At 38.9% G+C, this 144,179-nt stretch overlaps 4 protein-coding genes across 7 annotated transcripts; 1 reads left to right on the top strand and 3 right to left on the bottom strand.

The window, feature by feature from the left end:
• Positions 1-69,050: 69,050 nt before the first annotated feature.
• Positions 69,051-71,557, bottom strand: LOC138893851 (uncharacterized). Its single transcript, XM_070178516.1, has 4 exons — positions 71,084-71,557; positions 70,031-70,308; positions 69,503-69,553; positions 69,051-69,150 (listed from the first exon to the last, which is right to left on the bottom strand). Exons 1-4 carry the CDS (start codon positions 71,555-71,557, stop codon positions 69,051-69,053), a joined length of 903 nt encoding a protein of 300 aa, XP_070034617.1.
• A 10,216-nt stretch (positions 71,558-81,773) lies between these two features.
• Positions 81,774-82,572, top strand: LOC138893850 (uncharacterized). Its single transcript, XM_070178515.1, has 2 exons — positions 81,774-81,837; positions 82,208-82,572. The coding sequence occupies exons 1-2, from the start codon at positions 81,774-81,776 to the stop codon at positions 82,570-82,572; spliced, it is 429 nt and encodes a 142-aa protein (XP_070034616.1).
• A 10,884-nt stretch (positions 82,573-93,456) lies between these two features.
• On the bottom strand, positions 93,457-94,038 carry LOC138893849 (uncharacterized). Its single transcript, XM_070178514.1, has 2 exons — positions 93,877-94,038; positions 93,457-93,795 (listed from the first exon to the last, which is right to left on the bottom strand). Exons 1-2 carry the CDS (start codon positions 94,036-94,038, stop codon positions 93,457-93,459), a joined length of 501 nt encoding a protein of 166 aa, XP_070034615.1.
• Positions 94,039-113,309: 19,271 nt separating this feature from the next.
• LOC104091798 (uncharacterized membrane protein At1g16860-like) lies at positions 113,310-118,396 on the bottom strand. 4 transcript variants are annotated; one of them, XM_009597220.4, is made up of 5 exons: positions 118,214-118,396; positions 116,498-117,509; positions 115,513-115,668; positions 114,073-114,284; positions 113,310-113,879 (listed from the first exon to the last, which is right to left on the bottom strand). In XM_009597220.4, exons 2-5 carry the CDS (start codon positions 117,368-117,370, stop codon positions 113,687-113,689), a joined length of 1,434 nt encoding a protein of 477 aa, XP_009595515.1. In that variant the 5' UTR covers positions 117,371-117,509; positions 118,214-118,396; the 3' UTR covers positions 113,310-113,686. The 4 variants fall into 4 exon arrangements, with proteins under 4 accessions (XP_009595515.1, XP_009595514.1, XP_009595517.1 ...); XM_009597219.4 differs by having other exon boundaries at positions 116,498-117,492; positions 118,214-118,392; XM_009597222.4 differs by having other exon boundaries at positions 116,498-117,492; positions 118,167-118,261.
• Between the last annotated feature and the right edge of the window lie 25,783 nt (positions 118,397-144,179).

Below are 144,179 nucleotides of genomic sequence, written 5' to 3'. Positions count from 1 at the left end.
CGATCATTGTCTCGAGGTATTGTCCAGACTAAGGACACAAACGTGTTGGTAGATTTTCAGTTGTTTAAGTGTGGGATGCAACTAGTTCGTGTATCTGATTGGTGCTGTATGAGCTTATGAATGTTGGTAATGTGGATCATCGGATGTTGTGCCCTATGACTCTGTGCCAAGTGGGGGAGTCTACTATTGACGATCAGATTGAATGGGCAAGTGCTATATCAGTCTTGGGTATATGGTATAAATGCAGTGTTGAGGGGTTCTCGGGAATTGTACATGACTAAGATCTGAGATTTTCATGGGATGGTGTTGGAACTTGCGGTATATTTATATCATTATTAAATCTAGATTCCAATATCAGAGAGGTTAGAGAAACATATTCAGATTCATAGAAAGTCTCTTCAGAGTGGGTATCCCAGTTGTTGCATTGTTGGGGTGCTCTAGAGGAAATACATCGGTTTATGGGTTTTCAGACGACGTGGTTTGTGCTAGGGTCTTCCGCAGCGAGATTTGACTTAGGATCATCATGTACCAATAAGGGAAAATGTTGACCTGAAGGCAAGTCGAGGAGGATTAGAAGAAATGGGTCAGCTCGGTGGTTTTGGGTCAGCATATCAACAAAGGTAACTGGTCTTTTGGTGTTGTACTGTTTCACCAGCGTTATATGGCAATGCTCTTAGGTTTGACGGCTTGTGTGATTTGGTTGAGTTGGGGAAGTTCAGTTCTGATGGCTTAGTGATGTGCGGACTGGCCTCGAAGAGTTCTTGATAGTGGAGACCACAACTTGAGCTAGATGTCTGCTACCGGTATAAGGAACATGTTGCGTGTTATGATTTTTGCCTGGATGGGGTCGCGAGTTCTAGACAACATGGACAATTTCAAATGTTTAGAAGAATGCTAGCATTATTTGATACCACCTAAGAAGGGTTTGCACTCCAGAAGGCACATTTTGTTCCGACTTGCAGATGCATGACTGGTATTACGGTAATCGCCTGGTTGATCGACTGCTAATGTCCAGATTTTGCTTTGTGGCATGAAAGAATTATAGAAGTAATTCTCGTGGGTTGACCATATGTAAGAAATGTGTCAGTTATTTGAGTATTATAGTTGTGATTAGATATGGAGATTATAGTATTCTAGGGATTTGAAGACTAAGAGGGTTCTCGAGGCAGATTGTTCTATGGTTGTGAACGGTGAGGGTATGTTAAGAGTTGGCAACTAATGGTATGTACTACAGATATGTTATTGTGGGATTTTCGGAGTATATCTACCTACTTTGGAAGGATCTAAATTGATTTGAAGGCTACTAGTAGGTCTAATAAGGATGTGTGTTCTAAATCAGGTAAGATTTATCTACTCAGCATAGTTATTGTGGAGGGGTATGTTATCGGTTAGGGTGGATCATATTCGTGTTCTGATATGTCTCATGTGTTACTCTCCTATGCTGCGATGAGTTGTGATCTATTGGTTATCTATACAGCAATGCGGTTATGATTGGGCCTTGTAGCAAAATTTGAGCGAGATTACTCTTGGGATGTTGAATGATTGATTATGCCTTGGTTATGGTCTTCCTGTGTTCTGTTATATAGTGATATCGATATCTCCATAGTTATGGTCACGTGCTTCGTGTGTTTGATGTTGATATGCTTATGGTTGTTGATTGTGAGTATCATGGATTGACGTATTCTAGGTGGACCGGTGTCGGATTGGGTCATGCATCGCAGTGACGTTATGCTAGGATATGATCCTTTTTGCTTATGTCATATGTTATATTTCCCTTTGTGTGGTGGATTGATAGCATTACGCTTCGAGGTGGTATCTATTGAGCTGGCGGGATGGTTTCTTCATTTCCATTCTCTTTCCATCTTGGGCATATTTGAGTTATTGATCGTTAGGGCATGGATTGCATGGTATGTGGCTCTAAGTTGGATTTGTGTGACAGGCCGATCGAGTAGCTTGTACTGGATGAGGTGAGGTTATTGGGCTTGAAATGAGTGCCATTGGATTTGATTAAGGTATGTTTGCAAGAATTGTGTCACTAGTCGGCTTAGATTTTGGCTATGGTTCTTATCGGGAAAGAGAGCTCCACGACTTGTTAATCTGATGGGTGGTTATGAGTTTCTGTATGTTTCTTTCATCATTGGCCGTATACGAAGGTTCAGAACAAGGTTTTAGTTGATATGAGGTTTGTTACCGGTGTCGGGTTGGTTATCGAGCAGTTATTGCGGTCGCAAGTTATTACTATGAGTATTTGAGTTATGTGGTATATCATGTGATTTTATCATGAGATATGGTTATGGATTGATACAGCTTGTTCAGAGTTATATGGTGTATAGATGCAAGAATCGGGTCATATAATGAGTTCTGAATGTTAGGGATTTGGGTTTAAAGGTTTATGGACTAAGGTTGAAGTAATGATCCTCTGTTAGGTGGTGTTGCCAGGCTTATATGGATTGGGTTGACGTGGGATCATCCATGGTTATGTGTATGGTGAAGTTATATGGCGATTTGATGGCTTTGGAATGAATCTTGGCACATTCGAGGACGCACGTATGTTTAAGTGAGGGAGAATGTAACGACCCGACCGATCGTTTTGAGCTTTAGCATTTAATTTGGTGGTTTGAGACTTTGAGTAGCTTCATATGATGTATTATGACTTGCGTGTATGGTTGGTTTTGGTTTTCGAGCAGTTCGGGATTGATTTGGAAGAATGATTCTCGTTTTAGAAACTTTAAGTTGGAAGAGTTGACCAAGGTTTGACTTTTGGATAAACGGACTCGGAATCGGGTTATAATTATTCCAATAAATTTGTATGATGAGTTTGGACATGTCCACAAAGTTTGGTTAAATTCCGATGAGTTTTGGATAAGTTTGGGTTGTATGGTGATTGTTTTCGGTTCGACATCGATTTGAGGATAAATGTTACCATATTGAGCAAACGACCTTTGATTCGTGTTTCGACTAAACCATTATATTTTTATCGTAATTTTGAAACCATAGCAACTGAAATCATAAAGTTTCGACATCATATGAGGAATATATGGTCATTTTACTATGAATTGGGTTGCTAGATTTTTCATATTAATTACGAAATGGCCACTGCATTAGTATTTAAAAATCTCCCTTATTTCCAAATATTGAAACCAATATATCTCCTTCACTATAATGTCAAATTGAGTGATTCAAAAGCCTAACTTGACTGAAATTTTACGAGAAATCCATTGGAGGTATCAAAAGCAAGTTTTGAGATTGTTTGCCACAAGAAACAAGGCAGAATAGCTAGGCATTTTGGCTATTATTGTTGTTGGAGATTTTCTCATCTTAAAAGTTTGGGATTGGGAGAACTCAAGAATGTTCTTCAAGTTTCTTCCATGGGTTAAGTGTTTTCTAGTTGGTGTTTATTATATTCCATGATTCCATCTTCGTTTTTAGCATTTCGTTGATGATTTCAAAAGAGAAATTGGGGGGTTTTGTCTAAACTTTTCAAAAGTGAATTTTTGAGTTTTGAACACCGATCCGGAGTTGGAATTGAGTGAAATTAGTATAGTTGGACTCGTAATTGAATGTGTTGTCGGATTTTGTGAGTTTTGTCGAGTTCTGAGGTACGGGCCCGGGTTTGACATTTTGGTTGACTTTGGGTAAATGTGTAAAGATTCGACCTTTATCGATTAGGTTTGCTTCCTATGGCATTATTTGATGATTTGAGTTGGTTTTGGCTAGCCGTTCAGATGATGATTTGAGCGGGATGGCGCTTCTAGTGTATCGATTGGGCTTGTTTGAGGTAAGTATCTTGCCTAACTTTGTGGGGAGGGGGGAACTACCCCTTAAGATTTGGATTGATTGTGCTATTTGTGTTATGTGAAGGCCGTGTACGCGAGCTAACGAGTAGGTACACATGCTATATGCGGTATTTGACCGGTTTAGATTATCTAGACTCTTTCCATGCCTTTAATTGATTTATATCTCTCATTGTTAATCTACTTTTACATGCTCTATTTGATTTTGTTAGCACTTGTTCTACCTATTACTTGTTATTTTGCTCTTATATGCTTTAGTTGAAGTTATTGCCTTCCTTATTGTCTTGTTAGCTCTTAAATGTTAAATAACTTATAATTGAAGTTGTTATTTCGTGGAATATCATCTTGTTGAGTTATTGGTGTTGAAGTTGTAATAGCCATTATCACATTGAAGCGAAGTTGTTAATTGTTGTCACGACCCAAAATCCAACTAGTGTGATGGCACCTAACCCAACCCGCTAGGTAAGCCAATTAACAACTATCCAGTTTAATGATATTTTTAAGAAAAAGAACTGATAATACAACTGCTTTTATACAAGAATTTTCCAAGGATTGGTGGTACAAATCATGAGCTTCTAAGATTTAGATTTTTTCAAGAACTGAATTAAAATAAGTACATCATCTGTTTGAAATATAAATGAACAGAATTTGAATCTAAAGCTACCAAGGACAAGAGTTAGCCAAAACAGGAATGCATGTACATCTTCAGATCTAGCTCCCGGCATACGCAACAACATAAGCATCCAACATCTGCACGCAAGGTGCAGAAGTGTAGTATGAGTATAACCGACTCCATGTACTCAATAAGTAACAAATCTAACCTTAGGATGAAAGTAGTGACGAGCTGGGACAACTGTCAGAGTCCAACTCTAATAACCAGCAACATTTCATAACAAAATAATAAAGATGGTACAAGAAATAACTCATCTCGTTCATAGTTACGAAAAATAGGCATGCTTTTCAAGTATAACAGTAAATCTCAAAATTTTCACCGAAAACACCCAAAATATGAGGAAGTTTGAAAACTGTGATTATAGCAAAAAACTTTCAACAATAGTTAAGACGTCTTATTATCAGATGGCATGAGGAAAGCACGTCTTTATGCGTACATGTCAATGTGCATGTGAGTGTCATAAATGTCACAAAACTGTGTAACATGAAGGAATGCATCTCTATGCACGTGTGTCAAGTATACATGTTAATGCAATGCACCACAGTGATGAACTCATGTACCCACACTCTCAGAGTACTCAATCTCATTATCTCACACTCCCACTCATCATGCTCAATCACTCAACACACTAGGTCACTCAACACTGTATGGTACCTATTGCGGCGCGCAGCCCGATCCCATCATGAATCGATAGAACCTGCGCTCACTGTGGGTGTGCAGACTCCGAAGGGGCGGATCCTGCCCAAGCACTAATATAACCTATTGCGACGTGCAACCCGATCCACATATATATAGCCATAAGGCTTGTTTCGACGTGCAACTCGATCCACATATATATAGTCATAAGGCTTGTTGTGGCGTGCAACCCGATCCACATATCTATAGCCATAAGGCTTGTTGCGGCGTGTAACCCGATCCACATATATCAATAATACCTACTGCGGTGTGTAGCCTGATTCCATCCATATCACTCATAATCTGGCCCTCAGGCCTCAACTCAGTCATCAGTCTCTCCAATCTCTCGGGTTCACAAATTTCATGCCAATTAGCTCAAACAATGATAACATGTTGTGACAACAAATGACAACAGAGACTGAGATATGATATGAAAATGAATGAATATGACTGAGTATGTAACTGCAATTTAAGCAAATTTCTCAACAACAGAAATGACCTCAGTGGGCCCGCAACCAAATAAGAATATAGCCTAAACATGGTTTCTAACAAGGATCACAACTCAATTACTCTATCATGTATAAATTTCATGGATAAAGACAAGATTAAGTAACTACATAGTACCACAGAATTAACCGAGCCATAATTCACACGATGCACGCCCATACGCCCGTCACCTAGCATGTGCGTCACCTCACACCAAACACATAACACATATATTCACGGATTCATACCCTCAGCACCAAGTTTAGAAGTGTTAGTTATCTCGAACAAGCCAAATCCAATATCGAGCAAGCCAAACGATGCTCCAAAATTTCCATCTCGCGCGTACCGACCTCTGAACAACTTGAAACTAGCCAAAAGCAACTCCAATGAAGTCCAAGGAAACAATTCCAAATGATAAAGGTCGAATCTTTAATCAAAAGCCCAAAGTCAACTAAAATGTAAACCCGGGCCTACACCTCGGAACCCGACAAAACTCACAAAATCCGACAACCCATTCAATTACGAGTCCAACCATATTAGTTTCACTCAAATCCGACTCCGATACAATGTTCAAAACTCGAAAATTCACTCTATGAAACTTTAGGCAAACCCCCCATAATTTCTCTTTTGAAATCATCAAGCAACTGCCAAAACCGAAGATAGATTCATGAAATAAAATCAAAACCGAGTAGAGGACACTTACCCCAGTCCATATGGTGAAAATCTCTTCAAAATTGCTTCAATCCGGGCTCCATAGCTCCAAATATGATAAAATGGTTGAAACCCCTGAAATACAGTACTTTATAATTCACTGGACGGTCATATGCATCGCGATCGCGGAATAATCCACACAATCACATAGAAGAGAAACCATGTGAACGAGAAGACCACTGGAATAAAGCTACGCAAGCGCTCCTTGATACACGCGAACGCGAAGACATCTCTGCCCATCACCCACACTGATACGCGATTACCTTCTCAAGCACGCAACCGCGTTACACAAGCCGCTCAACCTTCGCGAACATGGTCCTACAATGGAAAACGTTTAGAAGAAAGTTCACCAGCTCCAACATTGTACATTGTGATTGCGTTTCTTCCCTTTCGATGGCATAGACGAAAAATTAGCACCAGCAGCCCAGAACACACCAGCAATCAAACATGAAGGAAATATTCTTCGATTCCGCTCTGAAACTTACCTGAGCCCTTCGGGACCATGTCCAAACATTCCAACAAGTCCCATAACATAACACGGATCTAATCGAGGTCTCAAATCACGCATAACAACCTCGAAACGACGAATCGTACCTCAAATCGAACTTAAATGAACTTTGAACTTCAACTTCTGAAACTCGTGCCGAAGCATATCAAATCAACCCGGAATGGACTCAAATTTTACACACAAGTCCCAAATGACATAACGAAGATATTTCGATTCTCGGAACCATAATCCGAATCCGATATCTTCAAAGTTAACTCTCGGTCAAACTTATGAACTTTTCAAACCTTCGAATTTTCAACTTCTGCCAATTAGCGTTGAAACCTTCTAGAAATATCCAAATGCAAATCCGGGCATAAGCCCGAGTCCAAAATCACCATCCAGACCTAACAGAACTATCAAAACTCTGTTCCATGGTCAAATACCCAAAATTCAAACTTAGTCAACTCTTCCAACTTAAAGCTTCAAATATGAAATTCATTCTTCTAAATCACTTTCGGATCACCTGAGAAACCAAGACCGACGATTCACATAAGTCATAATACATCATACGAAGCTACTCAAGACTTCAAATTGCAGAAAGGAACGCGAACGCTCAAAACGACCGATCGGGTCGTTACATTCTCCCCCACTTAAACATACGTTCGCCCTCGAATGTGCCCAAAGTCATTCTAAAGCCATCAAACTGCCGTGTAATGTTACCATGCACATACCCAGGGGTGATCCCATGTCACCCTATTCCATATAGGCCCGACAACACAACATAACTAAAGATCATTACTTCGGCCTTAGCCCGTAAACCACAGAATCCAATTTCCGACATCCTAAATTTCCTAAAAGACCTGAACCTCGCACATACACATTGTATAAGTCTGAACAAGATGTATCAAGCCATAACCATAACCCAAGATGTAATAACATGACATACCACACGACTCACATACTCGTAGAAAAATTTTCGATAACAGTAGTTGCTCAAAACAACCCAATACCAGTAATAAACCTCTTATCAATCAAAACCTCATTCTAAAACCTTCGTACATTACCGATGATGAAAGAAACACGCATAAACTAATAACCATTCATCAGATCAACAAGTCATGGAGCTCCCTCTTCTTCGACAAGAGCTATAGCCAATTTCTAAGCCGACTCCCGATATTATCCTTCCAAATATACCACAATCAAATCTGATAGCACCCATTCTAGGTCCGACGACCCCATATTATCAAATATAATCGCCCTACTGACATGCCACATCAGTTCAACCTAGATACACAACCGTGCAATCCGTGTACCAATAAGTAACAATTCAAATGTATTCAAACATGTAAAATGACTCAAATGATAGAGACGCCCTGCAAGTTCAACAGATACCACCACAAGCGCAATGCTACGAACCCATCACACATATTAGAATCAAGACACATGAATCTAACACAAAGGATCATATCCCAACATAACCCAGCCACAATGCGTGACCCATCCAAACACGCTTCGATATGAAATACCTCAAGCCACCATGCTCAAAATCAACAACTATACGCAATTCGACATCAAATACATGAAGTGTATGACCATAACCACGGAGAAGCAAATAGCACAATATACCATAGCCCGGAGAAGATATAACCAAGGCACAATCAACCATTCAATACCCCAATAACCATCTCGCTCAAATCCTGCTACAAGACCCAAACAGAACCGCACCATGTGTGCTTATAACCAATCAAATAACAACCCCTCGTAGTATAGAGGAGTAGCACATAGATCATATCAGAACACGAATAAGCTTAAATCTTCTGAATGGCACATCCTTCAACAATAGCAGTACGGAGTCAACCAATCCGACCCGGTGTAGAATACACATCCTCATTGGGTCTACCAAATAGGCCCCAAATCAACTCTGGTCATCCACAAATAGATAAATAACCCTCCGAAGGTTCACAATGACCTAACCATAACACATACTATCATCTGGCTAGATTTAGCCACACCTTTATAGTCCACAACCATGAAATAATCTGCTTATAAGAATTCCCACTCTCCAAATCAGTAGAACACACGAATAATCCCAACTCCATCGCCCGAATGTCTAACACATCTATCATACACGATCTTCCCATGAGTATTACTTCTAAAATTCTTCCGTGCCACATAGCAAAAATTATAATATCAGCAGTCAATCAACCAGGCGAGTACCGCAATACCAATGAAGTATCCGTAAGTCAACACATAGTGTGCCTTCTGAAATGTGCATCCTTCCTAGGAATTACTAAGTAGTGTCGACATTTGAAATCGTTTGTGCTGCATAAACCCACGACCTTCCTTTTGGAACTGAATCGTCTAGTTGCATATGCAAGTCTCAATCCCACTCAACAAATCGCATCTATCAGGCCATCATATGAAAAGTACGGGAATCTCATAATCAATCCTTAAGTCACAAGTAGAATACATATCCGTTCAACCAGAAACCTTCCATTTGATCCCATCCAGTAGAAAATCACAATACTCAACATGCTCCTCATGCCGGTAGGAAATATCTATCTCAAACCGTGGTAGAAACCATCGAGAGCCCTCTGAAACCTATTTGCGCGTAATTAAACCATCAGAACTAAATCTCTCTAACTCAACCAAGCCACGCAGGTCTCCAAACCCAAGAGCATTGCCACAAAACACCTATAGAACCTTACCACATCACATGTACCCAAAGAACCGACCATAATCATTACCGTGCTGATCCAACCTACTATCAAGCTGTCCTACTTCTCTAAGTTTCTTCTGAATTTCCTTCAAGTTGATACTTCTCCTTGCTAGAACACCACGATCCTTACCCAAAACTCACCACAAGAGGTTCTAACATAAAACCACACGCCTTAAAACCCATAAGCCATTGTATTCCCTCTTAAGCACCCCAGAAGTACCATAAGTGAGACACCCACACTGAAGAGACCTTCTGTGAGTCTAAAGTCGTTTCCTTCACCTTCCTGATACTGGAATGTATAATCCCTAATGATATAGAAATACGGTGAGTCTCGACACCATCTAATGTAAATCTCAGGTTCTAGACATATACAAATCCGGAAAACTGTCAATTTCTACATATAAATCTTGATCCCATAAAACTCTCTTGAGTGTTATCTACTCTGTTCACATCTCAATTGCACCGCCCAAATAAGCCGGATGACTTGTTCCCCATTAGCACGATAACACCCCAAAGAAGTAACCCCGCATTAACGCAACTGAGCAAATTCCTACTCCATGCGCACTGCATCGTTCACGAATAACAACTCAATCATTCCATGACTCCCACATACCCATAGAGTGTAATACAACCCATATCTAGAAATTCTCTTGCTCGAGTCATCCTCGATCTCAACCTCTGCAAGTCATAACTAATTCACAAGTATGTCTCAAACCGAAACCAATACAACACATAACCACGCAATCCAATCGTCGATAACAGACTCCCCTACTTGGCTCAAAGCCATAGATCAAGACAGTTGATAATTTACAATACCCATACTCTATCCCTGCCATAATACCGTAGTGATATTTAACTAAGTCCTTCATATGATCGTGTAACACAAACCATCAAATACTTCAAATTATTTACTAAGCTCGCAGGCATCCACGGGACGGTCATGTCAACAATTACAACCGATCCAAACTCAAATCGCACAAATATAACCCACTGCTAGATTACCCATCCGTAGATTATAAGGATCATAAGGATCACACATCCGTAGATTACCCCGCTGGTGATAACCCACCTGCTTAGCTTCAAACTGACATCTCTGTATAACTTTTCACAGCCACAACAACTATGCCATCGCTTAATCTTCTTGAGTCTGAACTCATAACAAGACATGACAATCTACTTCGTCCCATAATTAAACAACATGAAAAATCTTCCAACACACTCATAACTCGAGATTATACGTCACATCAAGACAGAAATCAAGCACCCAATAGTCCTTTCCACATCCCAAGCAAACTCTTCCCCTCACATTCAAACCATCTGAACACATCCCATAGTCACATCATACTCATCATATGGTCCTCCAACCACTCATCAAGCCATAAATTCCACTAATAGGGATGCTACCGAACTTATAGGTCTAGAAGCACGTGCTCACACAACCGAAATCCTCGTGCTCGAGCTACAATCAAAACCCAGCCTCAAGTCCTCTAGACCAGCCCATCATCAGCACACAGAAATCACACCTCGTATCTCATCCATGGAATCACAAGTCGCTGTTGCATAACTGATACCGAGCGCACACATGCACATACGAATGCATGGAAGGAATTCAAAGAGTTATGCTTCAAGCTAAATCATTGCCCCACGATAAAGAAAGAAAGATGGAAAGTTTATCCTAAATTCCCTGTAGCCTCTCGAAGATAGGTATAGACGTCATCATACCAATCCGCAAGACTCTACTAGACACTTGCTCATGACTTATAGAACCTATGAACCTAGAGCTCAGATACTAACTTGCCAGGATCCAAAATCCAACTAGTCGCGATGGCACCTAATCCAACCCGCTAGGTAAGCCAATTAACAACTATCCAATTTAATGAGATTTATTAAGAAAAAGAACTGATAATACAACTGATTTTATACAAGAAATTTTCAAGGACTGGTAGTACAAATTATGAGCTTCTGAGATTTAAATTTTTACAAGAATTGAATTGAAATAAGTACAACATCTGTTTGAAATATAAAGGAACAAAATTCGAATATAAAGCTACCAAGGATAAGTGATAGCCAAAACTGAAATGCAGGTACATCTTCAGATCCAACTCCCACCGTACGCAGTAACATAAGCATCCAACATCTGCACGCAAGGTGCAGAAGTGTAGTATGAGTATAACCGACCCCATGTACTCAATAAGCAACAAACCTAACCTTAGGTTGAAAGTAGTGACGAGCTGGGACAACTGTCAGAGTCCAATTCCAATAACCAGTAACAGTTCATAACAAAGTAATAAAGATGGTACAAGAAATAACTCAGCTCATTCACAGTTACGGAAAATAGGCATGCTTTTCAAGTATAACAGTAAATCTCAAACCTTTCACCGAAAACACCCAAAATATAAGTAAGTTTGAAAATTGTGATTTTTCCAAAAAACTTTCAACTATAGTTAAGACATCTTATTATCAGATGGCATGAGGAAAGTACGTCTCTATGCCTACATGTCAATGTGCATGTGAATGTCATAAATGTCACAAAACTGTGTAACATAAGGGAATGCATCTTTATGCATGTGTGTCAAGTGTACATGTTAATGCAATGCACCACATTGACGAACTCATGTACCCACACTCTCATAGTACTCAATCTCACTGTCTCACACTCCCACTCATCACGCTCAATCACTCAACACACTCGGTCACTCAACACTGTACGGTACCTGCTGCAGCACGCAGCCTGAGCCTATCATGAATCAATAGAACCTGCGCTCACTGTGGGTGTGCAGACTCTAGAGGGGCGGATCCGGCCCAAGTGCTAATATAACTTGTTGCGGCGTGCAACCCAATCCACATATATATAGCCATAAGTCTTTTTGGGGCGTGCAACCCGATCCACATCTATATAGCCATAAGGCTTGTTGTGGCGTGCAACCCGATCCACATATATATGGCCATAAGTCTTGTTGCGGCATGCAAGACGATCCACATATATATATAGCCATAAGGCTTGTTGCAGCGTGCATTCCGATTCACATATATATATATATATATATGTAGCCATAAATCTTGTTGCGGCGTGCAACACGATCCACATATATATAGCCATAAGGATATTTGTAGCATGCAACCCGATCCACATATATATAGCCATAAGGCTTGTTGCGGCGTGCAACTCGATCCACATATATATAGCCATAAGGCTTGTTGCGGCATGTAAGCCGATCCACATATATATAGCCATAAGGCTTGTTGTGGCATGCAACCTGCGGCATGCAACCCCATCCATATATATATAGCCATAAGGCTTGTTGCGGCGTGCAACCCAATCCACATATATCTATAATACCTGCTGTGGTGTGCAGCTCGATCCCAACCATATCACTCACAATCCGGCCCTCAGGCCCCAACTCAGTCATCAATCTCTCCAGTCTCTCGGGCCCATAAATCGCATGCCAATCAGCCCAAATAATAATAATATATTGTGACAACAAATGACAACATAGACTGAGATATGATATGCAAATGAATGAATATGACTTAGTATGTAACTGCAATTTAAGCAAATATCTCAACAACAAAAATGACCTCAATGGCCACCCAACAGAATAAGCATATAGCATAAACTTGGTTTCTAACATGGATCACAACTCAATTAATCTATCCCGTAGAAATTTCATGGATAAAGACAAGATTAAGTAACTACATAGTACCACAGAATTAACCGAGCCATAATTCATACGTTGCACGCCCACACGCCTGTCACCTAGCATGTGTGTCACCTCACACCAAACACATAACACGTATATTCAGGGATTCATACCCTCAATACCAAGTTTAGAAGTTTTACTTACCTCGAACAAGCCAAATCCATTACCGAGCAAGACAAACGATGCACCAAAAATGCCATCTCGCTCGTACCGACCTCCGAACGGCTCGAAACTAGCCAAAAACAACTCAAATACATCATATGAAGCCCAAGGAAACAACTCCAAATGATAAAGGTCGAATCTTTAATCAAAAGCCAAAGTCAACCAAAAAGTCAAACCCGAACCCGCATCTCGGAATCCGACAAAACTCACAAAATCCGGCAACCCATTTAATTACGAGTCCAACCATACTAGTTTCACTCAAATCCGACTCTGAATCGATGTTAAAAACACGAAAATTCACTCTATGAAACTTTAGGCAAAAACACCCCAATTTCTCTTTTGAAATCATCAACCCAATGCCAAAAACGAAGATAGATTCATGAAATAAAATCAAAACCGAGTAGATGACACTTACCCTAGTCCATATGATGAAAATTTCTTCCAAACTCGCTTCAATCCGGTCTCCATAGCTTCAAATATGATAAAATTATTGAAATCCTCGAAATAGAGTACTTTATAATTCACTGGACGGTCATATGCATCACGATCGCGGAACAATCCACGCGATCACGTAGAAGAGAAAATGGCACTACTCAAATTACCCAACGCGTTCCCGAGACAAATCATGCGAACGCGCAAACCACTGGAATAAAGCTGCGCGAACGCTCCCTGATACACGCGAACGTGAAGACATCTCTGCCTAGCACACACGCTGATATGCAATCACCTTCCCAAGCACGCAACCGCGTTATACCAGCCGCTCGACCTCCGCGAACGCGGTCCTACAATGGTGAACACGTAGTAGAAAGTTCACCAGCTCCAACATTGTACATTGCGATCGTGTTTCTTCCCTCGCGATCACATAGAAGGAAAATTAGCACCAGCAGCCCAGAACACACCACCAATCAAACATGTAGGAAAAATGCTCCGATTCCGTTCCAAAACTTACCCGAGCCACTCGGGACCATGTCCGAACATTCCAACAAGTCCCATAATATAACATGAACCTACTCGAGGTCTCATATCACTCATAACAACATCAAAACGATGAATCGCACCTCAAATCGAGCTTAAATGAACTTTGAACTTTTAACTTCCGAAACTCGGGCCGAAACATATCAAATCAACCCGGAATGGACTCAAATTTTGCATACAAGTCCCAAATGACATAACGAAGCTATTCCAATTCTCAGAACTATAATACAAATCCGATATCTTCAAAGCCAACTCTCGGTTAAACTTATGAACTTTCCAAACTTTCGAATTTCCAACTTCCGCCAATTAGCACCGAAACCTTCTAGAAATATTCAAATGCAAATTCGGGCATTCGCCGGAGTCCAAAATCACTATCTGCACCTAACAAAACCATCAAAACTTTGTTCTGGGGTCAAATACCCAAAAGTCAAAGTTGGTCAACTCTTCCAACTTAAAGCTTCAAATATGAAATTCATTCTTCCAAATCACTTACGGATCACCTGAGAAACCAAGACCAACAATTCATACAAGTCATAATACATCATACTAAGCTACTCAATACTTCAAATAGCAGAAAGGAACGTGAATTCTCAAAACGTCCGGTCGAGTCGTTATAATTATTGAGATACCTTTTGTTGTTGAGCATTTTCATTCATTTTGTTATTTTTGAAATTCTTGTACACATTATGGTTGAGTAATGGGCTATTTGTTATGGAAATATTGGTATTGTTGACTTTGTGGCAAGTTGTGGCATATGGGCACTTGTGGTGTGAGGTTGATATGCATGAGGTGGTAAAAGGCTAGGGGTTGATACTCATGCGGTGAGATAAGGTGGGATTGATACACATATTTCTAGTAGGGGAACTACTTGAAGCTACATGGTGAGATAAGGTGGGCTCTAAAATGCGTGTAGCTATTTTGGAAAAAATAATTTTTAAAACTAAATGTAAGGCTCACGCGGTGATATAAGGAAAGATTGTGATTGAAATTGTGAAATGTGAATACGAGGCGGTACCTCGGTTGTGATTTTCATTGTACATTCCATGTTGGAAGAACTTGTTGATTTGAACGGTAATTATTTTTCCTTCAATAATTCATCCGTATTTTAATTGTGTTTGGTTATTCGTTGTTATCTTGGTATTGGAATGATTGTGGTTTCTTGTGTGAGTCATGCATTCTTCATGATTTATTGTGTTGCTTTAACATGTTAATCTGTGCCTCTGTTATAACTTGATGAATTGACTATCAATGTAATTTAATTGCGTGGAGTCACTATATCATATTCTGTTGAGTTGTTGGTAACATAATAGTTTAAGTAAAAGAATTATTAACATGCTTTATTCTATGTGTCTCTTAAGATAGAACTCGTTATCTCACTCGGTGCCTTATTATTCAAAATGTTTATTGCACTTTCACTATAATTGGGTTCTCAAATTATATTAATCACCCCGTTAGATGTTTACCTTACTTAAAATTATTATCATGTTTTTGCTTAATAAATTCTATATTTAATTCGTTAATTTAACTTATGTTTTGTTTTGCTTAAAAATGATACTTTTACTCAATTTTATTGATTTCTAAACTAAATCCATCTTATATTCTGTTTCGTACAAATTTTATACTATTTTACTTTACTTGATTTCTAAAATAAACTCATTATTTCATTAGACACATTACTTTATTCAAGATTGTTATCATGTTTTATGGTGTTTAAACATATCTTTCGTTCATTTAAATTAATATTTATAACGGTTGCAAAGTACATGGTAGCACATAGCTTTGCCATGCGAAGGTGATTGTTATTGTACGCATGAGGTGCCATATATGTAAGATTTAAAAATTGTGGTCCATGACTTGTGGGTTATGAGGTGTGGTGCCTCGGGGTAATTCTTGTTGTAAGTCCAAGCGTTGGGTGCGATTTGATTATTTGAGTTTTCATTCATTTTTCCTTATTTGAGTTCATTTACATCTCATCGATGTTGTAATTATGTTGTTTCTTTATTACTCGTTTACTACTTACTGCCATTTACATTTCTATTACTTCATTGTTGGTTGTAAATAAATAATTTTTCCGTCATTGGTCTTACATTGATTTTCTTTCCGTTGTTAGCTTATGTATATCTTGAACATGTTTCTATGTCTAGTAGGATTCTTGACCTTGCCTCGTCACTACTCTACCGAGATTAGGCTTGATCCTTACTGGGTACCGTTATGGTGTACTCATGCTACGCTTCTACACATATTTGTACAGATCCAGGTATTCTGATTGTGTTGTTGAGTGTTGCGTCTGCACAGCGAGAGACTTCAAGGTATACCTGCTTGATGTTCGTAGGCCTCGGAGTCACCATCTTACTTCATTATGCTACTATTAAATTGTAATTCAATATAGTATTGTGTTTAGAAACTCTAGTGTGTTTTAGTAGTGCTTATGATTCCGTACTACTGGTTTTGGGAAAATGTATAACTGTTGGCCGTTTGCGGCTATGTATGTCATTTAATGGTTTATGATAAATTATCAAATAACTAATATTTTGTTATTAAATCAGCATGTGTTAGGCTTACCTAGTCTTAGAGACTAGGTGCCATCACGATATCCTACGGTAAAAAATTGGGGTCGTGACATTGTGATTCTTATTGTACATTTAATGTTGAAATGATTGTTATTTTGTTTCTTAAATCATTTCACTTGTATATAGTTTGTAATTGGTTATTTATTATTATTCTTGTGTTGGGACAATTGTGACTTCTTGTGTGAGTCATGCATTCTATGTGATTTGCTGTGTTGCTTTAATGTAGCAATTTGTGCCTTCGTTGTTATTTGGTGAATTGATTGTCAAGATGAACTTAGTTGCGTAGAGTCATTATCTCATATTCTGTTGAGTTGTTGGTGATATAACTGTTTGAAATAAAATAATTATTAACATGCTTTATTTTATGTGTCTCTTACGATTGAACTCGTTATCACACTCGGTGCTTTACTATTTTAAATGATTATCACACTTTACTTTAATTGGGTTCTCAAATTAAACTCATCACCCTAGTTGATGTTTTACTTTACTTAAAAAATTTATCACGCTTTACTTTAGCAAATTCTATATTTATTTCGTTAACTTATCTGATATTTTACTAAGTTTAAAAATATTATTTTACTTTACCCCTATTGATCTCAGAACTAAATTCATTTGATACTCTGCTTTGTATAAATTGTACTTTATTTTACTTTAATTGGTTTCTAAAATAAACTCATTATCTCATTTGACGCCTTACTTTATTAAAGATTATTATTATGCTTTATTGTGTTTAAATATATCTCTCGAATGTTTTAAGTGATATTTGACATGGATACAATGTACATGGTAGCACGTGGGCCTTGCCGTGCGAAAGTGATTGTTATTATGGGGACGAGGTGCCATACGTGTAAGATTTGGAATTGTGCCTCATGATTTGTGGTTACGAGGTGTGGTTACGAGGGGTAATTCTTGTTGTAAGTCGTGTGTTGGGAATGATTTGATTACTTGAATTGTCATCTATTTCCTTAATTGAGCTCATTCATATTTCATCTGTGTTCTGAATATGTTGCTGCTTCATTACCCGTTTACGCCTTGTTTCCAATTATGTTTCTATTATTCCTTGTTGGTTTTATATTAATAATCTTTACGTTGTTAGCTTTACATAGAACCATTGCTAGCTTTATGTTAATATCTTGCACAGGTTTTATGTCTAGTGAGTGTCTCTACTTACCTCGTCACTACTCCACTGAAGTTAGTCTTGATACTTACTAGGTACCACTGTGGTGTACTCGTGCTATGCCTCTGCACATTTTTGTGCAGATCCAGGTACTTATGATCATGCTATTTTTGAGAGTTGCGTCTGCATGGATGAAGATTTCAGGGCGTACCTGCTTGATGTTCGCAGGCCTCAGAGTCACTTTCGGATATTATCTTTACTGTTGTTTATCTTTCTCTCAAAATAGTATTGTATTTAGAATTTCTGGCGTATGTCAGTAGAGCCTATGACTGTGTACTAGCGGTTCTAGGGATTGTATAAATTTAATTTAGTTTTAGTTATGTTATTTCATTTATCAATTTATGTTTTATATAGGTAAGTTGGTTATCTCTGTTAGATCTCCTCATGTGTTAGGCTTAGATAGTCTTAGAGACTAGGTGCCATCACGATTTCTAAGGTGGGATTTTAGGTCGTGACACCCGTTTGGCCTCCTCGAGGTCATTGAGAGCCTCGAAGCTGGGGCACATGATGGAACCCTTTGGATGTCCTGTGTTGAACAAAAGGACAGTTAACAAATTGTTCCAAAGTTGTTAAAATTGAAGGAAAGAAGAATTTTTGCTTACTGGGGTTCTTGGTTGTCCACCAATACTTGGGAGCCATCTCTTTCCACCGTCGTGATTCTGGCGTAGTGATATCCAGAATTGTTTGTTCCCATTGATACAGGCCTTGAACACGTGGTGGTTCCCAATGAGTAGCTTGAACGAAGGAAGTAAGGTGTCAACTAAGAAGAAGTTTTTTTTTCACAAATAAAAGAAACAAATACACGAAGACTTCCATGATTCGGGAAAAGCTGACGCTATGGCTGGGATGATGCCTCTGGTAGCAATGACAACGAACTGTTCCATACATCCATGGTCGTTGTCTTCATCCACGCTGGTAAGGAGGGCATGATGACCATGCTTGCTAAGATAGATAACACCCTCACAAAAAATCTTCGGGGAGTAAAAGTTCATCATATGCGCGAGAGTTAGGGCATCCCTTGTTTTTGCACATAGTTGTTGGAGGCAGGCCATCATACGCCATATGGAAGGGCCTACTCGTGCCAAGAAAACTTGGTACCACTTGCAAAATTCGAAATTTATTTGGCCAATTCCTTCACACATTCCCAAGGTGAAAGGGCCCAAAGTGAAGGGGTATGTGTAGACATACTTGAACCCTGTCTTGGAATAGGTAACTCGTTCTATTACATCAGAGGTGAGGATTTTGACGTTACCCCAGTTAAACTCCTCCTTCACAACAGGAATGCTAGAAGGATGAATGGAAGAAGTGTATCTACGAACATGCTAGAACTTGTCACTTTTTGAATTTGTAGGTGGTTTATGCTCTAGAAGGTCGAGTGTCCTGCTAAGATGAAGTTGAATAATAGTGTTTACGTTTGGAGGTTCATACTCGACGTCAACCTCCTTGGATTTGTTCTTCTTTGGACCTCCGCCAAAAAAAGGCTAGAGTTTTCGGGGGCTGCAGTGTTTGAAGACATGTTTATGAAGAGAAAGTTTTTTGTTGAGAATGTTGAATATTGCTGAAGAACTCAAAGAAGATTCAAAGAAGAAGAAGGATTTGTGAAAGTAAAGAGTGTAATGATGAGTAGTGGAGAAGTTGTAGATGGTGAAAATCGTGGTCATGATTAACTCGAAAATCGGCAAAAATATTTGTTAAATTACAGGGCAACACGTGTTCGGGTCATTAATTGCAAGAAGACTTGTGTCCTTTCAAATGTCAGAGACCATTCAGAAACTTTCCCATCAAGAAAAGGAATTCTTATCTACTTCCCGGTAATGCTAAGTTACGTCACCGGAAAGTGGAGAAACTATCTGTATGGGTTAAAATTGGTTAATGGCAGTTGGGCGAATGACGGAGTGATACGTGGAACTAAAGACAGGTGCGATATGAGCTAGCAAAAAACTGGCACCGGGTGCAAGATCATTCAAGAGGAGCTTGATTTGGGGATCTTGTCTCCCTAAATGGGGCTATAAATAGAAAACTTAACATCCATTGTAGACACAAGAAATTCTGTACACAAAAGCTATAATCTATTTTCTTATTACGCTCAATTTTCACACTTGAATATCACTCTTGTGATCAGAATGACTAAGTTCTTAGTCAGACTTGTTATCTCCCTTAATTTCATTTGATAATCTTATCTTTGTTCTCATTTAATTATCATTTTGGGGTCAAACTGATTCGCTTGTCTATAAATTCAACTGTACCGTTTTACGGGTAAACAAAAACAAAGTCAGCAAAAAGGATTTTTAAAAAGTAATATTAGGTAAAATAGTGGCTATTGAAAATCGAAAAGAATAAAAAAGAGAAAGTAGCTTGCAAATATAAGAGAAAAAGATATAATTTGCCTATATAAAGAGGCTTGTTGGGAGTAGATTCGAACTCTCTCCCCTGAACTTCCATAAACCTCCAGCGCCTCTCCTTAGCCAAAGAACCCATCACAATTTATGTGTCTTGGGTGCTTGCTGGTGTATTATATTCACTTCCTGAAATTTTCTATGAAACAATATATACTCTGAGTCGAGGTTAATGGGTGCTCAAGTATCTAAATTTAATGTGTAGATCTGCCCATGCATGAAGGCATTATTCGACCGTTAGATCAACTAAGCCATAGTATTTTGGTATTGACAAAAAATTGTATGAACCTTGTGCACAATTACCCTTTGGGAAAGTTCAAAAAACAGCGAATGCACCGAAAAAAAGTATTTTAGCATAAACAATCTAAAATATCGGTATGAAAAACAAATTATAACTTAAATTTTATTGGATAATGTCCATCTTGTTATAAAATGAAAGTAAAATATAATAATTGTATACGGTTAAAACCGGGCCCACCCGATTTTATTGTTTGATCGAGACCGGGAGTTTGCATCGAAGGACGACTCAGAAGTAGATCGGATCGAGGCACGAAGACAAGGTAACGAGATCGAAATTCGAGGCACCTGTCAAAATCGAGGCCGACAGCAATTGAGACCGGATGAGACAGACATCCAGCAATACCGAAGATTGTGTAATAACGAAAAAGCGAGATATACGCGACCGGTAGAAGATCATGGCGGAAATCTCGGAACGGATCGAATGAAGAACGGTTGTTTAGTTAATCATGGGATTTATTTCTGTAATTAGAATTGTACCATGTATAAAATTCCTCTACTATATAAAAGGGAGTTCTAACCATTTGTAGGAATGACTGATAACAAAGAAATATAATTTTCTTCCTCGCTCACACTCTTATTCTTCAGCTTATTGTGTTTTTATTGTCCTTGCATCAATCGGTTCGAGGATACTCTAACTCAAGGGTTGAGTTCTACTCAAATACTGGTTTGATTTACTTTATTGTATAATTCTATCTTTAATCTTTATATTTATCAATCGGTATTAAGTGAAATTATGTATCCTTTTGGGACCATATTATATGTCGATTCGGAATGCTTGCCGAGATCGTATGCGATAATGGAAAGGAATTCATCGGCAGTAAAGTAACAAAGTTTCTTGAAGACAACAAAATCAAAAGGATCTTGTCAATGCCATATCACCCCAGTGGGAACGGACAGGCAGAGTCAACTAACAAAACCATCATTCAAAATCTAAAGAAAAGGTTGAGCGACGCAAAGGAAAAATGGAGAGAAATGTTGCCCGAGGTCCTTTGGGCGTATCGAACAACATCAAAATCTAGTACAGGGTCAACACCGTTCTCTTTAGTATATGGCGCCGAAGCTCTAATCTCGGTCGAAGTCGAGGAACCTAGCATCAGGTTTCGATATGCAACGAAAGAGTTGAATCACGAGGCTATGAATACAAGTCTTGAATTGCTAGATGAAAAACAGGAAAGCGCCCTCGTTCGAATGGCCGCACAGAAGCAACGGATCGAAAGGTACTACAACCGAAGAGCCAATTTTTGACATTTTAGAATAGGGGACTTAGTATTGAGAAAAGTCACCCTCAATACTCGAGACCCAAACGAAGGAAAACTCGGCCCAAATTGGGAGGGGTCGTATCAGATCCTCGATATCGTCAAAAAAGGATCTTACAAACTCGGCACGATGAACAGCAAACAGTTGTCAAATAATTGGAACGTGTCACTTCTCAAACGATATTACTGCTAAGTTAAAACCTTCTCCATTTTCATTTATATTTTATACTAATCGTTTGCAGGTGTTTAATCAAAGACATCAAAGGATCCTTCAAACGCAGTCCTTAGGTCTGAAAGCACGCGTTGCACTCTTTTTCCCTTAGACCGGTTTCTATCCCAAATGGGTTTTTCTGGCGAGTTTTTTAACGAGGCAACTATTGTTCGTGCTAACTTAGAGCAATTCAATAATATCCGAGACTTCTTTACAACCAACCTCGAATACCGGGGGGCATCACCCTAGGATAGTTACAAGGAAAATACTTCGTGTCGACAGGGTCTCGATAGGTAAATTTTGTAGAGGACCAAACGGTCAAATGAACCGTGTCCGTATAGATTACTCGAGCCCTAATGGCAAAAAATGTACGCATGTATAATTTATTGGAAAAAGTATTTTTCCTTACCAAATGCCCCATGTTTTAAAATTTATACTTTGCAATCTCATACTTATGATCTATGGTGGAAACTGGCTTAAGGGCTGATCACAACTGAAGTTCAAACAATTTATCCGATACTCGGGGACTGCAGTCCAAAAAATCGACACGATCGAATTACTAAACCTCGAGATCGTAAGACCTTAAAAAGGAAATCCTCAATTTTATAGGCCACGGCCACCCCACTCGGGGACTGATACTTCGAACTAGTTCGAAGTACAACATGGGAACAAGCCCAAAAGGCGAATCCCAAATTAAAGGTTACGAACAAATCAACAAGGTTCGGAGACGTCCGATTTCCGTTATTAAATAGGCCTTCAAATATTTTCATAAACCGGTTAAAAAAGACTACCCTCAGCTAAATTTCTAAGGGTCTCGATAATATCGACCCTCGAAAATCCTAATGGATACAAAGGCGTTCGAATTCTTGAATAAATTCTTTATTTTATGCTAAGGCACTGTGAAACAAATGGTCTCGATTATATCGACCCTTGAAAATCCTAATGGGTATGGAACCATTCGAACTCTCGAGAAAATCCTTTATTTTGTGTTAAGGCACAACATAATTTATATTATTAAACGATAAACTTATCAAGCAAAAAGGGGAGAAAGTTATTCTTTTTGCTATGGCCGTATCGGCCTAATTTAAGAGCCTAAAAGGCTAATTTATTTTCAAGTTCGAAGAAATTATCCTCACTCAATTAAAACCTAAGGGTCACCCTATTTCGAGTTCGAGCAGGTACTCACTCGATTATAAAAATTACACTAGTCCGGTTTCGATCAAAATGCCTAAGCCTCGAACTTATGAACAAAATCTTCACAAGGAATAAAAGAAATAAAGACAAGTCGGAAAGGAAAGATATATTTATATATATATGAATATTTACAAGGTCCGATCGGGATCCTATACAAAAAAGATCAAAAGTGAAAAATCCTAAGGTTCCTGATCTCCTCAGGGGGTAGCTTCTTCTACATCAAGGTCCTCCCCATTCTTGGACCCGCTCTTGCTGCCATGATCATCATCATTATCAGAAGTGGCCAGCGCTCTGACTTCAGCTTCATGCTCTCTAACCTTTGCTATCTCATTGATAAGATCGAAACCCCGAGCGTGAATTTCCTCGAGGGTTTCCCTCCGAGATTGGCATTTGGCGAGTTCAGCAATCCAATATAGTTTGAGCGAACTCGGATGCCTCTCTCGCCTGGACTTGAGCGGCTTCAGCATCGGCCCGATAGACGGCCACGATCGCATCCGCCTCGGCCTTTTGCTTTTTTGGCTTCAGATTTGGCCTTGGAAAGTTCAGAAGCCAATCGAGCCTCGAGCTCCTCTATTTTCCTTGTTTGAGTCGAGCTCTTCTCTTTCATGCCTTGAAGTTGACTTTTGACCGATGATAATTGGGCTCGTACAGTCTCTTTTTCTGCAGCAAAGCAGTCCATACCTTCCTTCCACCCCAAGGACTCCGCCTTTATTGTGTCGACCTCCTCACGGAACTGCTCGATCCTCTCAATTTTTTGCTGCAGCTGTGAGATTGAAATGTTAGACACAGTTCCCGAATCGAGCCCATGAGCTTTTACGATTTTCATTACCTGCACGATCACATCTATATGATCTTGGTGAGCCTTGGACAACTCGGCTCGAAGATCTTTGATCTCTTCCTCTTTCTGCCTGCTAAGAAGTTTGAGGGCATTTCTCTCCTCCGAAAGCCCTCGGAAGTCAGCCTCACATCGGCTCAGCTCCGCTCGAGACTTGGAAAATGCCTCCTGATGTAGAGCTAAAGCCTATATGAAAAGAGAAAAAGTTAGGCAGAAAATGGAAGAATATGACATCAACAAAGGGAATCGAGACTTACCCGATTCAGGGCTCGTTGAGCCTTAAAGAAAATACCTGATGTGTCACTCGGGCCGGAAGTATCCTCGATACCTGTAAACAAATCACGGAAGAGGTCCTCTCCCTCATGAGCTCCATCTACCTCGAGGGTCCCCAAAGCTCGGGCTTCGCGAATCGCCCTTTTGGAAAAAGCAGGAAGAGTGGGCGAGTCTCCGATTACTATTGCCCCAAGGGAGTCACTTGGGGAATTCTCCTCAGTTCGAAGAGCTTCAGGGCTGGTCCCTTCAGATATACCCACTGTTTGTTCATTTCGGTGGGAGACATCTTCGATCTCCAACAACTCGGGGACTTTGCCCGAGTCCTTCTCCGACATCCCCTCAGTTCGAGGCAGAGCCTCATAAACCACCATCGATCCAGCTGTCTTTGGGTCATCGATGGTTTTCTTTACTCGGGCCGCCAGTATGGAGCCATCGTCATTTTCTTCTTCTTCGTCTTCATCCCTCAGACGCCGAATAGATTCTTCAATCAGGGGGATGGTGTTCTTCCTCGTTTCAATCAGGGGGATGGTGTTCTTCCTCGTCTTACGAGCTATCCTTATCTTAAGTTCTAGATCCTCGGAAGCCGATGCCCTTTTTCTATTGTTGTCCTTTGCCGGTTTCGGAACCGGGGCCGAGGTCTCTTCCTCGCCAGACGGGGGCCTCATGACCGCATCTTTGCCCAGGCCTACATGCAGGAAAATTGGTTAAGTATAAGAAAGACATTTTGATCGAATCATCAAGGACATAGGAAAGGGGCTTACCATGAGTTTTGGCCTCCCATCGGCCCTTTGATAAATCATGCCATGAGCGCTCAGCATACGAAGAGGTCGAGGCCAGGTCCCGAACTCAGCTCTTGAGATTAGGAATTGCAGTGGGAATCCAAGCAACCGCTACATCACAGAAAAGGATATCGATGAGAAGAAGCAAAGAGGAAAAATAATAAATAAGAATTAACAGTGGAATTATACTTACACTTCATATTCTATTTCTCAGGAAATGGCATCTTCTCGGCCGAGATTAGGTCAGAAGTCCTCACTCGAATGAACCGGCCCATCCAGCCTCGGTCCTTGTCCTCGTCTATGCTTGAGAACAACACTTTGGTGGCCCGGCGTTGGAGTTTTATCAACCCTCCTTGATAGAGGTGGGAGCTGTATAACCTGATGAGGTGGTCGAGGGTGAAAGGCATCCCCTCGACTTTGCTCATGAAACATTAGACCAGAATAACAATTTGCCAAAAAGAAGGGTGGATTTGGCCTAGGGTTATTTGGTACTGACGACAAAAATCGACGACGACGGGGTCGAGGGGGCCCAACATGAAAAGATAAGTGTAAACACTTAAAACCCCTTCCACATGGGTGGTAATGTCTTCTTCCAGGGTCGGTATCACCACTTCTTTACCTTTCCAGTTACAGTCTTTCCTTACATGCTTAAGGTACTCTTCATTTATCGAGCATATGTACCTTGACACTGGCTCGCATAGACCAGGAATCGATGAGGCTTTATCGATTTTGAAGTCAGAAGTGATAACACACCCCCCGGGAACACACTCTTCAGGTCGTGGCTCCATCAGTGTTTTGTCGCCGGTCGGCCGCGATGAAGAAGCGTTTTCCTTTAGAGGAACAGTATTTGATGTTTTTGCCATTTTTGTATGGATTTGAAGTTAAAAATAGATGAAGATGATAATTTGGTGTTTTGAGAAGATGGTAGCAGTAAAAATCATAGATTTGCAGATGAAGAGATTAAAAGATATAAAAAGCTTTGAAGATTAAGAATCTGAAAGTAAAAGTCGAAATAGTGGAGAAAGGGGCTATTTATAAATTTCACAACGACGGTTCAATATTCGCGGTGACCGACCACCGACTGACGCGCATTTAATGCTTAGGAAACTGTACAGACAGGATGTTTCAGTAACTTTCATCGCTTATGTCACAAGGATGATGCCATGACAGGTCTAGGTAGAAAATCGAAAGCTCAATTCGTTTCTTGTCATTACACTCCAAAAAACGAGGGGACTATCTGTATACGGTTAAAACCGGGCCCACGCTCTTGTTCTTCTGCTTATTGTATTTTTATTGTCCTTGCATCAATCAGTTCGAGGATACTCTAGCTCAAGGGTTGAGTTCTACTCAAATACTGGTTTGATTTACTTTATTGTATAATTCAATCTTTAATCTTCATATTTATCAATCGGTATTAAGTGAAATCATGTGTCCTTAAATCCACATTATAAGTTTAATTGTTATCCAATTTTGAGGGTAAACAATAATATTTAACAAGGAAATGGATAAGAGTTAGGGGGAAATAATAATTTGAAGATTTAGCAGCTAGAGTTTATTTTGTTGAATGTCATGATATAACAATAGCTCTACAAATAAGTAAGTAGCATATTTGATATCGGCCTTTATATGGAACACGCGAATTTTTTGTATTTGCATAATCGATCATTTATGACTTGGATTCATTTATATAAACTAATCCTATATCAATAATTCCTCAGTGGTATCTAAATGTATGTTTAATACCACTCCAAGGAATTATTTCTGCAGCTGCTTATTCCTTCCCCTAATGTTAGGATCACCAACATATATCTCCAGCCTTCCTTGGGACCCATCTATTGAAATATAGACCGCACATTCAAATATTTCTAAATGTAAAATATTTGATTCTTGATCGTGAACCAGTTATGATAAAAACGTTATGATAACTTGTTGGATTGATGCATATAAGTGCTGCTATAAGTTAAATAACATATTTTATATCAAAATTGGGAGCTTTATCCTCATATACAATGGTTTAGCCATTAATATAGACATTTAATTTATGCTAAACCAACTTGGATATAAATCAACATTATCAAGATGAGTTGTTTTAGTTGCATAACTCTCTAGTAATTAATTTACTCTAAGAAGAAGTAGTAGAAGAGAATTCCTTAAATTGAAGAATCTTTTGGTTCTTCTATGTATGCCCATGTGAATTCTCAATTACGTTGCACATCATATTAGAACCGGATGCCGCAACCGATCATGCCAAATAATAAAATTATTAGGACCATTAAAATTTTTGTTTACTATGGCGTGTGATTCAACCTTACTAATATTTCTGTAGTATAAACCGCTTGAAAGGAGGATAACCTTTCATATTCATATTTGTTACCATCCATATAACGAACATTCTCGTCGAAGGAGAAAGTCATTATCATTATGGGCTGATCAAAATCATTATAAGCTAGCCATGTTTCTTCCTTTACTTTTAATTTTTTAATAGTATTTCATAAAGCATAGCAAAGTATTTTTGACGTATTATAAGTACATGACCAATGACATATTCATTTGTTGAAAATTAGTAATTTGAAGTTTTAAAGAATTCTTATGTTTGACCATAGGTTGACTTTGTTGCCACCGGGTTCGGATTTCGATTTCAGAACTTGGTATAGGTTCATTTCACTATTTATGACTTGCTTGCAAAATTTGGTAAAAAGCGGAGTTGATTTATAGTAATTCGGACGTCCGGTTATAAATTTGAAGGTTGTTAAGTTTCTTTGAAAATTTTATATATTTTGATGCTGGATTCGTGGTTCTAGGTGTTATTTTGGTGTTTTGATCGCGCGAGCGAGTTCGTATGATGTTATTACACTTGTATGCATAATTGTTTGGAGCCCGAGAGACTCGGGTGACTTTTGGATAGGCTACGGACCATTTCGGACTTAGGAAATTATTGGTTTCAGCTATCTGCTGATGTTTGGTGTTTTGTGCTTCGCAGTCGGGAAGCTACTCTCGCGATCGCGAAGGGAAAATTGGGACTGGGGCGGAGTTACTCTTTGCGAACACGAAGTGGAGGGGAGCTTACCCTTCGCGAACGCGACTGTGTCTCCACGAACGCAAAGCTTTGTGGGATCCTGGGGGAGCTTGGCAGTGACTCTAGGTGAATACGGGCGTTGGCTCGCAAACGCGAAGGATTGACCGCGATTGCGACGGCCATTTGGCCAGTGCTCTTCGCGAACGCGAAGAACACCTGACGCCCAGGTATTAATCATTCCAAAAGTCGGGATTTTCTTCCCTTTTCACCATTTTCAAGTTTGAGCTCGGCCTAGAGGCTATTTTGAAGAGAAATTTAATCCCAACTCCATAGGTTAGTAGATCTTAACTCGTTTTCTTCTATTTCAATTAACACCCATTGATTTCTAGCCTTTAATATATGCTTTTTTATGGTAGAAATGAGAAATTTTGAGAAATTAAGATTTAGACCTCAAATTGAGGTCGGATTTCGAAACTAATCACATAATCGGGCTCAGGGGTGAATGGACAATTGGGTTTGGTCTGAATCTCGAGTTTGGACCAAGTGAGCTCGGGGTTGACTTTTTTAAAAAATCATTAAAGATTAAATTTTTTTCACTCGTGGGTTATTTTTAAAGCTTATTTTCATTTGTTTGAACTATATTTGGTTAGATTTGATTGGTTTAGAGGCTAATTGTAGATGCAAAGCCCCGATTGAGCTTTGATTCGATTGCGGAGTGAGGTAAGTATCGTGGTTAACCTTGACTTGAGGGATTAGGACTAGTTAGTCTATTTTTTTTTACGTGTTTTATGTGTGGGAACAATATATATGTGAGGTGACGAGTACTTATACGTTGTAATTGAGTTAAAGCATGCGGGTGGAACTTGTTTCTTTGTAGTTTATTGCTTTTCGAATTATGATATCCATGCTTAGGTTAGGTTATTACTTCTTTGATGATTCGTTTCGTAATTATTGCTTATTTAGTAGTTTTTGAATATTTTTTGAAGTTGAAGTTGGGTATCATGGTACCATATTTGATGTTAAATTTATTCTCCGCATTATTTATTACTCGAATTCATATTATCACTATTACATGGTGAGAAAGAGAGTAAAAGCAATAAGGGTGATGTTATGCCATTTCATTTATATTATCATGACTACATGGTAAGGAAGTAAAAGCATGAAAGGTGATGCCGTGCCATTTAATTTATTTTATCATGATTACATGGTGAGGAAGAGAGTAAAAGCACGAAGGGTGATGCCGTGCCATTTTATTTACATTATCATGACTACTGTGAGGAAGAGAGTAAAGCAAGAAGGGTGATTCCGTGCCATTTCATTTACATTATTATGATTACAAGATGAGGAAGAGAGTAAAAGCACGAAGGGTGATACCGTACCATATCATTCATATTATTACTACATGGTGAGGATGAGTGTAAAAGCACGAAGGGTGATGCCGTGCCATTCTATTCACATTATTGTAGGGTGATGCCGTGCCATTTTCATATCATTGTTTTATTTGATTTCATTGGTTGATGATTTACTTGGCTATTTCGTGATTTCATACATGTCGCACCTATTATATTTGCCCCCTTTTGCATGTCCCCTCCCAGTTTGTACGTTATCATTCTCTGTTATTGTTGCTACTTTATATACACTTGTGTAGGTTTATCTATGTAGGTTTTTTGTCATAGTCTCGTCACTACCTCGTCGAGGTTAGGCTCGACACTTACGGAGTACATTGGGTCGGTTGTACTCATACTACACTTTTGCACTTCCTGTGCAGTTACTGGTATTGGTTCTAGCGGTGCGTAAGGTGCGTCATCTCGGATCATTGCATATGGAGACTCGAGTAGATCTGCTGGCGTCCCCATACGTTTAAGTCCCCTTCTTTTCCCCACTTTTACTATTCATTTCTTTCGAATCAACTGTATTTATTTCAGACTTTGCTTGTAGACTTCTAGTTGCTCGTGTACTCGTGCCTCCGGATTTTTGGGAGTAGATATTATCACGTGATTTATATCAGTATTGCTTTAGAATAGGGTTATAATTCTCGTTATATATCACCATTATGTTTTTTTAACTGTTAAAATTGATTAATTAATTATCTCACGTCAGCTTACCTATCAAGCGGATATTAAGCGCTTTCACGACTCCGAGGTTGGAATTCCGGATCGTGACAATGTGGCTGTATAGTGATATTCATTCTCTTTATTTCTCTCAAACCTCTTTATAGGTGAGTGGTGAGATTTTAACACGCATGAACATATCTTTGATCATAAGTTTATTTCATACGGTGACATTCACTTGTAGAATGTATCATAATTATCAGGACGTGCTTCTTCACTTGCAATATAAGCTTACTATTTTGCCTCATCATTTATTATATTCGTTTATATGTCCGTCTCAACATTATTTTGAAAGATCAAGTACGCCTTTACTTTGTTTTTCTTTCTTTTGATGGAGGGTGATAAAGTTTGGAAAAATATTCATGCGTACGATATTTACATTCCTATTTCCTTTCATCCCACATCAATGACAAATATTGACTCATCCTTTAAGGGATTATTTTGAGAAACCTTATTGTTCGTCTATTTATAATTACAATCATGATGGCGATTATTATTATGCCCCTTGCCACACCCACATATATTCATATAACCCCGTTCATTAGTTAGTTTTCTTTCAGACTTTTAATGTATTGCTTCCATATTCACTTAAGGGGATGGAGCAAATCTAGTAGGAAGAGCTTTATAATTTTCATTAAAAATATATTATTTTATCTCAATCATCATTATATCATAAATGTGGTGCATTGGGACTCGAACCTAATGGTTTGTTGAGACCGATATAAGGCATGTTAGGCTATAATGCGTGGAGACTTGAACCTAACGTCTTATCATCAATGGTGCATCCAAACTTGAATTCGATGTCTTACCCTCATGGTATGTTGGGACCTGAACCTACTGTCTTACCTTCATGAAGTCATATTAGGCCATAATGTATTGGGACTCGAACCCAACATCTTACTATTATACCTCAAAACTTGAACCTGATATCTTAAAACCTCATTAACAATATTATTACTAGAGCAAATTAGAGGTAAAGATAAAAAAACCAGATGAACCCATGTATTGATCGAATGAGCCAAATAAATTTGAGGGAACTACACAAATTACCTACTTGGGCTTATTATATTACCCATTTCTATCCATTTTTAAAATAATTACATAAAATACCTATACGACCAAAATAAATTACCCGCCCACCCAAACCCCACTTAAGCCGCGAGATCTATTTGTTGAGATTCTTCTGTTTTGGTAATAATTACATATAAGCACGAGATATGAATTTAGCAAACTTCTTCTTCTTTATGGAAGATTATATCCACCTATAGGTCGTACGACAATTGACCTCTATTTTAGCATTGATGAGTTTTTCTTGCAAAAAAATAATATTCAATCAACATATAAATCTCTCAAATAGGATTTTCTCTTTTATTGTCTTCTCAAATATAAATAAACATTTTTCTTCTATCTTTCTCATTTCATAATAAGATCTATGTGTCCATTGAATATTTTTTATTAATTTATTCTCCATTTCAAAATGGTATATAGTATATTATTATAACATATCTAAATTTAGTATAATCGATGATGCACAAAATTGAGTTAATTAGATTATCTGACATATGATATTAATTCAGTTTAATAATTAAATTAAAAAAAACTATTTTTAAACTCTTTGCGTACAACTGTATACCCTGTTAGTATATCTAAATATTATACCGGTATCATATGTTAGTTGAAACTTTTTTTGGTTGTATTAGCTACATTTAATTGGTACACTGTTAAATGTAAACTAGTACAATATCCTGATTTGTTTTTAATTTTTCTTTATGCATATGTATTATGTAATCATTTTGATTTTTTCTTTATGCGTTTGTTTTATATAATAGTATTATAGTACAATATCTTGAAATATATTATTATATTAATATGTGGTACACTATTTTTTGATTTTTCTTTATGCATGTGTATTATGTAATAGTAGTATAGTCTTATATAGTTGCCTGAAATTAATTGGTAGAACTGTATACCCTATTGGTATAATTATATGTCATAGTGGTATCATATGGTAGTTGGAATATTTTTTGATTGTTTTGGCTGCATTTTTAAGTGAATTCTATTCTGAAATAGTTTATATGATCATGTTTTGTTGTGTTGGACTTTCTTATACCTATGGACATAGATTTTGTGTATTATGTAATAGTTTTTATAGTTATATGCAGTTGTTGGAACGACCCCTTATAACTATGTACCCTATTAGTATAGCTATATACTATATTGGTATTATATGCTAGTTGAATCCTTTTTTGGTTGTACTAGCTGTATTTAATAATAGTAATATAGTACAATATCTTAAAATACTTTATTATATTAATATGTGGTACACTATTTTTTATTTTTCTCTATATGCATGTGTGTTATGTAATAGTAGTATAGTCATATAGTTGTCGAGAATTAACAGGTAAAATTGTATACCATGTTGGTATAGTTATATGCCATATTGGTATCATAGGGTAGTGTGAACAGTTTTTTATTGTTTTAACTACATTTTAAGTGAATTCTATTCTGAAATTATTTATATGAACATGATTTGCAGTGTTAAAGTTTTTTGTACCGATGGATATAGATTATGTGTATTATGTAATAATATTTATAGTTATAGGCAATTGTTGGAACGACCACATACTACTATATACCTTGTTAGTATACAGAATGATCAAGTTGTTTTGCGAATATTTAGCTTGCAATGTGAGCATGTAATTTTCTCATACTTTTATTGCATCCTTTAATATTTTGGTATAGTAGTATAGTCGCAGATAGTTGTAGCAATATTCTAGAGCAATCATATACTCTATTGGTATACATGTTTACCATGTTGGTATCATATGGTACTAGAAGTCTTTTTAGCTACTTATATTTTTATTTGCATTTTTCAATATTTTATTATCATTTCTATTCTAACTAGTATATATGGAGATTTGGCGGCCGTAGATTATGTTTTCTTGCTCCATAATTGGTTGTGTTACTGCTAATGGTAGAGTGTGTACTGATCTTCATAGGGAAGGAGATCAAGGTTTGCATGGCAATCACGTGGAATTAGAAAAGGAACAAGAAATAAAGAAAAAAAGAAAAAGAAAAAAAATAAAGAAAGAGTCAAATTTGAGTGTGAAATAAGTTATGGTAAAAATAACAATAATACGATCTGGGCAAAAATAAATGAATAAAAGAGAAAAAAGTAAAAAAAATAAGAAGAAAACGAGAAAAAAGAAAAGGAGAAAAGAAAGAAAAAAGGAAAAAAGAAAAGAAGCATAGAAATAAAAAAGAATTGGAGAAAAAAGAGAAAATTCCCCACAAAAACTACTATGGGTAGGAAATGTAATTAGTTTGATGGGTAGAAAAACAAATAGGTAGGTAAGGGTAAATAGTTTTATTTTTGTGGGTAACTTTGTCATCCACCCAGTTTTATTGATACCACTAATAGTAAAAGATAAAAATACCAAACATGAAAGCATACTAACCTCTCGGGTATAGTATTAACGATGCCAATTGGATCTGATTCAGATTTATAGACATTCCTTCACCACGTCAACAAAGTAATAAGTGCAAGTAAATTTGGAAGTACAAATCATGAAAATAACACATGAAATTTTTTTCCTATCATTTAGTATTATTCATTTTATTGATTTTCTTAATTGCTTGGGTAATTTTGCTTAGTAGAGCTGTCCGTGTACAGTGTACTCTAACATATTCCCATAGATATGAGTTTTTATATTTTTTCCCTATATTGGGTATTGACTCTAAGACATCTATTATAACAGGTCAGACATATATATATTAACCAAAATGCACCTCTAGACATGCTTCTGAATATAATAAAGCTTTTAAGAGGGGCACATATTTTAACATAAGAAACAAACAGTAATGAAAATATTATAATTAAGAGGTACAAATATCGTCTTCATTTTTTATGATATTTCCTTGAAATTCATACGAATGCTTTTATTGTCAGAAGTTAATACTTTCTCCTTTACATCCTGATCATTAATATCAATCTTACACACACATATATATATATATATATATATATATACTAGTCTTTCGGCACGTGCGTTATGCGTTACACGTGTATGCCAAGACATATAGAAACTTGAGTATTGAAAAATCAAATCTCTAGTATTCTTAGATAAAATAAGGAACTCGAACAATGATTTTCCAAAAGCAATCTAATTAAGCCACAACTCTTCCATTATTCTTAGTTAGCTTCATACTTTGATCAAATGGAGTGACGACCTCTTTAATGTTGTAGTGTCTAATTTATTTAGTACTTTCCTAATGTAATAAGATTGACACAAAGACATTTCTATAAAATTCATTATAACAACGCTTCACTATAATTATTAAATTTTTTTTGGAACAATCTTTCATGTTATGTTATAATATATATTCTCTATAACAACATTTTACTAAACAAAAAATATTCAGAACAAACGAGATTGTTATAGAGAGGTTTAACTGAACATATAACCCGTCCCTCCCCACCCGCACACTATTTCTTTTAATTTTGATACCTAATATGGCATACATTTTTCAAGATCCTTTCTTTCAAAAGTGGAAGATAGAAACATTCTCATTTCTGTCATGTCATGTCATTCGCATCATTGCTTACAGTCAACAAATAGACAAAATAACACAAAACAATCACATATCTACCAACAATTTCGTGGGAGTTGAAGAAATACAACATTTTAAAAATATTTTATATCTCCAGTTCTTCAAATTATATTAAATATTAAATCTAGTATTGACATTTAATTATTAATCAAACACCATAACATTTTGATTATTTCAGGTGATTTTTTCATAAAATTTATGGATCAAACTTAAATCACCACATCATTTTTTCGTCAAGTTAAACTTAAATCACCACATCATGCTTTAGTTGTGACGTTTAGGCTCAGTTTTTGACTCTTGTAAAAGTACCTTAAATTGTATGATCTTATCTTTACTTAACTGCTTTGACTAGAGTGTCTTGATGAGTCCGATCTTGAGTGAGTTATGTGCCATGTGGGTGTGAGGTTTTGTGTTATTCTGTGCATTGCATTTGATGTCTAGAACTTGCTCCGTGTGTTTGCAAAGAGAAATAGTAGTTTTGTTCAGTTGTGGAAGTGATTTAGGCATTTCTTTGTTGAGCCAGTTATAAGCTTTTACCGACCTAATTGTTATTTATCTTGGTTAACCCTTTTGAGCCTGTAATCCTATTTTTTTGGCAACCACATTATAAGCCTTATCCATTTGTTCGAATTTGCCATCTATTTGAACCTTGTACCTATCGTGTGCACTTGAATTTGTTATGAACTTTGTAAAAGTTAAAGTGTGGGGTGGTTGGTTTGGCTTTTGAGTGAAACTAATGAATTAAGGAGAAATGTGCACTGTTTTAAAAAAGTAAGAGCCACTTGAATTGAAAAAGAAAGAAAAAACATAAGTGTATGATTGTGAAAAGTGTTCTTTGATAGTGGTAACTTGATGTAATTGTGCTTAAAGATGTAGAGAGTTAATGTATATTGTTGTGAAGGTGGAATTATGGTTTAACATAAGTGTGGGATTTTGAATTGTTAATGTATATGTATTAAAGTACTTAAGGAGGTGTAGTCACTCTTATATCTAAATGTATCATACCCATCCCGCAGCCTACATTACAACCAATTAAAGTCCTACTTGATCCTTGACAGAATGATCTCAATTAGTAGAGTAGTACACTACGGGCAAAACTATGGTGCATCTTTTGTGGCATATGAATATTGTTCCTCAGAGTGAGCGAATTCTTTCTATCTTGAGTTCCTAATTGTTCTTAATTTTCATTGTGTGTGGAACTACTCTCTATTGTTGTGTGAGATTATTTGATTCATCAAGGAAAGGTAATGTCGTCGACCTCTGTGTTAGAGTAAGCGAGCGGATTATAAATAATGTGTGGTGTTTTTGAGTCAAGTTTTGAGGCTAGGATGTTACGGTATTGTACTTAATCTGTTTTAATTATTCTTGGTGTGATGAGTTATGAGGGTTGTTTAAAAAGATCGTGTCTATGTGAAGTGTAGTTTGATTGCTCGAGAACGAGCAATGGTTTAAGTGTGAGGTGTTGATGGTAGGCTATAATCTCGTATTTTAGTCGCTTATTGCACTCTAATTAACTGCACTTTTATTGTGTCTTAGCTTTAGTCGCTAGTGTTTTGTACTTATTGTATGTTTTATGCCTTGTAGGAGTGATTGCGAGCTATGTAGATGTTACAGAATGAATTCACGTGATTTGTAGCATTGAAGTCTGAGTAAAAGACCAAGGGGTTAACCCGGGATCGTGTTTGGGGGTCGAGGACCACATCTGGATATCAAAAAGCAAGAAAAATTCTGTACTCTGAGAAAAGCCCACTGCCGCGGTGCGTGGGGCACCGCGGCTGCCCATTTTCCTGCTGTCTGTCAGAAATCAACTCTCTCCCCACTAATGCCCCGCATGGAGCGTCGCCCCATGCGGCGCACCTATGCAATATTTACAGAGTAAATGTCCCATTTCGGAGAGGAAAAGGTGATTTTATTTGGGACTGACCCTACTTGGTATAAATACATGAAAAACGTTATTTTCTGGACTTTTGACATATTGGAAACCTAAGGAGGCTAAGGAGGAGTTGGAGAAGCAAAAGCACAAGGAGTTCATCATTCAATCCTCACCCAAGACCCGAGTTTGGATCGTTTTATGTTTTCCTTTACTTTAAACATATTTGTGATGAATTGCTGCATATCTATGTAGTAGTTCCCTTTAGGGTTTGATGAATTTGATGTATTTATATTTGTTTGTGGATTATAACTCTAGTTTTATTTATTGAATCGTTTTGGATGATTTAACTGTTGCATCTATATTCACTTGTTCATGTAATCAAGAGAGGCCTAACTTCTGATATTCTTGCATTATATTGTTGGTTGAGTTCATTAATTCTTCTTAGTAATCGAAAGAGGCTAGTTGAATCATTTATTAAACCTAGTCAGGAGGATAATCGAGAGAGGTTCTATTAAATAGCCACTACGCATTCTTGCACATCTTCACGTGCTTAAATTGGTTCATCTTATGAGGTTAAAACTTAATCGAGATAGGAGTTTTTGCTGAACGTTTGAACTAATAATTGAGTGAATTCGAGAGTTTCAGTTGAACATTAGAAGTGAATTATCTAGAATTAGATCTCGAACAATTATCTTGAACCTATCCTATCAAAACCCTATCTTCTCCCATTGAAAACTTTCTGTGTTTATTCCTTGTTTCAATAGTCATTACTCAATAACTTTAGATTCTTAGTTAATTTTAGTTATTAATCATATAAATCTTGATTGTTGATTCTCCTGGATAGCAATCAAGCTAGAAACTATAAAAATACTGTTTAACTCCAATCCTTATGGATACGATATTATACTATACTATCTTTGACTAGCCAACATAATTGTAAGTGTTGTTTTGCACTTGTCACCCAGCTACCCTTAAAGTCAAGAACACAAGCGCGCAACATATCTTCAAGCGTCTGAATAGTCTGCTCTGCCTGGCCGTCGGTCTACGGGTGAAAGGTTGTACTAAGATTCACATAATTACCCAAACCTTGCTGAAATTTCTTCCAAAAATTAGCTGTGAATTGTGCCCCTCGATCTGAGATAATAGAAAATGGAGTGCCATGCAACCTGACTATTTACTTGATATACAACTGAGCATACTGTTCTGCTGTGTCAGTAGCCTTAACAGGTAAGAAGTGAGCTGATTTTGTGAGTCGATCCACAATCGTCCAAATAGAGTTATACTTACGAGGCATGCGAGGTAGTCCTACCACAAAGTCCATATTGATCATCTCCCACTTCCACATTAGAATTGTTATGTTCTGTGTCAACCCATCGGGCCTTTGGTGCTCGGCCTTCACTTGCTGATAATTTGGACATCTTGCCACAAAGTCCGCTACATTCCTCTTCGTATCATTCCACCAGTAGACTTTCCTAAGATCATGATACATTTTTGTAGAGCCCGGGAGCACGAATTACCTAGAAGTGTGATCCTCGGTCATGGTTCTTTCCCGGAGACCATCTACATTAGGAACACATAATCGCCCTTGGTACCTTAGTGTACCATTATTCATGCCAAGAGAAAAGGTCATGGTCTTATGTTTATTAATCCCCTCCTTCAATTGTACCAACAATGGATTGTTGTATTGCTTCTCCTTGACTTCAACCACAACCGATGATTCAGCCCTATTTTGCACAATCACCCCTCCTTCACTAGAATCCGCAAGACAAACTCCCAAACTAGCCAACCAGTGAACCTCCTTAGCCAACGGCCTTTGATATGCCTCCAAGTGAGCGAAGCTGCCCATAGATTTCCGGCTAAGAGCATTCTCCACAACATTAGCCTTCCCCAGATGATATATGATATCGTTGTCATAATCCTTGAGTAACTCAAGGCATATTTTCTACCTTAGATTCAATTCATTCTGTTTGAAAATATATGGTCCGTGAATATATCCACATGGACCCGATATAAATAATGATGCCAAATCTTCTATGCAAATACCACCTCCGCAAGCTATAAGACATGTGTTAGATAGTTCTTTTCATGATTCTTGAGTTGCCTATAAGCATAAGCTATCACCTTTCCATGTTTCATTAATACACACCCAAGTCCGATCCTTGAAGCATCACAATATACCACAAACCCATATGTACCCTCTTGTAGAGTCAACGCCGGTGTCGTAGTCAATATTGGTTTCAACTCTTTGAAGCTTCTTTCACAAGCATTTGACCATTGGAACTTAACCGCCTTCTGCATATATTTCGTCAACGGAGAGGCAAGAGTAGAGAACCACTCCACAAATTTCCTGTAATACCCCGCTAAGCCTAAGAAACTTCGAATCTCTGTTGGAGTTATAGGTCTAGGCCAATTCTTCACAGCTGCAATCTTCTGAGGATCAACCTTAATTCCTTTTCTGAAGACGACATGACCCAAGAACATGATAGATTCAAGACAAAATTCACATTTCAAAAACTTTGCATACAACTTGTGCTGACATAGAGTCTGTAGAACTGCCCTAAGATGATCGGCATGGTCTTCTCGACTTTGCGAATATATAAGGATATCAACAGTAAACACTATCACGAAGGAGTCAAGAAAAGGCTTGAAGACTTGATTCATAAGATCCATGAAAGCTGCGGGGGCATTTGTTAGCCCAAAAGACATTACCGAGATTTCAAAGTGCCCATACGGGTCTTGTAAGTTGTTTTTGGAATATCCAGCTCCCTTATCTTCAATTGGTGATTCCCGGATCTTAAATCAATCTTGCAGAAGTACTTAGCACCCTGTAATTGGTTAAACAAGTCATCTATCCTTGCCAGTGGGTACTTACTTTTGATTGCAACCTTGTTGAGCTGCCGATAGTCAATACACATTCTTAGTGACCCATCCTTCTTTCTTACAAAGAGAACTAGTGCGCCCCAAGGTGACACACCCAGCCAAATAAAACCTTTCTCTAAAAAATTCTTCAATTGTTCCTTTAGCTTCTTCAATTATGTCGGTGCCATTCTGTAGGGTGAAATAGATATAGGTTGCGTGCCCGGCATCACATCAATCCCAAAATCAATCTCCCTATCTGGTGGAATCCCAGGGAGCTCATCCGGAAAGACCTCCAGAAATTCTCTCACAACCGGCATGGACTAAAGTGTAGGTACCTCAACATAGGTGTCCGTAACCCAGACCAAATGGTAAATACACCCCTTGTTAATCATCTTCATGGCCTTAAGGTAGGAAATAAACCTACCCTTAGGCACAACATCATCCCCCTTCCATTCAATCACTGACTCGTTTGGAAATTCAAACCTAATAGTTCTGGTTCGACAGTCAAGCTTGGCAAAACATGAATAAAACCAGTCCATCCCCATTATTACATCAAGATCAACCATCCCCAATTCAATGAGATCGGCATCACGAAACTCCGGGTTTTAGGTGAAATTTTACGGGGTCTTACAGGAATTGGACTCGAATTTGAAAACAATATGCATATATAGACTCATGGGGTTTTGGGTAGTCAAGATCTACCCTTGAACTCGGGTTTTGACCGGGCAAGCCCAGGGTTGACTTTTGGGGAATTATGTAAAGATCATAACTTTATTAATCGTAATTGGTTTCTCTTGCATTATTTAATGATATTAAGTCATTTTTTGTTAGATTTGAGTCGTGCGCAGGCAAATGTTAAGGGAAAAGCTATTTTTGAGTGTTGATTTGGCCTAGTTGAGGTAAGTATCTTGTCTAACTTTATGTGGGGGAACTATACCTTAGGATTTGGGTTGTTTGTACTATTTGAACTACGTGAAAGATGTGTACATGAGGTGGCGAGTGTGTATACGGGCTTATGTATGGTATTTGACCCGTTTAGACTCTTAGGTTACTTATAAACACTTAATTGGTGTTATTATTATTTGTTCTATCTTTTGTTCGTAATTTTATTCTCATATGCTTTAATTGGAATTGTCATTACACATTCTAGTTTTCATCGTCAAGTTACTCTTATGTGCATTTACTTGTAGTAGTTGTTACATGCCACTCCTTCCATTGTTGAGCTATTCTCATGCATTTAGACTTAGTCTCTATCTCATGCTATCTCTTTCATTGTTAAGCTTATGTCATGTATTTGAATTGGAAGTTGCCATTTCGTTGAAATATCTTCATTGTTGAGTTATTGAAGTCATAGTTGTGAAAGCTATTAAAACATTGAAGTTGAAGTTGTTAATGGTTGACATATTTTTTCTTGTTGAGTTGTTTCTCATTCCTTTTGTTGCTATTGAGATTTTGTAGACATTATTGCTGAGTTTTGGGCTATATGTTATGGTAACATCGATATTGTTGGTTTTGGCAATGTTGTGGCATATGGGTATGTGTGGTGCGCGTTGATTATTGTATTGTGAGATTGATGTGCATACGACATTATAAGGATAGGGTTTGATGTGCATGCGATGAGATAAGGTAGGATTTATACATGTGTTGCTAGTAAGGGAATTACTTGAAGCTATGCGGTGAGATAAGGGGACGAAAGCACGTGTATCCATTTAGGGAAAAATATTTCAAAAATAATTACAAGGCCCATGCGGCGATATAAGGAAGATTGTGATTGTTACTTGTGAAATATGAATATGAGTGCGGTACCTCAGTATGATTCTTGTTGTAGATTCCATATTGGAAAGGCTTGATGATTTGAACGGTTGTTGTTCTTGTTTTCCTTATTTCTCTCCTTTCGCATTTTTGATTGTAATTGGTTACTTGTTGTCTTCATCACATGCACTCTCTTGTTGTCATTGGTTGCTTTATTTCCGTTGCTAGCCCTGTATTAATAAATTGCTTTATTGTCCTTTAATTGCCTTTATCCTCCATTATTAGATTATATTACATTTTGTTCAGGTTTCTTTTTGTCTAGTAGGTGTCTTGACCTGGACTCGTCACTACTCTACTGAGGTTAGGCTTGATACTTACTGGGTACCATTGTGGTATACTCATGCTATGTTTCTGCACATTTTATGCAGATCCAGGTACATCTGCTCGTGCCGGACGCCAGTGATTGACCAGTTATTTTGGAGACTTACATACTCGACGCTCGTAGGCCTCAGAGTCACCTGCTTCTATTTCTTTACTGCTATTTATTTCACTTCAAATAAAGTTGTATTTAGACATTTTTAGTGTATTCTCTGTAGAAATTATGACTCAGTTCCACCGGTTTTGGGAGACATTTGACAGTTGTACCGTTTGGGGTATTATTATGATAATTAACAGTTTAATTTGATATTTAAGATGTTATTTATGCTAATTCTAAATGTATGTTAGGCTTACCTAGTCTTAGAGACTAGGTGCTATCACGACATCCTAAGGTGGGAATTTGGGGTCGTGACAGATTCCGATTATGCAAGGGAATTGGATTAGAGAAGATCTTTGACAGGTTATGTTTTTACTCTTTCTGGTTGTTTCATCAGTTAGAAGGCGACTTTGCAGTTTGTTGTTGCTTTGTCTAGCACAAAACCTGCATATATGGCAATTACAGAAGCAGTGAAAGATGCTATTTTTCTACAAGGCTTGGTAAGTGATCTTGGACTAGCTCAGAAGAAGATACCAGTGTTTTGTGATAGTCAGAGTGCCATTCATCTTACTAACAATCAGATGTTTCATGATCGGACAAAGCGTATTGACGTCAGATATCACTTTATTAGAGACATTATATCAAAAGAGGCTGTTAATTTGGAGAAAGTGTCTACGCACGATAATCCAGCTGATTTGATGACCAAGGTAGTCTCGGACAACAAGTTTAGGCATTTCCTAGACTTGATTGGTATGTGCAGTACTCAGCAGAGCCCTTGCGATAGCTGAGGGCAAGGTAGAGAGACATTGTTCCTGTTGATGAAGAGATGTCACGCCCCGACCTCGGGGAGCGCAACCATCGCTCAACTGAGATACCCCAGTCAAGCAAGCCTACTAAATGCCTTCTACCCGAACATACCCATGAATAAAGTGAAGGTGAATTTCCATTAATTAGACAATAAGAAGATCCCGTGAAGAATACAATATCATTACCATTAGTTACTTCATTTATACTTTCCAAAATACATTACACATTCATAGTTTAGAAGTGGAAATATGTGATACAAATGCAACACCTTCAGTTCAACTTTTCCCAAATCTAAGATATAATTTACATTATGTCTACGGAGCCTCTAACGGATATAAAAAAGTACTATGATGGTGCCAGTAACAAGGCCCGGCTATACCTCAAAATATTATGCATAACGAACAAAAGATACAAGACCCCGAAATGAAGTGCGGTTCACCAAGTTAGCTGGGAAGAGGGTGTACCGCTATCACTGATCGATGCCGCCTACTGTGACACCACCTGCATTCATTAAAGATGCAACACCTCTAAAAAAAGAGACATTAGTACATATCGAATAATACTAGTATATAAGACTAAACACCCTCTCAATAAAATGAGTCACAGTACAATAGGAAAGAACATGGAATCAATGAGAGCTTCAAATAATATAACAATGTCAAGTCAAGAGAAAGATAAATTTCAAGTAAATAACAAACAATGTCAAGTCAAGAGAAAGATAAATTTCAAGTAAATAACAATGTTTTAGGTTGGGAGATGATTAGTGTTGATACACCACCATGTTATTAGCAAGGAGTCTAATCTCAGCTCGATTGGCTAAGCCGTCTCACTCAGAGATATCCAATCACAACACCACCATGTGCGCGGTATGGCATCCGATCTCAGCCCGATCGGCTAATCCGTCTCACCACAATGCCGTGTGGGTTGATATCATATTCAGCTAGCAATCATCTCATCCCAATTAAGGAGAATAATCTCATCACATCAATCTCATCCCAATTAAGGGGAAAAGTCTCATCACATCAATACGGAGATTTACCCATCAATCACTCCTGCACCGGCACGTGTAGTTTTGGGGTTAGGTTAATTCAACCTACCCTTCCTCAGTGACAAAACGATACTTCCAAAATATTTATTATATAAAGTAATTGAGGCTCATTTCATAATCTTTCACACATCGTTTCACTTCGTTGGCACTAGTGGCCACAAGTATAATTTCGTTCTTGGTACGTCAGCCGTATTTCATATTTCATACCCCCTTCTCTCACTTTTGGCATAATAACTTGCAATTGCAACATGATTGAAATTATAATATTTTGACACATTGGTCATATTTGAATACATTCTCGAAGGAGAACATAATATGATAGGAGCATTTGGCACACATTTTTATTATATATCTTTCAACACGAACTTATTCATAATAGTCAAATTTATAAGGAATAACTCGTGACATGAGAAATAAGAGCTTGGCCCTTCATACTTGAAACTTAGGAGAACATCGAGGGATTCGATTCTAGGAGAGAAGTTTAGCCAACATACCTCGCTTGAGCTTTCCTTAATTTACTACGACGTTCCGATAATCCTAGCGACTTCAATCTATTAAAGAGATGATAAAATTGAACTATAATTAGGAAGAGATTCATGGGTTCAGCACATTTATGCATTTTATCAAGCACTAGGTGTTCTTTTATGGAGGATTTCCTCCATCCCACAGCCCAATGTTCACCCATTGAAGCTCAACAACCTTCCCACAACCCTTGTTGGTACGTGCATGCACATGGGACAACATCCACACCCAAGAATCACACTTTTCATTACCTACTTTTAGACAACCCTCCGAACTCAACTCTGCGATCGCAGAGTGCACCGCAGATCAAGTCTATGGCCTGAAAAATGGACCGCAAAAACGGTCCCAAAAACTAGGCTAGCCTGCCCAAGTCTACGGCTGTTCTGCAGCCCGCAAAATAGTTTTGTGGTCGCATAACGTACCGCCAAATCTCCCTCCGGAATGTTTCTTGCTGGATATGTGATAGATTGTGCGGCCTGCGAAATGATTATGCGGCCGCATAATCGACTGCAAAATTCTCTTCAAACTTTTTCTTGGGCCCTGTTGCATTCTGCGGCGGATCTGCGGTCCGCAAAGTGATTCTGCGGCAGCATAATGGACCGCAAAAATGCCCTGTTCTGCAAAAAGTTTCTTCCAACTCCCCGACGCACTGTACAACCTAAATATTCCATACTGCTGCGAGCTTGCAAACACATAAGTCTACCTCAGCATCACAAAACCCCGGGTTCTAAGTGAAATTTTACGGGGCCTTACAATAGAATTCAAGCCAGGGAAAGATTTGTTATTTGTAGCTTGAATTATTTTCTTGCTTGTTTAGGAAATCCATAATCCCTATAGGTTTGGGAAAACCCATTGTCCTATAGATTTGGGAAAGGAAAACCTATTGTCTTTGTCAAACTGGGAAAACTTTCTCTTATAGGTTTAGGACTATTTACGATCTATATATAGGGGTTGTAGTTGGGGATTCTATAGATTGTATTATGATTTTTGTATCATCATAGTGAAAAACTCTCTCTGCTTCTTCCCCGAAGATTAGGTTTAGCAGAACCTCGTTAAATCCTTATGTTGATTTTTCTTCTCTATTTGCTTTGTGTGTGATTGTGTGCTAGTTAGCCCATGATATTGTGCAAATATATATATATATATATATATATATATATATATATATATATATCTTTTGTCACCATTGACATTTATCGTTTTCCTTGTTTTTTGGGGATTTTTTCCCTTTCTCATTCTTTTCAATCACTTTGATTAAATAAATAGTGGTTCAATTATGTCTGTTTTGTTTCTTTACCAAAGATCTATTGAAAGCCATTTACTTTTCCTGGGCGATGAAGCAACTTTAGCATTAACTTCATATCGTTTCAAATCAAACCCTCTATTGTTCCTTCCAGCAATCACCACTAACCGTTCTCTTCAACCAAATCATAATGAAAATCACATTCAATTTCGCAAAAACAATAGTTAATCAATCGGAGAAGAATTCTGCCATATATTGGTCACGCCATTTCAAATCAGAACTTAAGGTTTTCAGGAAAAGAAGAAATCAATAGAGGTGATAAAGTTTACCGTGGCAGTCTTCCTAATCTCCCTCTTCTATTTTCCCTTCACCACTAACCTCTCTCTTAGAATATTTCTCAACCAAGTCATATTCCCAGTATCTGTAGTGACCCGACCGGTTGTTTTGTGCATTTGAGTCTCGTTCCCCTAATCGATGCTTCCCGTATGTGTATTTGTTGTTAAGTGACTTGCAGGGGTGGTTGGTTTGGTTTCGGAAAAGATTTGGAGTGAATTAAAATACTTAGTTCCAAGATTGGAAGCTTAAGTTATAAGAGTTGAATGTGGTTTAAATGTTGTGTAAATTACCTTGGAATGGTATTTTGAGGGTTCCAATAGGTTCGTATAGGAATTTTTGACTTAGGCATATGTCCGGATTTGGAGGTTCCTAGGTTATTTTGGCTCTAATTAGCGAAAGTTGGAAATTTGAAGATTTGGAAGGTTCATAGGTTTGACCATGAGTTGACTTTGAGGATATTGGGTTTAGATTATTATTCAGGGAGTTGTAATAGGTTCATTATGTCAATTGAAACTTGTATGCGAGTTGGTTAGACATGGTTCGACATGAGTTTTGAAAGTGGAAAGTTTGATTAGTTCATTAGGCTTAATTTGAGGTACGATTTGTGGTTTGGATGTTATTTTATGTGATTTGAGACCTCGAGTAGGTCTGTATTATGTTTTGGGGTCCCGGGGGCTTATGGTGTGTTTCAGATTGATTTTGGATTGTTTGGTGTCATGTTGGAATTTCTGTTTTTGGATTTTGCACACCTAAAGGGTTGGGTCCATAGGTGAGAGTCTGTGGATGCAGACAGTGGGTCGTAGGTGCGGAGGAAAGCAAGGGAAAGAGAAGACCGCAAATGTGGAGGCCTGATCGCAGAAGTGATTGCGCAGGTGTGCCACTTGGACCGTAGAAGCAGAGTTCTGCCACGGAAGCGAATAGTCAGGGTTTAAGTGGAACTTTGCATCTACAAGAGATTTTCCGCAAGTGCAGTGTCGCAGAAGCGACATTTCAGACTGCATGTGCGGTAGTCGCTTGGATTAGGGAGATTTTAGAGGTGATTTAACCACTTGGACTAGGGTAAATGTTCTTGATATAGACTTGGTTTTTTTTATGATTCCATCTTCTATTTTCGGCATTGGTTGATGAAATCTAAGAGAGAAATTGGGATTTTTGTAAGGATATTTTGGAAAATAATTTATAGATATTTGAACCACGATTTCGAGTCGTTTTTGAATGTAACTTTTGTATTTGGACTCGTATTGAAATGACTGTTCGGGATTTATGAACTTTATCAGGTTCCGGGAGGCGGTCCCGAGTTTAATATTTTATTGACTTTGTGCAATTGATTAAAATTTAAATCTTTATTGTTTGGGTTGGATTTCTATGGCTTTGTGTGACATTATAGAGTTGTATTTGGCTAGATTCGGTTCGTTCGGAGGTTGATTTGAGAGGAAAGGCTATTTTGGGAGATTAGAGGCCCCCAGATGGAGGTAAGTCTCTTGGCTAACCTTGTTAAGAGGGTAACCCCTAGGATTTGACTTATTTTCTATGTGTTTAAGGCATTGGGGTAATGTATATATGTGGTGGCGAGTGGATATGCATTTACCAAGTTTATATTATGACCGAGATATAATTGGATTATTGTATGCCCTCATGTTGTCTACGTGCTCAATTGATTCATGTACTTGACTTATGTGACTACGTTGCTCTCTTGTTCATATTAGAAATCATGCCTAGACTTGTGATTATTTGTGAAGGCATGGGGACTTATTCTTGATATGTTAAATTGCTTAATTGTCCGTCGTCATATAGAGATTTCATGAGCATATATCCGTATGATATTTATTAAGTCTTTGTGCACCTTTTATCTATAATTCTTGAGCATATACATACATTTTGAATAATGGATTTGGACTGAGGATTTTGGCACGAAGGGTAAGCGTGCGGGTGAGATATAGTTATGGCACATTGGAGATGAAGATCGGATGTTGATTTATGAGACATGCTATTATAACTCTTGCGCTTGGGTTTGGATTTGTTCCTTCTGAGTCAGGTGATAGCCCATGTTACTTTGGGCCATGTGAGCGTGGTAGGTGCATGGATTTTGTATCAGGTCGCTACATGGATTGTGTATCGGATCATGTTGATATATATATATATATATATATATATATATATATATATATATATATATATATATATATATATATATATATATATATATATATATATATATATATGTGTATTGGGGTACAAGGATCTTGTACAGGTTGAGCATGCATTCTTACTAATGACTCATTTAGAGATATTTATTTCACTGTAAATTGTTACTTGACATCCTTATATGCTAACTAGGAGCCCCGACACTGTTATTTGAGCATGTTATCTTATATTTCGATATCCGAGCAGCGTTGTGGTTATTTCTATTCCGGAAAAGAATGCCTACTATTTTTCAACTGTTGATATCCGAGACCCCTGTTTTTCATGATGTTACTTATTGTTCAAATGTTAAATTCTGTTATTACATTTGTGTAGTAAGTATTCGAAAACATCTAGCCTCACTACTACTTATTCGAGGATAGACTATATACTTACTGGATACGATTGTGGTGTACTCATACTACGCTTCTGCACATCATTTTGTGCAAATCCTCAGTTGGGTCCTAGCAAAGCTTCTTGATTGAACTGGGAGATATCACAGAGACTCAGGGTGAGTTGCACTTCATAGGTCTACTTCGCAGTTCCTGAGTCCATGTTCCTTTTATATATTTCTGTCTATTTGTATTTTCGATAGGTTGACATGTATATAGACTTGATCTTATTTCGATAGTTTGCTCATGTACTTGTGCCACCTAATCTTGGGGGCGTATGTTATTAGCCGTGTTTAGGCCGTTCTTGCATTTCATCAGACACTATTACTATTTTAAGACCAATCCCATCTTTTATTATTATATGTCTGTTAAATAATGAAAATGTACCTTATTTATTGATTTCGAGTTGACATGCTCAATAAGTTTGGCTAGGCTCCATCACGGCCTTCAGGTAGAATTTTGGGTCGTGACAAGTTGGTATTAGAGCTCTAGATTGTGTAAGTCTCATGAGTCACAAGCAGATCTAGTAGAGTCTTGTGGATCGGTGCAGAAACTTCTGTACTTATCTGCAAGAGGCTACAAGATGTTAGGAAACTACCCTTCTTTCATTCTTTATCGTGCAACTTATTGATTCGAAGTTTGAATCCTTATCTTTCTATTTTCTCGAATATGGTGAGAAAATGTTCATCAAGAGCAGTTGGGAAGGCACCAGCCCCTCAAGCTAGGGCTGTGAGAGGTCGTTGTCGAGGCAAAGGCAGGGCCCATGCTGCAGACAGAGCCCCTGCTAGGGCAGCCTCGTGGAGCCATTAGTAGCTTCGGTGGAGGAGTAAGTTTTCAATCAGGGAGAGCCAATTAGACCAACTGAGGTCCTAGATAGGTTTATTACTACCCCAATACTTCAAGATGTCCTTGTTCGCTTGGTTGGTCTTGTGGAGTGTTGGCACAGACTTGAGTATTTTCTGTGGCACCGACTACTTTTCAGGCCGGGGGAGGGGCACAGACTCCCACTACTCATACTCCTAAGGATGTGGCGGCTAGTTATCAAATGCCGGGATTGGTATGTATTAGGGAACATCCACTTGTTGTTGCTATTAGGCCAGTAGTGGAGTCCACTATGTCTGATGTAAAGCAGAAGAGGTTTGATCGGTTCAGGAAGATAGGTTCTCCACTTTTTGATGGTTATCCCTTGGTAGATGCATAGGATTTCTTAGATGGTTGTTAGGAGATTTTGCGGAATCTTGGTTTGGTTGACTTGAATGGGGTCGCATTCACTACCTTTTTGCTTCAAGGCCAGCTAAGAGGTGGTGGCAGTCATATGAGTGTAGCAAGCTAGCAGGGTCACTTCCACTCACTTGGAGTCAATTGTCATATCTCTTTTTAGAGAAGTTCATTCCCCTCATGCAGAGGGAGGAGAAGAGGGGTCAGTTCGAGTACCTACAGCAGGGTTATATGTTTGTGACTGAGTATGAGATGAGATACGCTGATCTATCCCATCATGCAGATTGTATGATCCCTATCGAGGTTACGAAGGTGAGAAGGTTCATTGAGGGGTTGAATGTTGTTATTAAGATTTCTATGGACAGGGAGGCAGAGACTGGTACTACATTTCTTCAAGCTGTGGATATAGCATGCAGGATTGAGCGCATTCGAAATGAGGGCAAGGAGACCATAGTGGCGAGGCGCAAGAAGCCCCGATATTCTGGCAGTTTCAGTGGTACCTTATCTGGAAGTAGGGATTATTCTAGGAGAGTCCATCCTAGTAGGCTAGTTCATTCGGCTTACCAGGATGCTCGCGATGCTCCCGTTTAGTCTTTATTTAGTGCATTACCAGCATCGAGCTCCTACCGTGCTCTTTTTGCCCAGGGTTCTTCCAGTGGGTACTCGGTTATGAGAGGCAGCCTCAGATTCTGTAGCCATCCTGAACTCGAGGTTGTTTTGAGTATGGAGAGGTAGGGCATATTAAGAGGGATTGCCCCAGGCGTGGTAAAAGTGCATCACATAAGGGTTCTCAGGCAATGACTCCAGTTACAGTTGCTACACCACCAGCCCCTCCAGCTAGTGAGGGAGCTCAGGAAATTAGGGGATGCCCTTGAGGTGGGGGTCAGTCGGGTGGAGGTCAGGCCCGCTGTTATGCATTTCCAAGAAGAGCCAAGGTCTACTGAAAGTGCACCAATTCACTTTAGTCTCTCAACATGGTTCTACATATACAAACAAGTTAATCTTCAATAACTGTTTGCATGAGTCTATGGACAACACTTCCAAGATGCATACATGACATGAATACCAACAACTTCACATATGCTACCTCCCTTTTGCACATTCCAACTACTTCCAGAAGATACCAACACAGCTTCCACTATTACCAGCTAGCCTCTTACTATCTAGCATATCTGCAGCAGCTTATCTTACTGTACATTGTCATCAACGCAGGCCCTTAGCTGGACACATCTAGGGGTCCAGACCTAGCTACCCTGCCTTGTCTCTCCATCAGTTACCAGCAACAAAATTCCACACACTACACTAACCTTCCCAGAAGCCAGAAGCCTTCAGTTCAGTTCATTTGCCTCAAATTTTGGATGATAGAAGCAGGACAATGTTCACTCTCTCCTTTCAGAAACACTAGACAGCAGCAGCTCCTTTGCCCAAATATATGGGCCTTTTTGATAGCTATCTTCAACTGGGCTTTCTTTGACCTCAATTTCAAAAAAAAGTTGAAGATAATCTCCTCTACATACACATATTTTTTGCCACACTTTCTAGGGAGTTTCTATATCTTCTCTAGTTGTAGAACTTGTTGTATATGGAAGGTAATCTTCCAACAAAGTTAGTTAGTAGATTTAGGCTCCATTTTGCATGATTGTATTATTGACCGAGGCTTACTTCATCTGGTTTTTGTATACCCAATTACCTATCAATATTTGATAGACAATTGGTACATCATCTTAGGTCTTACTACACATAACTTTCAGGTTTAATTTGGTTGTCATATTTGGACCAGGTGTATATTCATCTTATTCTGGAGGTCAGGTTTATGTCCCCCACCTTTGTTGACTTTATTTTACATATGAAAATCATTTCTTCCACAAAAAAGAAATAGAGCCAAGGTAGAGGCCTCTAATGCAATTATCACAAGTATTGTTTCGGTCTGTCATAGGGATGTATCAGTTCTATTTGATCGTGTGATACATATTCCCATGTGTCATCGTATTTGGATTTCCCCCATGGTTCTCTTGATATTCCCGTTCATGTATATACACCTGTTGGTGACTATATTATGGTAGATCGTGTGTATCGGTCTTGTTTGGTTACTATTAGAGGTTATGAGACCAGTGTTGATATCGTTTTACTTATTATTGTAGATTTGATATGATCTTGGGTTTGGATTGGTTAACTCCATATCATGCTATTCTTGATTGCCATGCTAAGACCGTGATGTTGGCTGTGTTGAGGTTGCCAAGGATGGAATGAAAAGGTTCTCTTGGGTATACTTATCGTAGGGTGGTTTCATTTATGAAGGCCTAACGGATGGTTGATAAGGGGTGTTTTGTGTACTTAGCCTTTGTGAGAGATGTTAGTGCCGATACTCCTACCGTTAAGTCAGTTCCAGTTGTAAGGGAGTTTCCAGATGTGTTTCTAGTAGACATACCGAACATTCCACCTAATAGAGATATTGATTTTGGTATTGACTTGGAGCCGGGCATTAAGACGAAATCTATTCCACCGTATCACATGGCTCAAGTAGAGTTAAAGGAATTGAAGGAACAATTGCAAGGGTTGTTAGATAAGGAGTTCATCAGGCCAAATGTATCACTATTGGGTGCGCCAGTGTTGTTTGTGAAGAAGAAGGATGATTCCGTGAGAATGTGTATTGACGACAGGCGATTGAACATGGTTACCATCAAGAACAAATATTCATTGCCTCGCATTGATGATATATTTGACCAGCTTCAGGGTGCCAGGGTGTTCTCGAAGATTTATTTGAGAACAGGGTATCACCAGTTAAAGATCAGGGCTTTGGATATTCCCAAGATGGCTTTCAGGACTCGTTGCCATTATTAGTTTCTAGTGATGGCTTTTGTCTTGATTAATGTCTCAGCAACCTTCATGCATTTTATGAACAATGTGTTCAGCCGTATTTGGATTCTTTTATCATTGTGTTCATTGATTATATCTTGATGTATTCCCATAGTGTTGAGGATCACGAGTAGCATTTGAGGACTGTGCTTCAGATATGAGTGAGAATAAGTTGTATGCTAAGTTCTCCAAGTGTGAGTTTTGGCTAGACTCAGTGGCATTCTTGGTCCACGTGGTATATAGTGATGGGAGCAAGGTGGAGCTGAAGAAGATTGAAGTAGTTCAGAGTTGTCCCAGACCTTCCACTGCTACTGAGATCCGGCGTTTCTTAGGCCTGGCTGGGTATTGTTGCCGCTTTGTGGAGGTGTTTTCATCTATTATAGCCCCGTTGACTCAGTAGACTCAGAAGGGCACTCCATTTAGGTGGTCAGACGAGTGTGAGGAGAGCTTTCAGAAGCTCAAGACGACATTAACTACGACTCCAATATTGGTTTTGCCTTCAGGATTGGGATCATATACGATCTATTGCAATGCTTCAAGGGTTGGTCTTGGATATGTATTGATGCAGGACGGTATGGTGATTTTCTATGCATTGCACCAGCTGAAGCTCCATGAGAAGAACTATCTGGTGCAGGATTTGGAGTTAGATGCTATTGTGCACGCACTTAAGAATTGGAAGCATTACTTATATGGCATGTCTTGTGAGGTATATACGGACCACCAGAGTCTCCAGCATCTGTTTAAACCATAAGATTTGAATTTGAGGCAGCAGAGATGGTTGGAGCTGTTGATTAACAATGATATCACCATTATTTGTCAACCGGTGAAGGCCAATGTAGTAGCTAACGCCTTGAGTAGTTTCACGACCCCAATCTCGCACCGCAGGATATCGTGATGGCACCTAGTCTCTAAGACTAGGTAAGCCTAACATACATGAAGAAATATCAAAAAACAATAATAGAACTTCAAATTTAAACCAACCAGCTATCATAAAAGAACTCCACAATACATCTGACAATAACTTCCAAAATCTGGTGAGACTGAGTCATAAGCTCTACACGAGTATACTGAAGAATTCCTAATACATCACTATCTAAATAAAGAGTATGCAATAGAAAAACAAGGACAGAGGGTGACTCCAAGGCATGCCAACGCCGGCAGGTATACCTTGAAGTCTCGGATCTGGAAGCTCTACTCATTGGTACCTAGCCTGGTATGAGGTACCTGGATCTGCACAAAAGATGTGTAGAAGCGTAGTATAAGTGCACTACAATGGTACAGAGTAAGTATCAAGCCTAACCTTGGTAGAGTAGTGACGAGGTCAGGTCAAGACACTGACTAGGATAAGAAAAAGAAATTGAACAAGTATAATACAATCTAAGAATGTAAACGAGGAAAATGAGGCAATAAAGAAATACAACAAGATAGACTGCAATTGAATTTAAAGCAATAAATATAACGAGGAAGGAACGCATAATAAGAACATCAAGGAAATAATGCGTACAAACACAATTGAGGTAAATGAGAGATAACAATAAGAATCACAACCGAGGTACCGCCCCGTAATCTCATTTCACAATATTTCCTTATATCACTGCGGGATCCTTACATTTAGTTTTGAAAATTATTTTACCCAAAATAGCTACCCGCATTTTAGCCCACCTTATCACACATGGTGGCTTCAAGTAGTTCCTCTACTAGCAACACACGTATCAAGCCCACCTTATCTCACCACATGCGTATCAACCCCTATCTTTATACGACCGCATGCGTATCAATATCACGACATATCACAACTCGCACCTCAAGTGCCCAAATTCCACAACTTGCCAAAAGAATCAACAATATCAATGTTTCTACAACAAACAACCCATGGCTCAACAACAATGTGTACAAGAGTCTCAATAATAGAAACTGAAATTGAATACCACAACAATAATGGTATTTTAATGATTAACAACTTTTCCTCAAAGTGATCATTGATTTTACAACTTAAACACCAATAACTCAACAAGAAGCTATTCCGTGAAAACAAGAACTTCAAGTAACCAATTCAAAAGTTAAAGAAGTAACATACAATAAGGAAGACAATAACTTCAACTAAAGCATATAAGAGCAATGAACAAGTAAAAGGTGGAATAAGTATTAACCTTGTCAAATAAGGCATGTGAGGGTTGATTAATACATGTAGGGGTAGACTAACAATGAAGTTATAACATGCTATGACAATTCAATTAAAAGTCATGAAAAGAGTCCAAATAGCCTAAACCGGTCAAATACCACATATAGCCCGTGTACCCACTCGTCACCTTGCGTACATGGCTTTCACACATCACAAATAGCACAATCAACCCAAATCATAAGGGGTAATTCCCCCCCACAAAGTTAGATAAGATACTTACCTCAAACAAGCTAACTCAATCCACCAGTAAGCCTTTTTTCGGGAATATCCAAATCCGAACGACTTGAATCTTGCCAAAATAACTTTATACCATAAATACAAACCATAAAAAACTATTACGGATAATAAAGTTGCAATCTTTAAAGTAAGTCAAAAAGTCAACTCAAAAGATCAACCCCGGGCTTGCGTCTCGGAACATGACCAGACTTATAAAATCCGAACCCCCATTCAATAACGAGTCCAACCATACTAAAACTATTCAATTCCAACCTCAAATCAACCTTCACATCCTCAAAATATAGCTTAAGAAGTTTTCACAAATTTCTCCATTTTTTCCAACTCAAAACACTAATTATATGGTATAAACAATGATGGATCCATGTATAATAATCAAATCAGAGTCAAAATCACTTACCCCAATCAACTCCTTGAAAATCTCTTCCAAAATCGCCTAAAATCGAGGTCTCTAACTCAAAAGATGAAAAATTGAACATACCCTCGATTTGGAAATTAAATATTTGCTGCTTAGTTATTACTTTACGCAATCACAGAAAAACAAATGCGATCGCGGAGAACAATGTACACTAGCTCCCAAAATCCTCATACGCGATTGCGAGACTCTAGTCGCGAATGGTATGATCAGTGGTCTCCAGGCTACGTGATCGCGGTCATGGCCACTCGAATGCGATGAACAACGCGTGCCTTCCCACAGCCTCTCCTTCCTTCTACGCAATCGTGTTTCCTTAACCGTGTTCGCAGTGCACAACATTCCAACTTTTCGCGAATGCGTCCTCTTTTATGCGATCGCAAAGAGCAAATTCCCATATTCCAACAAGGACCCTACGCGATTGTGGGTGAACCTTCGCGAACGCAGTGAAGGAAACAAGTAACACAGAAAACCAGCAATCTCAATACATGAACAAATGGTCCGAACTCAATCCGAAATACACCCGGGCCCCCCGGGACCCCGTCCAAACATACCAACAAGTCCTAAAACACGATACAAACTAGCTCGAAACCTCCAATCACATTAAACAACACCAAAACCACGAATCGAACATTGATTCAAGCCTAATAAATTAATGAACTTCCAACCTCTAAAACTAATGCTGAAACATACCAAACCAACTCCAAATAACCTTAAATTTTGTACACAAGTCACAAATGACACAACGGGCCTATTCCAACTTTCGAAACCAAAATATGGATAAGATATCAATAAAGTCAACTCGCAATCAAACTTCTCAATCTTTCAAACCTTCAAATTTCCAACTTTTGCCAATTCAAACGAAAATAACCTACGGACCTCCAAATCAGTATCTGGACATATGCCTAAGTTCAAAATTACCATACGAAGCTATGAGAACTATTAAAACTCCATTCCGGAGTCATCTACACAAAAGTCAAACTACGGCCAACTCTTTCAACTTAAGCTTCCAACTTTGGGACTAAGTATCCCAATTCACTCCGAAACTCACCCGAAACCAAACCAATCACCCCGGCAAGTCACATAACTACAATATAATATAGAGGAGGCAATCAATAGGGGAACACGACTAAAATACTCAAAATGACCTGCAGGGTCGTTACAACCTCCCCTTCTTAAAATAAACGTTCGTCCTCAAATGAGTATAGAGACATACCTGAAGTGGTGAAAAGGTGAGGATAACGGCTACACATATCATGCTCGGTCTCCCAAGTCACCTCCTCGACTGGTAGACCCATCCACTAAACCTTCACTGAAGAAATATTCTTTGACCTCAACTTTCAGACCTGCTTGTCCAAGATAGCCACCGGCTCCTCAACATAAGACAAATCCTTATTCAATTGGACTGAGCTGAAATCTAAGACATGGGACGGATCACTGTGATACTTTCGGAGCATGGAAACATAGAACACCGGATGAACTGTAGATAGACTAGGTGGAAATGCAAGCTTGTAGGCCACCTCACCGATCCTCTCAAGGATATCAAAAGGTCTGATATACCTAGGGCTCAACTTGCTCTTTTTCCCGAACCTCATCACATCCTTCATGGGTGAAACTCGGAGCAAGACTCACTATCTAACCGTGAATGCAACATCACGAACCTTCCAATCCGCCTTACTCTTCTGTCTAGATTGGGTTGTACGAAGTCGATCCTGGATCAACTTGACCTTCTCCAAGGCATCTCGAAACAAATCTGTGCCCAATAACTTAGCCTCTCCCAGCTCAAACCAACCAACTGGAGAACGACATTGTCTCCCATATAGGGACTCATAAGGAGCCATATGAATACTCGATTGGTAGCTGTTGTTGTAGGCAAACTCTGCAAGTGGCAACAACTGATCCCAAGAACCCCCAAAATCCATAACATAGGCATGAAACATAACCTCCAATATCTGAATGGTGCGCCTGGACTGGGGGTGGAATGTTGTACTATACCTAACCTATGTGCCTAACTCACGATGTACGGCTCTCCGGAAGTGCGATGTAAACTGCGTGCCCCAGTCAGATATGATGGATACCGGTACTCCATGAAGTCAAACAATCTCGCGGATGTAGATCTGAGCCAGCTACTCTGAAGAATAGGTATTCACCACCGGAATGAAATGACTCAACTTGGTCAACCTATCCACAATCACCCATACAACGTCAAATTTCTTCTAAGTTCGTGAGAGCCCAACAATGAAGTCCATGGTAGCACGCGTCTATTTCCACTTGGGAATCTCAAGTCTCTGAAGTAACCCACCTGGACTCTGATGCTCATACTTCACTTGCTGACAATTTAGGCACCAAGCTACATACTCCACTATGTCTTTATTCATTCTCCTCCACTAATAGTACTACCTAAAATCCTGATACATCTTAGTGCCACCCGGATGAATAGAGTACCGCGAACTGTGGGCCTCCTGAAGAATCAACTCACGTAACCCATCCATATTGGGCACACATAACCAGCTCTGCATGTGTAACACACCATCATCTCTGATAGAAACCTCCTTGGCATCGTCATGTTATACCGTGTCCTTAAGGATAAGCAAATGGGGGTCGTCATACTGACGCTCTCTGATGCGATCATATAAAGAAGATCTAGAAACCACGCAAGCAAGAACCCGACTAGGCTCCAAAACATACAATCTAACAAACTGGTTGGCCAAGGCCTGAACATCCAATTCTAATGGCCTCTTCGTTGCCGGTAGATATGACAAACTACCCATACTCTTTGCTTTAAGACTCAAAGCATCGGCCACGACATTGGCCTTCCCGGGATTATATAGAATAGTGATATCATAGTCTTTAAGCAACTCTATTGTTACACCCTGTGCGTCCCAAGGGAACGTATAATGAATATGAGACTTGTTAATCATGATTTAAATAGTTGTAAAGTCATAATATTACTATATATGATGTTTGGATAGAAAATATAAAGTTTGGGAAAAGTCGGATTTAAGTTGCGGAAAAACCGACTAAGGAATTGCCTTGTAACAGAGATTTTTGAGCAATACATTTCGTGTGCTATATGGGGTATCTTTGGTACATATTATATACCAAATTGAAGGTCTTGGAATTTAGTTTCCAACGCTCTTAACTGTTCGTTCATACGACATCCGGATAAAATGATATAAGCGTCGGAAGATGGGCCAATGACAGGGTGCCAAGCTAGCACCTCTTTGACTTTTCCAAACTTGATATATATAGGTCTTAGGCCGTGTTTATCTTCATTTATTCATAGAACACGACCTGAGAACATGCATAAACATATCCATAAGTTCTATTCTAGGGTTTCAAAGGATATTAACATCCCGGGCACGAAATCGAGAAGCGATAACATTAGAACGATCCCTACGACGTAAGTATCGCTATATAGCCTCTCTTTTTCTTTGTAGTTTGAGTTTTGGAAGGTAATTCATAGTTAAATAAATTCCTACTTTCTGTATTTATGCTTTTAAATATCATGGAAGGTTGAAAAATTCATTTTCTAATATTTAGAACTCATTGCACCTTGATCGAAAGCCGTGAGTTTGATTTATTTCACTTTTAGTGGACTGTTTTATAGTCCACTCGTGTTGGCCTATTGTGCTGCTAATTTATGGAGTTATGAAGGATGAAGGTCATGGAGAAACGCCACATATGGTAGGGTAGTAGGCTGGTCGCTCGTCATTGTAATTTCAGGCTAATTGATAACTTATTGATTGGGTGTGTTATGGTATATTTGGGAGTTTTGTTGTGTTGAAGGTCCCGAATTGTAGTTGGGTTGTTTTTGAGTTTCTGATTGTATTTTATTTGTATCTCGCCTATAGTAGGCTTTAGGGAGCAGTGAAATCAGGGGAAATGCTGCCTGTATTATTTTAGAATCGAGTTATCATTTGAGATACGTGATATACCACCGCCATCTAAGTTGTACATGTATTTCTTTGTTATAGGGTTGGCGCGCTAGTTGTCATAAGCTTGTTGTTGAGTTGCATTGACTACTTGAGGTATGTTAAGTCTATCCATTCTTTCCTCTTGGCATGATCCATATTATACAAATGAAACGTACAAACGCGGAACTTTCATAAATGACTCTATTCATAGAAGTACTAGGGGTGCCTATGTTCTTGATTCCCCATGTGTCCTATTATTATATCTTCTGTTCATGGGTATCAGAAAAATATGTAAGTTGCTAAAGTTTATCTTAAGGCATATTGATCTTTTGACATTCCGAGAAATCTTACTAACTTACTTTATTATGCATTGAATTCATTTATACATGTACATTGACCCATGACCAGATGGCATTATATATGCGTATATTATATGTATATGAGATATGGGGAAAGGTTATGGCATTATATACACACCATCACCTGATCAGCAGGTATACGATGATGATTTCGCCCACAGTGGCTGAGATGATATGATGGTATGCTCTCAGAGGCTTGATGATGTTATGTACGCATATACCTATGCATGGTATGACATTTATACGCACATGCATGATATTATAAATTTTTCATGATTCACAGAGCTATTCAGAATTACAGGTCGAGTGCTTTACTCTATGTTTCTATCATGTCTTTTATATACTACTTTCATGCCTTACATACTCGGTACTTTATTTGTACTAACGTCCCTTTTGCCTAGGGATGTTGCGTTTCATGCCCGCAGGTCTCGATAAACAGGTTGAGAGTTCTCCTAGTAGGCTATCAACTCAGCGAAAGTTGTTTGTGCACTCCACTTTCTCCGGAGTTGCCTATTTAGTCAGTATGATTTGAATATGTTTTGATTGGTATGGAGGGGACCTGTCCCGACCTTTATGACATTTATGTACTTTTAGAGGCTTGTAGACAAATGCCATATATATAGATACTTGTATGGCCTTATCGGCCTATGTTTTGAGTATACAAATGATCATGTTGGTCTTATAGGCCTGTATGTCATATGTATAAGTTTTTATATCATGTTGGGTCGTCCTATGTCTAGTATTCCCTTATGTTTTATTCTCGTTATCTTATGACGGTCCTTCTGGACCACTTACCCATGACGGTATGATAAGAAATATATGTTACGTTGGTACTCTGTTATGTAAGGCACCGGGTGCCAGTCGCGGCCCTGCGGTTTGGGTCATGACAGAAGTGGTATCAGAGCAGTTCTGTCCTAGGGAGTCTACAAGTCGTGTCTTGTAGAGTCTTGTTTATGGGTGTGTTGTGTACCACACTTATAAGCAGGAGGCTACAGGGCATTTAAGACTGTCACTCTTTCTTCTTACTCTAGATCGTGTGGTAGAGCTCAGTTGTAAGAATTCAAACTTCTAAATTTTATTTTATTCGTTACACAACGACATCTACATCCAGAAAGACAGTTGGTAAGAGATTGAATGTGGCTGTGGAAGAGTTGAGTCAGAGGAACTCGATTTTGCGTCATGCTTATGATGAGTAAATGTAAGGTCTTCAGTAGATTATGTGTGTACTACGACGTGTAAGCTTCTTGATAAGGATCCCTAAGGCATGAATATCTATCCACCCCTATGGTAAAAAGCAACGATAGAATCAGAAGGTAGATATAAGTTTCAACAAGTAAAAAGAGCTAGGTGAAGAAGGATACGAGGTACCCAGTTAGTGAAGATTATCTGTATTTATAATTCAGGCAGAGAAGTATAAGCATTATGAGTTACTTTCAACAATAACAAAGATATATTCACTTGATAACACCCATTTCAATTATGCCCTACGGGAGCTAACAAATATAATTAAAGAGAAGGATGGGATATCAACATCCAGTTGGGGTTAGAGTAACCCAAAATTATGGATGGATTGTTATCATTAGCTCACATTTACGAAGGATATTGCAAACGTGGTAACAGTTCTCCTTGTGAGACACCCAGATGGTGCACTCTAGAATAGTACAATCAGATATGAATACTAGAATATTCAGAAATTTTAGAAGATTGGCATTGGAATCCTAGAAGGGATAAATATTTACCTTTGTATGGCTCCTGTCCCCTAGTAAAGAGAGAGTGTTAGGCAACCCGAAGAGCCAGTGAGGTGAATCAAGGGAGGCTAAAAGTGAAAGAATCTTTTGTTGAAGTTTTCATAATAAGGTGATAGACAGAAATATTAGCAGGAGAATTAGAAGAAAGTAAATGAAACATTGTGAGTAAGATGTGATAAATGGATGATATCAGTAAATTAAAATATGACAGGACTACAGATTCTATAGTCAAGTGAAGAAAAAGACAAGAGGTTACATGCCTTGAGACAATAAAAGAGTATAAGCCATAAAGTCATATACCCATTTCGAGAAATGAGTTGGTGACTCGTATGTGATTACCATAAGAAAAAGTTAGACCCCGAAGTAATAGAAATTAGTATGGGTTAGTGAATAAGATAAACTGAACATGAATTTGGGACTGAAGGATTTGATAATAGTCGACATCGTGAAAATTTTAGAGATCGCATCCCGGCGATAATAGAATGAATAACAAAAGAATAACCTTTAAAGGTCATTCAGGAAGACGCTTTCCTAAAGCAAGAACTGTGAGTGGAGTTAAGCTTAAGGGACAAAGTGTGCCAGTTACACTAAGTGTCACCTTCGTGCGTAAGAAATTCAGTTATCCATGGTACAGAAAGGCTACCACAAGGAAAGTAAAAGTCCGTGGAAATGTTAAAAGATGCCAAAGATGAAGAGGTAAAACATTTATAGGTAAATCTTCATAGCATTAAATGTTAGTACTCCCCTAAAGGGGGAAGATGGTGTGATATATTATTAAGTCGGAGTTATGTGGTGCAGGTAACTATGAAATAGAAAAGGAAGAATGTGGTAGAAAGGTAAAAGGAATGAGATTGCATTTATTCAGATCCTACGGATATGATATGACTCCAGAACATTATGTAAGCATGACGACGGGGAGAGGTAGTAAGGGTTCCATCACTAGATGCTATTGATAAATAAGTGCAAATGAACACTGGATACATAAGGAGCCAGTGTGCGGGGTAAGTTAAGATAAAGGATATAACCCAAGAGAGATTACGCAGAATATAGATATGAGAATGGACTAACGAGTAGTTAGTAGTTGATTCAGGAAGAGCCTAGTCATAGCTAGACAAGAGGATACAGACAAATCAGTAGATTGTGCAAGATAAACGTAGTGAACCCCAACAAAGTGAATTCAGTCTCGCAGATATGATGTCGTAACCCTTGAGAAATATTCAAATAGGAGTTGGGGTAATTTTAGGTACCATATAAGTATTATGGAAATAAAAGAAAGTGCCACTGGGAAGACAGTCAAAAAATTTCAATCCAGAAGCAACCCTATGAGCACAAGCGCGCGGAAGTAAGTAATTAAGGATAATTATAGGCGAGTAAGAACATCGAAAATTATTTCGGGTATACGATGTAATAAGCTCGAAACTTTTCAGGAGTCAAAGGGTCTCTCTTAAGTACTACAAAGAAAGACTAGCTGAGGAAATAAGGAAGAAGGCTTTAACTTAAGCATAGTGACATAAAGAAGAAATGGCCTTGTAACAACAGTCTTACAAAAACATTGTATGCACTCCATAAGAAAGTGTCACCTATCGTGGCTAATGAACGGGGAAACAAACATCAAAAGATGGTATTTGAGATCATATGAGTTACATGAAATTCAGTATTTGTGGGCAATGAGATAAGCCATGTATTCATGCAACAAGTGGCAGAATAACCATGAAAAGTAATTGCTTATGTTTAAATACATCTAAGAAAGTAGGAGAAGAATTACCCGACCCATAATTTAGAGTTAGCCGCGGTGATTCATGCACTAAAGATGTGGAGGCACTATTTGTATGGCATTCATGTTGATATCTATACAGATCATAAGAGCCTTCAATATATCTTCAAGCAAAAGGAATTGAATTTATGCCAAAGGAGATGGTTGGAGCTACTGAAAGACTATGACATTGATATTTTATACTATTTGGGGAAGGCAAATGTAGTAGCTGATGCCCTCAGCCGTAGATCTATGTGTAGCCTGTCATATATACAGCTTGAGAATAGTGGGATAGCCTATGATATTCATCAGCTAACTAGTATTTGAGTTCAATTACTGGACTCAGGTGATACCAGAGTTACTATTCAGGACACGTCAACATCCTCTTTAGTAACTGAAGTGAAGGAACACCAGTATGAGGATCCTGTGCTAGCTCATTATAGAGATACATCCCCTCAAAAGGATAATACACCATTTGAGATTACAGGAGATGGAGTTCACAGATATCGAGGTCGATTATGTATTCCTAATGTGGCAGGGTTGCGCCAACAGGTTATGAGATAAGCTCACTATTCTCGTTATTCTATTCATCTAGGAGCGACAAAGATGTATCATGATATCGGGGAAATATACTGGTGGGACGAAATGAAGAAGGATATAGCAGAGTTTATTGCTCAGTGCCCTAATTGTCAGCAGGTTAAGATTGAGCATCAAAATCCCGGTGGATTATTGCAGGCTATAGAGATTCTGACTTGGAAATGAGAAGTGATTAATATGGATTTCATCATAGTCTTACCTCGTACCCAATGTAAGTTCGATTCTATATGTGTTATTGTTGATAGACTTACAAAATTAGCCCATTTTCTGCCTGTCAGGACTACGTATTCAGCAAAGGATTATGCAAGGCTTTACATTAAGGAGATAATACGACTTCATGGTGTCCCTATATCTATTATCTCAGATAGAGGTGCTCAGTTTACAGCTAATTTCTGGAGGTCCTTTTAAAAAGGATTGGGGACTCAAGTAAGTCTTAGTATAACATTTCATCCCCAGACAGATGGTCAGGCAGAGCGTACTATTCAGACATTGAAGGATATGCTACGGGCTTGTGTGATGGACTTCAGGGGTAGCTGGGATGATCATCTTCCACTTATTGATTTCGTATATAATAATAGCTATCATTCAAGTATCCAGATGGCTCCATATGAAGCTCTTTACGGATGGAAGTGTAGGTCAACTATCGGATGGTTCGAGGTTGGGGAAACTAAGTTAGTAGGATCAGAGTTGGTATAACAGGCAGTTAAGAAGATTAAGCTTATACGGGAAAGGCTATTAGCAGCTCAGAGTCGTCAGAAGTCCTATGCAGATAATCGACGACGAGACTTGGAGTTTCAGGTAGATGACTGGGTATATCACTGATGAAAGGCGTTATGAGATTCAGTAAGAAAGGAAAGCTTAGCCCTCGGTACATTGGACCTTATAAGATCATATGCAGAGTAGGCCAACTTGGAGCCATCTGGATATAGAGTTATAAGATCTTATAAGGTCATACGCAGAGTATGACCTTATAAGATCATACGCAGAGTTAGACTTGCCTCCAACTTGGAGTCATTACATCTAGTTTTTCACGTGTCTATGCTCTGAGAGTGTATTGGATATCCTTCTAGAGTCGTTCCAGTTAACGATGTTCAGGTCACAGAGCAGCTATCATATGAGGAAGCTCCCATTTCTATACTAGATAGACAAGTCCGGAGATTGAGAACTAAGGACGTAGCTTCAGTTAAAGTACTTTGGAGGAACAAGAATGTGGAGGAGATGACTTGGGAATCTGAAAAAGACATGAAGTCTAGGTATCCTCACTCGTTTTTGCTTTCGGAGGAGAATCGAACTGAGACATCACAACCTTTAGGTACGTATATGGTACTTGATTCTTATGTTAGTTATTGTCATTGTTCGTGTGATGCCGTTGGTGTTATTGATGATTGTGGCCATATGTGGCTTTATGTTGTCGGGTTTTATGTCTGACAGGTTGGCAGTAGTACCGTTATAGAGGAGACTCTGCCAAAATTTCTATAGATCTCTGGGAGTTTAACATTTGAGGATGAATGTTTCTAAGGGGGAGATTGTTACAACCCTGTGCGTCCCAAGGTGACGTATAATGAATATGAGAATTGTTAATCATGATTTAAATAGGTGTAAATTCATAATATGACTATATATGATGTTTGGATAGAAAACATAAAGTTTGGAAAAAGTCGGATTTAAGTTGCGGAAAAACCGACTAAAGAAATGCCTTGTAACGAAGATTTTTGATCAATTCATTTCGTGTTCTATATGGGGTCTCTTTTTGTACATATTATATACCAAATTGAAGGTCTTGGAATTTAGTTTCCAATGCTCATAACATTTCATTCATACGATATCCGGATAAAAAGATATAAGCGTGAGAAGATGGGCCAATGAGAGGGTGCCAAGCTAGCACCTCTTTGACTTTTCCAAACTTGATATATATAGGTCTTAGGCCGTGTTTATCTTTATTTTTCCATAGAACACGACCTGACAACATACATAAACATATCCATAAGCTCTCTTCTAGGGTTTCAAAGGATATTAACATCTCGGGCACGAAATCGAGAAGCGATAACATAAGAACGATCCCTACTACGTAAGTATCACTATATAGCCTCTCTTTTTCTTTGTAGTTTGAGTTTTGGAAGGTACTTCATAGTTAACTAAATGCCTACTTTCTGTATTTATGCTTTTAAATATCAAGGAAGTTTGACAAATTCATTTCCTAATATTTAGAACTCACGGGACGGCGATCGAAAGCCGTGCGTTCGATTTATTTCACTTTTAGTGGACTATTTTGTAGTCCACTCATGTTGGCCTATTGTGCTTCTGATTTATGGAGTTTGGAAGGATGAATGGCATGGATAAATGCCACATGTGGTAGGGTAGTAGGCTGGTCTCTCGTCGTTGCAATTTCAGGCTAATTGATAACTTATTGATTGGGTGTGTTATGGTATATTTGGAGGTTTTGTTGTATTGAAGGTCCCGAATAGTAGTTGGGTTATTTTTGAGTTGCTGATTGTATTATGTTTGTATCTCACATATAGTAGGCTTGAGGGAGCATTGAAATAAGGGGAATTCTGCCCGTTTTATTTTAGAATCGAGTTATCATTTGAGATCTGTGATATACCACCGCCATCTTGGTTGTACACATATTTCTTTGTTATAGGGTTGGCGCGCTAGTTGTCATAATCTTGTTGTTGAGTTGCATTGACGACTTTAGGTATGTTAAGGCTATCCATTATTTCCTTTTGGCATGATCCATATGATGCAAATAAAACGTATAAACGCGAAACTTTCATAAATGACTCTATTCATAGAAGTACTAGGGGTGCCTATATTCTTGATTCCCCATGTGTCCTATTATTATATCTTCTGTTCATGGGTATCAGAAAAATATGTAAGTTGCTAAAGTTTATCTGAAGGCATATTAATTTTATAACATTCCGAGAAATCTTACTGACTTACTTCATTATGTATTGCATTCATTTATACATGTACATTGACCCATGACGAGATAGCGTTATATACACGTATATTATATGTATATGGGATATGGGAAAAAGCTATAGCGTTATATACGCACCACCACCTGACCAGCTGGTATACGTTGATGATTTCGCACACAGTGGCTGAGATGATATGCTGGGATTCCCTCAGAGGCTTGATGATGTTATGTACGCATATACCTATGCATGGTATGACATTTATACGCACATGCATGACATTATAAATTTTTCATGATTCACAGAGCTATTCAGAATTACAGGTTGTGTTCTTTACTCCATGTTTCTTTCATGTCTTTTATATACTACTTTCATGCCTTACATACTCGGTACTTTATTTGTACTAATGTCCCTTTTGCCTGGGGACGCTGCGTTTCATGCCCGCAGGTCCCGATAAACAGGTTGAGAGTTCTCCTAGTAGGCTATCAGCTCAGCGGAAGGTGTTTGTGCACTCCACTATCCTGACCTTTATGACATTTATGTACTCTTAGAGGCTTGTAGACAAATGTCATGTATATGGATACTTGTATGGCCTTATCGGCGTATGTTTTGAGTGTTCAAATGATCATAGCCTTATAGGTTCGTATGTCACATGTATAAGTTTCTATATCATATTGGGTAATCCTATGTCTAGTATTTCCTTATGTTTTATTCCTATTATCGCATGACGGCCCTTCTGGCCCACTTACCCATGACAGGATGATAAGCAATATATGTTACGTTGGTACTCGGTTGTGTAAGGTACCCGTCGCGGCCCTGCGGTTTGGGTCATGACATCTAATCACCTCATTGCCGCAAATTAAGATCATTTTGTTTGAATAGATACTGGAGATTCCGATGGTCAGTATAGACCTCACAAGGGACACCGTAAAAATAGTGCCACCAAATCATCAAGGCATGAACAATAGCTGCCAATTTTATTATTTTTTTAAAAAAAAAAGCCACTAGGCATTCTGCCTAGGGTTGATTTTCATATAATTAACAAAAATTATAAAAATGGAGGGGGGCATGGACCTGACAACGAGAAATATGATGTTAGAGCATTTAGTTGTCCAAACATGATGACTAAATGAACCCTGGATGTTTTGATGATTAATACCTATAGTGATGTACCAATTATCTATCCAATGGTGGTAGATAACTGGATGTACAAAATCAGAGTGATGTAAACCTAGGTTAACTATATAGAAATGCACAAGTGATCCTAACTCTATTGAAGTAGTGAGATGGAAGATCATCTTCCCTATGTTACAAATCCTACATCTAACTAAAATGTAGAAAGAACCGTGGAGGGGTGACAAAAAATATGTGGTAGTGGAATGGGCTATCTTCAATCCTGCTTTGGCATTGGAGACAAGGAAAGTAAGGTTGAAGATAATTATCAAAAGGATCCAATAAACTAGACTGGAGAGTTGCTGCTTGATATTGTTGACAGAAGTGAGTGAACACTGTCTTTTTTCAAATGTCAACCACGGCTTATGGCTGGCAACTAGCTGCTGACTGCTAGGTAAGAGGTTGTCATGGGTAGACTCTTGTTGCTGAGAGCTGCTGACTAAAAAATGCATGGTAACTAGAGCTGATGACTGGAAAGTAGAATTGGTGGCAGGTTTCTGTAAATGGACCTGTTGCATAGAGACATGAGAATGAGAGGTCTCCTGTTGGTGTTTTATTTGTGGAAGCATAGGGCAACATAGTTTGGGAGTTTACTGTGAATGCTGCTGGTTCATGATATCAGTAGAAATGGGGATCTCCTGGAAGTGTTTGCTTTGGAGTTGTTGTTGACATAATTGTGAAGGTAAGCAATGGTGATTGTGTGTGGAGATGAGTTAAGAGTTGGATTGGCAGACTTGGTAAAATTGATGCACTTTCAGCAGAATGAGCATCTGAGATGCTGATACCACTGACTGAAAGTGCAGCAATTGACCAAGCCAGTTCCATGTATCTACACAAAATAACAAACATGTTAGTGAAAGAAGACCATGTTTCCAGGTTCTTATGGGGTCTGGAAAGAGGGATGATATCTTTGCTTTTGAATAAGCAACTGTTTGCAGGTTCTAGTGTTGGCTGCAGACAGTTTGATGGATGCTTCTATGGTTGAGAAGGTGAACAATTGGTGGGAAGGTACAAGTGTAGATATAAAGAGTCTTATGAAGGGCTGAAGTTGGAGCTGTTGCTTTATGGCAATGGTGGTGTGCTTCATCTAGTTGATATATTTCCAGAGGAATGAATATCATGGTTACTACTACCACACTCTGAGGATATATCAACTAGTTGAGCTTGAGGAAGAGGATGGAAACTGCAGAAGAGAGAGTAGTATTAGGTAGAAATTGAGCATTTCTGCCCAGAGTTCTGGAATTGATGTTTTCTTGAGGTTCAGTGTTTTCTGCATTCAGGTTCTTGTGTAGACTGATGCAGCATGAATGAGGGTGGGTGATTCTTGACTGATGTTTGTAGGTGTTTGGTTGGTTATGTGAGTGTTTCTGTGGGTTGGGGAAAAAAATGGTGTTGTTGTGTTCTTGTTTGGATAGTGAAGAGGGCATGTATCTGTGGGATCCAATTCTGTGTCTTATAGGGTGAACCTCCTTCTCTCTACAACCTATATCCTTCCTTTGTTGAGATTCCAGGAGAATGAGCACAAAGGCTAATACCACACCCTGAAATAACAACAAAAAGCTGAGTAGGTCATAGGATAGAGAAACCTGCAAAAGAGCAAACAGAATTAGTGAAAACCTTATAACTGTACAGTTCCACAGGAGGGAGAAACTATTGTTATTGGTGATGCCATAGTCAGTGGTAATTTGGAATGTTGTGACTGTCCCACTATGTTGATCATGGTCGACCATAAGCATTAGAATTGTCAAGAAGCATCTGTGGTAGCAATATCAAATCTGCTTCAGGTGTAGTAGCCTGTTGTGATGGAAACCTTATTTTCCTGGTCTTCTTATGCCTGAATGCTGGAGGTACCTAGGGAGTCCTATAGGATCTGACCTCTTATTTAATTTGGCAATGAGAAGAGTGATGTATAATTGGTAAGAGTTGAAAATTGATGGCTGAGCTTTGACAGAGAGTCGGCAGGACAGTTGGCTTCTCTATATGTGTGTGAGCATGTGAACTCCTCACATTGATGACAGAGGTTTGAGAGCTATTGAAGTTTCATCTTCATGGTCCATGGAAACCCTTTGCCATTATTTAACCATTGAACTAGGAGAGCAGAATCTGATTTCAGGTGGATCTTAGAGTATCCATTACTCAAACACCATTGGATACCTAAGAGAGCTGCTTCAATTTCTGCAAGGTTATTGGCACCTTTCCCTAATGGTGCAGCAATGGCATGTATGAAGCCACAGTTATGATCCCTAATAATCACCCCTGCACCAATCTTTCCTGGGTTTGTGAGTGCACTCCCATCACTATTGATCTTTACAAGGCCATGGCTTGGTTTCTTCCAAACTACCTGGGCGGATGGAGGTTCTCAATGAAGGAGTATAAATCCTACCATCTGATGAGCCATTTGATTTCTGGATAGTTGGCTTGAAGCAAGAGGTTGATGTCAGAGTTAATGGAAAATAAAACTCTGGTCAAGGAGGATGGTTTGGCTCCATATTTGGCACTGCACCTATTCTTCCACAAATTCCAACATATTATGATAGGCAAGATGTTTAAGATGAGTTTTTGTACTTCATTGTGACTACTGAGAAGCCACCACTTCATCAAAAGTATTCTGAGTGGCATGTCTTCAGTTTGAATTCCAACTGGTCCTCCAAATTTCCTCCACACAATTCTGGCAAAGTTACCCACACTAAAGAGGTGGTCGACTATTTCACTTGAATGAACAGAGCAACAAACACACCTAGAAATAGTAGGATTGCTAAAAACTAGCACCATGTCATCAGTTGGGAGTTTATTTCCGAGAGCTCTCCATAAGCAAAAGGACCATTTGAATGGAATCTTTTTGTGCCATGTCATCTTATTGGATAGGTTGGGTTGCTTCTTTTTTCTGATTGATTCCTATGCAGAAGCACAGGTGAACCTACCAGTAGTTGTGGTCCAGATGATTTCATCTTGTAAGTTGTTGTTGAAAAAGATAGGGATCTGAGTGATCAAATGGATCATTTGAGGTGGGGCACTCTCATTGAGTCTTTGAAGATTCCACTGGCCATTGTTCCAAATACAAGAGACTGAAATATTCCTAGGTCTTCCTCCTTCATTTTTATGAGCTGCTAAGGGACCTGACCCCAACTAGTTATCCCACCAAAAACTGCAGTTTCCAAAATGGAGTCTCCATTGGATGTTCTTTTCCGCTTCTTTCTTGTTGACAGTAAATCTTTTACATGCTTGTGATTGTCCTGTATCCCATTTTTGGAGATGGGATTGGATCTTTGACAATACTTGGCTTTAAGGAAGCTACTCCACAAGGATTGAGTAGATATGAAGTGCCACCATTGTTTGTATTCCATTGATTTGCAAATGTCTTCTATGGTTCTGAATCCCAGACCCCCTTCATTCATAGGGAAGCATAATTTGTGCCATGATGCCCAGTGGTATTTCCTTTTGTTATCTTCCATGCCCCAAAAGAAGTTTGCTGCTAGCTTCTCAATTTGTTTCATGATTGTCTTAGGAGGAGAGACTGCTGACAGTAGATAAATTGGCATAGATTGGAGAACATGCTTTATCAGAGTTGACCTTCCTCCATGTGATAGCATTTAGCTATGCCAGTCCCTAATTCTTCCCATAATTTTTGAGATTAGATTGTTGAAGTGGATGATTTTCAACCTGCCAGTGTACTGTGGACATCTCAGGTAAGTGAGAGGGGATAGCTTTCTGGAGAAACCTATGACTGCTTTGATTCTTCTAACTGTTGACTGAAATGCACAGGGGGAGGTCATGAAATGACTTTTTTGCCTATTGATCTGTCGGCCAGAAGTATCCTCATACTTGTTCAATATCCACATGATTTTCTGAAGAGAGGGCCTTTTCCTAGAAGAGAATATGATGATATGATCTCCAAAGCTGAGGTGATTGACTTGAGGGCCCCTTCTTTCCATATAAAAACCATTGAAAAACTGATTATGATTGAGGGTGTTAAACATTCTAGACAGAAGCTCAGCCCCAATGATGAATAGGGAAGAGGCAAGGGGGTCTCTTTGCTTTAGTCCCCTTGTAGAATGGAAGAAACCATGCCTAGTTCCATTTACAATGACTGAATACCAATTGTTGGACATGGTTCTCCATATCATATCAATGACCATCTCACAAAAACCCATTCTCCTCAACATTATGCAAGTGAAACTCCTGGAGACTCTATAATATGCTTTAGCCATATCTAACTTGATGACTACATTGGATCCCTCATTTGGTTTCTTGATGTCATGGACAATTTCCTGAGCAAGCGTGATATTCTCAAAAATGTTCCTTCCTTTTACAAAACCTGATTGGTTAGCAGAGATAATTCTGGGAAGTATAGGCCTAAGTCTAGCACCTATGACTTTGGAGATGATCTTGTTTATGAAATTGCTGAGGCTGATAGGTCTGAATTCAGATAGGGAATTTGAAAATTCCACCTTGGGGAGGAGAACCAAGTATGCACTGGTCATGTATTTTGGCATATTGCAGCCGCCAAAGAAAGCTAGTACAACATTTAGCAGATCATCCTTAATGATGTCCCAGTAAGATTGGTAAAATTTGCCATTGAAACCATCTGGCCCTGCAGCACTGGTGGGATTCATAGAGAACACAACTTCTTTGAGCTCCTGTAAGGATGGGTCTGCTGACAGAATAACATTATCCTCAGGAGTGATCAAGGAGGGGATGTATGACAATAGATCTTCCCTAATGGCTCCTCCGGGATTTGTGAAAAGGTCTTGGTAAAATTCACATGTTGCTTTACCAATAGCCTCATCACCTTGGATCCACTATCCATTCTCTTCTTTGATTTTGTGGATATAGAGTTTCCTTCTTCTTCCTCTAATAAGACTGTGGAAGTATTTAGAGTTGGCTTCACCTTCTTTGAACCACTGAAATTGTGTTTTTTATTTCAGGAATTTCTCCTCTAACTTCATATATCTGATGTATTGAGCTTTGAGATCATGCAGTGTTGTTCTATCAGATTCTTCATTGGTCTGAGCCAGAAACATTTCTGCTGCCTTCACTTGTTCTTCAAATTCTTTTACTTTTTGGAAGATGTCACCATATTCTTTTCTGGACCATCTACTTAGACTAGTGCAGAGTGCCTTAAGCTTTTGATGAAATACCCACATAGCACTCCCATTCACTTGTTTGTTCCAGATGTCTTTAACAAATGGTTTGAAGTTAACATTATCAACCCAGAAGTTAAGAAATCTAAAGTACTTGTTGCCAGTGTCCTATCTAATATTGATTTCCATGAGAAAGGGATTGTGGTCAGACCCTGTTGAGGCTAAATAGGAGACAGAAGTAGAGGGGAATGCAGATAACCATTTATCATTCACAAGACCTCTATCTAATCTTTTTCAAACAATCGAGCCTTGCCCTCTATCATTGGACCAGGTGTATTTAGGACCATAAAATCCCACGTCGACCAGTCCACAATCTTCAATCATGCAGAGAAATTTCATACTCTTGATCATTTGGTATGGGATGCCCCCTATTTTCTCTTCAACAGAGGCAATAACATTGAAGTCTCCAATTACATACCATGGAGAGTCATAGATGGCAAATTTGTGCCTCAACACCTCCCAGAGAGGTCTTCTCAGAATTGGGGTACATTTGGCATAGATTACTGTGAGGAAGAAGGGTTTGTTATTTTCAAAATGTCTCATCTCTAGGGTGAGTTGTTGTTCATCATGATCAATCACTGCGGTAGCGAACTCTTTGTCCCAAAAAACTCAGATTTTGTTATTACCATTAGAGGCCGCTTGGTGCATGGAAAGTTGAATTTTGAAGTGGTTGATGTGGAGATATGGAGTTTGAAGGAATGGTTCTAAGACTGCAATAAAGGGTAATTTATGAATGTGTTTCAGAATTCTGAGCCTTTCAATAACTCTAGAGGTTCTGATGCCTCTTGCATTCCAAATGATTGTACTAATCATTGGAATGAGGAGGAGGTTTTATGGGTTGGTGGGACACTACTACTCCTAGTAGCTTTGCTTCTTGTGATCCTTGGTGAAGGTCTCTTTCTGGATGGAATTCTTGTAAGTGCAACATTGTCCTCCTTTGGATATCCATTTACTGCAGCAATCAGAAGATCACAGTGACGTTCTTCTTCAGGATCTTCCTTACTACATCCTTTTTCATCATCTTGATCCCCCATTATGTCATTCTCTGATTGTATTGGCCTGTATTCATCTTCTTGCCGAGGATATCTGCTGAGTGGCTACTCCTCTAGAACCTTTTCCACTAGATGCCGATATTGGCTTTCTTTGAGGGGAACAGGAGTGATTTTGTGTGTTCTGGATGAGTGGCTATCATTGTTGGTTGGTCCACCTGGGGTTGTTATTTTCTTGGACAGGAGAGGTTGGGAAAGGGAAGGATTGGCTACTACAACATGTTTGTAGGTAGGGGCTTCCTCTGATTCATTGGGAACAAGGCTATATCTTTTCTGGGCAGTAGAGCTCAAAAAAGGAGTGTCATCAGGAGGCTCAGTAGGTTCATTAATACTAATTCCTACATTCTGTTTTCTCATTGCTTTTCTTCTTTTTTGACTGGGTTTGTTCCTTGATTTTTGTGGCTGAATTTGAAAATCAGCTACAGCATGAGCTTTTCCTTTAAGCAAGGCTCTCATTTGAGCAGAGTGGTCTTCTTCAGAGATGAAGTTCTCAGAAGCCTCCTCATAATTCATATTTTCTGTCTGTTGTGCCATTTGTTTGTCTGAATTTGAAACTGTGGTGGCAGGGGTTGATTGGTCAATCCTACGGTCAGTCAATTGTGCAGTAGCACACTCATACAAAACATAAGGAATCCCAACCCCTAATGGTGCCCCTTCCTGTTTATCTATTGGTTTCTCCTGAGAATACTCCATTCCTCCCTAAACATCCTTTTCAGACATAGTAACATTAGAAGTAGTGGATTGATCAGTAGTCAGGGTGACTTGTTCCTGGACATCTGGAGTCACCAATCGAGAACTGGAAGCCATATCTGGTTTCTTGTTCTGCATGGTGGATGCACTGCCGACCTTCTATTGTGATGGTTGTTTTGGTATGTATGCCTGCTGTTGTTTCTTGCTTTGGTTAGTGCTTTTGAAGTTCTTCTTCTTTTGGCTTTGCCATTCATCTTTTGATATTTCAGTGACTGCATTCTGTTGATCTGTTTGCTTTTGGTGCTCTGTTACATTTTGCTTGTTTTGGTCTTGTGCAATTGCCTTTGGTTTTTCTACTTGTGTCTTCTTTTGGTTCTTGCTAGTATCTGCATCATCTTTGGCCTTATTTTGGTTACTGATCTGGGATTTACTAACTTCAACAACTTCTTTTTCCTTTCTTTACATTTCCTCATCTCTACTTCTGATTTGGCATGTATGTAGAGAGTGTCCCTGGTGTCTACAGTAGGTGCAATATGAAAGAACATTGTCATATTACACTTCAAGCTACTGACCATCTCCATTAACATCTTGGTCTTCATCATAACCTAGCCAAATATGACTAGGTCTCTCCTTAGTGAGGTCAATTTGCATTTTGACTTTGGCCACACTACCTCTTGTTTTTTGAAAAGTTTCCAAGTCTAGAAAGAGAGCCTTACCAACAGGAGATAACAAAGGGGTGAGTATATCCATATAGACATAGTAAAGGTGCCAGGGAAGTTCAGGGATTAAAATCCGTACTGGGACAATAGGGGAGTCCTCGTTAGGATTGAACACTGGGTTCCATGCTTCAATTTTTATCATTTGGCCTTGGATGTACATGTACTGCTTGGTCCATACTGTGGAGTGGTCATATTTGTTGTCCAAGTCAATGTACACTATTTTTGCATTGAAATGAGCTATTTTGACACCATCTTTGAGCTCAATTTGAGTTATAAAGCTTTTCCTGATCACTTCCATCTTGGGCATGGTGTTTGCAAACTTGCCCACTACTGTATATTTGCATCTGTCAGCAAATATCACCATGTAATCCTCTCTTCTGAAGATAACTGCTGGTTTGCCTAGCTTGGTAGTGATAATGGGAGGGGTAAATTCAATGGGGGCTATCTCTGCTTCATGCCTAACTCTCAACCTATTGACATACAAGTGTGTTACTGTTGGTGATGATGGAGGGGGGATATTGACATGTAGTTTGTTTTTGTTCTGGCTAGTATTGGGCTGTGGATTGGTGACTATAGTTGGGTTGGGCTGGGAAGATTGCACAGCTTTTTCCTACGATTTTGTGATGTTATTTTGGTTCCTTTTTGGAATGTTTGGTCTCTCAAAATTATAAGATACCTTGAGGGGGGAGTGTGGATTGGTTTGTTGAGGTTTTGAGCAGTTAAGGGATCTTGATTACCTAGGATGGACTGCACTGCTGCAGCAGGAAATGATGGACCAGTGTTATTGCCCGCAACTAATTGTTGAGGATTTGGAAATAGAGCTTCTTTGTGGTGGTCAGGAGTAGTGGCAAGAGCATTTGTTATGGCAATTGTTGTGGCGTCCGGAAAGCTATTCTCTTAGATTTGCTCAGCTTGGACAGTTGGGACACTAGTGTCGACCCCTTGTGTAACTGGTGAAGAAGACAGCATATGAGCATCACTTTTTTGAATTGGTTCATGTAAATTGACTTGGCGACTATCTTTTGGAGGGATTTTGGAGGCATGAACAAAGGATTGCCTCTCAGTTTGGACCTTAGAAACGTCTGTGGCATTTTGTCGAGCACCTGGCTTGCTTAACTCTGCAGAGGTAAATTTTTGCGAAATTGGGACACTTGGGTTATTGATGTTGTGGTCCGAGATGTTAGAATAAATATCTATAGCAGCAGAACTCAATTCGCATTGGTTTCTAACATTTTGGATCGCCAGAACTCCATTTTCGTCGACCTGGAACATAGCGTGAAAATATGGCACATCTGGGGTGACGCTTGGTACATGGGGGGGGGGGGGGTTGAAATTTGATGAGAAGCTGGTATTTGACTTGGAGAACACTCTTTGGTGCTTTGAATCATGCAATTTGGCCCCAAATTGGGGTTGGTATTTTTTGATTTGACCTGGCTAAGATTTGTTAGGATGAACCCTGCTGTATTATGGATATTTGGGGCAGCTGGGTTCAAATTGGGATGTGAAACCATTTGGGGGTTGTGCAATGTAGAAAGATGCGTATTTTGTGGTTAGTCCGATGGTTTTCCACCGCCGTACAACGGCATGGTGGCCATATCGCCGCTTCTGGCTACTGTTCAATTATGTCGTCGCTTCTGGCTCTGAGTAAATCTTGGCTGTGTAATTGAAGTTCTGCAGGAGCATAGCTACCAATTCCAAGTCGTGGACAGGGTAATACTTCTCATGAACTTTCAGTTTCTGAGATATGTAGGCAATCACCCTACCATCTTGCATCAACACCGCGCCAAGGCAAACACGTGATGCATCACAGTACACAGTGTAATACCCTGAACCCGTAGGCAATACTAACACTGGGGATGTAGTCAAAGCAGTCTTGAGATTTTTAAAGCTCTCCTCACACCCCTCGGATCATCTGAAAGGAGCACCCTCCTGGGTCAATCTGGTCATAGGTGCAGCAATAAATGAGAAACCCTCTACGAAACGGCGATAATACCCGGCCAAACCAAGGAAACTTCGAATCTCAGTACCTAAAGACTGTCTGGGCCAACTCTGCACTGCTTCAATTTTCTTCGGATCAACTTTGATTCCTACACTTGACACCACATGGCCCAAAAATGCCACCGAATCAATCCAGAATTCACACTTTGAAAATTTTGCATACAACTTATTCTCTCTCAAGGTCTAGAGCATGATCCTCAGGTATTGCTCATGTTCTTCCCGACTGTGGGAGTACACCAAGATGTCGTCAATAAATACAATGACGAATGAATCAATATATGGCTAAAATACATTTCATCAGGTGCATAAATGTTGTTGGGGTATTGGTCATACCTGTTCTTTACTGTAACCTTTTTCAACTACCGAAAATCAATACACATGCGCATAGAACAATCTTTTTTTTCATAAACATAACTGGAGCACCCCAAGGTGAAACACTAGGCCGAATGAAACCCTTATCAAGCAACTCTTGCAACCGCTCCTTTAACTCCTTCAAATCCGCTGGGGCCATATATTATGGTGGAATAGAAATGGGCTGAGTGCCCTGAACATATCAATACCAAAATCAATATCTCTATCGGGCGGCATGCCCAGAAGATATGTTGGAAATACATCTAGATAGTCTCTCACTATCGGAATTGAATCAATGGTAGGAGTATCGACACTGATATCTCTCACAAAGGCTAGGTATGCATCACACCCCTTCTCAACCATCTGTTGTGCCTTAAGGTAGGACACAACCAAGCTAGAAACATAATCCAAAGTACCCCCTCCACTCCAACCATGGTAAACCTGGCATAGCCAATGTCACCATCTTAGCGTGACAATCAGGAATAGCATGATAGGACGACAACCAGCCCATGCCCAATATAACATCAAAGTCTACCATAATGAGCAACAATAGATTAGCTTTGGTCTCAAAACCACCAATAACACCTAAACACGACTGATACATATGCTCAACAATAATAGAATCTCCACAGGAGTGGACACATAAATAGAAGAACTCAAAGAATCACGAGATACACCCAAGTACGGAGCAAAGTAAGATGATACATATGAGTAAGTGGAGCCTGGATCAAATAAGACTAATGCATCTCTATGACAACCTGGAACAATACCTGTGATAATTGCGTCTGATGTAACCACCTCCGTCCTACCTGGAAAAGCATAACATTTGGCCTGACCTCCCCCTCTAAGGTGACCCCTACCTGCCTAAACTCCATCCCAAAGCTGGCTGTGCAGGTGAAGCGGCAACTAGAGTAGTAACCGTGACTTGAGAAGTCTGGGGACCCTGTGGAATACATGAAGCCTGACTAGTCGGTGGAGGTGCACCCCTCCTGAGTCTGGGGCAGTCCATCACCATATGAAGGGTATCACCACACTCAAAACAACCTCTCGATGGGTATGGCTGATGAAACTGGCTCGGGCTTGGTCGGCTGGACTGACCGCTGAAAGCACCCTGTGCATGAGGTGCAATAGACAATGGCGGTGGATAATGGGCAACTTGAGACCTGGAAGTAGTTGGAGTACCACTAGAAGCTGGAAGTGATGAAGGAACTGGACGACTCACATAGCCCCTACCATGACATGTTGCAACTGGGGCACGGGCACCACTATATACGCCAGAATCTTGAGGCCTCTTGGCCTCCCTATCCTCTCTCTCACTGCCCCGCATACCCTCAAATCTCCGTGTGATCTCTACCACCTATTAATATGGGGTATCTGTCTCCGAATCTCGAGCCATGTTGAATCTAATACCATAGTTGATCCCCTCTGACTGGAAACCAAGGCAAGTACATGTCTGCCCGGGTACCCAAAAGATTCCAAATAGCCTAAACCGGTCAAATACCATATATAGCCCGTGTACCCACTCATCATCTTGCGAACACGGTGTTCACATATCACAAATAGCACAATCAACCCAAATCCTAAGGGGTAATTCCCCCACACAATGTTAGGCAAGATAGTTACCTCAAACAAGCTAACTCAATCCACTAGTAAGCCTTTTTCAGTGAATATCCAACTCCGAATGGCTCGAATCTAGCCAAAATAACTTTATACCATAAATAGATACCATAGAAAACTATTCAGGATAATAAAGGTTCAATCTTTAAAGAAAATCACAAAGTGAACTAAAAATGTCAAACCCAGGCTCGTTCTCGAAACCCGACCAAACTTATAAAATCCGAACACTCATTCAATAACGAGTCCAACCATACTAAAATTATTCAATTCCGACCTCAAATCAACCTTCAAATCCTCAAAATATAGCTTAAGCAGTTTTCACAAATTTTCCCCATTTTTCCAACTCAAAACACTAATTAAATGGTAAAAATAATGATGGATTTATGTATAATAATCAAATCATAGTCAAAATCCCTTACCCCAATCAACTCCTTGAAACTCTCTTCCAAAATCGCCTAAAATCGAGGTCACTAACTCAAAAGATGAAAAATGGAACAAACCCTCGATTTAGAAGTTAAATATTTGTTGCCCAGTTATTACCTTACGTGATCGCGGAAAAACAAATGCGATCACAGAGAACAATTTACACCAGCTCCTAAAATCCTCAAACTCGATTGTGAGACTCCAGTCGCGAATGCGATGATCAGTGGTCTCTAGGCTAGGCGATCATGGTCATGGCCACGCGAACACGATGAACAATGCGTGCCTTCCCACATCCTCTCCTTCCTTCTACGCGATCATGTTTCCTTAACCATGTTCGCGGTGCGCAACATTCCAATCTTCCATGAACTCGTCCTCTTTTATGAGATCGCAAAGAGAAAATTCCCATCTGCCAACAAGGACCCTACATGATCGCGGGTGAACCTTTGCGAACGCAGTGAAGGAAACCAGAGACACAGAAAAACCAACAATCTCAATACACGAACAAATGGTCCGAACTCAATCTGAAATAAACCCGGGGCCCCCAGGACCCCGTATGAATAAACCAACAAGCCCTAAAATACGATACGAACTCGCTCAAAGCCTCAAATCACATCAAACAACACCAAAATCATGAATCACACATCGATTCAAGGCTAATAAACTAATGAACTTCCAACTTCTAAAACTCATGTCGAAACATACCAAACAAACTCCAAATGACCTCAAATTCTGTACACAAGTCATTAATGATACAACGGACCTATTCCAACATCCAGAACCGAAATCCGGACCCGGTATCAATATAATCAACTCTCGGTCAAACTTCTCAATCTTCCAAACCTTCGACTTTTCAACTTTCGCCAATTAAGCCAAAATGACCTACGGACCACCAAATCAGTATCCGGACATACATCTAAGTCCAAAATGACCATACAAAGCTATCAGAACCATCAAAGCTCCATTACGGAGTCGTCTACCCAAAAGTCAAACTCCAGTCAACTCTTTCAACTTAAGCTTCTAACTTAGGGATAAAGTGTCCTGATTCACTTCGAAACTTATCCGAAACCAAACCAACTGCCCCGAAAAGTCACATAGCCATAATATAATATATAGGAGGCAATAAATAGCATAATGCATCTAAAATACTCAAAATGACTGTCTGGGTCGTTACAAGTAGAAAGGTGGACAACATGAAGAGTTTGGAATTCATTCCAGTTGTGGAGAGACTGTTACTATGAATGTCCAGGCTTTGGCCAACAGTTTCATAAGATTGAACATTTTAGACCCTAGCAGGGTACTTGCTTGTGTTGTGTCACAGTCGTCTTTGTTTGAGCGCATTAAGGTGCACCGGTATAATGACCCCCCCCCCCCAACTTTCTTGTTCTTAAGAACACGGTGTAGTGAGATGGTGCCAAGGAGGTGACTATTGGTGATGATGGGGTATTGAGGCTTTAGGGCTGGATCTATGTTTGTAAGGTAGATGGTTTGAGGGAGTTGATTCTTGAAGAGGCTCACAGTTTGCGGTATTCTATTCACCCAGGTGTTATGAAGATGTATCATTATTTGAAGCAACATTATTGGTGGAGAAGGTTGATGAAGGACATTATTGAGCACGTTGCACGATGTTTGAACTATCAGCAGGTCAAGTATGAACAATAGAGACTGGGTGGTTTGCTTCAATAATTGGATATACCAGAGTGGAAGTGCGATAGCATCACTATGGATTGTGTGGTTGGTTTGACACGGACCTTGAGGATATTTGACGTTGTGTGAGTCATTATGTATAGAATAACCAAGTCTATACATTCCGTTCTAGTCATGACTTCCTACACTTCTGAGTATTTGGCTCGGATTTATCTTAGAGATATTGTTCGCTCGCATGGTATGCCTGTGTCTATCATTTCGGATCTAGGCACTCAGTTTACCTCACATTTTTGGATAGCAGGGCAGCGTGAGCTAGGCACGCAAGTTGAGTTGTGTACAATTTTTCATCCTCAGAAGACAGGCAGTCTGATCGTACCATTCAGATCTTGGAGGATATGTTTGAGAGCATGCATCATGGATTTCAGAGGCTAATGGGACCAGTTTCTACCGTTAGCAGAGTTTGCCTACAACAACAGCTACCAGTCAAACACCCAGATGGCTCTGTATGAGGCATTATATGGAGACGATGGCGTTCTCTATTTGGTTGGTTTGAGCTTGGGGAGGCTAGATTATTGGGCACTAATCTAGTTTGTGATGCTCTGGAGAAGGTGATATTGATCCAGGAGCAGCTTCGTACAGCGCATTCAGACAAAAGGGTTATACTGATAGAAAGGTTCACGTTGTAGCTTTCATGGAGGGTGAGAGGGTTCTTCTTAGAGTTTCTCCTATGAAGGTCGTGGTGAGGTTCGGGAAGAAGGGCAAGTTTGGTCCATTTGAGGTTTTGGAGAGAGTGGGTGAGGTGGCTTATAAGCTGGCCTTGCCACCTAGTTTGTCAGGAGTTCACCTAGTATTTCATGTTTTTATGCTTCGGAAGTACCATGAGGATCAGACACATATGCTATATTTCAGTTCAATACAGTTGGATGAGAATTTTGCTTATGAGGAGATACTAGTGGTCATTGTGGACAAGTAGGTTCGAAAGCTGAGGTCAAAGGATATTGCATCGGTGAAGGTTCAGTGGAGAGGCCAACAGTTCAAGGAGGCGACTAAAAAGACTGATCATGATATGCAGAGCAGATATCTACACCTTTTTGGCATTCCAAGTATGTTTCTAAACTCATTCGTTGATGAACATTTGTTTAAGAGAGGGAGGATGTAACGATCTGGGCGGTCATTTCGTGTATTTGGGCCCTGTTCCCCTACTTGATTCTTATATATGTGTATTACTTGTTATGTGACTTACGGGGATGGTTGTTTTGATTTTGCAATGGTTTTGGAGAGAATTGGAACACTTAGTTCCGAGGTTGGACCGCAGAAGCGGCTCCAGAAAAGCAGAGTTATGCCACTGAAGCACATGGTCGAGGTCTAAGTGGAATTCTGCATCTGCGAGGGCTTTTCCACATATGCAGTGGTGCAAAAGCAACATTTTGAACTGGGATGGACACTTATAATAAGATTTGTCATATTTTGAGATTGAGAGCTTGGATTGGGGCGATTTTGGAGGTGATTTTCACCACTTGGACTGGGGTAAGTGTTATTGATTTAGATTTAATTTTTTTTTCATGATTCCATCTTTTGTTGAAGAAATCTAAGAAAACAATTGGGATTTTTGTAAGAAAATATTAGAAAATGTATTATTGAGATTTGAACCCCGATTTGGAGTTAGATTGGATGAAACATGTGTATTTGGATTCGTATTGAAATGGGTGTTCGGGATTTGTAAATTTTATCGGGTTCTAGGAGGTAAGCCTTGGTGGACTTTTTGGTTGAATTTGTTCAATTAATTAAAGATTCAATATTTATTGTTTGGGTTCGATTTCTATGGTTTTGTTTGATGTTATTGAGTTGTATTTGGAAAGATTCGGCTCGTTCAGATATTGATTTGAAAGGAAGGACAATTTTGGGAGATTAGAGGCCACAAAGTGGAGGTAAGTCTCTAGGCTAACCTTGTTAAGATAGAAACCCCTAGGATTTGACTTGTTTGCTACGTGTTTAAGGCATTGGGGATAATGTATCTATATGGTGGCAAGTGTATATGCATTTACCAAGTTTATATTATGATCGTGATAGAATTGGATTATTGTATACCTTATTTTGTCTACGTGCTCAATTGATTCATGATTTACTTTACTTATGTGACTACATTGCTCTCTTATTTATATTAGAAATCATGCCTAGGCTTGTGATTAATTATAAAGACATGGAGATTTATTCATGATATGTTAAATTGCGTAATTGTCCATAGTCACATAGAGATTTCATGACCACATATGTGTATGATATTTATTAATTTCTTGTTGACCTTTTATCTATAATTCTTGAGCATATACATACATTTTGAATAATGAATACGTGATTTTGACTGAGGATTTTGGTATGAAGGGTAAGCCTGGATGTGAGATATTTGTATGGCACATTGGACATGAAGATCGGGTGTTGATTTATGATGGATGCTATTATACTTCTTGCGCTTGGATATAGATCTGTCCCTCCAGAGTTAGGTGATAACACATGTTACTTTGAGCCCTGTGAGCGTGGTCGGTGCATAGATTATGTACCCGCTCAATATATGGATTGTGTATAGGGTCATTTTAATATATAGATTGTGTATCGGGGTACATGGATCTTGTACTGGTTAAGCATGCATTTTAACTAATCACTCACTGTATATTATTACTTGATATCCTTATATGCTAATTGGGAGCCCCGCCTCCATTATTTGAGCATGTTATCTTTTGTTTCAATGTCCGAGCAGCGCTGTGGTTATTTCTATCCCAGAAAAGCATACCTACTATTTTTCAACTATTGTTATCTGAGACCCCTATTATTCATCATGTTACTTATTGTTCAGTTGTTAAATTGTGTTATTACACTTGTGTGGTAAGCATTCGGAAGCATCTAGCCTCACCGGTACTTCTTCGAGGTTAGACTTGATGCTTACTGGGTACCAATTGTGGTGTACTCATACTACGCTTCTGCACATCTTTTTGTGTAGATTCTCAGGTGGGTCCTAGCAGAGCTTCTTGATTTAGCTAGGAGATATCACGAAGACTTTGGGTGAGCTGCACTTTATAGATCTACATCGCAGTTCCTAAGTCCTTGTTCCTTTTATATATTTCTGTCTATTTGTATTTCAGACAGCTTGACATGTATACAGACTTGATCTTATTTTCGTAGTTTGAACGTGTAATTGTGCCACCTAGTCTTGGGCGTGTATTGTATTGGCCGTGTTTGGGCCGTGCTTGAGTTTTATTAGACACTATTGCTGTTTTGAGACTATTTCCATCTTTTATTGTTATATATCTCTTTTCAATATTGAAAGTAGAACTTATTTGTTGATTTCGAGTTGACTTGCTTAGTAAGTTCGTCTAGGCACCATCACGTCCTCGAGGTGGGAGTATGGGTCATGACAATATCACCATATATATGGCATATACTTATGCTCGGAACTTCTTCATGTAGTTGTAGCTTTATAACATTTTCTTGCGCCTTTTTTTGTTCTCTTTGGTTTGTTCTTTTATTTTTGTTAATTATTTCAGGCCCTATGTACTGCAGTTTCATTGCTTGAAACTGAGCCTTTACTGGAATTGTTCTTCTTCTCATTTGTAAGTTATGTTTGTATATACCATCATTGCTTCCTGGCTTTCATTCTTTTTTTGAAATTTTATTTATTTTTCTCGATTATGTAAATTGAGTACTCCATTGTTAACCTTCTCCAATTTTTATTCTTTATAAGTTTAATATTATATATTATTTTAGTGCACAAAAGAATAGTACTTAGGTAATGTAGCTATGGCACGCGAACCAAAAATCTTACAGTTTTCCCTGTTCTTCTACAAGATTGAACACATATTAACTGTTAAGGACTACTTAGTGAGAATTATATTTAAGTTTAATTTTTTCATTTTGAATGGGTTTTGACATAAAACAAGAGAAATCTTGATCCTTCCTTGTATGTTCTTTTACGATTTTCTTTCACTTTTTGTCCCTTTTGGTTTTTGCTTCTCTCTTTTTGTATGAATCATGATGAGGAAAAAGCTTGCGACAGTTTGGCACAGGAAAAACGACTGCAAGAGTTTTGCTTGAACTAGTCCACGAGAGATTTCAGGACAAGGCTATGAGTACTGATCTAACTTAAATAAGGTAGGTGTTTAACGTAAAATATAGTTTTTAAGGTCAAACAAATTAATTTTGTTTTTTAGGGCATTAACAATAGATTTGACTCACTTTATCAAATAAGAATAATATGAAAATGTATAAAAATTGAACAAAATAATAGAGAGATAAAAGAAAAAAGAAATTTTATTGATGTGAGTAGCTAGCAAAATATCGAATTGCCAGAAATAGATTAGTGAGATTGAACACTGTAATTGCGAGAATAAATGAATAATTTCAGACGGGATACAATGTAAGGAATAAGAGTTTTTATAGGAATCTTACTCATAACTGACTAGCCCATTGTATAGCTGCCCCTTCCAATCATTTTTACATTTATTGTACGCTACACAATTGATTCGTAACTGATGGCGTAATGAAGCAAATCCCATATAATCTGGTATTAATTGATTCTCCTCTCCTTCGTAATTATGAGTGGTTCTTCGTATCAGAACCGGTACTATTATCTTTTGATCAATTCGTGGACTAATGGTTATGGTACTAATATATTTAGCTCTGTATGTATTATACACGTCATTCTTCACTTCCTTTGCTGACATGTGTTGCTATTCAATTGATCCACATGATGAGTTTTTTTAACGAATACAAATAGTCCCCCACTTAACGAATAATCTCAATTGATTATTTGGAAAGTGGTAAAGAATTTATGGCAAGAAATTTTGCCGCCTCGTCCCTAGACTATAATGACATGGTGCAAAAGTGAAAGGAGACGTGCCACCTTCATTTAATGCTTAAGACATATGGCATTATATGACGTGTTTTGCAATTTATAGCGGTTTTTTAGGCACCGTCAGCTCTGTGACTTCGAAGTGACAGTCTCATGATGACAAAAATAATATAATTTCCTCCTATACATTACAAAAACCCTTAAGTCCTAATTTTTCTTGCCCTTGTATCCTTCCTTGCATTCTTTTATGCACTTTCACTATTCTCTTCTAATTATCTTCTTCATCACTATAATGCCTTCTCAACCTTCTGCTTCTTCTAACCCTGCTACATCTCATCGTCGTGCTGTCATAGTCGACGAACTACCGAACATAGGTGCTCCTGTTATGGATAGGAGGATAGGGTGAAGACTCTATAGCCTTGCCTCTATGGCAAGCGAAGGTGGTTCCACTTCCACTAAAGGAAGTTCTTCTCTTACTAAAATTTCTTTTTATTCTAGAACTTCTTCTATTAAAAGCAAGAAGAATAATAAAGTTGAAGAAACCTCTGAATCCTTGGCTGAGCCTTTATTCTATGAGATTATACCCCAAGAATTCAATTTCAAAGCCGTTTGTACTAAATCGAATAAGAAGGTTAATCAAAGGGGTGGCCGCAATGACCCAGCTGACAATTAGCTTCACTTATTAAACTTGGGAATCTTCCTCTTGGTCGGAAAGATTGCGGTTAGAGATCCAATTTTTCAATTGAAGCTCCTCATGAAGACAAACGAATAATTAGTTACCTTGAAGGTTATTCGTCCGTGTATACTTACCTATTTACTCTCGGATTCTGTCATGAAATAGACTCGGTGTTTGAAACTTTTTGAGTCCAGATCAATGTCTGCCTAGCTAAATTAGGCCCGATAGTTTGGAGGGTAGTATCCCGTCTTCACTACTTATCAAAATTTGTCACGACCCCAAATCCCCCACCTTAGTATGTCATGATGGCACCTAGTCACTAAGACTAGGTAAGCCTAACAAACAAGATAATAAGAAACAAAGTAACAACTGAAAATAAGATGTAAACTTATAAATCTCATAAAAATTCCAATACTGAGCCACAATACATTATTTTCCAAAGCCCGGTTAGACTAAGTCATAAGCTCTACAAAAAGGCACTAAAATCTCAATATGCATCATTGTCTGAATAAAGGATAAACAGTAATAAGAGATAGCAGAAGGTGACTCTGAGGCATACGGACGTCAAGAAGGTATACATTAAAGTCTCCAAAAATAGTTGATTGATCACTAGCGTCCGGCATGAGCTGATCTACCTAAATCTGTATTAAAATATACAAATGCGTAGTATGAGTATACCACAACGGTACCCAGTAAGTATCAAGCCTAACATTGGTAGAGTAGTGACAAGGTCAGGTCAAGACACCTACTAGGACAAGATAAAAAGAGCAAAATATAATAAAGACAAATAACAGAAAGCGGAGAAATGAATAATAACAAGCAATTTAATAACGTAAGCTAATGAAAAAATTTAAAGTAAAAGGCAACAAGAAGGAAAGACATAATTAGAACCACAAGTAATCAAATACAGACAAAACAGGTAAGACAAGGAAGAAAGCAACAAGAACCTATTCAACCAACAAGCCTCTTTGACATAGGATGTACAACAAGAATCACAACCGAGGTACCACGCCTCATATTCACATTTCACAATTTCAATCACAGTCTTTTCTTACATCACCGCGTGAGCCTTGCATTTATTTTAAAAAATATTTTTTCGAAATAGCTACACGCGTTTTAGCTCCCTTATCTCACCGCGTGGCTTCAAGTAATTCCCTTACTAGCAACATACGTATCAAGCCCACCTTATCTCACCGCATGCCTATAAACCCCTATCCTTATATCACCGCATGCGTGTCAATATCACAACACAATAACAACTCGCAGCACAAGTGTACATATGCCACAACTTGCCAAAATTAAAAATACCAATATTTTCACAACAAATAGCCCACGACTCAATCACAATGTGTACAATAATCTCAATAATGAAAAAATGAATGAGAAATGCTGAACAAGGAAAAATATCTCAAGAATCAACAACTTCAACCTCAATGTGATAATAGCTTTCACAATTTCAACGTCAATAATCTAACAAGAAGACAATTCCCACGAAATAATAATTTCAAGTAAGAGTAATTCAACAATAAAGAGGTAACAAGACAATAAGGGAGGTAACAACTTCAACTAAAGTATATGAGAGCAAATACGACAAGTAAGAGATAAGACAAATGCTAACAACGACAAATAAGCATGTAAGAGTAGATTAATATACATATGAGTAGATTAACGATGGAAGATAATACATGTTGTAACAATTCAATTAAAAGCATGGAAAGGGTCTAAATAACCTAAACCGGTCAAATACCGCATATAGCCTGTGTACCCACTCGTCACCTCGCGTACACTTCTTTCACAAAATACAAATAACACAATCAACCCAAATACTAAGGGGTAGTTCCCCCACACAAAGTTAGACAAGATACATACCTTAACTAGGCCAAATCAACCCTCGAAAATAGCTTTTCCCCTAAATCTCGCCTCCACACGGCTCAAATCTAACCAAAAATGACTTAATAACATCAAATAATGCAAGAGAAACCAATTACAATAGATAAGGCAATGATATTTACACTTTTCCCAAAAAGTAAACAAATCCGACTACCCGGGTCCAAGGGTAGATTCCGACTACCAATAGTCCCACGAGTCCATATATGTGATTAGTTTTCAAATCCGAGTCCAAATCGACTCTCAAAACTCAAATCTTCATTTTTCAAAACATTGACAAAAATTCTCAATTTTCCTCTTTGATTCTCATAAATTTGATGTTAAATCTAAGATATAATCATGAAATATAGTTGGAAATCGTTTAGAATCATTTACCCAATGTTTGTAGATGAATATCCCCTCTCCAAATCACCTCCTACCGAGTCTAGGGTTCTAAAATGAGAGAATATGATGAAAAATCTTGACTCCCAGCCCTTTTGTTCAGCTGCAGATTTTGCATTTGCTACACTGGGTTCGCATTTGCGAACCCTCGCAATTGAGGAACACGGATCGCAATTGCGAACCCTGACAGTCTCTTCAGAAGTCGCAATTGTGACAAAGGTTCGCAATTGCGAAGCTGACATCCCTCGCAAAGCAACCAAGTGGTCGCAAATGCGACCCCAACCCAAGTCTCCTGACTTCGCAAATGCGAAGGTGAAAAGTTGCATTTGCAACATTTGATGCTCGCAATTGCGACATTGAGGCACAAGCATACTAGCAATCCTATTTCAGTCCAAAACTATTATGCGACATGTCCGAAACTCATCCGAGCCCCCGAGGCTCCAAACCAAAACATCCAAACAAGTCCAAAAACATCATACGAACTCGATCGCATGGTCAAAAGATAAAAATAACATCTAGAACTACGAATTAGACATCAAAATGCATGAATTTCAAAGAAAAGTTCAAGAACCTCTAAAATTGCAACCAAACGTCTAAGTCCTATCAAATCAATTCCAAATGACACCAAATTTTGAAAACAAGTTCTAAATAGCATAACGGACCTATTCCAAGTCCCAAACAAATTACGAACCCGATAGCCCCAAAGTCAAACAACGGTCAAACTTCTAAACCTCAAATTGCCAACATTCGGCCAAACAATACAAATCAACCTATGGACCTCCGAATTCAATTTCGGGCATACGCCCAAATCCAAAATCACTATATGAACCTATCGGAGCCATCAAAATACCGTTTCGGGGTAATTTTCATAAAAGTCAAACATTGGTCAGCACTTCTAACTTAGGCTTCTAAGCCAAGAACTAAAGGGTCCAAATCAATCCAAAATCTTCCCGAAACGAAACTAATCAACCCCGCAAGTCATAAAACCACAAATGCACATGTGTGAAGCATCAAAAGTGGAAACAAGGAAAAATACACAAAACGACATATCGGATCGTTACATTCTCCACCTCTTAAAATAAATATTCATCCTCGAACGTGCATAGAGGCATACCTAAAGTAGAAAATAGGTGAGGATACTCTACATGTTGTGCTCGGTCTCCCAGGTCGCCTCCTTGACCGGATGACCCCTCCATTGGACCTTCACTGAAGCAATGTTTTTTTATCTCAACTTTCACACCTGTCTGTCCAAGATAGCCACTAGCTCCTCAACATAAGGCAAATCCTTGTCCAATTGGACTGAGATGAAGTCTAATACATGAGACGGATCCCCATAATACTTCCAGAGCACGAAAACATGGAACACCGGGTGAACTACCGATAGGCTGGGTAGCAATGCAAGCTTATAGGCCATCTCACCAACTCTCTCAAGGATATCAAAAGGACCAATGTACCTAGGGCTCAACATCTCTTCTTCCCTAAAATCATCACATCCTTCATACGTGAGACCCAGAGCAAAACTCTCTCTCTAACTATAAATGCTGCATCATGAGCCCTCCGATCAGCATAACTCTTCTGCCTAGACTGCGCTATACGAAGCCGATCCTAAATCAACTTGACTTTCTCTAAGGCATCCTGAACTAAATCTGTTCCCAACAACTTAGCCTCACCCAGCTCTAACCAAACAACAGGAGAACAGCACCGTCTCCCATATAGGGCTTCATAAGGAGCCATTTGAATACTCTATTGGTAGTTATTGTTGTAGGCAAATTCTGCAAGCGGCAAGAATTGATCCCAAGAACCCCCGAAATCTATACTGCAAGCACGTAGCATATCCTCTAAGATCTGAATGGTGCGCTCGGACTGCCCATCCATCTAGGGGTAAAATGTTGTATTCAAATAAACCCGTGTACCTAACTCACATTGTATGGCCCTCCATAAATACGATGTTAACTACGTGCCTCGATCAGAGATAATGGACACCGACACACTGTGGAGACGAACAATCTCACGGATATAGATCTGAGTCAGCTGCTCGGAATAATAGGTAGTCACCACCGAAATGAAATGAGCCGACTTGGTCAACCTGTCCACAGTCACCCATACTGCATCAAATTTCTTCAAAGTCCGTGGGAGTCCAACAACGAAAACCATAGCAACACGCTCCCACTTTCACTCGGGAATCTTAAGTCTCTGAAGCAAACCGCCCGGCCTCTGGTGCTTATATTTCACTTGCTGACAGTTCAGGAACCGAGCCACATACTCCACTATATCTTTCTTCATTCTCCTCCACCAACAGTGTTGCCTCAAATCCTGATACATCTTAGCGGCACCCGGATGAATGGAATACCGCGAACTGTGGGCCTCCTCAAGGATTAACTCATACAACCCATCCACATTGGGCTTACATAACCAGCCCTGCATTCGTAACACCCCATCATCTCCAATAGAAATCTCCTTGGTATCGTTGTGTTACACCGTGTCCTTAAAGACAAGCAAATAGAGGACATCATATTGACGCTCTCTGATAAGCTCATATAAAAAAGATCGAGAAAACATGCAAACAAGAACTCGACTGGGCTCTGAAACATCCAATCTGTCAAACTGATTGGCCAAGGCCTGAACATTTATGGCCTCTCTACTACCGGTAGATATGCCAAACTGCCTAGACTCTCCACCTTTCTACTCAAGGTATCGACTACCACGTTTGCCTTACCGGGGTGATATAGAATAGTGACATCATAGTCTTTCAGCAACTCTAACTATCTCCGCCGCCGCAAATTAAGATCTTTCTGCTTGAACATATGCAGGAGACTCCAGTGGTCGGCATAGACCACACATGGGACAACATATAGATAATGCCTCCAAATCTTCAATGCATGAATAATAGCTGCCAATTCCAAGTCGTGCACCGGATAATTCTTCTCATGGACCTTCAATTGCCGAGACACGTAGGCAATCACCCCACCATCTTGCATCAGCACCGTGCCAATCCTAACACATGACACATCATAATACACAGTATAAGACCCCGAACCCATAGGCAATACCAACACTGGAGTTGTAGTCAATGCAGTCTTGAGCTTTTGAAAGTGTGCCTCACACTCCTCAGACCATCTAAAGGGAGCACCCTTCTGGGTCAATGTAGTCAACCGTGCATCAATGGACGAGAAACCCTCTACGAAGCGGCGCTAATATCCGGCCAAATCAAGGAAAGTCCGAATCTCAGTAGCTGAAGATGGTCTGGGCCTACTTTGAACTACCTCAATCTTCTTCGAATCTAACTTAATCCCCTCACTCGACACCACTGACCCAAGAACGCCACCGAATCAAGCCAGAATTCACAGTTTGGGAATTTTGCATGTAAGTTCTTCTCCCTCAAGATCTGGAGCACGATCCTCAAATGATACTCATGATCCTCCCGGCTGTGAGAGTACACCAAGATGTCGTCAATAAAAAAAATAATGAATGAATCAAGATATGGCTAGAATACACTGTTCATCAAGTGCATAAATGTTGCTGGGGAGTTGGTCAGCCCTAATGACATCATGAGGAATTCGTAGTGACCACACCAAGTCCTGAAGGCAGTCTTCAGAATATCTGGGTCCCGAATCATCAGTTGATGATACCCCCGAGCTCAAATCAATCTTCGAGAACACTCTGGCACCCTGAAGCTGGTCAAATAAGTCATCAACGCGTGGTAATGGGTATATGTTCTTCACTATAACCTTGTTTAGCTTTCTATAATCAATACACATCCGCATAGAACTATCCTTATTCTTTACAAACAGAACCGGTGCACCCCACAGTGAAACACTCGGCCGGATGAAACCCTTATCAAGCAACTCCTGAAGTTATTCATTTAACTCATTCAACTCCGCTGGTGCCATACGATATGGTAGAATAGAAATGGGTTGAGTTCCCGACAACAAGTCAATAAGAAAATCGATATCTCTATCAGGCGGCATGCCCGGAAGATATGCTGGGAATACGTCTGGAAGGTCTCTCACTACTAGAACTGAGTCAACGGTAGGAGTATGAGCACTGAAATCTCTCACAAAGGCTAGGTATTATTCACACCCTTTCTCGACCATCTGTTGCGCCTTCAGAAAGGACCCAACTCTACTAGGAATATAATCCAATGTACCCCTCCACTCCAACTGTGGTAAACCTGGCATAACAAATGTCACAGCCTTGGCATGACAATCCAAAATAGTGTGATAGGGTGACAACCAATTCATGCCAAAGATTACGTCAAAGTATACCATACAAAGAAGCAATAGGTCCACTCTAGTATCATACCCACCAATAATGACTAAACATGACCGATAAACGCGGTCTACAATAATAGAATCTCCCACAAGCATGGACACATAAACAGGAGCACTTAAAGAATCACGAGATATATCCTAGTAAAAAGCAAAGTAAAATGACACATACGAATAAATGGATCCCGGATCAAATAAGACTGATGTATCCCTATGACAAACCGGAACTATACCTGTGATGACTGCGTCTGATGCGATTGCCTCCGTCTTGCCCGAAAAAACATAGAATCTGGCATGGCCTCTCCCTCTAGGGCAACCTCTACCCGTATGACCTCCACCCCTAGCTGGTGGGGCAGATGGAGCAACAACCGGAGCAACAACCATGGCCTGAGCCCCCTGTGGACCTTGTGTAATCTATGGAGCTTGAGTAGTTTGTGGAGGTACACCCCTCCTGAGTCTAGGACAGTCCCTCACTATATATCTGGTATCACCACAATCAAAACAAGCTCTCGGTGGGTGTGGCTATAGAAACTGACCCTGGTCTGGCCGGCTAAACTAACCGCTGAAGGCACCCCGTGTAGGTGATGCACTAGATTGTGGTTGAGCAAAATGTGCAACCTGAGAACTCGGAGTAGCCGGAGCACTGCTAGAAGTTGAAAGTGCTGAATGAACTTGGCGGCTCATATAGCCCCTGCCATGATGGGTTGCAACTGGTGTGGGGGCACCACTATATCCTCCAGAATCTCGAGGCCTCTTGGCCTCCCTATCCTCTCTCTCATAGCCCCGCATACCCTCCAACCTTCGCGCAATCTCTACCACCTGCTGATACGGGGTATCCGTCTCCAACTCTCAAGCCATGCTGAATATAATACCATAGTTGAGCCTCTTGATAAAACTACGGACTCGCTCTCTGACTATAGAAACCAAGGCAGGTGCATGTCGAGACAACTCACTGAATGTGATAGCATACTCTGACACTGACATGATCCCTTGACGCAGTTGCTCAAACTCTGTGCGCCATGCATCGCGAAGGGTCTGGGAAACAATCTCTCTCAAGAACATCTCTAAAAACTAATCTCAGGTGAGTGGGGCTGCATCAGCTGGCCTACCCTTCTTGTAAGCCTTCTACCACCAGTACACTACTCCTGACAGCTGAAATGTAGTAAAAGCAACTCCGCTCATCTCCACAATACCCATGGTACGGAGAATACTGTGGCACTTCTCTAGAAATTCATGTGCATCCTCGTCAGTCATGCCACTGAAAGTAGAATGGTCATACTTATTGAACCTTTCAAGTCTCCTCTGGTCCTCCTCAGATGCCTTTGGCCTGACCTCAGGCTGAACCGATATAACGGGTTGTACAGGCATGACACCCGAGACCTGATCATTATCGACCCGCTGCTCTAGAGTACGGACCGTGGGAGTCTGAGCTCCTCCCCCAGCATGAGATGTAGCTGGTTCAAGGGGAATCAATCACGCCTGAGCTAGAGTTCCGAACATGCTCAAGAACTGTGCTAAGGTCTCTTAAAGTCCAGGGGAAACAACAGGCGTCTCGGGTGCCTGTCCCCCAATCGGAGCTACTGGTGGCTCCTCAGTTGCTACTCGAGTAGGTGATCTGGCTGCACCACATGTCCCACCTTGGCCTCTACCCCGGCCCCAGCCTCGGCGGCTCTAGCAGGGGCATGAGTGTCTGATCATCGGATCCAACAGTGCGTGTCCTCACCATCTGTGGGAGAATAGAAAGGCAAAGATTCATATTTCGAAGCCAACAAATTCACACGATAAGGAATCAAGTAAGTGAAGTTTCCTAATAGTTTTGTAGCCTCTCGAAGATAAATATAGATGTCTCTGTACAGATCCACAAGAATACTAAACTTGCTTATGACTCGTAACACCTATGAACCTAGAGCTTTGATACCAACTTGTCACGGCCCCAAATCCCCCACCTTACGATGTCGTGATAGCACCTAGTTTCTAAGACTAGGTAACCCTAACAAGCAAGATAATAAGAAAGAAAGTAACAACTGAAAACAAGATGTAACTGATAAGTCACATAAAAATCACAATACTAAGCCACAATACAATATTTTCCAAATCCCGGTGAGACTGAGTGATAAGCTCTACAGAAATGGACTAAAATCTCGATATACATCACTATTTAAATAAAGGATAAACAGTAATAAGAGATAGTAGAAGGTGACTCCGAGGCCTGCGGACGTCGAGCAGGTATACCTTGAAGTTCCCAAAAATAGCTGAGTGATCACTAGCATCCTACACGAACAGATGTATCTGGATCAGCATAAAAATATACATAAGCGTAGTATGAGTACACTATAATGGTACCTATTAAGTATCAAGCCTAACCTCAGTAGAGTAGTGACGAGGCCATGTCAAGACACCTACTAGTACAAGATAAACGGAACAAAATATAATGAAGACAAATAACAGAAAGCAGAGAAATGAAAAATAATAAGCAATTTAATAACATAAGCTAATGACAGAATTTAAAGCAATAGACAACAAGAAGGGAACACATAATGAGAACCACAAGTAATCAAATACGGACAAAACTAGTAAGACAAGGAAGAAAGCAACAAGAACTGTTCAACCAATAAACCTTTTCAACATGGAATGTACAACAAGAATCACAACCGAGGTACCGACTCGTATTTACATTTCACAATTTCAATCACAATCCTTCCTTATATCACCACGCGAGCCTTACATTTAGTTTTAAAAATCATTTTACCTGAAATAGCTACACGCGTTTTAGCCACCTTATCTCACCGCGTGGCTTCAAGTAATTCTATTACTAGCAACACGCGTATCAAGCCCACCTTATCTCACCGCATACGTATCAACCCCTATCCTTATACTACTGTATGCGTATCAATATCACAACACAATAACAACTTGCACCACAAGTGCCCATATGCCACAACTTGCCAAAATTAACAATACCAATGTTTTCACAACAAATAACCCACAACTCAATCATAATGTGCACAAGAATCTTGATAATGACAAAACTAATAAGAAATGCTCAACAAGGAAAGATATCTCAAGAATCAACAACTTCAACCTCAATGTGATAATTGCTTTCACAACTTCAACGTCAATAATCTAACAAGAAGACAATTTTCACGAAATAACAACTTCAAGTAAGAGTAATCGAATAATAAAGAGGTAACAAGATAATAAGGGAGGCAACAACTTCAACTAAAGCGTATGAGAGCAAATACAACAAGTAAGAGATAGGACAAGTGCTAACAACGTCAAATAAACATGTAAGAGTAAATTAATACATGTAAGAGTAGATTAATACATGTAAGAGTAGATTAACAGTAGAAGATAATACATGTTGTGACAATTCAATTAAAGGCATGAAAAGAATCTAAATAACCTAAACTGGTCAAATACCAGATATAGCGCGTGTACCCACTCGTCACCTTGCGTACACGTCTTTCACATAGCACAAATAGCACAATCAACCCAAATCTTAAGGGGTAGTTCCCACACACAAAGTTATACAAGACACTTACCTCAACCAGGCCAAATCAACCATCGAAAATTGCTTTTCCCCTAAATTTTGCCTCCACGCGGCTCAAATCTAACCAAAAAAAATTTAATATCATCAAATAATGCAAGGGAAATCAATTACAATAGATAAAGCTATGATCTTTACACTTTTTCCAAAAAGTCAACAAAAGTCAACCTTGGGCTCGTCCCGTCAAAACCCGGATCCAAGGGTAGATTCCGACTACCCATAGCCCCACGAGTCCATATATATGATTAGTTTTCAAATCTGAATCCAAATTGACTCTCAAAACTCAAATCTTCATTTAAAAACAAACTTTGACAAAAATTCTCAAGTTTCCTCTCTGATTCTCATAAATTTAATGTTAAATCTAAGATATAATCATGAAATATAGTTGGATATTGATTAGAATCACTTACCCAATATTTGTAGATGAAAATCCCCTCTCCAAATCGCCTCCTACCGAGTGTAGGGTTCTAGAATGAGAGAATATGATGAAAAATCCTCACTCCCAGCACTTTTGTTTAGCAACAGATATCGCATTTGTGACACTGGGTTCGCATTTGTGAACCCTCACAATTGCGGAATAAGGATCGCAATTGGGAGCCCTGACAGCCTCTTCAGAAGTCACAATTACGAAGCTGACATCCCTCGCAAAAGCGACCAAGTGGTCACAAATGCGGCCCCAACCCATACCTGCTGACTTTGCAAATGCGAAGGTGGAAAGTTGCATTTGTGAAATCTGACCACCCTCTCCCACTTTGCAATTGCGAGGCTGGTGCTCGCAAATGCGACATCAGAGCACCAGCACATCAGCAATCCTATTTCAATCCAAAACCATTCCGCGACATATCTAAAACTAATCCGAGCCCCCAGGGCTCCAAACCAAACATTCACACAAGTCCAAAAATATCATACAAACTCGCTCGTGTGATGAATACACAAACATAATATCTAGAACTACGAATCGGACATAAAAACGCATGAATTTCAAAGAAAAGATCAAGAACCTCTAGAATTGCAACCAAGCATCTGAATCCTATCAAATCAATTCCAAATGACACCAAATTTTGCAGACAAGGTCTAAATAGCATAACGGACCTATTCCATGTCCCAAAACCAAATTCCGAATCTGATATCCCAAAAGTCAGCCCACAGTCAAACTTCTAAACCTTAAATTGCCAACTTTCGGCCAAACAATACAAATCAACCTCCGAACCTCCGAATTTGAATCCGGGCGTACGCTCAAGTCCAAAATCACAATACAAACCTATAGGAGCCATCAAAACACCATTCTGATTTCACTTTCACTAAATTCAAACATTGATCAACAATTCTAACTTAGGCTTCTACCAAAGAGTCCAAATCAACCCAAACTCCTCCCGAAACGAAACTAACCAACCCCACAAGTGATAAAACTACAAATGCATATGTGTGAAGCATCAAAAGGAGAAACGGGGCACAAATACATAAAATGACTGATCGGGTCATTATAAGTTTAGTCTCGGTAGATTTTATTTTTTGACATCTTCTTCATTTGTATTCTCCCAAGGTTTTTTGTGATGGTATTTTTACTCTTACTACTCGTAGAAAATGAATAATAATTGACTCTTAGGATGATCACAACCGTGGATAGTATTGCTGGTACGTGGTTGTTCCTACCAATGAGTTGGTTTCACCCGGTAATTGCCTATTTCCACAGAAGTGGAATTACACCTGTAAGTCTTACTAAACTATTCTAAATTATTTTTTCTTCTGTTTTCGTAATCATCTATAATGAACAAATTTATCCCATGTGCAGCTACAATGGAGGTATTCAGAGAAGTTTCGGATCTTCACGGTTCTAGCTTTTTGTTACATGATTTGAGGCCTTGAATAGCTTCATTTGATATTATATGACTTGTGTGCATAGTTCGTCTCGAGTTCCGGAAAGTTTAGATGTATTTAGGAAGAGAAATACTAATTCTAGCATTTTAATATATTGGAGTTGACCATGATCAACATTCTTGATAAATGATCTTGGATCGGTGTTTAGACTATTCCAATAGGTTCGTATGCTGATTTTTTACTTGTAAGAATGTTTAGTTTGGGACCCAGATGACCCGAGGCTGTTTCAGCGCTTATAGTTGAAAGTTTAAAATTTGAACTTATGAACTTGAAATCTTTGGTTTGATGGTTGATTCTTGATTATTGATGTTATTTTGATGTTTTCAGCCTCCAAGTGAGTTTGTGTGAAGTTTATATACTTCTTTGGATGTTTTGACTAGGGACCGGGGGGCTCGAGGGAGTTTCGAATTGGTTTCAGATCATTTTCTTGTGTTTTTTGCTGATGGGAGTTTGCTGGTGCTACAGGTATCACATCTGCGATGGCCAGGTGTGTAGGTGCGAGCTTGCCCCTGCAGTGGGTAGGCTCGCATCTGCGAGGAAGGGAGTTCGGGCACATTGTCCCACCTATATTGCTAGGTGTGTAGGTGCATAGGTGCGAGGTCGCTCGTGCGGGTGTTGGCTTGCATCTACAAAGAGGGGCTGGTCATGTTGTTGCGTTATACTTGTGTGTGCTTCATGGCACCTACAATTATCGAATTAGCGAGTGGCCTAGCACAGATGAGGAGGAAGAATGAGTCAGCAAGAGTCGCACTATGAGATCCACATCTTCGGGCTTGATGTCGCATCTACAACATTTGTAGCCATACAGGATGGCACATGTGTTGGACGGGGTCGCACTGACGCATGTCGGACCTGCGATGCTCCTTCCGCACTTGCGATATCCGAGGCATGGTAAGGGGAAAATAGCTTCTAGATTTGGTTTGTTTTTCACTATTTTTGAAACCTAAACTACATAAGGAGGCGATGTTTGAGAGGATTTTCAATCCAATTTCAAAGGTTGGTGATTTTAACTTAGTTTTGATTTATTTTCATATTTCTTTTTATAGATTTTACCCCTAAATCTAGGATTTCAAAGAGTAGAAAATAGGGGTTTTGGTAGTGACTTAAAGAGTTAAATTTGGAGATTAAGATCTCGATTTAAGGCGCGGATCTTAAAACTAATCACATATTTGGTCTCAGAGAAGAATGGGTAATCGGGATTTGGTCTTGATTTCAAATTTCGACCATGTGGGCTTGGATTGACTTTCTGCTGACTTTTCCAAATAGGGTAAATATTAAACCTTTTTAGTAATAGGAGGGTTAATTAGGCTTGTTTTGACTTATTTAAGTATTATTTGACTAGATTCGAGTTATTTGGATGCTTATCTTAAAGGAAAGGCAGTATTGGATTGTTAAACTTGTTCCGAAAATAGGTAAATATCTTTGGTTAACCTTGACTTGAGAAAATTAGGTTGTAAATATTTTACTCGATATGTGCTAAATATATTGGGGCCAGCATGTATGCATGGTGATGAGTATATATGTGTTTGTCATGGTTTAAAGCATGTGGGTAGAATTAGTTTTATTCATGTTTTTCCTTATTTCATGTATTATTCTCTTACGCTACGCTAGATTGTGAGACAACTTGATTATTCATGCGTTAGTGGCTTTGTTTTAAGCTCTTGTTGAGATATATGAGTAAGATTAGCTCTTGGGATATTGAATAGCCTATCACGCCTTGGCTATGTTCATCTTTTCTTTAATCAATTATGCTTATTCGTTATCTTGATACTATATTATGCACATTGCCATGTTTATTGCTTGTTGAGAATTTCCATATGAATTGGTATATTATTTCGGGTTACTCGTCTCAATAGTGTTATAATAGGAGCAATTTCCTCGCCGCAACAATATGGCTATTGGATCAAGTTGATCACCGTAACAGTATTGTGTTTGATCGGGTCGCCACAACGAATATGATATGCTTATTGTGTTTGGTTTATGATATTGTCTTCCTTTGTGGATTTGGTTATGTTGTTTCATAAATATCATTTCATCCTCTTTGGTTTGAGTTGTTGAGAAATATTTGATTGTTTTATTTGAGAAACATGTTCGTTATTTCCTTTAGTTGATCACTTTGTTATTTCGCTTATTTATGCTTTTTATTTACCTTGCTATTTCTCTTGATTATTAATTGTACATGTTTATATAGTAAGTGTCTTGTCATAACCTCGTTTCTATCTTATCGAGGTTAGGTTCAATACTTGCTGAGTATATTGGGTCGGTTGTACTCATACTACACTTTTGCACTTTTTGTAAAGTTCAGGCGTTGGTCCTAGTGGAGTCTCGAGAGGTGTTTAGCTTTGATACTTGGGAGACTCAGGGTAGTGACACAAACCCATTCATAGGACTTGAAGTCACCTTCCTATATCTCCATTGTTGTTCACTTGTTTCAGACAGTATTGTATTTATTTTAAACTTTTTATTTAGAACTTTTAGAGCTTATGTACTCACTGGCACCAGTCTTGAGGTTTTGTTTAGACAGTCGTATTGGTTTTAGACTTGTTACGCCATTTCTGAGATTTTATTCTTTATTTATGATATTAAGTTATTAATATTTCATTTTATTTATTTTATTATTGTTAAGTGTTGGCTTGCATAGCGAGTGGAGTTGGACGCCATCACGACCCCTTTGGTTGGGATTTCAGGTCGTGACATATTGGTATCAGAGCACTAGGCTGCATAGGACTCACGAGCCATAAGAAAACTTGGTTGAGTCTTGAGGATCAGTACAGAGGTGTCTGTACTTATCTTCGAGAGGCTATAAGGCTTTTAGAAAACTTCACTTTCTTTATTTCTCTATCGCGCAACTTTGTTCTATCCTAAGGTTTGAATCTTTACTCTCTTATTCTCTCACAAATGGTGAGGACACATGCTTCAGCCGCAGCTAAGCAGGAGCTAGAGTCCCAAGTTATAGTCATTGCTAGGAATAGAGGTTGGGGCAGGGGAAGAGCTAGAGCCTAGCCTAGAGCATGTTCAGTGGCACCTACAGCTACTCATGCTCATGTTAGAGCGGCGTCAGTCGTGCTCTAAATAGCTTCAGATGATGAGGAGATTCTAGTTCAGGATGACCAAGTAGGACCAACTCAGGTTCTAGAATGGATTATTGCTACCCTGGTGCTTCAGGATGCTTTGTTCCGTATGATTGGCTTCATGGAGAGCATGGTTCAGGAGGTTGTACTTCCTATGTCACCAGCCACTTCTCAAGCTGGGGAGGAGCTCAGACTCTCACCACTCATACTTTGGAGTAGATGTCTCAAGGGTATTAGACCCCAAGAGTGCTACCAACTAGTATGGTTCAGCCTATTATAGTAGCACAGCCTGAGGTTTGGTTCACGATGTCTGTCGATGCGCTGAAGAGGATGGATAGGTTTCAGAAGTTATTTTCCCTTAGTTTTAGCGGTGCACCTTCAGTGGATGCCCTGGAATTCTTTGACCGATGTTATGAGATCTTCCGCAATTTAGGATTGGTTGAGTCCAATCGAGTGGACTTCATTATTTTTCAGATGCAAGGTTCGGCGAAGAGGTGGTGGTAGACCTATGAGTTGGGAAAGACAGTAGGATCACCTCCTCTTACTTGGGCTTAGTTTTTGCAGCTTTTCTTAGTGAAGTTTATTTCGCTCACTCAGAGGGATGATCTACACAGTCAGCTTGAGCATCTCCAGCAAGGAGGCATGACAGTCACCCAGTATGAGATGAGGTTTGTTGATTTGTCTTGTCATGTAGCTACCCTAATTGCTATGAGATAGAGAAGGTGTGGAGGTTCATAGAGGGGCTTACTTATGGTATTAGACTCCAGATGGCTAGAGAGAATGAGACTACGACTTCATTCGCTCAGGCAGTTGAGATTGCTAGGAGGATCGAATGCATTTGTGGCCAAGGGAGAGAGGCAATGTCTAATAAGATGCCTCATCATTTTGATGGTTTCAATGGTGCCTCGTTTGGAGGAAGGAGTCATTTTAGTTGAGGTCATGCGATCAAGCCAGTCTAGTTAGCACTTTTGGTTTCAAGTGGTACTTTTGGTGGCAATGGTACTTATGGTCCTTGTTCTCAGTAGTCATAATTCAGTGCGTCACTAGCTCCCGTCAATGCACCTCTAATACAGAGTTTCTATAGTGGTGATTTGGGTCGTCAAGGGCAGTTTCATACTCAGCAGCTAGGGTTGCTTTGAGTGTGGGGATATATAGAATATTAGGAGGCATTGCCCTACCCCAGATTGGTGATTTGACTATTCCATTAGCTTCATATGATTATTTTGGACTTGTGTGTGTTAGGTTTGGGTTTCGGGTGACCCCAGGTCATTTCGGTGCTTCTAGTCTAAATTTAGAAATTTAAACTTTAGAAATTTTGAAATTCATCGTTTGATGCTTGATTCCTTGTTTTAATGTTATTTTTGGTGGTTTGAGCCTTCGAGAAAGTTTGTGTTAGGCATATAGACTTTTTGGGATGGTTCTATGGGGTCCTGAGAGGTCAGATGAGTTTTAGGGTAGTTTCGGACCTTAAGGTTGATATCCTCTACTTGGATGGAGAGTTTGTTGCAAGTTGCAATGGTTTCATGAATTGAGTTAACTGGTATGTTTCTGGTCAATGGTGTTGTTATGAGGAGGATCATCCTACTTGTGATTTATAGTTGATAGCAGGTTTCTCGTATTTTCATATGATAGCATGATAGATTCAGTGAGCCGTGTGGGATTTGGGATAGTTTACCAGTAGCCCTATTTAAAATGTGTATGTCATGCGGGGTTGGGTTTGCTTATAGTGTGCATCATTTACTACAGATGTGTCATTGGGTGGAGTTAATGCAATTCATGTCTTGGTTTGTTTCATGTGTTATTCTCTTATACTATGATGGATTGTGAGACTACTTTACTATTCACACGCATGTTGTGGCCCTGTTTAGGTCTTGTGGCGATATATGAGCAAGACGACTTTTGAAATGCTGATTTGCTTATTGCACCTTAGTCGTGCTTACCTTTTCCATGTTGTATTATGTTATTTGTCTCCCATAATTATTTCTGCACTTTACATGCTTAGTGATGCTACACATGTGTTTGGTGAGTGTGAGAACGATTTCTTCATGAGTATTCACATGTGGATTGATATGATTGGCTCGAGTTGCATGTTGCAATGATATTATATTGGATCGGGTTGCACACTGCAACGGTAGTATGTGGTCGGGTTGCACGCCGCAACGGTATTATGTTGTGATATAAATCCTTGTGCTTAATTCATGTATGATGCTTCTCCTTTGTTGAAATGGTTCGTAAGGTTATGTTTTGTTTGCTTTATCTATTAAACTTACTTAATAATTCTCTTATTTTGTCCTCTTATTACTTTTATTCGACATGCTCGGGTTATTGATTATATGGTATATGGACTGTGTCGTATGAGATTCCATGTTGCATTTGGTGTGACTGGTTAGTCGAGCATATTGTACTTGATGAGACGAAGTTATCGGACCTGGAATTAACGCGATCGAATATGATTAAGGCATGTTTGGAAGAAGAAATTCGTTAGGCAGCTCAAAATTTGGCATTTGCGATTCATTTGGTGAGGAGATTAGTGGAGCAGTATAGTAAAAGGAAGAAGGACTTATATATGGTATCCATTGACCTTGAAAAGCATACGATAAAGTTTCGAAGGAGGTTTTGTAGAGGCATTCTGGTAGCGTACACTAGGGTAATTAAGGATATGTATGATGGTGATTAGGGTGAGGACTATGGGAGGTGACTCAGAGCATTTTCCTGTTGTGATGGGGCTGCACCAGGGATCGATTCTTAGCACATTTTTATTTCCCTTGGCGATAGATGCGCCAATGTGACACATCCAAGAGGAGGTGCCTTGGTCCAGGGGTTGATGAAGGTCTTGCTTTGGAAGAAGAAGACTTTGAGGTATTCTTTTGGGAAGGAGTGGTGCTACAGCTTGATATAGAACCTAAGTTGCAGAATTTACCACCTCTTCTACTCCTAACTTGAGCAGAAGAAGGAGAGAGTTCATCAACGATGATTGTCTTACGGGGGTCTGATGATGAACAAGGATTAGAAGAACATGAAGCCATTTTTAATGGTAAAAGCACGAAGGTAGAGAAGAAATTACAGAAGGAGTTTAGACATGAATACAAGGAAGTAGAAGAAGTTTTTGGGTGGTATGTAATGTGGTATTTATAAGGAAGAACCGTCATTATGAACCATCATCATGAAACCGTCACTTCAAACTGACACAGCCGCAAAAAACCCTAAAAAGACACCATAAACTACAGAACCAATCATAGCAGGACACGTGTCCCGAGCATTAAATAAAAAGGACGTACGTCTCTTCGCTTCTAAAGAAAACATAATGATGTTGGGAAGAGGCGGCAATGCATTCCCCCCATAAACAAACTTACCACTTCCCGAATATTCAGTTGAGAATATTCAGAATGTTGGGGAACTACCTATATTGGTGAAAAAATGGACATGCCACGTGGATTAACGATATGGTGACAAGTGGCATTTGAATCAGGTTAATAAAGAAGAGTGATGAGGCAAGGTTAAAATACCCACGGGATTGATGACAGAAGGTACTATATCTAACAATTGGGAAAGAAGAAATAGGCATGGGATGCATGAAGACTATAAAAGAGGAAGATTCATGAACAATTACGAATATGGAAAGGGAATTAGTATTATACCTGATTATGCACGATTGTTTATTATTACCATAACCGTTAGGGATAATTTTATTAACGGGTAATTAATGCAATTAATATTAATAACCGGTAGAATTAAGTGAGGGAAAACCGTTACATATTGTATCCTTATATAAGCGCCCTTACTTTATTTTGTACGATAATTAAAAAAACTCACGAATATATGGAATAAGTCTTTTACTTTTATTTCTCTACTTGATTGAAGATTCTTGGGAGAAAACAACAATCATCAATGAGATTTCTTTCCTTTGTTTATTGAATATTGAATTTCAATTATTTTTTGCGTTCTTATTTTCGAAAAAGTGAAGTAAACTTGGTTATTAGAAATCCGATTAATTTTAATATGGACTTTGACCATAAAAACTATTCTTTTGGTAAACAATATGAAGAGTTTATGCTTAAATTATATGGTTAAATATCGAGATGCATATAGATGGACTCCTTTTCTAGGGTTGAATAATGGTGATGTTTCTTAAAATCATTTTTTTTTGGTGTCTAGCCTTTAAATATCTTTCTGTTAAAAGATGTGATGCAAAGAATTAAGGTGTGTATTGAATTATCATTAGCGATACATAGTCTGGAGAAGAAAATGGAATCTTTATGTTTGCCTCTGTTTTCTTTCTTCTTCCTTTTTCTTTTCGGATATGTGGAATGTTAATCGCATTTCCTTAGATGCATTGTATGAATAAATGTAGTCAATGTTAGGGTGAACATGATTTTTCTTATATGAGAGTACTTTAGAAACGTGGTTTCAAATTTTGGTGAATAATAAGTATAGATAAGGAGGAGTTAGAATAACGGGATAAAAATGAAGAAAAGGAAGAAGCGAAAATAATTTTAGAACAAGGAGCAAGAAATAAATAAATGAAGGATATATAGAGCTACGATAAGGGTCATTTTTCTTTAGAAACTTAAAGAAGACGAAAGTACAAGAGATACTTATTCACTTTAATTTGCTATTTTAAATCAAAATTAAACAAAGATCTGAAGGTTTGTCTCTTTTATTTCTATTGCATCCGTGTCAAACAACTAAGTAAACTATAAACACTTCATGCAAAGAAAAAAATAGATGTAATTAATTCCTTTATCTTTCCTCTTCTCATTATGAAATCGGAGCTTGTGTGAGAGAATGAGAAAGTAAAAAATTAAGTGTATATAATCTATTTTATTATTTTTATTATTTGAATATTAGAAAATATTTTTTTATAAATATAATAAAATCTTTTACAATCGCGTGAAGCACGACAAGTTCACTAGTCAATAATCAATATTCTCTCTCAATGTCCTTAGTACCAAAATCCTCAACTCTCCTTTATATCCAACTCTCCAACTCATACATATTCATATGAAATGATATGATAAAGACGCACCAAGACATAATAATAAAATGCGAATGAATTACGTGAATAAGAGATGGCTATTACTAATCAGGTCATTCAACTTTTCATATTCAATGTGTTTATTCAATGTTCTTAAGTGCGATCATGATATCAAACATGAGCAAAAAAAGCCAATAGCCACTAAATCATGCATAAAATGAAACAAGAATATAACTACGGTGAAATTAACAAGCCATAACCCTAAGCATGATTTCTAATCATGGATAAACTCTATCATGTAGTCATAGAATCAATGAAAAATGGACTAATGATTTACAGAGTCCAAATAAGGCATATTATAAGCCTAACTCTATCCGGCTTTGGTCATAAACTAGCTGCGCATATACGCTCATCACCTCGCATATACGTGGCACCTAAATCAAGCAATAGAATCACCTATGGGGAGAATTTCCTCTTACAAAGATAGACAAGAGACTTATCTCTCATCTAGAACACCTTTAAACTTCTAAAACTGCTTTTTTCTTTCAAATCCACCTCCAAACGATTCGAATCTAATCAAATATTACTTAAATGAGTCAATACAAGTTGTAGAAATTAATTTCATATTAAAAAGATTCAATCTTTAACTCAAAGCAAAAGTTAATAAAAAGTCATCCTCGGGCCTTGAGCACGGACCATCCAAAATTGATTATAGATATATATCATCTATAACCCTACAATTCCAAATATATAAGTAGATTTCAAATCAGGTTCCAATTTCATGTTCAAAACCCCCAAATTCACTCTCTTAAATTCATACCAAAAACGTCAATTTTTACGCTTTAAATCCTTAATTTAGGTGCTAAAAATCTATGTAGATTCTTCAAATATAACCACAAATGAGTAGAAATCAGTTACCATCTTGCCTTGGGTGAAAATCCTCTTGCAAAATCGCCCCTCTTGAAGTGTAGGATTCAAAATATGAGAGACATGAAAAATTTTCGAAATTACAACTTAAATATACTGCCCGGCGATACCCTTTGCCAACGCGACCTCAGCTCCATGTTTGCGAAGCATAAAAATCCAGCGCCCGCAATCCCTTCTTCGCGAACGCAAAAGGACACTCACCAACACGAAGACCAGAAGACCACCCTCTTACGCAAAATGCGAGCTACCCTTTTGCAAACGCGAAGGCTAAATTCCCCAGCCAGACTCCTCTCCTTTGCGAACGCGGACTTCCGCACACGAATGCGATGCCCAGCTCCACAACACTACATGATCGCGACCACCAGTCCACGAACGCGATGCACAAATCCAAGTCAGCCAAGAAATCCTTCTCCATGATCATGAGACTCTACTCCATGATCGTGAAGCACTGCAACCTCACCAATAATAAGTTGTTGCAAACTCAATCAAAATAGTCTGAAACCACCTCGAACCTCACTCGATCCCCCCCTCCCCCCGACCCCGTCTAATCATTACAATAGATCCATACACTTCATACAAACTTGTCTCAAGGATCGAAACATTAAAAATAACAATTTTAAAAAATCAAGAATCGAAGATCAAATCCATCTCTTAACTTCCAAATTTCGCCGAACGCGTCCGAATCATACTTAGATATTCCCGATTACATCCAAAATTTTCACACAAGTCCAATTCCACCCTTAGGACCTATACAAGGTCTCAAAACCATAATCAAATATCATTAACACAAAATCAACTACCAATCAAACTTAGGAACTCTCCAATTCTTCAAATTGCCACATTTCGATAAATAGAGTTAAAATCTTTTAGGAACATCCAAAACAAATTTCGAACATATTTCCAAGTCCAAAATCACCATATAGGAACTATCAAAATACTAATCCAAGGTCGTTTACTCAAAATTCAAATCTTGGTCAACTCTTACAACTTAAGCTTCCAAAAATAGAACTAAGTGTTCCAATTCACTTGCAAACCTTCTCGAAACCAAACCAATCATCCCCGCAAGTCACAAAACATCAAAGAAAACTACAGGAAGCATCAAATAGGGAAACAAGGTTTTAATAGTCCAAACGACCAGCCACTTTGTTACATAACGCAATTTGTCTTTTTCACAATAATACCAGTGTACCCCCAAGGAGAAACGCTAGGTCTACTGAACCCTTTTCCAAGCAAATCTTGAAACTGCTCCTTCAACTCTTTCAACTCAGTTGGAGTCATGCGGTATGGTGAAATAGATAAGGGCTGAGGTCCTAGAACCAATCCAATACCAAAATCACTATCCCTATCCGGTACATACACGGCAATCCGTAGGAAACACCTTCGAGAACTCTCCCACAACCGGTACCGAATCCATAGGAGGAACCTCCACACTAGAATTCCGAATAAAAGCCAAATATGTTAGATATCCCATCTCAACCATACGTTGAGCCTTCAAGAGTGAAATTACCTTACATATAGAATGACCAAGTGTTCCTCTAAACTCTAATCTAGGAAACCCTAACATAGATTAAGTCACAGTCTTGGCGTGACAATCCAAGATAGCATGATATATAGATAACCAATCCATGCAGGAATCACCTTAAAATCCACCATGTCTAACAACAATATATTCACCATCGCATCATATCCATTAATATTAACTACACAAGACTGATAAACCTGATCCACTATAATAGAATCTCCAATAGGCGTAGAAACACAAACAGAAATATCTAAGGAATCACAAGACATACCTAAATATGATACAAGTAAGATGACACATACAAATAAGTAGAACTCAAATCAAACATTAACATAGCATCTCTATGACAGACACAGATAATACCTACAATGACTGTATCAGATGCCTCTACCTCAGGTCAACCAGGGAAAGCATAATAAGGAGCATGTCCTCCACTGGTCTTTCCTCCTCTAAGATGACCGCTAGCTGGCAGAACTCCACCTCTAGTTGGTTGGCCTCTACCTCTAGTTGGCTGGGCAAGTGGTGTGGCAACTGGGGTTGCAATCATATCCTGAGTACCCTGATGAGACATACCACCTCGAAGACTAGTACAATATGTCCTAATATGCCTCAAATGTCCACACTCAAAGCAATGTCTTTGTTGGCCTGGCTGTTGAGACTGAGTCGGTCTCTAACGACCAGAATAACCACCATAAGAAGGCACATTGTAAGATGCCTGCCCTGAATGAGTACCATGAGAACCATGGCTAAATAGAGCACCGTGAGAAGTCTAAAGCGCTAAGTGAATTGACCTGCCAAGATGACCTCTACGAAAATAAATCTTGCCTCCAGCCGAGGCATCACTGAATCCTCCTGAATAACGTTTCCTCTTATCCTTTGTCGTCCTGCTCCCCTGACAGCAGATGCGCTCATCCTCCGCGTTATCTCCACTGCCTGCTGAAAGGTAGTCCTGGTCTCTGTCTCCCTAATCATACTGAGATTAATTCCAAAGTTAATCCCTCAATAAACCTCGTCGCCTTTTTATTATATGTGGGAATCAAGAAACCTGCAAAACGATACAACTCCACAAACCTCATCTCATACTGAGTAACAGTCATATTATCCTACTGTAGGTACTCAAACAGACTCCACAACTTATTTTTCCTAATGAGCATAATGAACTTTTCCAGGAAGAGAGTAGAAAATTAAGTCCATGTAAGAGGGAATGACTCTGCTGGTCTACTCTGCTCATAAGTCTTCCACCACCTCTTGGTTGGCCCTCTCACCTAGAAAGTAGTGAAATTAACTCCATTACACTATACTAGACCTGAATTACACAAAATCTCATGAAACTTATCCAAAAGTCCTGAGCATCAGCTGTGAGATCGCCATCAAAACGCGGAGGATGTAACTTCTAGAATTGATCCGTCATCTTCTGCTTATCAACACACATAACAGGCCTAACCACAATAATAGGTTGAACTGTCCCAACTAATAGAATAATCAGAACTCCTGGAGTCTGAAACATAGTAGTGGCATGTTCTTGAGTATGAGTAGTTGAGGTCTGAAATATAGCGAATACGATGTAGGCTTCGCGAACGCGGTGGTCATTGACCACTGGTCTTCGCGAATGTGGGAGTCCCTTCGCGAACACGAAGAAGGAAGTTCTCCCAAGTATAAATAGAGTTGAAAATCGGGATTTGGCTACTTTTTACTATTGTTGGGACTTAGATCACAGATTGAGGAAATATTTTAGAGTATTTTCACCCAAACTTCAAAGGTTAGTAATTTAACTTAGTTTTAATTTATTTCTATGATTTTTCATAGATTTTCATCCTTAAATCTAGGGTTTTAAAGTGTATATATTGCGGTCTTAGGGTAAACTTAAGAGAGTTAATTTTGGGGATTTGGAGATTTTGATACACATCACATATTTGGACTCAGAAAAGAATGAGTAATCGGGAATTGGTCTTAATTTCAGATTTTGACCATGTGGGCTCGGGTTAACTTTTTATTTACATTTCTAAATATAATAAATATTAAATTTTTTTGATACTAGGATAGTTTTAAAAGCTTATTTTGACTTATTTGAGTATTAATTGACTAGATTCGAGTTATTTGGAGGCTTGTGCTAAGCAAAAAGCGGTATTAGAGTGTTGATTTGTTTTGGAAAGATGTAAGTGTCTTGGTTAACCTTGATTTGAGAAAATTAGATTGTAATTGGGTCTATTTGCTACATGCTATATGTGTTTGTCAGGGTTGGGCAGCGTATATGCATGGTAACGAGAGTATATGTATTTGTCAGGGTTAAAGCATGCAGGTATAATTACACTATTTCATGTCTTGTCTGCTTCATATGTAATATTCTCTTGTGCTTTGATACTTCGTGAAACTACTTGGTTATTCTCATACATGCTAGTAGCTATGTTTAAATCTTTGTTGAGACATTTGGTCATTATGGTTCTTGAGATGTTTGTTTGTTTAACAGTGCAAAGGTTGTGATTATTTCTCACGTAGTATATTATGCGTAATCATTCTTCTTGATGCTATATGCTTCCTACCTTGCTTGGTATTATTTTATATATGTTTGGTGAGGAAGCGTGATTGCTCGAAGGGTGATTCCGTTCTTGTGAGGAAGAGTGACTATGCACGAAGGATGTTTCCGTGATATTATTACTATTGCACAAAAGGTGTTTCCGTGCTTGTAAGGAAGAGTGTATATATATATATATATATATATATATATATATATATATATATATATATATATATATATATATATATATATATATATATATATAAAGGAGTTTCCGTGCTTGGTGAAATGAGAGGTATTGTCGTGCTATTTGATAGGATATCTTTTCCTCTTTGCTTTTATTATGCGGATTTGTGGACTTGGCTACGTTGTTTCATGGTTACTGTTTCATTCTCTTGGATTTGAGATGTTATGAAAGGTTTGGTTGTGTTAATTGAGAAAATATGGTTGTTATTTCCCTTGGTTGATTATTTCACTATTCCTCGTACTTCTTCTTGCTATTTCTTTTGTTGCCTCACTTGTTATTTCTCTTTTTTATTAATTGTTCGGGTTTATATAGTAGATGTCTTGTCTTAGCCTCGTCTTAGCCTCGTCACTACCTCGTGGGGATTAGGCTCGGCACTTACTGAGTATATTGGGTCAATTGTGCTCATACTACACTTCTGCACTTCTTGTGCAGATTCTAGCTATGGTCTTAGCGGTGTTTCGAGGGTGACTAACTTGGACGTCTGGGAGACTCGAGGTAGTGTTGCATTCCCGTTCGCAGACTCTAGAGTCACCTTCCTTATCCTTGTTGCTATTTATTGTATCAGGCAGTGTTGTTGTTCATTTCAGACTCTATAATTAGTACTCCTTAAAAGCTCATGTATTCAGTGACAGCAATCTTGGGAGGTCATTAGACAGTTGTATTGCTTTAGACTTTTTATGTAATTTTTGAATTTTACATTTATTTATGATATTACGTTGTATAATGTTAGTTTTGTATCTCTTATTATTGTTAAGTGTTAGCTTGCAGTGTTCGACACCATCACGACTCCTTGGTTGGTATTTCGTGTCGTGACATAGAAAGAATTTGATATTCTGCTCAATTAAAAATCACACCAAGTTCTTATTTGCATCTGGACCCCAGGAATCTTTAGAATGCAACTACGAATACATTTATTAGTATTAATACCAAGCTTTCTCCTTGCCTGATTTTCAAGCTATTCAACAAGCAATCAGGCAGCAATGCCGGAGCAGTGGTTTCATTTGCAAGAATGCCTTGAGAGTGGCTAAGATGCCACAAAAGAATTACAAATACCAAATAAACATAGCTTGCATGCATCAGGGCAAAAAGTTTTGAAAAGCCCCCAACATCAATAAAAGTATCTGACTTTCTAGCCAAAAGAACTCTCATAAATCCTCACTGATCAACATGTTTCCTCTACACAATTGATCAAACCAACGACATTACAGGGAAAAGAAAAATAATAAAATTGAATTGACAAGCTATACATCTGGTTAACCGTGTCAAGAAACCATTCTTGTTGCCACTGGAAGAGGGTTTTCCAGCAACTGTAAAACCAAAACAGCAGAGCCTTCTTGAATGATAAAATTGCTACACTGGAATAACATCAATCTTTGAACTGTCCTCACATCTCAATACAATGCCCTCCAGACTGGCTGGAAGAATGCATTTACCCCACTGGCATCCCGTTGAAAATGGCTCTGGAGGAGGAACAATCATCAAAACGTTATCGTTCCGCTGGACAACTCCCATTACACTGACAGTGCTACCTTCTTTTATATACCTGAACATAGATGTGGTAGAGGAAGCAGGGATAAAAAAGCTAATAAATACAATCACCAATAATGCAAATCAATAAAACTGTAGAGGGTAGAGCCTGCATCTAGATATGATTGAGCATGTTGCCTCTCAATAATCAAAGAAGTATGCAAGTAGAAGAAATATTCAAGTTTCTTTGAAATTGAGTTAAATCATACCCTTCTTTCAATCGCATTATTCGGTCATCACTGGATAGATTTCTCTCCGCCAGCCATCTAACAAACTGGGGTGACATGTCCCTGTTTGATTGATCGATATCTACAATAATAGACTCTTCAACATAAGGGGTTACTCTTGCACCATATCCAGTTTTGACCAAAGCCCTTAATCCAGACTGGAAATCGGAGATATAGAAATCAGTGACATGCCGCTGCAAAGACAAAGAAAGCATTCAGTTTTCTGCAAGAATTATTTCAATGAACTACACAGCATATAGATGAACATTATATGCTAACAATAAATAAAGTGAAGGGAAGGGCAGGATGGAAACGACAAACAAGGGAAGGAGGTCCAAATGAACTTACAATGACATCACATACAGTATCAAACAAACAAGGTATTCAAACTTCTCTTAATATCTCCACATGAACTCACTGGTATGACATATTTTGCAACCTTAGAAGTCTTTAGAACACTTCAAGATATCAATAGTTTGCGAGAACATGGAGACATATAAGCTCATTTTGTCCCTTTGCCTAGAACTTTTCCATTGTTTAGTTGGAGCAGTGCTTTGAAGCAGGTTTGATTGATTTACTTCCAAATGTAGACAAACTTTCATTTCTATACTAGCTGAAGTTCAATGTTTTTTACATTATATCATGGTGATAAGTTAATTTGTGGTACGCTAGGAAGATATCCAGTCAAAAGAGCATCGGAATTCCTACTTCTCCCTTGAAACAAGAATTAGATAGTTCCCTAAAAGTTGGAGTCTTCTTCCTATTGACTGATTCACTTTTCATGTTTTCTGGTCTATACGACTTATCTCGAAGGACCAGATTTTACGACTTTATGTAGGAGGTTATTTAGAATATTCCTTGAGTTTCCTTTATCCATATTATTTTTCTTTCCTTATTCAGATTGTATTTCACCACATTTCATAACACTCTCATTTAGACCAAGGAAAACTCTCTTATTTAAATCAAGGAACTCCCAACGTTGAAAACTCATAAAGCAGTGCAACATGCTTACAACTCCAGATTAGCCCAATTCTTCGTTGATGTTTTTTATTTTCTCATCGCTAAGCTGTCTTCTTTTTTGTTTGACTTAATGTCTAGCTCCTAAAGTTAGAGACCTGAAGATCTCTATCTTTAAAGTTCTTCCATGCAAAAAGAAGAGAACATAAACAGCATACGAATAATTCTTGAACACATTCTTGTTTTCAATATTTCTTTTGGGGAAAAACCGCCTGCTCCCCAGTACTTGGCTTTGTACAATGCTTGGGCCATGAAACACAAAAGAAAGCAAATAGAAAAAATTAAGCAATACTCATATAACAATTATTTAGTCTCCATCATCATGGGCCACCAATGCAAGGAGGAATCCACAGTAACATTGGTTCTTTCAAAATGAATAAAAGGGCTTATACGATTTTTCCTCACCTCCATTGCACGAAGCCCCCAAGAAAACAGGCGATGTTCTGCGTTAGCAGTTTTTGAATCCCACCCTCGGTACTCATATAAGCTTGTGACTGTATAAACACATCTAGGAACCTTCTGAAATGAGGATTCAAGAGGAACATTTCCACAGGTAACAACCTGCAAAATCAGAGAACCAGGATAGGATTTCCAAAATGTGCTCAGATTCGAACAAGGACAACATAAAAAATTGTAATATATAAGCTTAACAATATCTATTAAATCCAAGCAAGTTACACATATAACTGTAGGAAGAGTATTTTAAGCTCTCAAGAAGACAAGTTAAACAAAAAAAGAAGTTTTAAAAGGAGAATTTTACATAAGTTAGAAACAATAAAGAATCCATTTTCCAATTAACATTTTCCTCAGCAGCCAGTAGAATACAGTTGTAGAATGTAAAATAATCATCTATATCATTGCAGCCCGTGTCAGAAGTGCCTAAAAGAGAATATTAAAAATTTCGCAGGTTATTTCAATTGCAACTCTCCATTACACAAAGGATACCTTATAATTTAAATCCCCGGAGTCCCCAATAACAGAGTTTTTCATATTTAAAACATTATTTCTTTTTGCAAAGCAATTGAAAGAATTTGTTTCACCAAAACATAATAAAACCAAAAGTGAATATAGAACTTTTAATCATCATTAGCAGTCTCATAAACAGAATAGAAACCATGATACTCCAGTGATAACATATTTTCATAATTCAACACGAAAGCATCTATTAATGGCACAAACTAAATCAAAAGTTAAATAATCCATTAATAGAAAACTAACAGTAATACCCCACTTACCATCACTACTTACCAAGTTCACATCTCACCTGACTTTAGTAAAGGGAGGATAACTTTGACAAACTGAGAAATGTAGGAGCAATTTGAACAAGAGAACGAGATAGAAAGAGCGGTAAACGAAGTACACAAAGGTTTCGCGCAAAGACAATACATACCCCAGAAACTTTAACAAATTGGCCATCTTTTGCAGTTCTAAGCTCAGCATCTGGGTACTGAGAAATGAAACCAATGATAGCTTTTCTTCCATAACAACTATTCCACGTGAACACCATGCTGACTACAGCAAAAAGGACAATAACAACTACGAGGAGAATGGGATTGCGGACAGCACCAAGGATAAAGCCACCAGCAATAAATCCCATCACAAATAAAAGAATGATGGACCAAAATATTGGCTTCGGGAAGCTCTTGCGGAAGGAATATTCTTCACCTTGGTTAATGCGAGTAACAGCTTGGTTATTAACTATAGCAGAATGCTGCAATTTGATAGACCCTGTTGAATCCAAAGGACCTGACACTTTTCGAGGAGCTCCAGCAGAGTTTAGCGGACCAGATGTAATGAGGCCTGTGGTAGGGAGAACTGGGGGGATAGGTCCAGAATTTTGGCGGGACGAAACAGTACCTACACCACCTTGAGGACCAGAGGACTTCTTCATAGGCTCCCCATGTTTATTTAAAGGCCCAGAATTGGTCTTCTTCAGAGAAACAGATCCAGTACCTCCAGCAGAAGTCATACGATTGACTGAATTCAGTTGACCTGAATGAGAAGTAGTGCCCCCAAAGGATCCAGTTCTCAACGGGGCATTGTTGATAGGTCCAGATTTCCGTGATCTCGAGCCATCCGTTGTTGGGATAACAAACATTTTTCCAAGTTCTCCAGACTTTTTGATATCCCCGCCTGTATAAGGCATGGCAACTGAGCTCATAGTTGGAGTCCTTTCTTTTGGCTGCTCAGGCCGGCCAGATACATAAAGGCCACTGCTCAACTGATGAGATGGGAATCGAGAACCCATTATAAGACCAAACATAAACTACCAGCAAGACGCCCAACGGCAATGCACGTGGACAGTCCCTAACACCCTTCAACAGAAACTTGTCAACAGGATCTAAAACTTGTTTTTGCTCACCGTATCCAACAGTGTGGCCATACCTATTTCAATAGAAATACTGTTTAAACATTTAGATAGCAGTAAATACCTCATTTTTTGAGAAAAGCACATCAAGGAAACTGATCCACCATTAGAACAACATATTTTTGTGTGACTATGAACCATCTTATTAAGGGTAAAACTGGAAGTTTAAAGTTAAAATGTTTCTAAATATAAACAATTGTCATTCTTTCTAGGACAGACTTAAAAGGAAATAACATCACATAAGTTGGGATTGGTGGGGGGGGGGGGGGAGTACAATGTTAAAAAAGCACATTAGGGAAACTGATCCACTCATACTTGACTTAATGGGAAAATCAAACAGATCAATCACAAAAGTATAGCTTCCAATAAGTACCCCAAAATCACAAAATACATTCTGAAATTCACAGTTAAATGATTAAAAAAATGATCAGAATGATGTGCGGCAGCAAATGCAGAGAGATTTGAGTTGCCATTTAGCAATAACGGAGACAGAAAGAGGGAATAACATAGCAGTAGCATGACATATTCATGATAAATTACAGATCTGGAGCCCAGTTCACTGAATTTCTAGTCAATTCAAACAATGTGCGCTTACATAACAACAAAGATTTATACAAAAAAAATGCAGACATAACCAATTTGCATTAAGAAACTGAATGTAATAGATCAGAAAAAGATAGAGATCACAAACCCTAAACATTTGGGCAACAAAACAAGGGAATGTAAGATGAGAATTACCTAAGGAAGAAAATGAGGGAAACAGTAACATGATGATTTGGTGGATCAACAGAACAGAGTAAGGTAGTGGAGCTGTTGTTGGTAATAATACTGTGGTGTTGCTTTCTTTGATGGGGAAATAATAGTGGAAACTGATAACAGACCCTCCACCTTCCTTTCTTTTGCTGCTCTCCTACTTCTCTCCCTTTTCTAAACAGCTCACTGTTTTTACTTGAAAACTATTTTAACCTTTTGTGTGCGGTCATATTTCTCATCTATATACAAATTCTAAACCCAGAAAAATGGCGAACAATATGTGCTTCTTGTACAAATATACACCTTTTTCTTTTTCCTAAAAATATGTGCTTCTTGTACAAAAATGAGTTAGTAACTCTTTTTGATACTTAATTAAAGTTGAATAATTTTTTGTTTTACAAAATAATTTAATAATTTTAGTGCAATAAAATAAAAATTAAGTAATCACTTCTCAAACTAACCCTTCCTAAAAAATCAAATGACGGTTAGTTGCTTCCGTGAAGTAAAATTGAGTGTCTTGTTCTTTACAAAAATTAGTTTCGTAATTTTGGTACCGTAAAAATAAAATTTGAATAATTACTCATAAAATTAATCATAAATTCCTAAAAGGAGAATCATAATGTTAACACAATTGAGATCTCAACTTTCACAAGATTTTGATTAAATAATAAAATATTAAATTCATTGAAACAGTGGACAAAGGAAAGCAGTACTTGCGAACCATAGATTAATTGGAAAACGGCTAAATCTGAAAACAAGGACAAATATACTAATATGCACTTTTTATTTTTGGTAAATAAAACTTTTATTATCAAGTAAATTTTGTATCGCTAAAAAAAAAAAAAAGACTGAAACTGCACAAACAAGCCCCAGCTCCAGAGCAAAAAACAAGTATAACATCTCCCCTATAACTACAAATCTTATCATCAACCTGCAAACAACATTACCAGACTAAAAACTAGGAATAAAAATTGAGATCTTGTAGTCTTCTAGCCAATCCACCCATCACAGCACCTCTATAAAATATGTCTTCAATAATATGGCTTGTCACTTGCTCTACCTGTCTCTGTTTATTTTGAAAAATCTTCATGTTCCTTTCTTGCAATACATAATACAAGCTTCCACCAAATGCCACTCGAAATACATTTAGCCTATGCCAATTCATAGCTCTCTTTGTCAAGCCTTGCCATTGTAATATGCTGCCACATACTTGTATACGGGTAAAACCGAGCTCGATATTCGATCGAGCTTCCAAAACTCCCCGGTTAGACCAGGGTCAAAATATCTGTGATCGAGTAAAGTCGAGCTCGAAGATCGATCTAACGTCCAACACAATCAGCCAAAATCGAAACATGGTGATTGAGATCGAACCCAAAGCATTGTCAAAATTAGCCATCGAAATCATCAGATTTGCCCTCGGGTTTACCGAAGGCGTAACCGGTCCTGTTTCTAACGGTCTCGAAGATAGCTTTGCCAACTCATCCGACAGGCATCCGTAATTCTCGCCATTAACCAATCATTATGGCAGAAATCGTAGAGGCTTTGTGAACACATGTTCATTATGTACAGTATGTCAGTGGCCTGGTCGGCCCTCGTTTATGTTTCCTTCTGGGGTTTTCGGTGTCGATACTCATAGTGGCCTTCTTGCCCCATACATATAGATATGGTTTGAGTATAACAGCTCGCTAACACGATGCTTGCGCACTTATAGTATATATATATATATCACGAGTTGTGGCCATGTTGGCCCATGATAGTTTATAGAAAGAATGAGTTCAGCAAAGTTGGCCTACATATGTTCAAGTTTACGTCGAATGATCATGTGTTACAGAGTGATTTGCTCGGGCCAGTACGACACCAGGTGCCAGCCACGCCTCACATAGGTTGGTGTGTGACATCTTTTCCCCATGATCGGGAAAGCAAACAAACCAACAAACCGTGAATGCGAGCACCATCACGCGAACACGAAAGACAACGAACCCCTAATCCTGCTCCGACTATATGCGAACGCGATGTTAATCTTATCACAACTACGTGAACGCGAAAACAATCATGTGACACGAAGAACACAGCTCCAGCTCCCAAACACACATCGCGAATATGACACCTGAACCACGAACGCGATGCACCATTATCAAATGACCATGATTATTTTCCATAATCGCGAGCCTGGCTTCGCGATCGCGAAACGATGTAGAGCACCTGTAACACTACAACTCTAAACTCAACTAAAATGATCTAAAACCATCCTAGATGACTCCCGAGCCCCTTCGAACCCCATCTAATCATACCAACAAGCCCAAATACAATATCCAAACTTATTTAAAGTCTCAAAACACCGCAAATAATATCAAAACTACGAAGAGAAGATCAAAATTATTCTTTTTCTTTCAAATATTCTAACTTCTCAGAACTCATTCGAATCACACATAGATATTCCGGATCACAATCAAACTTTGCACACAAGTTCCAACCAACTAAATGAACCTAGTCAAGGTCTAAAAACCACAATCCAAGTCCAATAACAGTAACATTAACTTCAGGTCAAACTTATGAACTCTTTAATTCTTCAAATTGCCAACTTTCGACAAATAGAGCCAAATCCTTATAGGAACATCTAAATTCAAATCCGAACATACGCTCAACAAACTCACCATACGAACCTATTGAAACCATCAAACCCTAATTCCAACTTAAGGCTTTCTAATAAAGAATCACTCCCCAAATCAATCCCGAACCTCTCGAACATCGAAACCAATAATATACACAAGTCATAATACATCATATAAATATACTCAAGTTCTCAAACCATCGAACATGATGCTAAAAATCTCAATACGATCTGTCGGGTCGTTACATTCTCCCTCACTTAAATTACTTTGATCCTCGAACGTGATAAAAGTCATTCCAAAGCCGTCAAATATCTGCATTAGCTCATCATACACACACCCATGAGCATCACATGTCACTTTAATCCATATAAGTCCATTAACATAATCCAAATGAAGATTTCTTCAACCTTAGCTTACAATCCTTAGAGCAAAATTCCAACATCCGAAACACCTTCGTAGATCCGATTATTTTATACATATATTGTATCAACCCCGACGAGTTGTATCAACCATAATTGTACTCAGAAGATATAACCACAAGACGTACCGCATAACTCATGTAGTCATAACAATATCTTCTGACAACAATAACTGATCATTACCAAGCCGGTACCGGCAATATTCCTCATATCAAATAGAACCTTGCTCCAAACCCTCGCAATACTTTTAATGATGAAAGAAACCTATAGAAATCGATAACCTCCTATCAAGTTAACGAGTCGTGGAGTTATCGCGCCCGACAAGAACCACTGCCAAATTCTGAGTTGACTAATGACATTCTTCTTCCAAACATATTTATCCAAATTCGATAGTACTAATTCCTGGTCCAATAACCTCATCTCAACTAGTACAAACTGCCCGTCTGATAGACCATACCAAATGTATTACACCCTATATTTTCGTATGTAAAAGTACGCAGTAAGTCAATTGATGTAAGCTCGGAAATGAAATTCTCTTTGCAAGTATATAAAGTGACCTAATGGTATTATATCCCGTATTTCCATTCAACATACAAACGGCTAGGTTGAGGACGAATGCACTTAAACGCGAGAAAATAGATTTTGGAAAAATAAAAACGAGCTGCTTGCTTACCCGACGTGCCTTCTTCACCAACTTACTTTCCGTCCTACTTGCTTGAGCTACTCGATTCATGTCTAAATTATTTTATGAGGATGAGACACATATTTCAAAATGGAAAAAGGACCAACATGAATCACCTACTTGATTAAGTAGGTGACAAGTAGTTGCATCACCTACTTGGAGCCTATGGATCAAATTAAAAGGGAATGGAAAAGGATAGAAATGGGCAAGTCTTGGGGCAACCCAAGACCCATCTTCCCAAGCCCATTAGTGGGGCCATATAAACATAAATATATCTCAATTTCAGTTAGAAAAAAATTCATAATCCCTCTCTCTCCATTGCAACGTGAAGGAGCTCCAAAATATCAGCCCAAGATCTCTCTCAAAGTTATCCTAGGGTTCAAGACCAAATCCACAAGTTGGTAAGGTGATTTCTCTCTTGGAAGAGCAAGATCACCTAGTTATCTCTCTACTTTACTGTTTGGGGTAAAGAGATTATTTGAGATTGAAGTAAAGCTTAGTTGGATGAGTATTCTTGCTGCCAAGGTAAGGTTTAACTTCTCCTACATGTATTTAAGATCATCTATGTATATCTAGTTGATTTGATAAAGGAAACTTGTGAAGTAAGTTGAACTTCATGTTGAAGTGTTGTAGTTGGTGGACTATTTTGGAGTTGAATTCTTGATGTTTTATAGCTGTGAAATCCGTAGAAATAACTTAAGATTACCATTGCTATTGTGGTTGGTGTGTTTGGAAGAAGAGAAGGCTTGGAAAGTGCAAGTTAGAACTTGGTTGTTGGGTGAGATGGTGTGGACTGTTTTGGTGATATATTGTAATGAATATGAGATTGGATATATATATATATATATATATATATATATATATATATATGTGTGTGTGTGTGTGTGTGTGTGTGTGTGTGTATGTGTGTGTATATGTTTGTTGACATTCTGGACATGTTGGTCTTGTTTGTGGATTTGAGGAAAATGAAAAGAATAAGGGGAGGTGCTGTCCAAAGTTTCGTAGATGAGCTAGTCACTCATTTGTGTTGAGTTCTAGCTTCTGTAAGCCTAACAATGGTCCCTTATTGTTTGTTGTTCATTTAAGTACTAACGGGGGTAACCGGCGTCGTGTGATTAGGTAAACGACAAAGGTATGTTAAGGCTACCCCTTCTTTTCTTTTGGCATGATCCATATGATACAAACGAAACGAGCAAACGCGCAACTTTTACCAATGATATTATTCTTAAAAGTACTAGGGGTTCCTATGTTCTTGATTTCTCATATGTCCTATTATTTTATCGTCTGTTCATGGGTCTCAGAAAATACGCATATTGATAAAGTTTATTTCATGATATTAATTGAAGGCATAATAATTTTATGACATTCCGAGAGATCTTATTGACTTACTTCTCATGCATTGTATTCATTTATACATGTACATTGACCCATGAACAGATGGAATTATATACGCGTATATTATATGTATATGGGGTATGAGGAAAGGTTATGGCATTATATACGCATCACCACCTGATCAACTGGTATACGTTGATGATTTCGTCCACAGAGGACGAGATGATATGATGGGATGCCCTCAGAGGCTTGATGATGTTATGTACTCATATACCTATGCATCGTATGACACTTACATGCATATGCATGACATTATAAATGTTTCATGATTCACAGAGATATTCAGACTTACATGTTGAGTTCTTTACACCATGTTTCTTACATGCCTTACATACTCGGTAATTTATTTGTTTTGACATCCCTTTTGCCTGGGGACGCTGCGTTTCATGCCCGCATGTCCCGATAGATAGGTTGACAGTACTCCTAGTAGGCTCTCAAGTCAGCAGAATGTGTTGGTGCACTCCACTTGCTCCGTAATTGCCTATTTGATCAGTATTATTTGGACATGTATTGATTGGTATGGCGGGGCCTTGTCCCGACCTTTATGATGTTTATGTACTCTTAGAGTTTTGTAGACAGATGTCATGTATATGGATACTTGTATGTCTTTATCGGCCAATGTTCTGAGTGTACAAATGATCATGTCGGCCTTATAGGCCCGCATGTCATGTATTTAAGTTTTTATATCATGTTGGGTCCCTTATGTTTTATTCCAGTTATCTCATGATGGCCCTTCTGGCCCATTTACCTATGATGGTGTGATAATAAAGATATGTTACGTTGGTACTCAGTTGAGTAAGGCACCGGGTGCCCATCGCAACCCTCCAATTTGGGTCGTGACAAAAGTGGTATCAGAGCAGCTCTGTCCTAGAGAGTCTACAAGCCGTGTCTAGTAGAGTCTTGTTTATGGGTGTGTTGGGCACCACACCTATAAGCCGAAGGCTACAGGGCATTGAGGACGGTCACTCTTTCTTCTTACTCTAGATCGTATGGTAGAGCTCAGTTGTAAGAATTCAAACTCCTAAATTCTATTTTATTCGTACTACAACGATACCTACATCTAGAAAGACAACTGGTAAGAGATTGACTGTGGCTGTGGAAGAGTTGAGTTAGAGGAACTCGATTTTGCATCAAGCTTATGATGAGTAAATGTGAGGTCTTCAGTAGATCATGTGTGTACTAAGACGTGTAAGCTTCTTAATAAGGAGCCCTGAGGCATGAATATCTATCCACCCATATGGTTTAAAGCAACGAGAGAATCAGAAGATAGATACAAGTTTCAACAAGTAAAAGAAGCAAGGTGAAAAAAGGTATGGGGTACCCAATTAGTGAAGATTATCAGTATTTACAATTCAGACAGGGAAATATAAGCATTTTGAGTTACCTTCAATTGTAACAGAGGTATGTACAATTGGCACACCCATTTCAGTTATACTCCATGGGAGCCAACAGATATAGTTTAAGAGAAGGACCGGATATCATGATCTAGCTGGGGTTAGAGTAACCCAAAATGGTGGATGGATTGTTAGCATTAGCTGACATTTCGAAGGATTTTATAGTAGTCGGCATCGTGAGAATTTCAGAGATAGTGTTCCGGCAATAATAGAATGGACAACAAAAGAATAACCTTTAAAGTTCATTCAGGAAGTCGCTTCCCTAAATCAAGCATTGTGAGCAAAGTTAAGCTTAAGGGACTAAGTGTGCCACTTACAATAGGTGTCACCCTCGTGAGTAAGAAATTTCGTTATCCTTGATATACAAGGATTACCGCAAGGCGAGTAAGAGTCAGTGAGTATGTGAAAAGATGCCAAAGATGAAGAGAGGGGGAAAGATGGTGTGATATGGTATTAAGTAGGAGTTATATGGTTCAGGAAACTATGGAATAGTAAAGGAAGAAATAAAAATGAGAAAGGGATGAGATTGCACTTATTCAAATCCCAGAGATAGGTTACGACTCCAGAACATTACGCAAGCACGACGGCAGGGAGGGGCAGTAATGGTTCTCGACCAGGATGTTATTGATAAATAAGTACGAATGAATACTTGATACATAAGGAGCCAGTGCGAGAGGTAAGTTAAGAAAAAGGAAATATCCCAATAGAGATTACGCGGAATATAGATATGAGAATGGACCAACGAGTAGTTAGTAGTTGATTCAGAAATAGCCTAGTTATGGCTAGACAAGAGGATACAGACAAATCAGCAAATTGTGCAAGATAAACATAGTGAAACACAATATGGTGAATTCAGTCTCGCAGTTATGACATTGTAATCCTTGAGAAATATTCAGATAGGAGTTAGGGTAGTTAAAAGTACCGTATTGGTGTTTCAGAAATAAAAGAGAGTACCACTGGGAAGACAGTCAAAATATTAGTTCAGAAGAAACCCTACAAGCACAAGGGTGTGGAGGTAAGTAACTAAGGATAATTATAGGTGAGGAAGATCATCAAAAATATTCTGTCGAGTATACGATGTAATAAGCTCACAACTTTACAAGAGTCAGAGGGTCCTCCCTAATGTAACGACCCGGCCGGTCGTATTGAGTATTACAACCCCATTTCCCAATTTTTTGCTCAAATTATACTTTACAGTTGTTGTGTGACTTGCCGGAGTAATTGGTTCGGGTCCGGTGAGGTTTTGGAATGAATTAGAACACTTAGTTCTAAGGTTTAAAGCTTAAGTTAAAATAGTGACTAGATGTCGACTTATGTGTAAACGACCACAGAATGGAGTTTTGATGATTCCAATAGCTCCGTACGGTGATTTTGGACTTAGGAACGTGTCCGAAAAATTATTTGGAGGTCCGTATTGGAATTAGGCTTGAAATGCCGAAAATTGAATTTTTGGAAAGTTTGACTAGGGGTTGAATTTTTGATATCGTGGTCCGAATCCGATTCTCAAAATTTGAATAGGTCCATAATGTGAAATGTGACTTGTGTGCAAAATTTGAGGTCAATCGGACGTGATTTGATAGGTTTCGGCGTCGTTTGTAGAATTTGGAAATTTCTAAATTTATTAGGCTTGAATCCTTGTGTAGTTCATATTTTTGATGTTGTTATGGGGGTTTTGAGGCCTTGAGTAGGTCCGTGTTATGTTATGAGACTTGTTGGTATGTTCGGACGGGGTTCCGAGGGGCTCGGGTGAGTTTCGGATGGTTAACAGATCAAATTTGGACTTAAGAAAATGCTGGATCTGCTGCCTACTGGTGTGATCACACTTGCGAAGTTTTGATCGCAGGTGCGAAGCCGCATGTGCACAAAATTAGTCACAGAAGCGGCCAAGTGTGGAACTGGGCAGTGCTCGCAGGTGCGAAGAATTTGCCGCATCTGCGAGGCCGCAGGTGCAAAGGTGTTGGCGTAGATGCGGACTGGAGCTGGCGTGGGGGCGAACACAGGTGCGAAGGGGAATGCGCATCTGCGAGCCCGCATATGCGAGATTTGAGAAGGCCGGCTATTTTCGCAGGCGCGCAATTTTGTCCGCAGAAGCGAGGGTCGCAGGTGCGACCCCTTGTCCGCAGATGCGGAAATCGCCGGGACAGAACCTTAAATTCGAGGGTTCGACATTTTCACCTATTTTCGGATTTTGGAGCTCGGGTTGGGCGATTTTGGAGAGAAAATTTTTCACACAACTTGGGGTAAGTGTTCTTAACTCCCTTGTGATTATATTCCATGAATTAATCATCAATTTTGGTGTAAGATTATCGAATCTTCAAGAGAAATAGAAGGGAATTTTTATAATGTCACAAAACGAATTATTTCAAGTTTGAATACCGATTTGGAGTCGGATTTGAGTGGAATTAGTATGGTTGAACTTGTAACTGGATGGGTTGTCGTATTTGGTGAGTTTCGTCGGATTTCGAGACGTGGGCCCCATGGGTGATTTTTGGGGCATAATTTCTGATTTTGTGAAAATATTAGAATTTTGATATGGAATTAATTCCTATAAATTTTGTGGGCTGAATCAAATTAATTATGACTAGATTCGAGCCGTTAGGAATTTGATACGCGCAGAGTGGAATTGCTAGAGCATTGGTTAGCTTGCTCGACATTGGATTTGGCTTGTTCGAGGTAAGTAACTCTTCTAATCTTGGAGCTGAGGGTATGAACCCTAAATATATGTATTATGTGAATTATTGGGAGGTGACACACATGCTAGGTGACGGGCGTGTGGGCGTACACTATAGAAATTGTGACCTAATTGTTTATGTAAAATTTTGTAGTCAAATAATCTTGACATTTTCATGCAGTTTTATGAGTTAAAGAAATTGAGTTGAAAAGTAGATTAAAATCATGTTGAGGCTATGTGCCCGTATTATTGGGACCCACAAAGGTCATATTGCTGTGAATTATTTGTTTTAAATTGAAAATTCATACTCAGTCATATTCATTTCAATGCATATCATATCTTAGTCTTTGTTGTTATTTATTGATACATCATATCATCATTTTTGGGCTATTTTATATTTTCATGACATTTTGAGCCCATGAGAGAGAGACTAGAGAGATTGATGACTGAGTGAGGCCGGGGGCCTGATTGTGAGGTGTGGATCGGGGCTGCCCGTCTACAGCATGCTTTATATACTTTATTATTATAGCATGTGAGTTGTCCGTGCAACACGTGAGTTGTCCGTGCAGATTATAGCGCTTGGGCTGAAGGAGCCACTTTGGAGTCTGTACACACCCCCAGTGAGCGCAGGTACCTACTGAGTGCGAGTGCCAAGTGATGAGTGACTGAGATGCATGAGTGATTTTGAGGTATGCTCGAGGGGCTATTTACGAGTGATTGTGAGGTAAGCCCGATGGGCTGTATACGAGTGATTGTGAGGTCTGCCCGAGGGGCTGTTTATGATTTTATCACTGATTTGCATAGCATTGGCATGCACACATGACATACAGGCATACAGGTGTATTTTCCTCATGCTGTACAGTATCACATCATTCATGATTTCTCACACATTTTGACAGATGGGCATAGTGATGCATTTGTTTTTACACGGGTTATCCGGAAGGAAAATGAAACATCTTATTTATTATTGAAAAGATTTTGGGAGAAATTTATTATTTTCAAACTATTCATATTTTTGACAACTTCGGAAAAAGATTTGGGTTTTCACTGATGTACTTGAAAGGAAGAACTATTATTGTTGAAATCATGATTTGACTGAGCATTTTATCTCTGAGTTACTTCTGGTATTATTTGCTTTATGTTGTTATGGACCATTGTGGATTAGTGGTTTTGGACCCGACCTTGGTAGAAGCTCGTCACTACTTTCAACCTAAGGCTAGGTTTGTTACTTACTCAGTACATGGGGTCGGTTGTACTGATACTACACTTTTGCACATTGCGTGCAGATGTTGGCTGTTGTTGTTGCTGTGCTCGATGGTTGCGGGATTTGAAGATGTACCTGTGTTCCGGTTGTTGCTGCCTCTTATTCATGGTAGCCTTAGATTCATGAAAACTTTGTTTATGTACTTTTCAAACAGATGATGTATTATTTCATACCAGCTCTGTATACTCTATTCTTAGAAGCTCATGATTTGTACTACCAGTTCTTGGGAAAATGTAATGGTTTCATATATTTTCTTTAATAATTGTCTTGTTAAATTACATTGGAATTGGATAGTGAATAGTTGGCTTACCTAACGGGTTGGGTTAGGTGCCATCACGACTAGTTGGATTTTGGGTCGTGACAAGGTGGTATCAGAGCTCTAGATTCATAGGTTCTACAAGTCATGAGCAAGTGTCTAGTAGAGTCTTGCGGATCCGTATGATGATGTCCATACGTATCTTCGAGAGGCTACAAGGCATTTAGGATATATACTTCTCATCTTTCTTTCCTTATCGTGCAAAATTGGTTCAGCTTGAAATATAACTCTTTGAATTCCTTCCACGTATTTGTATGCGCACATGAGCGCTCGGTATCAGCTGTGCATCGCCGGCTTGTGATTCTATGAACGAGGTTTGAGGTGAGTATTTTGTGTTTTGGTGATGAGCCAGTCTGGAGGACTTGGGGCCATGGTTAGACCGTAGCTTAAGCTCAGTAGCTTCAGTTGTAACCTGTACCATTGGACTCATATGTCCCGTAATGACCCTACAGTGGAACTTATGGCTCGATGAGCGGTGGAATGGCTTTGTGATGAGTATGATGTAACTACGGGATGTGTTAAGATGATTTGAATGTGATGAGAAGTGTTTCCTTAAAATTTAAAGGAAGGCCATTGGGTGTTTGATTTTCGATTTGATATGACGTACAGTCTCGAGTATGAATATTTCGAAGGATCTTTCACATTGTTAAATTTTGGGAAAAATTAAACTCTCATGTCTGGTTAATGAGTTTGGACTCAGATAGACTAAGTGATTTCATAGTAATTGTGACTGCGAAAGGGTATAACAAGATACCAGTTTGAGGCTAAGCAGGTGGGTTATCCCATGCGGAGTATCTACGTAGGTGTATTCCTTATGATGTGAGTAGAGAGTTTCTTTTCTGCCAACGGGGCGTATGGGTGGGGATTTGAATATGAATCTGGCTGAGAAAGTTGACTTGAGTGTCAAGAGAATAATTGCGAGTTTAGCAGATGATTTGGGGTATTTCTATGGTTGGCGTTGCATGAGTTTGAGAAGAGGTTTTGTTGAACTGACTGTGGCATCATGACAGTAATAGAGTATGAGTATGGTGAGTTATGAAGTGTTTTAATCTACGGCTTTGAGCCAAGTAGGGGAGCCTGCTATAGATAAATCAATTCATGGGTATGTGTCAAATTTTGTTTAGGTCTGAAGTATACTTGGGAATCAGTGATGACTTGCAGAGGTGGAGTTCGAAAATGACTCGAATAAGGAAAATTCCTGGTTACGGATTATATTGCACGGATGAGTATATGAAAAAAAAAACATGGGATGAGTGAATTGTTATTGGTGAATGATGTAGTGCGCACTGAGTATGAATTTGATAGGTGGTGTTAAAGTAGAGTTACTCCTTTGAGTGTTGTTGTGCTAATGGAGTACATGTCTTTTGGCCCATTTGGGCGGTGTAATTTGGATTTGAGCAAAGTGGGTGACTCATGAGAAAATTATAGTGGATTTGGGAATTATATATAGCAATTGAGAATGTTTCCGGACTTGTGTATGGATAAAACCCGAGATTTGCGTTTGGTGGTGCCTGGACTTGTGGAAATTCTGTATGACTATGGATTCTACATTTTTGTATCAGTAAGATAAGAAGAACAATTTCAAATTCACATAAGGTATTCTCAGAGTGAGTGCTACAGTTGTAGTGGTTTTGAAGGTGCTTAAGAAGAATACAGTTGCTTATGGGCCGTAGGGCATTGTGGTTCTATGCTAGGTTTGTGGGGTGAGTTGTGGCTAAAGATCGTGGCATTTTAGCAAGGAGAAGTATTAATCAGAAGACAGATTCGGAAGAAACTCGGAGAAAATAAGACAAACGAGTAGTAGGTTGGATCAGTATGGTAATGGATATGATCGGTTCTTTAGGTTCTTATGATGTGAGGGTTTTCTACAGGTGCTTTGAGGCAATACACCTGGGCTTGGCGACCTGCATGACTTGGTTGATTTAGAGGGATTCAACTCTGATGGCCTGATTATGTGCAAATGGATTCCATTATACCATGGTTTGAGATGGGTATTTTTCCTATCGGCCTGAGGAGCATATTGAGTATTGTGATTTTCTACCGGATGGAATCAAATGGAAGGCTGGTCGGATATGTATTTTACTTCTGACTCAGAATGATTATGAGGTTCTAGTATTTTTCAAATGATGTCATGATAGATGCGGTGTGTTGTGTAGGATTAAGGTTGGCGTGTGCAAGGTCACGATTTAGCTTTGAAAGGGAGGTCATAAATTGTTAGAGGTCATGAACAGTTTTCGATGTTTAGATGAATGCTATTGCATGAGTAAAGTGTACATTTCAAAAGGGGCGCACTATGTTTTGAATTATGGATATTTCATAGGTATTGCGGCACTCACATGGTTGATAGACTGCTGATATTCAAATTTTGCCAAGTGGCACGGAAGAATTTTTAAAGTATTTCTCGTGGGATGATCATGTATAAGAGAGGTGTTAGGTATTCGGGCGGTGGAGATGGAATCAAATATGGTGATTCACGTGTTTCTTTTATTATTAACAATGTACGAAGGTTTTAGGATGAGGTTTGCTTCGATATGGGTTTAATACTAGTATGTGGTTGGTTTTGGAGTAGTCACTGTGATCAGGAATGATGCTACGAGCATGCGAGTTGTGTAATATGTTAGGTGATTATGTCAGTGGTTATGGTGATGGTTATGGCTTGATACAGCTTGTTCAAACTCATACAGTGTGTAAATGTAAGATTCGTGTCTTGAATGAAATTCTAAAGGTTGGAAATTAAATTCCAAGGTTTATGGGCTAAAGTTAAATCAATGATTTCAATTGTATTGTGTTGTCAAGCTCATATGGAATAGGGTGACGTGGGTTCACCCCCGGGTACGTGTGTGGTAAGATGGAACAGTGATTTGATGTCCTGAAAACAACTCTTGGCACATTCGAGGACGAACATATGTTTAAGTGGGAGAGAATGTAACGACCCGGCCGGTCATTTTGAGTATTACAACCCCGTTTCTCCATTTTCTGCTCAAATTATACTTTACAGTTGTTGTGTGACTTGCCGGGGTAATTGGTTCAGGTCCGGTGAGGTTTTGGAATGAATCAGAATACTTAGTTCCAAGGTTTAAAGCTTAAGTTAAAATAGTGACCGGATGTCGACTTATATGTAAACGACCCCGGAATAGAGTTTTGATGATTCTAATAGCTCCGTACAGTGATTTTGGACTTAGGAGCGTGTCTGGAATATTATTTGGAGGTCCGTAGTGGAATTAGGCTTGAAATGCCGAAAGTTGAATTTTTGGGAAGTTTGATCGTGGGGTTGACTTTTTGATATCGAGGCCGGAATCCGATTCTAGAAATTTGAATAAATCCGTAATGTGAAATGTGACTTGTGTGCAAAATTTGAGGTCAATCGGACGTGATTTGATAGGTTTCGGCATCGTTTGTAGAATTTGGAAATTTCAAAATTTATTAGGCTTGAATCCGTGTGTAGTTCGTATTTTTGATGTTGTTATGTGGGTTTTGAGGCCTTAAGTAGGTCCGTGTTATGTTATAAGACTTGTTGGTATGTTCGGACGGTTCCGAGGGGCTCGGGTGAGTTTCAGATGGTTAACGGATTAAATTTGAACTTAAGGAAATGCTGGATCTGCTGCCTACTAGTGTGATCGCACCTGCGAAGTTTTGATCGCAGGTGCAAGGCCGCATGTGTGCGAAATTAGTCGCAGAAGCGGCCAAGTGTGGAACTGGGCAGTGCTCGCAGGTGCGAGGAATTTTCCGCATCTACGAGGCCGCAAGTGCAAAGGTGTTGGTGCAGATGCGGACTGGGGCTGGAGTGGCGGCGAACGCAGGTGCGAAGGGGAATGTGCATCTGTGATCCCGCAGATGCGAGCCCGTAGATTTGAGAAGGCCGGCTATTTCCACAGGAGCGCAATTGTTTCCGCTGAAGCGAGGTTCGCAGGTGCGACCCCTTGTCCGCAGATGCGGAAATCGCTGGGACAGAACTTTAAATTCGAGGGTTCGACATTTTCACCCATTTTTGGATTTTGGAGCTCAGGTTGAGCGATTTTGGAGAGGAAATTTTCCACACAACTTGGGGTAATTGTTCTTAATTCCCTTGTGATTATATTCCATGAATTAATCTTCATTTTTGGTGTAAGATTATCGAATCTTCAAGAGAAATAGAAGGGAATTTCTATAATGTCACAAAATGATTTTTTTCAAGTTTGAATACCGATTTGGAGTCGGATTTGAGTGGAATTAGTATGGTTGAACTTGTAATTGGATGGGTTGTCGTATTTGGTGAGTTTCGTCGGATTTCGAGACGTGGGCCCCACAGGTAATTTTTGGGGCTTAATTTCGGATTTTGTGGAAATATTAGAATTTTGATATAGAATTAATTCCTATAAATTTTTTGGGCTCAATCAAATTAATTGTGACTAGATTCGAGCCGTTTGGAAGTTGATACGCGCAGAGTGGAATTGCTGGAGCATTGCTTAGCTTGCTCGACATTGGATTTGGCTTGTTCGAGGTAAGTAACTCTTCTTATCTTGGAGTTGAGGGTATGGACCCTAAATATATGTATTATGTGAATTATTGGGAGGTGACGCACATGCTAGGTGACGGGCGTGTGGGCGTGCACTATAGAAGTTGTGATCTAATTGTTTATGTGGAATTTTATAGTCAAATAATCTTGACATTTTCATGCAGTTTTATGAGTTAAAGAAATTGAGCTGAAAAGCAGATTAAAATCATGTTGAGGCTATGTGCCTGTATCATATTGCTATGAATTATTTGTTTTAAATTGAAAATTCATACTCAGTCATATTCATTTCAATGCATATCATATCTCAGTGTCTATTGTTATTTATTGATACATCATATCATCATTTTTGGGATACTTTATATTTTCATGACATTTTGAGCCCATGAGAGAGAGACCGGAGAAATTGATGACTGAGTGAGGCTGAGGGCCTAATTGTAAGGTGTGGATCGGGGCTGCCCACCTGCAGCATGCTTTATATACTTTATTATTAAAGCACGTGAGTTGTCTATGCAACACGTGAGTTGTCCGTGCAGATTATAGTGGTTGGGCTGAAGGAGCCCCTCCGGAGTCTGTACACACCCCCAGTGAGCGCAGGTACCTACTGAGTGCGAGTGCCGAGTGATGAGTGACTGGGAGGCATGAGTGATTGTGAGATATGCCCGAGGGGCAGTTTACAAGTGATTGTGAGGTAAGCCCGAGGGGCTGTATACGAGTGATTGTGAGGTCTGCCCGAGGGGCTGTTTATGATTTTATCACTGAGTTGCATAGCATTGGCATGCACACATGACATACATGCATACATGTGTATTTTTCTCATGCTGTACAGCATCACATCATTCATGATTTCTCACACATTTTGACAGATGGGCAGAGTGATGAATTTATTTTTACACGGGTTATCCGGAAGGAAAATGAAACATCTAATTTATTATTGAAAAGATTTGGGGAGAAATTTATTGTTTTCAAACTATTCATATTTTTGGCAACTTCGGAAAAAGATTTGGGTTTTCACTGATGTACTTGAAAGGAAGAACTATTATTGTTGAAATCATGATTTGACTGAGCATTTTATCTCTGAGTTACTTCTGGTATTATTTGCTTTATGTTGTTATGGACTATTGTGGATTAGTGGTTTTGGACCCGACCTTGGTAGAAGCTCGTCACTACTTTCAACCTAAGGCTAGGTTTGTTACTTACTCAGTACATGGGGTCGGTTGTACTGATACTACACTTCTACACATTGCGTGCAGATGTTGGCTGTTGTTATTGCTGTGCTCGATGGTTACGTGATTTGAAGATGTACGTGCGTTCCGATTGTTGCTGCCTCTTGTTTATGGTAGCCTTAGATTCATGAAAACTCTGTTTATGTACTTTTCAAACAGATGATGTATTATTTCATACAGCTTTGTATACTCTATTCTTAGAAGCTCATGATTTGTACTACCAGTTCTTGGGGAAATGTAATGGTTTCATATATTTTCTTTAATAATTGTCTTGTTAAATTACATTGGAATTGGATAGTGAATAGTTGGCTTACCTAACGGGTTGGGTTAGGTGCCATCACGACTAGTTGGATTTTGGGTCGTGACACCTAAGTACTACAATGAAAGACTAGCTGAGGAATAAGGAAGAAGGCTTCAACCTAAGCATAGTAACTTGAAGAAGAAATAGTCATGTAAAAACAGTCTCACTACAACATTGTACGCACTCCATAAGAAAGTGGCACCTACCGTGGCTAATGAATGGGAAGTGAAAAAAAAAGTGACATTTGAGATCATATGAGTTACAGGGAATTCTAGTATTTATGGGCACTAATATAAGCCAATTATTCATGTAGCAGGTAGCAAAATGACCAGAAAAAGTAATTGCTTAAGTTTAAAGAAAGCTGAGAAGGAACGAAAGGAATTATTTTATCAATGAACCAGAGTTAGTTACATTATAAACACATTTAAGATTTTGGAGTATTATCCATGCAGCATATACATTTGCATTCATACAGCCATAGAAGACTCCGATATAAGTGAAAAGAAAGAATTGAGCCCGGGTCATAGGCAAAGGATTGAATTGTTAGAAGAGTATATCATGGATATTTCATAGCGTCCTTGAAAGGATAAAGTAATAAGTAATACCTTGAGCCATAGATCGGAAGATAGCTTAAGCCTATATAAAGGCTGAGAGAGAAGAGGAAACTAAAGAGTTACATCAGCTAAGTAAATCAGGAGTCTGATTATTGGACCTAGATAATTATAGAAATCATGATTGAAATCATTGTAGAATCGCTCTTAATATCAGAGGTACAAGAGAGATAGTACATCCGCCATATTCTATAACGGCTCTATGATAAAGCCAGTTAGAAGAGTACCAGCCTCATAGGAAGTCAGTGTGAAGCTTCCATCGCATTGTGTATGCACCAGAGGTGCAAGTATTATAGTAGAGCTTCAAGTTGTAGATGTGAATTATACTTATGTGGAAGAGAGGTTATGAAAGATACGATGCGAGATTTTAAGGTAAAGAAGGTACAAGATACTCACGTGCAGAAGGTTATGAATAGTCCGTACTTCAGATAGAGGGCTAGAAGCATTGGGATTCAATATCAAGAAATTATAGCGGTATCGTCAGTGATATATCTACCAGCCTATGGTTTCCAGGTAGCGAGAGGTCTAGTTAAGAGAGTAAATAAGAGTTAGAGACACTGTGATGTCTCGCTTGAGGTTCCAGAATAACATAAGAAAATCTATGATGCAAGCAAGTTAGAGGAGGTTGCGAGTAGTATAAATAAATATGTGTAGGTCGCAAGATAAAGTATGGTAGAAAGACAGGGTTTTAGGAAGACATGAGTAAGGATAAGAAAAGGCTAGTGAGAATAGGTAAGTCCTCGGGATTAAAATACCCCCATAAGATGAATCACATTGGGATGCTATGAAATATAGTTATTGAAGTTGATCAGGCAAATCACTTCAAATGTTCCTCGATGCGACGTGAGCCCTAGTGATAATGTATTACATAAGAGGTTTCAAACTATCAGTGGTAGATTATAGATCAACATTGAGGTGAATCAACAATGGATTGATAAAAGTTACAAAGTATGATATAAGATTAGGCCGTCATTCTTAAGATGAACAGTAATGAGGAAGCATTAAAGGACTTAGATTTATACATATAGGATAAGCAACGAGAGTAACTTGGAGTTTGGTAGCAGACTCAGTAACAATAAACCGAAGTAAGAGTTATGGTATAGTATGACCTACTTAGATGTAGTAAAGCCATAGACGCCCAGAGGGACAGCTTGTCATAATTTTGTATATGTTCACAAAGTGAGGCCTAGAGATTGGCTAAAAGCTGAATGAAAAATAAGAGAAGAGTCGCATAGGTGCACATACAAGGACAAAGTTGTATAGACTGCATGATAGAAGGTAGCAAAATTTACGAGATTGGAAGAATTCCGACCACAAGTCGTGGTGTGAGAAAGAGGCCTAAAGGGGGCAATGCCCTGGCCTTTGGATTTATTCACAAAATAGTTACCTAGATGACAAGGAGAGTATTAAAGTATTTACAAGAGCTATAGGTTATGAGAATGATAAGTGCATCAGTAAACATTCGAGGACGAATGTTCCAAAGGGGGGAATGATGTTACACCCCATGTTTTCGTATGTGAAAGTACGCCGTAAGTTAATTGATGTAAGTTCGGAAATGAGATTCTCTTTGAAAGTATATAAAGTGATCTAATGATATTATATCCCGTATTTCCATTCAACATACAAATGACTAGGTTGAGGACGAATGCACTTAAATGCGAGAAAGGAGATTTTAGACAAATAAAAATGAGCTGCTTGCTTACCCGACGTTCCTGCTTCACCAACTTACTTTCCGTCCTACTTGATTGAGCTACTCGATTCATGTCTAAATTATTTAATGAGGATGAGACACGTGTTTCAAAATGGAAAAAGGACCAACATGAATCACCTACTTGATTAAGTAGGTGACAAGTAGGTGCATCATCTACTTAGAGCCTATGGATCAAGTTAAAAGGGAATGGAAAAGGATAGAGATGGGCAAGTCTTGGGACAGCCCAAGACCCATCTTCCCATGCCCATTAGTGGGGCCATATAAATATAGATAAATCTCAATTTTAGTTAGAAAACAATTCATAATCCCTCTCTCTCTATTGCAATGTGAAGGAGCTCCAAAATATCAGCTCAAGATCTCTCTCAAAGTTATCCTAGGGTTCAAGACCAAATCCACAAGTTGGTAAGGTGATTTCTCTTTTGGAAGATCAAGATCACCTAGTTATCTCTCTACTTTGTTGTTTGGGGTAAAGAGATTATTTGAGCTTGAAGTAAAGCTTAGTTGGATGAGTATTCTTGCTGCCAAGGTAAGGTTTAACTTCTTCTATATGTATTTAAGATTATCTATGTATATCTAGTTGATTTGATAAAGGAAACTTGTGAAATAAGTTGAACTTCATGTTGAAGTGTTATAGTTGCTGGACTATTTTGGAGTTGAATTCTTGATGTTTTATGGCTGTGAAATCCGTAGAAGTAACTTAAGATTACTTTTGCTTTTGTGGTTGATGTGTTTGGAAGAAGAGAAGGCTTGGAAAGTGCAAGTTAGAACTTGGTTGTTGGGTGAGATGGTGTGGACTGTTTTGGTGATGTATTATAATGAATATGAGGTTAGATATATATATATATATATATATATATATATATATATATATATATATATATATATGTGTATGTGTGTGTGTGTGTGTGTGTGTGTGTATATGTGTATATATATATATATATATATATATATATATATATATATATATGTTTGTTGACATTCTGGACATGTTGGTCTTATTTGTGGATTTGAGGAAAATGAAAAGAATAAGGGGAGGTGCTGTCCAAAATTTCGTAGATGAGCTAGTCACTCATTTGTGTTGAGTTCTAGCTTCTGTAAGCCTAACAATGGTACCTTATTGTTTGTTGTTCATTTAAGTACTAACGGGGTTAACCGGCGTCGTGTGATTAGGTAAATGACAAAGGTATGTTAAGGCTACCCCTTCTTTTCTTTTGGCATGATCCATATGAAACGAAACGAGCAAATGCACAACTTTCACAAATGACATTATTCTTAAAAGTACTAGGGGTTCCTATGTTCTTGATTTCCCATATGTCCTATTCTTTTATCGCATGTTCATGGGTCTCAGAAAATACGTATATTGATAAAGTTTATTTCATGATATTAATCGAAGGCATAATAATTTTATGACATTCTGAGAGATCTTATTGACTTACTTCTCATACATTGCATTCATTTATACATGTACATTGACCTTTGACCAGATGGCGTTATATACTCGTATATTATATGTATATGGGGTATGGGAAAAGGTTATAGCATTATATACGCATCACCACCTGATCAGCTGGTATACGTTGATGATTTCGCCCACAGAGGCCGAGATGATATGATGGGATACCCTCAGAGGCTTGATGATGTTATGTACTCATATACCTGTGCATGGTATGACATTTACACGTATATGCATGACATTATAAATGTCTCACGATTCACAGAGATATTCAGACTTACATGTTGAGTTCTTTACACCATGTTTCTTTCATGAATTACATACTCGGTACTTTATTTGTACTGACGTCCCTTTTGCCTGGAGATGCTACGTTTCATGCCCGCATATCCCGATAGATAGGTTGACAGTCCTCCTAGTAGGCTCTCAGCTCAGCGGAAGGTGTTGGTGCACTCCACTTGCTCCGGAATTGCCTTTTTAGTCAGTATGATTTGGATATGTATTGATTGGTATGGCGGGGCCTTGTCCCGACCTTTATGATGTTTATGTACTCTTAGAGACTTGTAGAAAGATGTCATGTATATGGATACTTGTATGGCTTTATCGGCCTATGTTTTGAGTGTACAAATGATCATGTCGGCCTTATAGGCCCGCATGTCACATGTATAAGTTTCTATATCATGTTGGGTTGTCCAATGTCTAGTATTCCCTTATGTTTTATTCCAGTTATCTCATGATAGCCCTTCTGGCCCATTTACCTATGATGGTGTGATAGGAAAGATATGTTACGTTGGTACTCGGTTGAGTAAGGAACATGGTGCCCTTCGTGACCCTCCAATTTGGGTCATGACAAAATGCCACCTAGAACTGCATACGATGCAATTTCGTACACCAAACATGCAATAACTTGAATGTTGCCATTAATAGAAGGAAAACCAAATGAGATAATTGTCTAACAAGCCTGACAGATACATCACAAAATCACAATGCTATGAATCAAGCCCACAAGGAAGCAATAAAACACATGGAGTACGCACTGGGAATCATATCCAAATATAATACCATTGCAGCGTACAACCCGATCCAACCATCATACCTCTCCACACGGGAATGCTCATTGAGTCAAAATTCTCATGCTCACCAAACACGTGTATCAACAACAAACACATACCGTGCATAAACATAACCACAGGAAGACAAATTGCATAGAGCGCTACCAAAAAGGCAAGCACAACTATGGTGCGACAAGCAAATCAACATCTCAAGAGTCATATCGCTCTTATGTCGCCACAAGGCCTAAACAGGGCCACCACATGTGCGTGAATAATCAAGTCATCTCACAACCCATCATGACATAAGAGAGTAACACATGAAATAGATCAGGGCAGGAATAACATCTATTCGGCCTGATGACACACCCATAGAAAAAGCTGCACTGAGTAAGCAAATACGATCCACTATAGAATACTCATTCTCATTGGGCCTACCAATAGGCCCCCAAACCTATTCAGATCATCCCAAAGTAGGCAAATAACCTCCCAAAATTTATAGTGAACACATCAATGACACATACAATTAGCTATCCAGCCCTTAATACTCCTGCACGATCCGCAACCAACGGAATAATCTGCCTCCACAAAGATCAAGTCTCTAAGCCTCGAGAATACAAAGATCTTCATACCTGATCTCTATCTCTCCCACTTAAATGCCTGATACGTCACGCATACACAATCGCCTCATAAGAATTACTCCCATAAACTTTCCACACCAAGTAGCAAAAATCTGAACATCCACAGTTACCAACTAAACAATCTCCATAGTACTAGTCCAGCATCCGCAAATAAGAACACAATGGGCCTTCCACAATGCACACTCTCTCCAGGTAATACAAGATAGTGCTAGCATATCGTAAATATCTTAAATCTCCCATACTATCTAAAACTCATGACGTTCCTTCCAAAACTGAATCGCAACATTATCCTTCAACCTCAATCCTACATGGTTCACTGCATCTATCGTACCACAACACGAAAATACAAAAAAATTATTATCAACTCTGAATCGTGAATAGGATACACACTCCATCGACCAGAAATCTTTCACTTAACTCTGTTTAGGAGAAAATAACAACACACAACAACCTCCCCATACCCGTAAAATACATCAACCTCTGTCAAATCATCACCCCTCTTCAGAATCCATTTGTCCATAACCAAGCCATCAGAACTGAATCTATCTACATCAACCAAGTCACGTAGACTGCCAAAACCCATAAGTGTTACCACAAACCACCTGTAAAGCCCTATTATACCAAAGAAACTGATCATCCATATTACCATGCTAATCCAAGCCACTGCTAAGCTGACCCAACTCCTTCAGATTATCATGGCTTGCCTTCACGGTAATACTTCTCTTTCCCAGTACACTATGGACCTCAATCAAAACTCATCCCAACTGATCCTACATGAAACCTCGTTGTCCTAAGACTCATAATCCACTTTATTTCCTCTTGTACACTCAATAGTATCTCTAATCGAAATACCTGCTCTGAAGATATTTTCTATGAATATGAAGCTGATTTTTCCATCTCTCAAACACTGCCTTGCAGAATCAAAAATGGTACAAAAATACCCTAAGTCTCTTTCACAATCCAACGTCAATCTCAACTCCTCATCTATACGACAAATCCAAAAATCCTTAGGCACCACATCTTGAATCCACTAGAACCATCCTCGAGAGTCACCCACTTTGACCCAATCCCAAATACATATCCAAACATGCTAAACAATTAGTGATCCATTAGCATATGAATACTCCCAAAGAAACATCTGAGCGAATCATTCCCCTTTACACACTAAATCCACAAAGAACAACCCAACCTGAGCCATTCCACAACCACCATATAACATCAAGGTGAAATATAACACGTCCTAAGCATAATCCTTGCCGAATCAATCTCGAAGTCATACTCCTCAACCTTAACTAATCCATAAGTATACCGAAGTACATGACTACAACAACACATGACCATGTGATCCAATCATTGATGGTAGGCTCCCCACTTGGCTTTGAGCTATAATCATATAACCCAAGAACTCACAATGTGCGTTCCTCCTTAATTACCATGACCTCACATTGTTACTCAGCTAAATTTCTCATAAACTCATGTTGCACTAACCATAACACATCCTTAGGGACACAAGCAAGAACTCCACTATGCTCGAAGATTCCCAATATCATGAAGCTAGAAACCAAGACCGGAACTTTCATAGCCGCTGGAACAAATGCCAAACTCCAAATCATGAACCAGATAGTTCTCTTCACGGGGCTTTAACTACCGTGACACGTAGGCAATCACCCTACCACTCTGCACTAACACCATCCAATCCAACACGTGAAGCATCATAATATGTTGTGTAAGGCCCAGAATCCGTGGGCAACACCAATACTGAGCAGCTATAGATGGAATCCCCTCCACAAATTGACGATAGTAGTCAGCCCCCAACACAGGGAAAAATATCTCACACCGTAGGCACAACATCACTACAAATCATCGGACCTCAACTGATATCGAGTTCTCAACATCGCGTACGAACAAGTAGGAGGGAACTGAAGATATGGCTTCAAGCCGAGATAAAGTCGCACGATAAGGAATCAAAAGGGAAATTTTCTAACATCTTGTAGCCTCTCGGAGATAAGTACAGACATCTCTATACCGATCCACAAGACTCTACTAGACATGCTCGTGACTTGTAAGACCCTTAGAACCTAGAGCTCTAATACCAACATGTCATGACCCAAAATCTCACCTCGGGTCGTGATGGCGCCTATGCGTACTTGCTAAGTAAGCCAACTCACAATTAACAGAATATCGTCCAGAATCTTTTAATTAACAAAGTCATATCATAAATAAAGACATGAATAATCTTCAAATAATATAATATCTGATACAAACATGACAGATCCGAACGCGACCACAAAACGGTACAACCCTCAAGAACTGGGTAACACAAGTACATGAGCAACTACTGTAGAAGTACAAGTCTGAATACAAAATCAAAACTATATTATGAAAAAGAAAATAGATAGGAGATAAATAAGGATAGAGACTCGGGCACTGCGAAATGAATCCATGAGGTGTAGCTCACCCTAAATCTCTGAGCAATCACCTAGTCTCAACAAGAGGCTCCACTAGAACCCACATGAGGATCTACACAATAAGATATGCAGAAGCATAGTATGAGTACACCACACTCGGTACCCAGTAAGTATCAAGTCTAACATCGAAGTAGTAGTGAGGCTATAGGCATCAAGATATTTACAACACAAATATAAATAACAGAGCCTGGAACTGAAACTGGTAAATATCCCCATGAATAACATGTATCAAAGATGTCAACAATAGAAAAGTATAAAGCACGTTTTTTCTAATTCAAGAGATAATCATAATGCTGCTCAGATATAGTATTTAAAGATGGCATGCTTCAATCAACGAGGTCGAGGCTCTCAACTAGCATATATAGGTGACATGCATCAATTATCATTTAAATGAATGCTTCAAAATGAATCAAGGACGTCTATACATGCTCAAGACTCTATCTTGTACCATAACAGGTACAAGATCCTTGTACCCGATAGAAAATCTATGTATCACTGTAACTAGATATAAAATCCATGTATCACTAAAACCGATACAAAATCCACGTATTGATCCAATACAAAATCCATGTATCGACCATGCTCACAGGGCCTAAAGTAACATGGGTAATCACCTGAATCTGGAGGGACGATACCAAATCCAACTGCAAAAGGGAGCTTGATAGCTCGATTATAAACAAATACTCACTCATCATATCCTATGCCAAAAATGTATTTCGACCGCACGACCTTTCCTTTCGTGCCACAATATCAGTTCAAATCAAGTATCCAAATATAATTCATATGCATATGCCCAAGATTAATAGATAAAAGATGCATAAAGACTTAGTAATAATCATACAGATATGTGCTCATGGAATTATTATATGACTACAGATGATTCAAGCAATTCGACATATCAAGAATAAGCTTCCATGACTTCATAATTAATCAAAAACATAGGCATGATCTCTAGCATGAATAAGAGAGTGAGTATAGTCTTGTAAGCCAAATAAATAACGAATCAAGATGAGCACTTAATTAAAACAAGGCATAAAGTATCTCAATTGTACCCCGGAGATGATATAAACTTGCTAAGTGCATATATGCTCACCACCCTGTATATACACCATCCCCAATACCTTAAACACAAAGCAATCAAGTCAAATCCTAGGGGTTTCCCTCTTAACAAGGTTAACCAATAGACTTACCTCTTCCCGGGCTAGTTTTAACTATAAATCGCGTCAAAACCTCGTTTTAGTCCTCCAAA

Source organism: Nicotiana tomentosiformis, chromosome 6 (genome assembly GCF_000390325.3).
Source record: "Nicotiana tomentosiformis chromosome 6, ASM39032v3, whole genome shotgun sequence".
NCBI classification, from domain to species: domain Eukaryota; kingdom Viridiplantae; phylum Streptophyta; class Magnoliopsida; order Solanales; family Solanaceae; genus Nicotiana; species Nicotiana tomentosiformis.
Note: the sequence above shows the minus strand (reverse complement) of the source record. Positions and strands in the feature narration are given on the sequence as shown.

What these genes read in the sequence shown, in the direction of transcription:
- LOC138893849 (XM_070178514.1), bottom strand. Translation starts at nt 94,038, where the DNA reads ATGGTTGTTGCTCCGGTTGTTGCTCCATCTGCCCCACCAGCTAGGGGT. An exon ending in TCATCACAGGTATAGTTCCG is followed by an intron (nt 93,796 to 93,876) that starts GTTTGTCATAGG and finishes GCTTTTTACTAG; the next exon opens with GATATATCTCGTGATTCTTT.
- LOC104091798 (XM_009597220.4), bottom strand. Translation starts at nt 117,370, where the DNA reads ATGTTTGGTCTTATAATGGGTTCTCGATTCCCATCTCATCAGTTGAGC. An exon ending in GGGGGCTTCGTGCAATGGAG is followed by an intron (nt 114,285 to 115,512) that starts GTGAGGAAAAAT and finishes TTGTCTTTGCAG; the next exon opens with CGGCATGTCACTGATTTCTA. An exon ending in ATAATGCGATTGAAAGAAGG is followed by an intron (nt 113,880 to 114,072) that starts GTATGATTTAAC and finishes ATCTATGTTCAG; the next exon opens with GTATATAAAAGAAGGTAGCA.
- LOC138893850 (XM_070178515.1), top strand. Translation starts at nt 81,774, where the DNA reads ATGACTTCCTACACTTCTGAGTATTTGGCTCGGATTTATCTTAGAGAT. An exon ending in AGATATTGTTCGCTCGCATG is followed by an intron (nt 81,838 to 82,207) that starts GTATGCCTGTGT and finishes GCTCTGGAGAAG; the next exon opens with GTGATATTGATCCAGGAGCA.
- LOC138893851 (XM_070178516.1), bottom strand. Translation starts at nt 71,557, where the DNA reads ATGCTATCACATGGAGGAAGGTCAACTCTGATAAAGCATGTTCTCCAA. An exon ending in TGGTTAAATAATGGCAAAGG is followed by an intron (nt 69,554 to 70,030) that starts GTTTCCATGGAC and finishes GCTCTTTTGCAG; the next exon opens with GTTTCTCTATCCTATGACCT. An exon ending in TGTTGTTATTTCAGGGTGTG is followed by an intron (nt 69,151 to 69,502) that starts GTATTAGCCTTT and finishes TCTCTTCTGCAG; the next exon opens with TTTCCATCCTCTTCCTCAAG.